Source organism: Marmota flaviventris, chromosome 13, assembly GCF_047511675.1.
Source record: "Marmota flaviventris isolate mMarFla1 chromosome 13, mMarFla1.hap1, whole genome shotgun sequence".
Classification (NCBI taxonomy): domain Eukaryota; kingdom Metazoa; phylum Chordata; class Mammalia; order Rodentia; family Sciuridae; genus Marmota; species Marmota flaviventris.
Genome location: NC_092510.1, coordinates 72688746 through 72810641, shown reverse-complemented (window position 1 = coordinate 72810641; position 121896 = coordinate 72688746). Strand labels below are relative to the sequence as shown.

General features: G+C 37.4%; 1 long non-coding RNA gene across 1 annotated transcript; it reads left to right on the top strand.

The window, feature by feature from the left end:
* Positions 1-390: 390 nt before the first annotated feature.
* LOC139701525 (uncharacterized) lies at positions 391-115602 on the top strand. Its single transcript, XR_011704049.1, has 3 exons — positions 391-523; positions 9073-9139; positions 115531-115602. It is a non-coding gene; the product is annotated as an uncharacterized lncRNA (long non-coding RNA).
* The last annotated feature ends 6294 nt before the right edge of the window (positions 115603-121896 follow it).

Here is a 121896-nt window from a genome sequence, read left to right as displayed (position 1 = left end):
TACTGATACATGGTTTTACATTTGACTATGTTCTATTGGTGCGTGGCCCTTAGGTGTTCTGGGATGGTATAGCTTTTTATTTGTTTTTGTTTTAACCTGTCAATTCCTATTCCTAGAAAGGCCATAGAAAGTAATGGTTTATAAAGAATAATAAATGGCTCTGTTTACTTTAGTACTGAGCTGTTTCCCAGGAAATATTTGATTTCCCTAGCTGGATGCCGTAATTGCAGTAGGACTTTATATTTACATTGTTTATTTTAACAGGAGTTTATTCTGTGCGTCAAACCAAGGCCTTCAGATGTATTCCGTAATCAAAGCCCCTGGCGCTCAGGGAGGCAGTAGGGAACAGATTGGAGTCAAATCGGCTTGGCCTGGAATTGTCAACTATGTGTGACTGGGAGGTCACTGCACTACTTCCTCACAGGCAAAAGACAAACAATAGAACCTGCTCAGCCGGAGGGTTAGGAGGACTCCATGGAATAATGTGTGTACAGCACTGAACAGGATGCGTGGATCCTGGAAGGTACGCAGTAAGTTTGGCTCCTTTCATTTCTGTGTGGTACAGACAATGCCATATGCAACTTGAATAGAAGCATGTCAGACAGGACAAGGGAGGCAAGACTGGGCACTGCACCAGATAGAAGGAGCATCCATCACCAAAGCAGAAAGCAGTCAAGTTCAGAATAGATAGCAGAGATTAGCTTCCATCTAAAAGATTAAGAGGGACAAAATGAGAATTATGGTCAAAGAGTGTACATAACTAGAAATTAGGTATAGCACAGCGTGGTGAAGCATGATAGTTTTGGATTTAAAAGTTAAGGTCCAGAACCATTTTGGAGGGTGGATAACCTGGGACTGCAAATTGGAGCAAACCAGGACCTCTGGCATCAGTGGTACTTGAAGTAGAGATGATAATTAAGTCCCTTCTTTTGCTGGAGGGAATATATTTTTTCCCCTTATAATTAGCAGGTCTCATTTCCTCCGTTTCTGTTCCACTCACTCTGATAGGGATGAAGCAAGATTAAATATCCCTTTAAAAAACATTGCTTGACTGTTGTGAATTGTGCTGCTAAAAACATTGATGTGGCTGTGTCACTGTAGTGTGCTGACTGAAAATGTCATGCCAAGTGAAATAAACCAGTCCCTAAAAGTCAAAGGTTGAATGTTTTCTCTGATATGTGGAAATTAATCCAGAGTAAGGGGGGGGGGGGTGGGAGAAAGAAAGAGAGAAAAAGTAAAAAAATAAATAAAAAAGGAGAGGGAATTTAATCAAAATAGAGGAAAGATGAGTAGAGTAGACAAAGGGGATTGAGGGGCAGAAAGGAGGGATGGGAAATGGAAAGAGCAATGGAATGAACTTTCGTGTGTGCATACATGAATATAGCACAGTGCATCCCAACATCAAGTATATCCACAAGACACCAATAGAAAAAACAACTATAAATAATTGCAGAAGATGAGTAGAGGGAGGGGACGGCTGGGGGGAGAGGGAAGTGCTGGAGACCAAATTAGAGCAAATTATATTCCATGTTTTTGTGATTATGTCAAATTGTATCCTAATGTTATATATAACTAAAAAGAATAAAAAAGTAATCAAAATGTTGCTAACTGATAGGCAAAAATAATCTTATTCACATTTTAATTTTTTGATCATTGAGATTTAACATTTTCTATTTATTTGTGCTTTTACTTTTTTGAAGTATCTGCTCATGCCATTTATAATTTGTTTATTAGAATCTTAAGATTTCTCTTATTAACCTGTGCATGCTCTGGATATATTGACTCTTTGTCAGTTATATTTCCTGTGTTTTTTTCCATTTGTATTTGCCTTTTCAGTTTTATTTTTCACTTTTAGGGCATATGGAATCTTAATAGCTTTACATAGTTAGCTATATAAATTTTTTACTTTAAAATCTCTTCTTGACTTTCAAGATGACTTCCATGACCTTTTCTCTGTGTACATTTATAAATATGTGTGTGTATATATATAGGCATCTTAAAGTTTGATTTTTACATGTTATTCATCTGAAAGTTATTTGATGCAGATACAAATTTATCACAGCATGTTTATCATGCATTACTTCTCTTCTGCACTAATTTGTGATCTATCTTTATTACATATTAAAGTCATATAAAATAAGCTCTGTTTATGTATAATCTCTGTAATTGATTTCAAGAATATTAAAGGGATCTTTTTTGCATTAGTGTTTTTGAGTATGGAAATATGAATAGTAAGCTTCTGGGTTGTATATTTACCTATAGCATCTCTCTGGGTTATCATGATTATCCCATGTTAGTATAAACTCAATGTTTTCAAAATATGATTATCAAGTGGTAAGATAGCCCATTCAAAATTATCTACAAATGTTAGTCTTTCCACATGTGGTCAAAGCTCAGCCACAGGAGTTGTGAAGAAATGGTATGTATCATGTTCAGTTTCATTAGCAGGGAGAGGTGAATTAAAAGAAACTCCACTTCTATACTATTTGTTGAACCATTAACTATTATTATGCCATTTTTATTCTTATGAATAATGCCTTTGTGCACTACTCTTCCAACAGGCTGGTGGCTGTTAATTTAGCAAATTTAATTTTATGAGTGAGAAAAGTTGCCCTTGTGTCAAGTTCATGAATATAATGCCTGTTGGTGATATAATTCTTCCATTATCAGCTTCATCTATCACACTTCTGGCAAGTGGCCAGAACTGTGAGATTAAACATGTCAAAGACTTATAGTGGTTCCTCTTGCTTAATTTCGCTTGTGGATCTATTTACTTATTTATATTTTACTCTAATAATGATATGTCTATCCACACTACATCTTTACTGAGGTGGTATATACTTTTTATATTAAGCCATTTCAGATCTGTTTTAGAATACTTCAATTGGTATTATTCTCTATTATTTATCCAGTGAGCTTGTCCATTGGAACATGCTGGTCTCTGGGCAAAGGATCTCCTTGCTCATTTGGTGAGTTTACTCAATCTGAGTTTTGTAACTGCTAGATTGTGCCGAGAGGTTCAGGCCCACTGAGGTATGCTCTATGACCACTGTGGCTGTCTTAGCATTTAACCATTTTATGAGTTTCTCCCTCCCTTTGGATTTTTGGTCTCTTATGTAAGGGACCCAAACAAACATAATCACTCTATTGCTACTAAGTAGAGCATCAACATTTATTTATTTATTTGTTTGTTTCTTAAATTTCTTGTTCAAAGTGACAGTGAGGGCTGGGGGTGTGGCTCAAGCGGTAGCACGCTCGCCTGGCATGCGTGCAGCCCGGGTTCGATCCTCAGCACCACATACAAACAAAGATGCTGTGTCCGCGGAAAACTTAAATAAATATTAAAATTAAAAAAAAAACAAAAACAAAGTGACAGTGAGTTTTCTATTAGCCCCTTAATTTCTGGTGTGCCATGCACTGGTTTTTCTAGACTCCATCAATTCACTAACCCATTGTATTTCCTCTTTTATTCCATAGAACCAAAAATACCAGCCCCATGGGTTAAGACACTTGGCTGAGACTTGATGTATAGATTCTATGGATGAAGGATAATTATTAGAATCAATCCTAAAGATTTGGTGAGTTTACAGAAACAGCCACAGAAAGTTTCTGTGAAAAACAGGCAGATTTTTTTTTTTACATCTAGGAATCAGACTGAGCTGGTAGTGGAAGAGAGAGCTATTTGAACATTCAGGAACTTAGGGGAAAATAGGCAGCTATTTCTGGAGCTTTGGTATTTTCTAGGATTTGTGGAGCAGAGTGTTTTCATCTATGTTATCTAATGTATCTGAGGTTTCTTTAGCAGGTTCAAGATATGATGGAGGAAGTAGATGGAACCTGTTTCAAAGCCTGGTCACATCAGGACCACAGGCAGAGTAGTAGTGTTTAAGCAGCCCAGGAGGAATGGTTCCCATCCCTTGGAGATGTAATGGTGATTGGGCTCCCAGGTTGTGGTAAAGAGATGACCAGGGAGAGGTTGAGCACATAATAAGCCTGACAACAGCTGAGATGTCCATTTATTATATAACATATAACCCCAAATATAAATTAAATTCAAATCTTGCAATTATGTTTGATTCTGCTAAGAGAGAATAGAGTTACTTTTGTTTTTCTTGTTTTGTTGTATTGTTTTGGTTTTTGCTCCTTGGGTCAGAGATCAGAGCTTACTTTGCACTTTGCTCTACCAGAAGAGTGACCAATTGAAGCTGAAAGGATCTGGTCTTAATGTGTCAGATCACAAACAGTAGTGCTGGGAACCCAGGACTACAGACAGGAGATAAGGATTTGAAGTAGTAAGGGATTCCAGTGTATAGATCAGACAGGGACACCCATTGAGCAAGGTTAAGGCTAATAAGTATAGCTAGGGTACGAGCAAGAAAAAGCTAGGATTTGGGGAAACAGAGGTTTTGTTCAAGATTTTAATTTTTAGAAGAAAAGAATAGCATTTATTATATAACATATAACCCCAAAGATAATTTAAAAGAAAAATTGGTCTTTGGAAGTATTAATAATACTGATCAAAGGTTAAAAAAATCATCAGTGCTTATTTGTGAATAGTACATAAATGTATCTTAAATATATATCTTGCTGGGTGCAGTGCCTGTAATCCCAGCAATTTGAGAGGCTGAGGCAGGAGGATCCCAAGTTCAAAACCAGCTTCAGCAACTTATCGAGGTCCTAAGCAACTTAGCAAGACCTTGTCTCAAAATAAAAAACAAAAAAGGCTGGGGATGTGGATCAGGCTCAGTGGCTCAGTGGCTAAGCGCCCCTGGGTTCAATCTCAAAAAAAAAAAAAAAGTATATACCTTCAGGCAGATGTACTATGATAGACACCATCTTAAGATCTCTCTCTCTCTCTGTCTTTTTGTCTCTCTCTCTCTCTCTCTTTCTCTATACACACACACACACACACACACACACACACACACATTCATAACTGTGTATAACAGAAACATAAATATAGAAATATGGAGGTGGGGGGAGAGAGAGAATGGACTCCTGCTACTCTGAAAATTAAGAGTTTAATATATATATATATATATTACAAAATTAGCTCCATTCCCTTCCTGATTGTGTGCTTTTATTTTTGGATTGCTATTTGCAATAAATGACTCAGAAACGGAAGTGAAAAATCATTTTACAGTTTGACTAGAGATTTTTTTTTCTGTTAGGCTTGTTGTAATTCTTACATAATATGAGTACAAATCTCTGAATGTTTATTAGATATCTGGGCTAGATTTCTGTAGAAAACAATACCAGCCCCCTAACTTCCATGCCTCTCTAATTATATGTAAACTTGTTTAAGATCATCAAGTACAATGATTCATCACTCCAAGGTGCTCTGCTACAGGCTACATTGTTACAAGACTATTGTTCCCTACTGAATATATTTATTTTGAGCCTTGGTTACTTTTTTTTTATTTTTAAAATAAGCTCCAGATCTCTATCTGTACTTATTATGTAAGAAATAATAAACACTTGAATGCATTTATCTACATTTAAAAAGTTACTTATTATGATAGAAACAGAAGGCTATGGCATTCATAGAAAAGTCTGTTCAGATTTATTGATATCATTATCAGCAGTATCATATTCTTCGTCATCATCATTATCTGTTACTATTGGTTACTATTGGTTGCTAATCACTTAGTTCAGGGATTATTATAAATTCCGATGGCATTTACAAATAGTATGTATTAAACAATAGAATCCATGCCCTTAGAAAAAGAAAGAAAAATGAATAGTGGTCAAAATGATAAGCAGTTCTTTAATTTCAAATGGGTTGTTTGACAAATTTTGTTTCTAAAGAAGTTTGTTTGATTTGGAATCCCTTTTACTGACTAACAAAAGGTGAACAAATGTTATTTGTAGGTATATATGTGCCCAGTTTTCTCCCCCAAACCCACTCAGGAAGTGAAGCTCTGTGTGTTTAATCCTATGAGAGACTGTCAGAGTGGGGGTGTTTTAGTAAAAACTTATCAAGACCCAACAGAGTCTTATAATGGAGTTTGCTTTCTCTTCTATAGTCCTACCCACATCCTGAAGGAAGACATGAAGATATATTTGTGCTTGCCATAGTGAGTTGAATTGTGTCCTCCCTGACCAAAAAAAAAAAAAAAAAAAAAAGATATATTGAAATTTGAATCCTAGGTATTTGTGAATGTGACCTTATTTGAAAATAGGATCTTTGCAGATGCAAAGATGATGGTCTTATTAGATAAGGGTGGGCCCTGGTTTCCTCATAAGAAGAGGTAAACTTGGACATGGGGCAAGGAGGATTTCTGTGTAATGGTGGAGGCAGACTGTGAGGTGATGGGTCTTGTAAGCCAAGGAATGCCAGAGACTGGGAAAGGACAAGGAAGGGAAAGGACAATCTTGTTGTTGTCTCCTGGCATCTTCACAAAGAGCAAGGTGCTGTTGACACCTTGATTTTGAACTTCTAGCCTCAAGAACTGTGAGGCAATACATTTCCATTATTTTAAACCACCTAGGCTTATGATAATTTGTTATGGCAGCCCTAGGAAACTAATATATCTTTACATAATCAAAATTCGGCCATTAGAAATTTCTCATCTGTCTATTGTTCCATGATGAACTGTGGGAATGAACTTATTAAAACAAAACTTAGCATGCCTAAGTTTGTTACATGGTTTAGTTTGTTATGTTAAAACATGGTAGTGGTAATATTTAAACAACTATACTATTAATACTTCAAAATGTAAATTTTTTAGTTCAGTAAGAATTTTTAAGATATGTGATGATACAAAGTGAGCCCTACAATTTGTAGAATGATTGTGACAAGATACGAATATATAAAAAAAATACTAAAAATGGTATAAGATGCTGTAATAGAAATCATGCCAATTCTTGCATCAGTTAGAGAACACATATTAAGTCAATCAGATAGTTAGATCTTTTTTTAAAAGTTTTTTTAGTTGTAGTTGGACACAATACCTTTACTTAATTTGTTTATTTTTATGTGGTGCTGAGGATTGAACCCAGGGCCTCACATGTGCTAGGAGAGCACTCTACCATTGAACCACAACCCCAGCCCTAGATATTTAGATCTTTTAAAAAGAAAAATCTTTTGTGTACTGGTGGAAATAAAATTTTATCTTAAGATTTCCAGAGAAGCAGGAGTCTATCACCTTGAGGGTTTACCTTCCTTCCATAATGCTCCAAGAGTCCAGGGACCTTAATGAGTTCAAAGAATGTAATCATCTTTCCAAATATTTCACAGAGGAAGAAGAGAAATGATTGGATTTTTGTTATTGTTGCGGCTGGGGATTGAACTCAGGACCTTGAGTATGCTAAGCACACACTCTACCACTGAGCTACACCCCGAGCCCCAGGATTGGAAAATTTGATCAGCCTTCAGCTGGGTCTCACTTTTCAACTTTCATGGTTTCGGCTGTCCACAAGTTACAGGGAACACTGGATCCTCAGGGTCTGATGCATCCTCTTTTACTCTTGTGATGATGTACTTTCTTGTCAACAGACCATGCAGCAGACATACACTTCATACCTTGACTACAGCCCCTTCATTCACATTCACATCAGTTAGGAGGACAGGCCCTACAGTCCTACAGTCCTGATCTGCCATTAACTAGGTGTGCAACCTTGGAAAAGTTACTCCAGCTCACAGTCCTCTGTTTTTAGTACTGTAAAATGTGTATACTGTTGTATCTCATAGACTAGTTGTAAGTATTCAAAAAGAACGTGTGTGTGAAATACTTAGGAAAATGCCTGGCACACAGCAATATTTATTATAGTGAAACAATGATTCAGTAGCAGAGGGTTGTATCTATATGCCTTCGAAGAGATTTAATAATGTGGGAGAAAAGTCTGTGATATAATTTTAAGGGCAGAGAGACAAATCTAATTTTATACGTAGTGTGATTTTTTTAATGTGGCAAAGAAAGTGCTCACCAAACATTCTGTTTTAGCTCCTTGACATTTTCCAACTCCCTCGCCATGCCTGGAATTATGTCACTAGTTCTAGACCAAGGGCTGTGATGAAAAAGTATGTGTCTCTTCTGGACAGAGGGACAGAAGAGCTGGTGTGAGGCCCTTAAGCTGTGCTTTGTCTCTTAAAGAGACCACATGTTCCAGATGCAGCAGGAAGTGGTGGGGTTTCCATCAGCCTGGGTCTTGATGGACTAAGCCCTTGCTAACTGTGACGGACAGGTAAGTGTGAGTGAGAAATACACCTTGCTGAGTTAGAACCCTGGGAGGTGGGGGTTAATTTATTACTACAGAAAAGACGTGGCCTATCCTAATATCCTTATTTTTATAAAATTCTGCCTAAAAGCTCTGAAGACAATTTCATCAAAATTTCAGTAGTGGTTTTGGATGAAGAGTGTGATTGTAGGTATTTTAAATTTTCTTTTATATTTTTCCTCTATTAAAATTTTAAAAGGTGGAAATTATGGGTTCAATTCATTCTAGGAAAATTTTGATCAAAACTGATTAAATCATAGGCATTGACTTTGAAATAATAAGCATTAGCTATTTAGAGACAAATTATTGATGAGAATTATTTTACTCTCTAGCACTGATACTCAAGGATTTTTTTTTTGAATTTTTTAATATTTATTTTTCAGTTTTCAGCGGACACAACATCTTTGTTTGTATGTGGTGCTGAGGATCGAACCCAGGCCGCACGCATGCCAGGCGAGCGCGCTACCGCTTGAGCCACATCCCCAGCCGGATACTTAAGGATTTACTGTAGATTAGTGGTTGGCAAACTACATGGGCCGTATCTGGTCTGTTGCCTTTTTTTGTAAATACATTTTATCGGAACACAGCCACGCTGATTTATTCAAGTATTATCTACGGTGTTTTAGTGCTATCATGGCAGGGTTGAATAATTGAAATAAAGCCCACTGGGCCACAGAACCTGAAATATTTAGTATTTGACTCCTTTCAGAATTTTTCCAACCCCTGGTATAGATTGTTAACCCTGAATAGGGCCAGGACTCAGATGAGAAAAGTGAGGCAATTGCCGAGTATAGCATGTTTTTTCAGAGAACAAACCAAGATTTAATTAATCAAGTAATTTACTATTTCCAGGAATCAGCTCCTGTGGTTATAGAAGTTGAGAAGTTCCAAGATCTGTAGCCACAAACTGGAGACCCAGGTGAGCCAATAGTTTCGTTCTAGTCTGAATTTGAAGATCTGAGGAGCAGAATTGATGGTGTAAATTTCAGTATGAGTTCAAGTTTGAATGAAGGTAGGAGAAAACCAACCTCCCAGCTTGAGATAGTCAGGCCAAGGGAATCCCCCGCTTAGCTAGCCTTTGGTTCTGTTCAGTCCTTCAAGGGATTGGATGAAGCTTACCCACATTGAAGAGGGCAATATGCTTTACTCAGTCTCCTGACTCAAATGCCCATCTATTCTAGAAACATATCTCAGGCATACCCAGAAGAAAAGATTAATCTGGGCATCCTGTGGCTAGGTCAAGTTGACACATAAAATTGACTTTGAGTATGAAATGTAAAGAGGCACCGAAAAAACTCAGCAATCAAGGTTAAATAACATTTTAATACAATATTCAACAAGTATTAATGCAAAAAATCCATGATGAACAAAATGTTGAAATTTTAAATAAAGATAGAATCCGTCATGGTACCTTGCCAAGCCATATTGGAGCCTAAGGCAATACTTATCTTGTCTTTATTTAGAATTTTGATAATTTGTTCATCATGTAGGGCACAGAAGTGCCCTAAATTCCCTCGCACAATGCTTAACATACAGTGGGCTTGTTACAGTTTTTCATCAATTTTGAATTTGTTAGCCCATGATACTGTGAAGGAGAAATTACAAAAACTACCTGGTAGAAGGCAGAACTTTATGTGTAATTCTATTCATCAGTTTGTCTATTCACCGACAAATATTGGCGGTGAGCTTTGCCTTAGTCCTGGACGTGTGGGTGCTATCCTAATTTATATGACTGCTTTATGCTGGTATTTTGGGATTTATTATGCTTTAAGCATAATTTTGAACACAATTTTTTTTTTGATATTTATATAGTCTGTAAAGACTTACTTGAATAATCTAAATACTTGCCATATTACTTTTTGGCCAATTATTTCTGGCATCCACTCCCATTTCTTAGTTGATGAATTCATCAGATAGCCTAATCTCATCCTCTCCTTTCAGGGTCCTCTTGTAATATCTCCATCCTCATTGGAAAATGGAATGTTCATTCCCAAAGTCAGGCTTGTTGGGATTCTAAGCCACATTTTTCAGAGTTCGAGGATCTGTGAAGACATGATCTTGAACTTTCATGATATGACATTTGAATGTAGTTGCCCCCCACCCAAAATAAACATTATACTGTTTTCTCATTGGCACAGACTCATGTTGATCAGTTCAGAGTTCTTGGATGAGAATAGGGAACATTCACCTTTGCCTTTCAAAGACCTGCTCTTTGAGGGGAAGGGAGAGAGAGAGAGAGAGAGAGAGAGAGAGAGAGAGAGAGAGAGAGAGAAGGAGAGAGAGAGAGAGAAAGAGAGAGAAGGAGAGAGAGAGAGAGAGAAGGAGAGAGAGAGAGAGAGAAGGAGAGAGAGAGAGAGAGAAGGAGAGAGAGAGAGAGAGAGAGAGAGAGAGAGAGATTGATTTTTTGATAAAGTTTGGGCAATAAAGCACCATGTGAACGGATGTAAAGTTGCATAAAGGTCATTAGATAAAACGTTTTAAAGGGATTATAAATAAGTAAATGTAGAATCAGCATAATTATACATTTAGTTTACAATTGAAAATCAAAACAGTAGCTACTCAAGTGCAAGGAAAGAATTGTGCAGTTCTGGTAAACTGGCAAATATATAGTCTGAATTACATTTAAAATGTTAGCTGGCTTTGTGTGAGATGTCTTCATTACCAGGCTTCTATCCCCCAAGGGCTCTTCTCCAGTAGGGAAGTAGAGGAAGAACAAGAAACCTTCCTCATCTCAGTTCTTTGACATGGATGAGGGGTGGTGGGAGTGAGGGAGAGGGAGAGAAAGAGAACACAGAAATGAGGTTTGAGGAAAGGGGGAAGTGGAAAGTAAGTGGAGAAGAGGAAAGGAGAAATGTGCAGTGGAGAGAGGGAAGAGAGCAGAAGAACAAGAGACCCGAGTTGGCTCCAAGAGTTCCTTTTTTGTGTGCTGCCTGAGATAACATGACGGAGGGAGATGTACGTACCCGTCACCATCGTTGGTGATGGAAACACACTTGGTTCATTATTACCACACAAGAGCCCTGCAGCCTGGTTGGATTAAGGGGGGGATGATGTGGGGGTGTTGCCACAGGATGATTTCTGCTGAAGGCACCGTAGTCTGAAGTTTGACAACATTCCTGCCCTGGTCCTTTCCTGTTCCCACAGTGAAGTGAGCTAAAAAGAACTGAACATCTACTCAGGACAAATGGTGACATTTCTGAGGAAGTTGCCTGAGAATTATGGCCTCCCATACCTCATTTTTCCACCGTGTTTGTCTCCCTTTTGGTTTTTCTAATTTTCTGACATATTTTGCCGAGGACCACCTATGGCATGTTGTCTAGAATGTGGGAAAATAAAATGCTCTCAAATGTAACCAGGGGAATTGGAATCTTAACATTTCTCTATTTTTACCATATTTTTGGAGAGAGAACCTGAAGGTTTTTTGCATAGGCATTTTTCTAACATCCCATAGCTGAGTCATGTGGAGGGGATATTTCTGCTATTATCAGTAATTGTCTTTGCTCTGGAGAAAACAAAAGGATAGAGTATGTCTTAGTATCTTCCACAGTATCTAGTCATGTGCTTTGTTTACAGAAGATTCTCAGTAAAATCTCACAAGATTATTAATTTAGTTTCTTTGTAGACAATGATATACACATGGTAGGAATTTTTCTATCCAATTATGAGAATTGTGGGCTCTAGGCCAAATTGTGTATCTGCTATATTTTACTACTATTGTGTATCTGAATTATACTGCTTTTTTTTTTTTTAAATTTGGTTTGTATCTTTGTCAAACCAAAATAGATGCATGGCTGGCAGAGTTCAAACAGAACAGGACTTATAAAGAATACAGCATGTCCTGGGCCATCTTTTCCCATACCCGATTCTTGGTCACTCCTCCACTTTCTCAGCTATTTAACCTCTCCATTTTAAAACAAAGCCTTATACTAACTTTAAAATAGTTTCATTTTGTGTATCAATGACTTCCTGCCATGGATGATGGAGCTTTAGCTTTCTTCACCACCCATTCCTTTCTCTTTCTTCTCTCCCTCCCTATTCTATAGGGAATGTCACTCTGTGGGTTAAGTTGACATTGAGAAATTCTTTAAACAATTCTTTTGAATGGTTGCATTCTTTGCTTTATCAAGTATATCTTTGGAAATTTATTTTAAGATAATAATCAGAGGTATGCACCAAAGATTTACAAACATGGATATTCATTACAATCCACCAGTAATTATGAAAGTGTAAACAAAAATCTGAAGTCTAGCATTAAGAGGTTTTTTGTTGTTATTGTTAAAAAATCTAGTGGGGCACGATGGCATGTGTCTGTCATTCCTGTTGCTTTGAGCAACTGAGGCAGTAGGATGGCTTGGGCCCGGGAATTCAAGGTCAACGTGAAACCCTGCTAAATATTATTTGTTCATATGATACATCATTAAAAAGAATGTTTGTGAAGACTGTTGGTACTATAGCTCATGATATAGAAAACAAAAAGAAGGTTATAAAACCACCAATCTGCCCAAATTTCCTTTGAAAAGAGTAAAAAATGTATTTACCAAATGGGAATGGAAGGTTTATACAAAAATGTTGAAAGTTGCTTTCTTTAAGATGATCATATTGAGAAGTAATTTTGTTTTTCTGTTTGGGTTTTTCTATATTTTCCAGAATTAATCATATTGCTAGATTGCTCTCTACAAGGGCCTACTATTTACACGAACACCAGCCAGAGATTGTAATGTATCATTAACACTATGTGGTATGGTGCTGTTATTTTTAAAATTCTTCTTAAGAGTGCTCCTTGGGGGCTGGGGTTGTGGCTCAGTGGTAGAGTGCTTGCCTCAGATGTATGAGGCACTGGGTTCGATACTTGGAACCATATAAAAATAAAATAAAATAAAGGTTTTTAAAAAATTTTAAAAAAAGAGTGCTCTTCTTCTTTTTATTTGTACATCTTTGTGGAATTTTGACATGAACTAAATGAATTTACTTTTGGCATATTTTATAGGAAGACACAAAACTGTCATGATAATGTACATGTTAATTTAACTGACAAAAATGGCACTTTTTTCTAACTTTCTTCCTTTGATTGTGCTGAAGAAATTTTTTTCATAGCTTCCTTTTCTTGTGTGTTGACCATTTTGTGAACTATTTTGTATTCACTCATGTCCTTCGATAGCAGATTTTAAGGTAGTCAGATGGTTGCAGAGATTATTCCAAATCTGAGAGGACTAGAATAATAAAATTGTGAAATGGACTTGTGAGACTTCGATTCTACTTTGACAGGGTTGTGGTGTGTATATAGTGTAGGCAGAAAAAGGTTAGGTCTTAGGAATTCAAACTTTTTTTATTTTTTATTATTCCAATTGTATGAATTTGTGGGGTACAGTGTGATAATTTGATACAGGCATATAGTGTGTAATGATCAAATCAGAGTATTTAATATTTCTCTTTAAACATTGAAAAACATATTAAATTAACATTTAATAATTATACATATTTATAGTGCATGCACAGTGTGGTGTTTCAGTGCACATATACTATATGTGCTGACCTGCTTTAGAAATGTTGATCTTTGCTAGCTTTTCCACCTTCTTCTAAAAGAATCTTTTGCTCACAGCTCGCTCATACAGTCTATTCCCTGATCTGTGGTTCTGCCTACCTACCAAGGGACAGGATTGTAGCGGATTGGAATAAGATGGGCATCTAATGCCAGTGCAGATAGTCATAGGCTGTTCTGGGATATTCTGTGATCCCCATGAAAAGATAGCCTGAGCTGTTTGGACTCCTTAGAATTTGGTATTGGAAAATCCTGAGACTGAGCCAATGAACAGTGGGGCCAGAAATTGCGACCAACACGCAGGTGCCCAAGGTTTAGGAGGAGTGGCCACACTGTATTGTGTGCTAGCTAAAACTGAGGGAAGAGAATGGAACAACCAGAGGAGACAGGGCAATAGAGAGAAGGGAAAGGACAGAAGCAGCAACACTGATAGGGTGGGGGCTGAGTTTCATAGTGTTCTTCTTTTCAGACAGTGGTCAGTTGATCAGTGAGTGTCCTTTCAATTTTCTTTTTCTTAACTTAGGTAGATCCTAGTCCTTCCAAGCATATTATAAAGAACTTGAATACTAGAACAAGACACATGTGATTTGCTAGGTAGTGGATGAATATTAAATTTTTTTGAGCTGTGGCATATATATCATAAGCATATTAAGTGAAGATTCATCTAGTAGTAGTATATAGGAGAGATTAAGAAACTGATTTGGGAAGTTATTACCATAAAATATGTGGGAGATAATTAAAGCATTGAACCAAGGGTATGTCAGAAGGAGGGTAAATGACTAAGTAGATGTAAAACATATAACAAAGGCAGAATCAACAACACGTGATCGGTTACTGGATTTAGGGGACAAGGACAAGAATGAGCCAAGTTGGAGCTGAGATTTTTAAGTTTTGAGGATTACAAGTTGGTAATATCATTAAGAGAAACAGGGAAGTTAGGAGGGTGGATTGTTTTGGAATGTGGAGAGGAGACAGCTGTTTAGTTTTGTGTCCATTGAGTTTCAGGTGACGATGGAAAACACTATGGAAATAACTTCTGTTGAATTCCTACCACCATGTTCCTGGCCCTGGATAGTGGTGAGGAGTTGAGGGATGAAGATGGATAACATGTGGTTTGTGTCTTTAGGAACTTCTAGTTTTATGGGTGAAGTTGTCTGTCAGTGGAGATGTTTTGTGGGTCCTGGGAGGGAGTTTTCAGACTGGATATCTGGTTGGCGATAGAGGATTGGAGAACAGAAGCATCAAAGGAGACAGTGAGGGGTTAAACCATGGAAACATCTTGTGTCATAGGGCAGGGGAAGGAAAGAAGAACCAGAGGAGGCATGGCCAGGACATTCTCAGGAGAAACTGGATCATATGGGGTGGGAAAGACCAAAGGAAAGGTGGGGGCCCCAAACCATCACTAATATCAAGTGCTGTGGGAAGCTTGAGAGATTGCGGTTGGATTGGTTGTCGGAGGTCACTCATGATCCTAGAGCGAATTTACGAGTAAGGGGCTAGTGAAGAAATGCAGAAAGCAGATGAAAACCACTCTTGTAATAATTTGGGTGTTGAAGCAATGATAAGTGGAGGAAAGAAGGAGGGAGCAGATGTCAAGTCAAGGTCAAGAAAAGGATTTAGTTTATTAATTTTGAAGACTAGTTCTACCTGAGAAGGCAGAAGAAGAGACAACTGGTCAGGAGGGATCAAGGGTTCAGGAGAGAGAGATGAATGAGCAAGTAAGTAAGGAGGTGGGAGTATTTCTATTTCTAATCAAGAGTGAAGGTGAAGGAGATAACTTGCCAGAAGGAGAGACCTTTCATTCTGGAGCCTGGAACTGAGGGGAGGAAAAACAATACACAAACAGAGGAATTCAGCGGGGACAAGAAAGGAAGTACCTCAGATAGCTTCTATTTTCTCAGAAAGGTAGCACGCCAGAAGTGAAGTCTTGTGACTTGGGGATTTTAGGAACCTAGAGGAAGAGAAAGTTTTGAAAGGCCACTAGAAGGAATGGAACAGGGAGTTTGTAAAAGAAGAACAAGAGGATTTTTACATGGTTTATAAAGAGATCATAGAGGGATGACAGTTGAAAGATGACCCAAGAAAAAGAAAACAATTGCAAATTCTAGTGGCATTCAGTTTTACAGAGTTCCTCTCCCCGACTCATATTACTTTACAGACAAAGATTTAATTTCAGGGCAGTTAAGCAACTTATGCATAAGTTGTTGGAGTTGTAACTCCTGCATCCCTGAATGAAAATAGATGTGACAATTGGTTATAAAGCTAATTAAGGGAATTGGTTAAATCTGACGAAATTTGGAAAATATGAAATTGACCCAACCAAAAGATCAATGCCTCTGGTTGTTGAACAAACATGATGGTTGGTCAGTGAATCACAAGAAGTGATTCAGGAATATTTTCTAAATTATAGTGTGTGTTCTGGGCAAGACTATTTTGTCAAATGTTTAAACAATTACAAGTGCATATAAATATTTAAATGTCTGATTTATACGAAATATCTGCCAATTGACTTATTATCTAAAAGAAACTCAGTTGTCATCATGCCCATTCTATAATGAAAGTCTAGTTTTCACTGTGAAAGTTACAGTTGTGGAAGATTCTCTGGAACATTATTACACATTCAGAAGTAATCAATCATTTCTAGTAATGGAATGAGGAAATTATTTAAAGTGTTTTAAAAAGTATTTAATTTATTCCCAGTTCTCAAGACTTAGTTCCTTAAATTTCTATAAATCTTCGTGAGGATGAGCTTTGAATTTTTGAGAACTCATTTTTCAGCAGAGCTCCAAGAAAGGTTGAATTCCCTTAGAGGTGTTAGTGAAGACAGATGCCCATTTGTCATTGTGGACAGGATCAAATAATAACTTTATCTTGAGTTTCAGTAGTGATCATCAGGGGCCAAGGACAGTGATCACAACTCTTCTGTGTCATTTCCACATGCAATTTTTGTAACCACAGACAGAACAATTGTCACGGTAATAGGCAGAATATTATCATTGCTGCTGGCTAGACAAGTCTCCGGACCTTTCTTTTTTTCTTTCTTCTCCTCTTCCTCCTCCCCTTCATCTCCCATCCCCTGCCTCTTCTTCTGTTCCTGAAACTAAATAGTGAGTCCAGAAGCAAAGATGAAAGTGCCCTTAGACATGTTGTGTTTTCAGAGCACAATGTCTTTGCTGGTTGCTGTTCTTCCTGCTAAGACGGCAGATGGGAACGCGTTCAGTGGTATCCCAGGCTTCAGCAAGAGCTAGGGTCATTGATGTTCTGGCCCCTTGCCCAGGAGATGGAAAGGAATGACTCAGGTTTCTTGGCTGAATTCCACGAGGCATCAGAGGAGCCCTTCACACTGAACTGGTGCTGAACCTTTAATATGTTCCTGAACTGGAAGACCCTGTCCTCGGCGCAGATGCAGTGTCAGTGCTGTACCTATCCCGCCTGGTGTGTGCGCATGCGCATGAGCGCTCGTATAGCCCTGCCCCTGATGTTCCAGACTTTTAACTCCTCATGGGGCAGTGGCCTCACCTTTGCTCCCTCTCAGGTCTCAGTTTAGGATGGGCTGTGCCACATTTCAGATGGATCCTTAACCAAGGAACCTGGCTTCCTTGGTGAGGTACTGGGCCGTTTTGTATGATGAAGCCAGGATTCAACAGGAAAGTCTGTGCCTTGTCCGGGGATGTCCTTACTTATGAAGGCACATTCTGAAGAGAATGTCCCCCTTATGCTGTATTTGAAAGCTAAGTCAAGAGTGCTCACTTTTTACTGGACGCTCAAGCTAGTTTTGCTTCCCCCCTAAATCTGCCCAATACCCCTCTTCACTTTTTCTCTGCCACTGTTTTCTTTCTCCCTGGCTGTGTGCCATCCCATTTATTAGCTCTGTACTAGGAACTCAGAGCATCTCCACCACATACAGGTAAGAATTGTCAAATGGGAAGGCAGAAGGTCTGCCTTTGCCCCCACTTTCAATGCCTATCACCAAGATGGGGTGTGACAGTGCTGTAACCTGGTGTTTCTGCTGTCCCATAGCCAAGGCGGATCCTTCTTATCGATGCATTCATGGAGGCCTTTTTATAAGTATGTCAATGCTTACATTTTATCAGCTCCTGCCGTGGCTAACTTGGTTCTCTTTTATAAGAAAAAGCATGCTGTTTCCCATGTTTAGCAAGACAACTGATCCTGCAGCCTGCCCATTGTGCACAACACCGACCAGCTCTCATTAGAACAGGCATATAAGAGGGAAGAGCACAGGCATCCGAGCAGTGGGATCTGGCTTTGATTCCTGTCTCTACCACATTCTGACCATGTGACTTTAGAGAGGTTGCTCTCAGTATTGTTTATCTACCATAGGGCTGTTGGGAGAAATAAAGGAACCAATACATGCATAGTTCTTAGCACAGGACCTAGCACATGATACCTTCTCAATGAATGGGCTATGATATCACCGTTATCTTGAATGTGGGGCTTAAGTCTTTGAATTTGGTCGTCAGGACAGATGTAATGTTCCTGAAAAGTGGCAAGTAGACAATATCTTTCCAGGCGTATTTTGATGACTCTGAATATATCGTGAGATTGTTTGGCACCTGGATTCTTTGGCCATCTTCCAACACCCAACAAACAACATCTTTATGAAAGCTGGGACAGAGGAATCATGGTCTTCTGGGGTGACCTGATATGCTTCTCTGGCTTGCTGTCACATAAGTCCTTACTTTTGATAGTTTTTACAAAAGCTTCCTGAGGGATCTCTAGGTTAACTGGAAAATGTGTACTATTTGAGAACCCAAGAGTGAGACTCGTTTTACCCTCCAGAGATTTGTCAGGTCAGAAGTCTATCACGTCTACAGTAAAAGGATGGTTGGCTGTATGCCCATGTCCAAGTGTCACAACTGTGTAATTCAATGGCTCAAGCCACTGGTATCAGCTCACAGGATATTTCACATCTTTTTTTTTTTTTTTGCCATTGGATCTCAGGCCAAACTTGCTGCTCTTGTAGTGCACAGAGTTCCACAGCAGTGGCTGTTTGTAGCCTTGCTATTCCCCTTGAGCTCACTGCATCTCTCTCATCTTGGATGCTTCCATGACTTGGGCAAACTGCAGGCCATTCAAAAGGGCAATCAGGATACTTTTCAGCTACCCAAGCACAAGTATTTAAAATACTCTGGTTAGCACATGAACTTCAGAGAGAATTTCTGGGTGGAAAATACCCTCAGCAATTCCTGTACCTACTATCTACTTGAGTTGACAGTAAAGGATTTCCACTCATGATCCTTTGAGGGGAATGTTCCATTGGAGGTAGTTACCAGCCCCCAAGTGAATCTCGTATGCCTTCTATTATGTGTGTGTACCTACATAGAGACCCATATATATATATAATTTATATTTTTCACTTAACATATTATCCTTTCATAAGTTTCTGGCTTAGATCTTTTCAATCCATTCTTTAATGCTTTCAGCATGATTTTGACATAATGTGGAAACTGCAAATTTGTTTTTCTCCTCTTCCTCACCCCCTCCCAATTTAAAACTTTTTAGAAGACTCTTATTATTTTCAAAATGGAGATCTAATTGGTGGGCATGGCCTAGAAAACCCTTGGTGATGTGACCCCTGCCTGTTTTCCTTACTGCATCTCCTGCTGCCCCTCCCAGTTTGTACTCTCCGTTGGCATCCTCACGCGGGTTCATGCTTCATTTTTGCACAGTCTTCCCTCATCTAGTTTCTTCACTCTCCTTGTCCTTTAATGAACCCCCCAGGCTTTTCTTGTCTTCCTTTCTAAAGGAAGAGGTAAGTTTTTCTTTATTTCTGCCTTCATAGATCCTGAATTACTTATTTAACAAATGCTTATGGAGGAGGTTCGATATAATAAAAAAACTGCATTTTAAAGGAAAATTAAATATTAAAAACCATTTTTGGCTTCAGCAAATGAATACATCTATTTGGGATAAAAATGTAGCTTAGCCACTTAGAGCAGGGTAGATTACTTTAGCCAAAGTACAGTTTGATTCAACTATTTCTGCCTTTTCCCCTTCAAATAATTTATGATATATGAATGTTGTTGAAGAATAAAGGCAACCCATGTGAAAGGTGTATGGTATTTTGGCATGTTTGTTGGGGAGAAACAGCACAGAAATGAATTGCAAATGGTTGGATTAAGAGGGTTAGGATTTGATTTCTGGTGTCTTTGTTAGGCATGGGAAGTAAGGAGCTGGAATATTTTTGGACTAGATCTTTTTCAAAGATCTGAACTAAAAGAAGGCAACAAAGAGAGATCTGTCTCCAGGCAAATAGACTTGTGCTGTCATCATCCCACAGGAAACCTGGCTTGATCCTCCCCTACCTCTCAATCTCTTTTACCTCTACGTGCATGAGTCATTTTGGGGTTCTGGTATTATTTATAGCGAATCTCTGTTATTTTGTCAGCTTCACAAGTTTCACTCTTCTTCCACCCGTTCTGGGCAATGCTCCTTCTAGCACTCTAGCCATTTGGTTTGAATGTGAGCTTCCCCATTCCTGTGGACCTAGAACCTGACCCCAGTTGATGACTGACAGGCAGTCAGAACTCATTACTTGGATTTTTGAACTAGAAATGAGGAAAAGCATGGTGGGTTCTTCTCTGGTGGTAACGGTAGCTCTTGGCCACTGTTTTTCTCATCATATTAGTGTAGCTAGTTTAAAAAAATCAAATATACTTGCAGAGAAAAGCAAAGAGGAGACAGGGAATCCTGGTGGGACTCAGAATTTTGGTTGTGAAGTTGCTTATATTGAATTCTCTCTCTCTCTCTCTTTTTTTTTTTTTTTTTTTGAGGCTGCTCAAAGGCTGCTGTCTTTGGGGACAGTTGTAAACTGCCCTTCTTGTACCACTCAAAACAATATATCTTTATCCCTAATTTAATTCAAACTGGGGTTCTGTTATCTTGCAACCTAAGGAGTCCCAACCATTCCACATTGAGAAATTTGGGTTTGAGCTTCTTTAATAGGAAATAATTTTTTTTTACACTAATCTAGGTTCTAATATGACTACAAATGTGACTTGGGGAAGAAGCTCAGTTCATGTATTTTTGCTTTATGGACTTGAAGGAGTTTTTCTTTTCTTTTTTTCTTAGAACTTATGAAAGGCATCATGGTAAAAAATAAATAATAAAAATAACCTAATGAAAATGAGCCAAAGATGCAACCACTATGGAAAGCAGTATGGAGATTCCTCAGAAAACTTGGAATGGAACCACGATTTGACCCAGTTATCCACTCCTTGGTTTATATCCAAAGGACTTAAAATCAGCATACTACTGTAATGCAGCCACATCAATGTTTATAGCAGCTCAATTCACAATAGCTAAACTATGGAACCAACCTAGGTGTCCTTCTATAGATGAATGGATAAAGAAATATATCCATTCTTTATTCCATTGAGTATATATACTCAATGGAATATTATTCAGCTTTAAAGAAGAGTGAAATTATGATATTTGCTAGCAAATGGATGGAGTTGGAGAATATCATGCTAAGCAAAATAAGCCAATCCTCCAGAAAATTAAAGGCTGAATGTTTTCTCTTATATGTGGATGCTAATTCACAATGAGGTGGGGCAGGGGGCACTAGAGAAGAATAGCATTACCTTAGATAGGAAGAGGGAAGTGAAAGGAGGGGAGGGGAGGGGATGTGGGGATAGGAAAGATAGTAGAATGAAGCAGACATTATTACTTTATATATATATATATATATATATATATATATATATATATATATATATATTATAATCACACATATATATATATGTGACTGCATGACTGATATGATTCTGCAACATGTGCACTCAGAAAAATGAGAAATTAATTCCCATGTATGTATATCAAAGTGCATAAATGCATTCTGTCATGTATAACTAATTAAAACAAATAAAAAAATTAAAAAGTAAAAATAAGAACACATTTTTCTTCCCTTTGGGAAAAAAAATGAGCTAAAGATTTGAACAGACACTTCACAAAGGAAGATACACAAATGGCCAATAATATGGACATGAAAATGTGCTTAACAGTGACATTTAAAGCCACAGTGAATAATATTAATGCCCAAGAGAATGGATAAAATCAAAGAGTCTAGTATCACCAAATGCTGGACAAGATATGGAGCAACTGGAACATTGTTGGAGGATGTGTAAATTTTTTTTTTTTTTTTGGTACTGGGAATTGAACTTTATGACTGAGTGACATCCCCAGTCTTTTTATTTTTCATTTTTTAAGCAAGGTCTAAGTTGTGAAGGCTGGCCTTGGACTTGTGATGCTTCTGCCTCAACCTCGTGAGTTGCTTATGTGAGCCACCACACAGTTACAGGTTTGAACCACAGTGCCTGGTATAAAATGATTTAACTGCTTTGGAAATGGTGTGGAAATTCTTAACTAGTTAAACATACAACTTCCTTATCATCCAGCAATGCCACTCCTAAGTATTTACCTAAGAGAAATGAAATCTATGTCCACAAAAACACTTCTGTAACTTGATAAAGGTTGAGTTATACAGTTATGCATTTGTCAGACTCATCAACTGTTGCACCTAAGATTTTTTTAAATTTTAATTTTTAAAAATTTTATTGAGCATACATTTTGTCTCAAAAAGGAAGTAAAAATAAATGTTAAACTCTAATTAATGATATGCATGCCAAAGTATTTAAAGGAAAGATGTTCTGATATTGCAAGTTACTTTGAAATGCTGTAAAATTAAGATGGATTCATGAATGAAGAGAAAGATGTACAAATTTATAGATGTGATGAAGCAAATATAATAATATGTTAAGTGTAAAGTCCAGTTGGTAGATGTATGAATGTTCACTGTAGAGTTCTTTCACCTTTTCTGTGAAAATTTTCATTGTAAAATACTAGAAAAATAAACTGCAAAATGGAAAAGAAAGGGCATAAAATATATTAGTTAATTGTAACTGATTATATATTACTGAATGTAATTCAATAAACAACTGGCTTGAGTATAAATGTGTTGCTACCACATAATAAATTACAAATAATATATTGGCACACCTTATTTAGGGCTGTCCCCAACAGTGCTGATTTGAAATAGTGATATCTCAGAAATATTTTTATAGTGACATACATATGCATCTACATTTATTACAGCACTGAGGAGTAGAGTAATATAGACCTCCCTCATGATCTGTCAGCAAGTGCAGCAGATTGAGATCCATCAAAGGCTCACAGTCAGCCCAGAACTTGTCTGATCCTGATGATAGTGTGCAAATGACAGTGTTGGAGGAGCCAGAGATGTGTTATGATGAATGTGTAACATGTGAATTTCTGTAGTAGGTGATCTGATCAAGGAAGTGATAAAACCTTAGAGTCCATTATGACTTGCCGGAATTTTTTTTTCAATACAGAGATGGTGAAGAAGACAGGTGCTGAAGCCAGACTGCCTGGTTCCAGTCTTGGCCGTGTTGTTTACTTGTTGAATGTTTTGGGCAAGTTAAGCCACCTTTGTCTCACTTTTATCATCTGTAAAATGAGCGTCTTCACAGTTTCTTCTTCATAGAGTTATTATGAGAATAAAACAATTCAGTATATATAAAGCCCATAGCACAGGTCGTGATGCTTACTTAGTAAGTACTCAATAACTAACTACCACTGTCATTTTTATGAGGAGGCATCAGATGCATTGCCGCAGGCTGGGAGGGAGTGCAGCCCGGGAGGAAGGAATCAACAAATGTCTTAACAAAGGTGGTAAGAAATTATGGCCCTAGGCATGGCATTCCTTCAGGGACTCAGAAGGGAAGGAAACTTTAATTACACTTAATTGCCCATTTATGATGTGTGGTAATGTCCTTATATAATGCTGATTCAGTTCAGGCTAACTTTTCCAGGAAGGCACCCACTTACCAAACAGGTCACCAAACAGGGTCAACCTGGAGAGCTAGTTCCCCTTCCAAGATCTGATAGGCCCTCTTAGCTGAGAGGCGGAGGGTTCTTATCTAGCTCCAGATCCTTTTCTAAGATCACAATTTTGTAGTGCATACATATCTTCTTGTCATCCTCTGGCATCCACATTGACTTTCTAAGTAGGAGGAGTCTTGTGAGACTTGGGAAAACTGTCAGGGCCTACCCCATCAGAGGGGCAAAGAGGTCAGGCATCTGTTCTCCCTTGAAGCTTTAGATGAGGCTTGCTCAAAATCTCTTGTCTGAGCATTTGAATCCTCAGGGAGTAAGAAGCTGGGGCAGTTCAGAATTTCTCCTAGTGGTGGTGGTAGCCATGGCATCTAGCGTCCAGTGGTGGCTGTGTCAGCATTTTATCAGGGTTCCCAAGCTGCTGTGATGGCAGGGCCTATGGTGGCATCCAAAGTTCCATGGTGACGGCTCAGGACTGAACCAGGCTAGTCCTGGCAGGTGAGCTCACCAGGGATCTTCTGTTACCTGTATTTCGCTGCTTTCTGTTTATATTTTGAGCCTAATCTGCAGCCCGTGTGTTGATTCTGTATTACCCCGTACCTTTCAATTAATCCATTTACTCAGTTTGTCTCCACTGCTTGCCACCTGGAAACCTACCTAGGACATGCTGATTTTCTAAGATCTGCTTGTCCTATTCTATACCTACAGCTATCCTTTGCCTTTATTTCACAGCAAATGTACCGACTGTAGACAAGTCTAAACTTGGTCTGTTGCAGTCTTTAAATTTTTAAAGTATAGGCTTTTCATATCCGGCCATAATCAACTGTGTTTCTTTTCTTTTTTTTTTTTTTTTGTTTTAGTTTCCATCTCAGCTTTTTAAAAAAAATTTATATATGACAGCGGAATGCAACTGTGTTTTTTATCAGAAATTTGCTACATTACAGAATGGATTACATTTATTCAATTCATATCAGTTTACCAAACATCAGTCGAGCATTTGCCTTGTGCTGGGTGATAGTTAGTGTGTTAGCTTTTCACCGGTGTGACCACAATACCTGAGAAGAAAAGTTTATTTTGGCTCATGGTTTCAGTCCATTGTCAGTCAACCTCTTTGCTGTGGGCCTGAGACGAGGCAGAACATCAAGGCAGTAAGGTGGGGTAAAGAAAGGATGGGGGCAGAGAGAGAGAGGGAGAGGGAAAGGGAAAGGTAAGAGAGAGAGATAAATATTGGGAGAGAGATAGCTGGGAGTGGGGAGTGGTAGGAAAGGTGGGGGAAGGTAGGATCCAGGGATGATCATGTCTATATTACTTGTAATACTAAATACAATGCAAATATTATGTAAATAGTTGTTACACTGTGCTGTTTGGGGAATAACATGATAAATCTCTGTTACATGTTCAGTACAGACATAATTTTTTTTCAAAAAAAATTATTATTATTATTTTTTAATCCAAAGTTTTTTGGATCTGTGGATGTGGAAACTAGATGTGGAGGGCCAACTTATTTAGAATGATGCTCATTTAATATGTTATATCATGGGGAGATGTAGGCACACCAATTCAGCCGCAGCCAAAGAGCAGGGGGTGCAAAGAGTCCAATCAAGGGGTAATTGGTAGAGGGTGGAGGGGTGGCATGACACGATGGCTCAAATCTTGATAGAGAAGCTTGACCAGCCTGGGCTTATATCCAGCTCTTCCTTGCCTCATGAAATAGGACAAATTATTTAATGTATCTAAAGCTTGGACTCTTTACCTGGAAGGTGAGGATAATACTTACAGCCTCATATTACTCTGAAATTTAACTGAGTGTTCTGCCTGTTGCTGACACTCTGCTTGAGGCTGTTCAGGAGCATTTTAGTAGATTTTTTAGCTGCAATATCATGTTGAGGTGTTGTTCTTCAAGGAGTCTCTCTGTCCTTCCCCTGATTGAAGTAGTATTATAATATGGAAACTCCAGAATATTTCCTCTCTCAATTGCCTAAACATGTACTTCACACATGGAAACCTCTCTGCCTCTTTGCTGCTCACCGTGGGCACTTACCACTACTGTCAGAAGGTCTGACACTCAGGATCCATCATGAGCCTCCTTCCGCACTGTTTTCCTGGGAAGACCAAGAAAAATGAGTAATTTTACCCAATTTGCTATTTGATCTTTAGACCCTGTCATTAAATCATTATTCATATTCTTCAGCCCACTTTGTTTTTTTAAAAGTGTATTATAGGGCTGGGGATGTGGCTCAAGCGGTAGCGCGCTCGCCTGGCATGCGTGCGGCCCGGGTTCGATCCTCAGCACCACATACAAACAAAGACGTTGTGTTCGCCGAAAAACTGAAAAATAAATATTAAAAAAAAATATCTCTCTCTCTCTGTAAAAAAAAAAAAAGTGTATTATAAAAAGTGCTTTATTAAATTTGGAGTCCTTCTCAAAGTATTTCGTAAATGATATTTGTGATTCTTTCTAGTTTATAGCTAATCTGCTCTGTTTCATTGCTTGTTTTCCTTAAATAGGCTATTTTTATATTATTAAAAACTTATTTTTTACCCCTATAATTATCATTTCAGCCATCAATTATACAAATGGAATTTTTGTTTATTTTTGGAAGGGTTTAATTTTAAAATTTTTTTGGAGGGAGAACTTTCTTTCTAGTCTTATATGAAACTTCAGTTTTTGTTCTCTAACTTCTTTTTAATTCTTATTTTATTTCATTGCCTTAAGTTTAATGATTTCTTTAGTCCAGAAACATAGATGCTAAGATTTTGTTTTAGTCTGTCTGAACACTCTTTCAGAAATATATCTATCCCCTTCTAGACCAAATGAACAAATAAACCCACATTTTAAGCAGCATGATAGTTTTGTAAGATAGTATTTTCTTCAGGACACTTATTTCTAAGTGATGCTTTGTATGTTTATTTGCCAATGTTTAAATGATCATGTACTTCAGTTTGACCTAACTAGATTTTGTATTGTACCTATCTTTTGTATTTTTGAAGAAAGGTGTTGCTAGATTGTGAACTTGCCAAAATTATTCACAGTTTAGTATCTTTAAGGGTTAATTCTGCATCTTAATTAAGGGGCACTGTTTTTATTTTCTTTTTTAGAAAGTATGATTATTAAAGCATATTAAGTTTGTAAATTTGTGGGTTTCACCATGACATTTCCGCAAATGCTTATTTCAGGCTTTGACCATGTCTACCTTCCCCACTTTCCTCTCTCTGCTTAGTCCCCTTCCCCTTTCCTAAGAGTCCCTCTAGTACATTCAAATCATTTTTTTTAAGTTCCCACAGATGAGAGAAAACGTGATTCTTGTCTTTCTGCATCTGGATTATTTTTCTTAACAGGGTGACCTCTAGTTCCCTCCATTTTCCTTCAAATGACATGATCTCACTGTTCTTTATGGCTGAATAGTACACTGTTGTGTATATATACCAAATTTTCTTTATCTGTTTATCTGTTGACAGTCACCTAGGCTGATTTCCTATTTTGGCTATTGTGAATAGCACCTCAATAAACATGGTTATACAGTTATCTCTTTTTTATGCTCTTTTCATTTCCTTTGGATAAATACCCAGGAGTGGTATAGCTGGATCATTTGGTAATTCTAGTTTTAATATTTTGAGGAAACCTTATACTATTTTCCCTAGTAGCTGTACTAATTTACATTCCCATCAAAAATAAGGATCTTATTTTTCTCTATTTTTTTTTTACCAGCATTAATTATTTATTTTTATTAATAGGCATTCTACTTGGGATGAGACAGGATCTCAATATAGTTTTGATTTGTATTTACCCAATGGCTAAAGATAATGAGCATTTTTCATATATTTATTGTCCATTTGTACTTTTTAGGAGTGTCTTTACAGATCATTTTGCCATTTTTTTTTTAAATTGGAAACTTATGCTTATGCTTTTGTTGTTAAGTTTTTTGGAGTTCCTCATATATTTTGGACAGATGAATAGCTGGTGAAGATTTTCTCCCATTTGGTGGGCTGTCTCTTCACTCTGTTGATTGTTTCCTTTGCTGTGCATAAGCTTTTTAATTTGGCATAAGCCCATATGTCAATTTTTGCTTTTGTTTCTTGGAATTCTAGTTGGGAAATTATTTTTCATGCTAATACCTTGAAGTGTTTGCCCTATGTTTTCTAAGAATTCAAAGCTTCAGGTATCCCAGTAAAGTCTTTGATCCATTTTGAGTTGATTTTTGTACAGGGTAAGACATAGAGGTCTAGTTTCAATCTTCTACGTGTTGAAATCCAGTTCTCCTTGTTGAAGAGGTTGTCTTTTCTTAGTTGTTCATTTTTGGCATCTTGGTTGAGTTGGCACCCTTTTTGGTTGGCTGTAGATGTATGGGTTTATTTCTTTGTCTTCTATTCCATTGGTTTATGTGTCTGTTTTTATGCCAAAACCATGCTGTTTTTGTTATTATGGCTCTGTAGTTTATTTTGAAATCAGGTTTTATGATGCTTCCAGTATTGTTCTTTTTGCTTAGTTAATTTGACTATTTGGGGCTTTTTGTGCTTTAATTATGAATTTTAGGGTTTTTTTCCAGTTCTGTGAAGAATGTCATTGACATTTTGATGGGAACTGCATTGAATCTATAGATTGCTTTCAGTATTATGGCCATTTTAACAACACGATTCTCTCAATCCATGAACATGGGTGATATTTCTATCTTCTTTTTCTTTCTTCAGTGTTGGGCAATATTAATTGTAGGGGTCTTTTACTTCTGTAATTAGGTTTATTTCTAGATATTGTATGTTGATTTTGTATCCTGCTAATTTATTGAATCTGTTTATCAGTTTTAAGGGTCTTTTGGTGGAGTATTTAGGATCTTCTAAGTATAGAATCACATAATCTGCAAACAGGGATAATTTGATTTCCATCTTTCTTATTTGTATCTCTCTTATTTCCTCTCTTGTCTAATTGCAATAGTTAAAATTTCTAGTCCTATATTGAATAAGCATGGTGAAAGAAGACATCCTGTCTTGCTCCTGATTTCAGAGGATATACATTCAGTTTTTCCCAATTCAGTAGGATTTTGGCTATATGTTTGTCAGATAGAGCCATTATTATGTTGAAGTCTGTTTTTTGGGGGGAGCAGGGGTAATGGGGATTGAACTCAGGGGCACTCAATCACTGAGCCACATCCCTAGCCTCATTTTGTATTTTTTATTCAGAGACAGGGTCTCACTGAATTGCTTAGCATCTCACCATTGCTGTGGCTGGCTTTGAACTTGCAATCTTCCTGCCTCAGCCTCATCTATATGAACCTAATTTATTCAAGGATTTTATGAAGGAAATTTTACAAAGCTTTTTTCTGCATCTATTGAGATATTCTTGTGATTATTATTTTGCTTCTATTTATGTGCTGTATTATGTTTATTGATTTGCATATGTTGAACCAAACTTGCATCCCTGGAACTTGATCATGGTGTATGATTTTTTAAAATGTGCTTTTGAATTCTGTTTCTATGGATTATTGAGTATTTTTGCATTTCTGTTCATCAAGGATATTGATCTATAGTCAGTTTCTTTTTTGTGTCTTTATCATGTTTTGGTAGCAGGATAATAGTTACTTAATTGAATAAGTTTGGAAGAGTTCCTTGCCTTTCTTTTTCTGGAATAGTTTGAAGAATATTGGTATTAGTTGTTTAAAAGTTTGGTAAAATTCAGCGGTGACTCCATCCAGTCCTGGGTTTTCTTTGTTGGGAGACATTTTATTACTGCTTCAGCATCATTGTTTGTTATTGGTCTATTTAGGGTTTTTAATATTCTCTCAGTCTAATTAATTTTATTGTACATGTAGAGAAATTTATTCTTTTATTCTAGATTTTCCAGCTTACTGACACATAATAAAAAAATTCCCTAATGATTCTATGAATTTACCTGATTTTTCATCTCCATTTTTATTTAGCTGGATCTTTTCTTTCTTTTTGTTGGTTTAGCTAAGGGTTTGTTAATTTCATTTCTTTTCAAAGAACGAACTTTTTTTTTTATTTCATTGATTCTGTGTATTGTTTCTTTAGTCTCTTTCATTTATTTCTGTGTTAATATTTATCATTTTTTTCCTTCTAATGATTTGGGGTTTAGTTTGTTCTTGTTTTTTAAGACCTTATCTCCTTGTCCAGTACTGTTTGTTTTATAAAATTGAGACTCCAATTTATAATTCTATGTTTACATATTTACATGTAAATATGTAAATATATAATTATATATTTATAATTGTTATATTCTCTTTATCTTAATGAATTGTTCCCTTCAGAAACATGTAATGAACTTTGTCTCTTATGATTTTGTCTTAAAGTATTTTTTTAATGGTACTGGTTTTTAAATTGGAAACTTATGCTTATGCTTTTGTTGTTAAGATTTTTGGAGTTCCTTGTATATTTTGGACAGATGAATAGCTGGTGAAGATTTTCATCAGCTATTCATCTGTCCAAATTAATTAAATTAATTAAATTTTGTTTTGTCAGATATGAGTATCAATATTCCTGCTTACTTTTGGATTTGATGTATTTGGAATATCATTTTCCATCATTTTACTTTCAGTCTGTTTATGCTGTTGCTGGTGAGCTGTATTTCTTACAAGCAGTATATTGTTGGTTTTGTGTTTTAAATCTGATAAGCAAATTTGCATCTTTTCTCATTTGCTTATCTATCTTTCAGTGAGATTTATTCTTTCCTGTGCTCTCATGATTGTGTTTCTTTCTTCCTCTTTTGGGTATAGAATTTCTTTAAGCATCTTCTGTAATGCTGATGTAGTGGTCATTAATTCCCTTGGTTTGTACTTGTTATGGAAGCCCTTTATTTTTCTTTTGATTCCAAAGGGTAACTTTGTTGGGGATAATAATCATCAGCAGCACCATTATAGGTTGGCAGTTATTTTCTTTTAGGACTTGAAGTACATCAATCCATGCTCTTGAGGACATTAGAATTCTGTTGAGAAATTTGTTATTCTGATGGGTTTGCCTTTAAATGTGAATGTGAGTTGGCACTTGTCTTTTGCAGCTTTTAATTTTCTTTCTATGTTCTGTACTTTTTTTTTTTTTTTTCAGTTTTTTTGTTCTGTACTTTTGGCAGTTTAACTATACTATGTCCTGGAGAGGTTCTTTTCTGGCCATGTCTTATTTGGTATTCTAAATGCCCCCTGTACCTAGATGTCCATGTCTTTTTCAAGATTTGGAAAATTTTCTGCTATTATTTCACTGAGCAGGTTTTTTTTTTTTTAATGTCTTTAGCTATAGTTTTTCTTCCTTGGCTATTTCAATGATGTATACGCTTGGATTTTTTAATAGTGTACAGAGATCTTGTATGTTCTGTTCATTCATTCTTTCTTTTTTCTTTATTGCTTTCTGAATGTGATAACTACTCAACCTAGTCTTCAAGCTGTAATATTCTTAATTATGCTTGATCTAGTCTATTGGTGAGGTTTTCTTTTTCTTTTTTTCTTTGTGAGGTTTTCAATTGAGTTTTTAATGTGACTTCAAATTGAACTTTCAGTTCCAAGATATCTGTTTAGTTCTTTTTAAAAATATTTCTTTATTGAATTGCTCATTCAAATCCTGCCTTGTCTTCCTTAATTCATTTAGCCATTTATTTTTATCCTCTTGAAATCATTGAGCTTTTACTAAACTCTTAAATTCTTTGGTATTTGATCCACTTCAAATATCTTTGGAATCAGCTACTAGAGAGTTATGAACTTTAGGAAGTGTCATATTGCCTTGCTTTTTTTTATATATATTTCTTGTGTTTCCACATTGATATTTGTGCATCTATTGGGATGAATATTTCGTCCACTTTTATGTGAGGGCCTTCTATGTAAGCAACATTCTCTTGATGCTGTACCCTAGGATATTGGTTTGTAGTATAGTGTTAAGTTTAATTATGATTGAAATTTGTATTGTAGTTTCTCTGTGGCTTCTTTGGCTGGGATTAGCGTTTTTTCTTATTCTTCTCTTCCTTCTCCCTTCTCTCTCTCTCTCTCTCTGTATGTCTCGCTCTTTTGTGGTACTGCAGATTGAACCCAGGGCCTCAGGGAATACTAGGCAAACACTCTACCACTGAGATACATTCCCAGCCAGATTAGTAAGTATTGATACAATTTGTACTGTGTTAGAGCCTGAGGAACCCACTTTCTCCATAGGCCTTACAATGGTGGTGGGTGGTGAGTGGTGGGTGGTGGGTGGTGGGTGGGGTAACTATGGTAGTTCAGGCAGATATGGTGTAGACAGAAGGCTATTTGGGGTACACCCTTTGTGGCTATTCCTCCAGTCATATGTAATAGGGCATGAGAGCAACCCATGCTGAGGTTCCTTGTAGATGTGGTGCCGACAACTGTTGTGTTATTTCTTTCTGTTATTGCTTTGGGATAAATGTCCAGGAGCCTCACCCCCAATTGTGCCTATTTGGGGCCGGGTCAGTGGCTGGGGGTTCTTATTTACCTTATTCTTTAAGTTGAAGTATCTGCCAAGGTTTGAGTGGTCTTGGTTGTTGCTGGAGTAACATACAATTTCTCTGAGCTGGGTGGACGTATAGCTCGGCAGCACAGGACCCACCCAAGTACTTTAATTGCTGGGTTTGATCCCCAGTATTGCCATAGAACAAAGGAAGGAAGAAAGAAAAAACAACAACAAAAAGACAAAATAAACCAAATAAAGAAATAAAGTAAAAACCAAATAAACATCATCCACCACCACAAAACAATCAGAGCAGAAAAGAAAGGGACAAACATAATATAGAATAATCTAAAAAGTTGGGCTGGGGTTGTGGCTCAGTGGTAGTAGAGCACTTGCCTAGCATGTTTGAGGCCCTGGGTTTGATCCTCAGCACCACATAAAAATAAACAAACTAAAAGCATTGTGTACAACTATTTAAAACAGAGAATAATCTAAAAAGTTAAAAAAATTTAAAAAACAATGTTAATTTAAAAGGGGGATAAAAACAAAAAAGAAGGAAAATTAAAAGGAAAAGGAGACAATTTAAAAAGTGGAAAAAGGAATAAAGAACTAATAAAGAAGAAAAATATTGAGAAAGAGCAATAACAAATAAAGCATTACTGAAAAACTAAAAATTTCTTCTTCATTAAGGTGCTCGACTGGGTGGGCAAGCATGGACGCTCACAACCTAAGGCGATCAGAGCTTCTTTCTGCCTCTTGCAAGGTGAGGCCCTTTCAGAGAGCAAAGGGCATTATTCATCCTCCTCTGAGAGCAGGGCAGATGCCAACATTGCAGCTTGTCACCAAGCTAGTACTGAGGGCAAAATTTGTCTGGTACAAGTTCCCACTGGGCACTGTGCATTCCAAGGGCAGGGTTGATGTCAGGTGCTGCAGCATGAGAAGTACTTCAGTGCTTTCTGTGCTGTGCATGCCAAGGCTGGGGTGTGGGAGAGGCTGTGGAGTTCCAACTCTGCGCTGGGAGGAGTGGTGGAGACCCATGTGACCCATTGACTACTGCGGTGGTGCTCCAAGATTCAGCTCCTGCTGGAAAAGCACATGCAACTGCTTTCCCCCACACTCTTTCCTGAACCAGTAATTTTAAAGGGGGAGGATCCTCTGTTCCTTTTTATGTGAAAGTCTGGTTTCCCAGTGTCTATAATTCTCAGCTGGGTTGTCATAAGCTCTACTAAGGATGGGGAAGGGGGGACACGCCAATTGTCAAGGTAGCTGGCACCTGAGTATATATTGCCTCAGGGACCCAGAGACAGGAGGATACGGGGCCTTTGTCTCCTAGAGCATTAAGGTCAGATATGACCTTCTCAAGATGGCTGCCCGTTAGTGCACTGTGAGAACACATTGGAAGCTCAGTGTGCCTCCCAGTGAAGCTCTCTTTTCAGGAGCCAGTTTGTTATTCAGGTCTGTTGTTTGTTTGCACTGTTTCTGCAGGATGCCAATTTCTGTGTTAGTGGTGCTCACTTAACCTGTACCCCACTTTCTGCTGTGCTGCTGTGTGAGCAGGTGCTGGGCACTCCTTTCACCCTCTGTTCTGCTATTCTAAGTCTCTGGGTTGCTCCAAGTCTTCGTGCACTAGTGAACTTCAGTATTCTCCCACAGTCACCTACCTTGATAGGTAGCAGCTCTGCAGTTGTTTTGATTGTCTCCTATAGAAGTGGGGAAGTGCTGGTTGCCTCTTGTCCACCATTTTAAATCCCCCTTGTTTGTGTAACTTCTGACGAGGTGTTTGCAAACAGTCTCCAGGTTTCTCTTTTATTTTCACTTTGCATTCATGTTTCCTCCCACCTCAACATCTGCATTTGCTTATGTTGAAATCATTGGGAATGATACTGAACACCCGCATTTTAGTACCAGAATTATTACAAAGTAACACTGTGACTTTGGTTAGGTCGTTTGACTGCTTTGGCCTCCAATTTCCTCATCTGTGAAATAAAGGGAGATTATTTCTTTTGCAACAAATATTTGTTAGGCAATATTATATTCTGGGCATTATTGCAGGTACTGGGAAATCTGCCATGAACAAAATCATTCAGGTACTTCCCTCATTAGATGTATATTCTAGATTTATACAAACTTTGATGCCTTTTGTGTTTATAGGGCTGTATGTATGATGATCCTTCCATTGAGTTCCAATTCTCATTTGCACAAAAGAGAGAACAACAACAACAAAACCCAAACACAAACAAACAACCCCCCCCCCAAAAAAAAAACCCCAAGCCCTGAAATATGTCTGAAGTTTGTTTCTGGCTTTTGGGGGATTTCTTTGACTTAAAATGAATACCTTATAATTTGCTGTATAGGGAGTTCCATAGAAACCAGAGTGAGATGTGTTCTAGAAAGGATTCGAGTCAAAAGCTACCTATCATATCCCCTCGTACAGTGAACCCTCAAACATTTGGAAATACATTTTGAATCTCAGCTTTTGGAAGCACACTAAAACAAAAAAAGGAAAAGAATTACTGGAACAATTGCCACTGATCTTTATTTAGATGTGAAAGTCAGCTTCAGTGAAAGAGGAAATGGAAGCTTTCTTGTTTGCTGCCAGTATGACAATATTTATTGGGTTCTAAGATCATATTCAGTTATAGAACATAAAACTCTGTACTGAGGAGCAGTAGTAATCCAAAGAGGATGACTAAAAAGTATAAATTAATTATTTGACTGACAATATAATGATAAGTAATGCATGAGTAACGAGAAATAGTGGGCTTTTACACTTAATTGCCAATAAATTATTAGAAATCCTTAAATAGGAGCCCTTATAAGAATATTAAGACAAGTCTTCTTCTTTTCCTTTATATCCCATTTAATTTAACGTGGCTATTTGTAGGGATGGTATGTTTAGATAGTAAGGTAAGATTGGAATTATAGGGGCTGGGGCTGGGGCTCACCATGCCTGGCACGTGTGAAGCATTGGGTTCGATTCTCAGCACCACGTAAAATAGATAAAGCTCTATCAACAACTAAAAAAAAAAAAAAAGATTGGAATTATATTCAGGTAATATTGGAACTTTATCAGAATGGAGCCATGCACAAGTAGAGTTTGTAACACTTAGTGGCTTTGATAAAAGAATAAAGTAGAATGAACAAAGTGAAAGAAAATAATTGATAAGCTGGTAGAAAACCCAGAAAATTTCTTGCATGAGTATCAATTCCTAACAGGGTTCTTGCTTTATTTTAGGGGATAGATTAAATAGTAAGTGTTAACTTTTGTCTTTTTCAAAAGTCCTTCTTACTCAAAAAATAATTCTTGTTTCAATTCTCAGTTACCATACTTATACATATTTTTTCTGCTTAAGGGTTCATATTAAATTTTCTTAACATCATGGCTAATTTCACTGGTCTCTTTAGGTTATTCTGCTAAAAATCCAAGAACAATAGCCACAGTGACTAAAAGGAAGTAGGGCCTAGTATTCTGAAAATTCATACATCTATTTATACATATACAAAAATAACCATAAAAGAAAATATAAACATTGCAAAAAAAAAATGGAGGCAATAGCTATTAAGATTTCAGAGGAGAGGAAAATTACTTCCAAATTGTAGGAAAAGGAAAATTTTTGTTCATAAGATTTGCAGTGACCTTAACAGATAGTGGAATTAGGGCCTTTAGAGATGCAGGAAAGGAACAGTGTCACTGTGAGGTGGAGGGTGTATTGGTTTGGAAGTAATCGAGCTTTGGTTTGATTTTCTCTAGTTCCCAGTTTTATCTGTAAAAAATGGGAGGATGTCATCAAAATCTTGCCGCCAGCTTCTTGTGTGGTTAACATGGTATAATCAAGTGGAAATACCTAGCAAAATTCCTGGGAAATAAAGTGGGTTCTTTAAATAAAGACCCCCTCTTACTTTTCTTCATGTGTGATGGGGAGGATATTGGAGGCAACACTAAGGAGTTTGCTGGAGACCTAATCCTGGTTCTACCATTTACTAACTACAGTACCCTGGGCAATTTTTTTAAACCTTGCTCAGTCTCAATTTTCTTGAAAACAGGGATAATTATAGTACCAATTTCATAGGACTAACGTAAGGAGAAAGTGAGTTCATGTGAATGTTTATAAAATACGTGGCACAAAGTATGCACTTGTTAACTACCGTTAATTTCTTCTTAGGCACCAATGAGCCAGTGGAAGTTTCTGAGTTGAGAGTGAGGGGTTGAGTGGAAGGTGAGATGGGTAGGGGTGTGATAGAGAGTGGTTCAATCTTTTCTTTAGATAAATTAACCTGTTGGTGGTTTATAAATCTGTTGGTGGTGAAGGACTGAAGAGAGACCAAAAGTAGGTAGGACTAGTTATGGCATTAGAAAATGCTCCCAAATAGAGACTTTGAGAGTCTGATGAATAATTGTGGTAGGAGGGATGGAAAGGGAGATGTGTTTTTCAGAGTTCAGTGTGCTCATGAATCACCTGGGGATCTTGTGAAAATGCAGATTCTGATGCGGTAGGTCTAGGTGGGATCTGAGATGTTGCCTGTATGAAAAAGTCTCAGCTGGTTTCAGTGATGCTGGACCACTGACCACTCTGGCATAGGTTTAAAGGGAGAGATTGATAGTATTTGACAATTCATTAGTCCTGAGGGCAGAAGACAGAGGCTGGTGGGGTCTTCAGAGAAAGGAGTTCAACTGAGAAGGAAAATGATAACCTTGGATTGAGCTTCTAGACTTAATTTCTTGACACTGGAATTGGGAGAGGTAGAACAGTATAATGACAAAAGCGTAGATTTATTATCAGAAGATGTGGATTCAATCCCAACTCCCACAATTATCAGAAAGCTGATCTGGACTTCCACTGTTCTTTGTCTCTAAATGGTAGACCACACTGACTCATTCAAAGGACTGCGTATAGATTCATGAAGTTACACTGTTGTGAAAACTCCCACTGTGGCCAGCAGAGAGGTGGCACTTAAGAATGAATAAAAGTTATAGCCACAGACTTTATAGATTCCGTGGACTAATCCAGCCCTTGGCAAGGCTGCTCTGGGCATTAGCATATACGTTTTTCCTACAGTGTGCATACTGATACTTTCAAATTGTTCGGTAATTTGACAGCCTTCTGAACTTTGTGTTTTCTAAGTATTCATTAGCTGACATAATTTCAGGGGACTTGAATGCCAGGATTGGCAGCGGTTCCACCAGAGCTACATCCATTAGAAACCTGCAATTGTCAGATTCTTCCTTTTAAGGCACTTCTCCAGGAATAACTGTCTGAATCAAAGAGGAAAATATCTGGTCAAACTCATTTATAATCATGGACCAATAATGATAAATGGCAGGCTATGGGATAAATCTGTGGCCTTTCACATACATTTCCAACCAGACGCAGCATTATTGATGACTGAAGAATTTTTTGCTCTTTAGAATATCTCTATATCCTTGTGCTGAATGTTTTAGACTGTTGAAAGTAAATATTTTTACTTTTAAACTTGATCTGAACTTTCAAAATTGGTCTTACATCTATCCCTATATGTAGCTCAGTTAGTGAGATTTCAGGGATAAGGCTAAGCTGAAGTAAACAAATTTATGATCTACAAGGAATTTATGGCACATGTATTATCCTGAAGAGCTTACTAACAACTGTTTATAATATTAAAAAATTGTGATTATGCTACTATGTCACTGGATTATTAAAGAATAACTTCTTTTATCTCTTACTTTATAAAAGAGATTAGAAAACAAAAATATAAATACATTCCAGGCCACATTATCCAGATATTATCTCAAATATGACTGAGATCAAATCATCCAAAGACTCATTAAGTTGTAATTCTTTTTAAAATAACTTATCCTTTCCAAAAATTAAATTACATAACAATAATTTTGTTTATATTTGGTTTGCAGGGATGCTAAAAATGCAGATTTGGGGACTTCACTTCCTTGTTATCACTTCAGTTCAAGGAAATTCAGAATCATGTGAATGGATTGATTACTAAACAAATCATCTCAATTTCTGTTCTACCTCTTTGCATTTTGTAGTCTCCAGTTTCCTTCATTGCTGAAACCCAATATTTTCATCAGCCTAAAAAAAAAAAAAAAAAAATCCAATCTTTCAAGGTTGTAAAGAGCTCCAGAAGCAAATCTGTGCTGCCAGAATTATTTTAATCTTGCTTGAGTAGTTGGCTGGAGTCCTTGCCAACCTATTTACTTTAATTAACTCCACAGGTATGGTTCCCTCAAGATGAACTCTTAAGTGTAGTTGACTCCAGATTTAAAAAGGGAAACCCTCCATCTCATGAAATTATAGAACCATTAGGGCTCTTAGAGTCCCCCTCAAAAATAATACCAGATTTCTTCTTAAATGGAAAGGAAAAGTCTCTAATACTGTGCCTGCATAGGAAGCTAACCTATGTAGGAAATAGGTACGAATATTCCCTACTGACAATTCCTAGTGAAGTTTTTGTTGAATGAGTGAATTCTGTTACCCATTTTATCTCCTTCAAAGAATGCCTAAGATTTTTGTGAAAAATCTTTATTTAGATCCATTATTTTCATCCCATAAATCTTTTCTTCATATTTGGTACAAAATCCCTCCTATTCTTCCCATCGTCAATTCCCAACACCTGCTGGGATTTTACATCCTGACTGTGTGTGAACTCTGTTCTCTTCCTTGATCCTATATGGGGATCTGTTTTAGCCTGGCCCTCTCATTTCTTTCTGGGCTTTTGTTGCAGAATCCTAAGGGATTTCTCTGCCTCCGGTCATAGCCTCAAATATCCGATTGACCATTCAGAGTGCCTCAAGAGTGATATATTTAAATCTAAACTTGATCATGTAATTTCCTTTCCATAGTTCTTCATCATTCACAGTAGAAAAGTCTAGATTCCATGATATAAAATCTAAGACCTTCCATAATTTGGCTTTATTGGGTTTGTTTCCCACCTGCTTCTCACCACATTTGGGGCCTGATAATTCTTTGTTGTGGGGGGTTGTCCTGAGCATTGTAGATTTAGCAGCATCCCTGGTCTCTACTCACTGATGCCAGTGGTACTCCCTTTCCAAGTTGTGACAACCAAAAGCCAAATCAAAACCAAACTTCAGACATTGCTAAATGTCCTCTGGGGCCAAAATTGCCCTCTGATTAATAAACAGTCATTGGGTTGTGAATCACAAAGGGTTCGCACACACCCGACTCTGCGGAACCTCCCTTCCTTTGCTTTTTGTTATTTATTCCTGGAATGCCTTTCTCCTTTTTGGTTTAGTGTAGGGAAAGAGGGAAAGATTCTGTCCTTCTGTCCACTACTCCATCCTCAGGAAGGATTGGTGATGTGATTGGTCAAGTTCCAGGACACTAATTGGGTGGGGGATGGTGTTTTTCTGCAAAAGGCCACATATAAAGGTAAGATCCACTCTTCCATTAAAAACAAAATCACCCAATTAAAACATGAATCCATGCTTGTAAGAAATCCAAACCATTTAGAACATAGAATTAAAAAATTAAAGGTTTCAAGAGTCAAAGCATTACAGAGTTTTAAAAAAAAATGTTATACATACTACTCTAACATTATCACCACCAGACATCCCCTCCCTTTAGGGCAGTGGCCCCTTGAAGCTCCAGGGTGGTGTATAGAAATTTGTGGATGGGTGGGTTCGTAAAAACATGGGAAACTGTTGACTTCCTGATGGCTGCCAGGATTGCGGGAGAAGGTGATTCACATTTCAGTCCTATCTAGCTCAAAGACATTTCAACAAAGCTTATATGGCCACATCCTTCTTTCATGTTACTATTCTTTCCTTAAATCCGTGTAGTTCTCTTCCCTTTGAAAAATCCACAACCCAGAATAATCAGAGCTATTATCAAGAAAGAGAGACTTTTGACATTTTGTGATGTATGATGTTACCAATTATCAGTTCATAGATGAACTTCAGAGATTCTGCTTCACAGGTCAAGGGTGGGTTTTGGGATCTGTGTGTTTTACCAGATTTACCGCCCCCAGATGAGTCAGATGTGCTTCAAGTTAAAATGTGAATGATGTATCCAGGTATCCAACATTTTGTCATCTGAGGATGCCATTTCGTGTTCATATGGATTTAACATCTAGTATCCACACTTTAAAAATTCCAAGTTATGTGGATTTTTTAAATAACAGATGGAGGAAAGATGTTTCTCTATGCCTGTGTCCTAAATATTAAGCAGATCTTCAAAACGTGCTAGGTACAGATAAAATATCTGCTAGGGTTCTTTCTTAAGGTAACAAAAACATGTTTGATGGTGGGAAAATGTGACTCTTTTCATAAAAATTTCCAACTATGGGAGCAAGGAGTGATTACATTCTATACAAATTTCGTTCTGGAGAACTTATTGCATAAATAGGGAATTTCACAACAGCCCTTTCCCCTAATTCTGTTGATGATGATTATTTTTAATTCTTTATTACTGTCGATGGTTTGGATTTAGGAATGTCCCCTGAAAAGTTCATGTGTTAGGCAATGCAGTAGTGTTCAGATGAAAAGACTGAATTATGAGAGTTGTAACCTCATCAACAGATTGATCCATTGGATGGATTAATAATAATCTGAATGGGCTACACAGTAGTAACTGTCGTCAGGTGGGTGTGGCTGGAGGATGTAGGTTCCTGGGGGTGTGGGCTTGGACTCTATCTGTCCCTGGCTCCTTCTGCCTTCTCTTTCTCCCTCTCCCCCCCCCCTCTTTCTCCCCTGTTCCTGGCTGCCATGAGCTGAGTAGCTTTCCTCTGTCACACCCTTTGCCCTGTTTCTGCAATGTAGTTGGCTGACCGACCGTGGAGGGAGACCACTGAAAATCTGAGCCAAAAGAAATCTTTCCTCCCTCTAAGTTGTTCTTGTCAGGTATTTTAGTTACAGCAATGAAAAGCTAACACATCACCCCTTCAAATCCCGTAGGAGGTCACCAAGGATGGTTGGGTAAAGCATTCCTAGCATTCCTGGAAACAAAGGTGATAGAATAAGCTGTAAAGAAAAAAAAATGCTTTTAAAACTCTAATTGACACAAACCTGAATAGCAAATTGTAACTGTGCTATGATTACAACTATAAAAATTCTGTCTGCATATGGACAGGGACTGAAAGGGAGCAGGAAAATATTGTAAACAGTTTGGTTTGTAGGATGGCAGAAATTTGGGTGGATTTTTCTTTCTTTTATTTTGAGTTTTTGTAATGTTTTGTAATAAACAATACTATAAAAGAAGCAGCTGAACCTGCTGACTAATTATTGTTAGAAAGAACAGCTTCGCATCAACTCTATCAGAGCTAAAATTGTTGTTTTGGGGCAGATGCTTTCCAACATTTAAATCAATGATATCGGATAACCTTACCCAAGAAGTCAACTCCTTCCAGTCCAGAGGAGGATCCCTCCTACCCCTAACCAACTCATTTTGGCAGGCACAGGAGAAATTAGTTCAACTGGGACCATAGTGAGGGGTTTGAGTAATTTTGTTGTTTTAATTTTATTTTTTAAAAATTGTTGAAATGGTTGATTGGTCTCATCGGCCCCAAGAAGGGTCTCTGACCAAATCTTCTGCAATATCATGAAACACACACACACGAGCATTTGTCCAAAATGTACGAGAGGATTCAAACTCTGTTTTGAGGGAAATACTGGTATCACCTGCAGGAAACCCTGCAGCTTATCTTTGTGCAGAAATGGAATGGCAAGAATACAAGTCAGGTTCTTAAAAATTTGACGACAGCATGTCAGCCTCACTTCCTGCACATCTGCTGTTTCCAACATATGGATCATCAACAGCATAGACTATTGGCACTTGAGGCTCAGTCAGTGAATTCAGTCCTGAAGTGACTTGTAACTATTCACTCTCCAAAGGCTCACCTATGACATCTAATGCTAGAGAGAGACAATTTAATGGACAAGCATTTTTCTATTCCTCTTCTCTAATCTTTGTCCTAATAATTTGTTATAATAGCAAGAAACAACACATCCAGACTGAGGTACCTCTTTTCCTGATAGAAAAACTCTCTCTGAGTTAAAAATTTACTATTATGATCTGAGCCTTTTTTTTTTTTAAATTAGTTTTCTTTTTTTTTAAAGAGAGAGAGAGAGAGAATTTTTTAATATTTATTTTTCAGCGGACACAACATCTTTGTATGTGGTGCTGAGGATCGAACCCGGGCCGCACGCATGCCAGGCGAGCGCGCTACCGCTTGAGCCACATCCCCAGCCCCATGATCTGAGCCTTTTTGAGAATCAATATAAGAATTGTCCACTAGAACAATGCTTATGCATTTTTTTTTGCAAATATCATTGCTGAGGATGTTTTGTCCTAAGCCATGTGAAACTTATTATTCAAAACTGGCATGATAAATTCCTTCTAGATTGTGGATGTTAGCTTTGTTTCGCTTGTAACATAGGCAAAGTGTGAGTTTCTCTTTACGCCTTAGCTACTGGGAAACTCATTCTCTACTATCCTTTGTCCTATTCTCCAGGCAGTTTCTTACATTTCACAGGAACTGAGATGCTCAACACAGTTGGGCAGAAGGAGGAAGATCCCACTGGTTCCTGTTCAGTTGCTGTGCATGTTGTGGCTTGGTAGGTACAACGCTTCCAATGATCTCATTACAATTTTTTTTTTCTCCAAGAATTTGTTGTTCCTAAAGTGCTAGATTTTTGTAAAGGAAAAAAAATGCATTTCATTTTCTATAAATATCAAAATTAATTACTCATCGTTATAACTATTCATTAAAATTTAAAATTAGATAAGCATGTTCCTCATAGATTTTTTTTAAGCCTTGAAGAGATCCATTTTATTATAGCATCTACAGCTCCACTATTTAAGGAAATCATGACATAAGGTTCATAATTGAATTAAGTCAATACCTATGCCCAAATCTTAGGAAGAAATTATGAAATATGGTGGCTTGTCAGGTGGAAGGGAAAAATGTGAGCAATTTAATAGAATTGTTTTCGAGTGTCTCACCCCTATAAACACATTGAGGACATATCCATCCCCTCACTCACTCAACATGTGAGTCTGATATCTTCTAAGGACCACTTTAGGATTTCCAAAGATACAATAAGCAGAACAGACAGACCCACTGCCCTTATAAAATTTGAATTTTAGTGGTGGTGGTGGGGATAATTAATAATAAATAAATAAATAAATATATGGAGTGACAGGTGGTGTTCAGTACTATGGAGAAAAGACAAGTAGGTAAAGGAATGAGGGTGCACAGTGTGGGGGTGGAATTTGCTATTTTAAACAGTGTGATCAGGTGGCATCTGAGCAGACATCGGAAGGAGGGAGCTATGTGAGTCTCCCCAGGAAGAGTTTCCATGCAGAGGAAACAGTTTGTGCAAAAACTCCAAAGCAGGTGTATGCTTGATGTGTTTTGAGGAAAACGGAGAGACAGGTATGGTGGCAATGTAGTACCAGAGGAGAGAAGACTGAGGCAGTTAGTTAGTTGACCTGTAGGGTTCGTTCCTTTTTGTTTCAGTGTATTTTTTTTTTCCTAGGGACCAAAGCACTCCATGTTCTAACATACCATCATGAATATTCCTTCTTGAATTCTGTTTTAAGATTTCATGGGTCTGTGACTTCCTCCTGAACTGCAAACCCCTTGGGGACTGGGACATGTTATATCCTCTTTGAATTTCCTGAAGCACTTGGCACAAGACTTTATATATAATAAGTACTCAGAAAAATACTTGCTGGTTGGTTAATTTTGCTTCTAAGGCATCTATCCTTCTCCAAAGCACGAACACTACTGAGATGGGAAATTCATACCCAGCTTAACACTTCAGTGTGACTGAATTAACAGAATCATTTTCATGCTTGAAGTTTTGAGGGTCTGGAGTGTGTGTGTGTGGTGGTGTTGTTAAGTGAGGAGAAGAAGAAAATGTACCTGCATCTTATCTTTGCCCATAAATGCTTCTGCTTGTGTATAAAGTCTCCCTGACAGGTATAAAGCATACACCTGTCAAATATTGTTGTTTTGGAGTATTAAGAATACATATTAGAGTACTAAATGTCTGAACGGTATATTAGTAGCTTCAAAGGATTAAACAACACCCAAGATAGTTACTTCTGCTTTCTGAGAGTACTCCCAACAGTGAATCAACTTTAATTCATGTCTCTCACATCTATAGACTTCACAGAAAACTAGTAGCATAGGTTCAATAAGCTCCTTGTCATAGAAAGTAAGAGGATTAATAACATATCTTCATCCATTTATCTGTCCATCCACCCGTCAGACATTTACTGAGCACATACTATGGACTGAACACTGTGATCAGTTTAATGAAGGATTATGACCTTGATAAATGCACAGATGAATAGAAGAACTGACCTAACATCATAGCACACTGTGCTAAATTCTCCACAGTGGTAAAACAAAGATCATGGGCTCTGAGAGGAAAGAGCAGCTAATTTCTTGGAAAGACAGGAAGTCTTCCTGAGGCAAGTGCCTTTTGTATTAACAAAGCTCTTTTACAGATTCCCACTCATCCCCCCCAGTTGGGCAGTTTATTTGCCTCTGCTGTTTTCCCATGCCGCTTGCTACTTGGTTTTAATTACAGCAGTACCCTGTTTATTATAATTATCAATTTGCCGTCTGCTTTCTCTGCTTGACCTAGACTCTTCAATAAGAATGAATAAGACTGTGTCTTATTCATTTTTATCCCTACACAGTTTCCGACACGAGTCCAGTGATGTTAGCAGACTCAAAATGAGTGAGTCCTGAAGAGTCAGTTGAAGTTCTCTAGGTTCAGGAGGAGGGAGAAGTGGATTGAAGACGGAAGCATGAGCTTGTGGCAAGTTATGGAGACATCCATGGGTATGGTGTGTTGGGAAGGTGGTGAGTGGGTTTGTAAGAGTGGCGCGGAGGGAAACTTCAGGGGAGGGATGGGAGATGACTTAGGAATGATGCAGGGTATTTTGATGAGTCCACTGGAAGCTGCCATGGAAAAGGACTTACAATGTCAAAGCTTTTGAGAAACTCTCAAGCCACGTGTGCTGCTGCTGTCCCTGACCGGAACGCCATCCTCAGAACTCTGGACTCCCTCTGCCCTTCACTCTGTCTCCACCTTGACTCCACCTTGAGCTTCACTCATCACATTTATGGTCATGTTTACTCCCTTTTTAAGGTTCATAAGGCAAATTTAAATTTTAGCTGTAGGTTTAACTCTGTTTTATTTATATTCTTCCTTTCCATGGACAAGGTTCCTTACTGAAATGACCTCATTGCATCTACTTTCTAAATTACTCCATGAGAAATCAGACTATCTTTTTTCAATCACTCACTCCTCCTAGAGACTGGCTTCATCATTATCCTGACTTCTCCTCTCCCTGTGGTGCTTGCTTCCAGTGAATACCAAAATAATACTCTGAACTCCTTGAGCAATAAATCCCCCTTTCCCCTTCCTCTGGCTCTGGGAAACCTCCATTCTACTTTCTATATGTATGAATTTAACTACTATAGGTTCCCTATATAAGTGGGATCTTAAGATATTTATTCTTTTTTGACTGGCTTAGTCACTTAGCACAAAGTCCTCAAGGCTCATCCACCTTGATGAATGAGTCAGGAATTCTTTCCTTAAGACTAAATAATATCCCATCATATGTATGTACTGCATTTCATCTATGCATTCACACAGCAATGGAACCTCAGTGATATTTCTTAAATATCATCACTCTTAGAAATTTATAGAAATTTGTCCTGATTGCTCTAAGGATGGAGCTATGGTTTGCAGCCCCCTCTCGACCCTATATATCTCATTCCCTTTACTCTCTTCTTGCACTATCCACTTGACTGTGCCACGAGCTCTTTCACATCTGAGTCCCCCCCCCCCACACAGGTTCTTCCTTGACATATAATGTCATTTTTCAGGATAATCCCAGCTTGCACCTCAAAATCACTGCAAGATGTTGTCACCTCTTCCAGGAAGGTTTCCCCACTCTCATCCCCTGAGTTAGAGATCTCATTTTCTGTGCATCTCGAAACCCCTGAACCTTTTTTTTTTTTTTAAATCAATGCACTTCTCACACTTAGAACAGAGGTGATTTTATTTCCAGAGTCTGGTATCTGTTAGATGCTCAATACATTTTTGTTGAATGAATGAATGAATAAAGAAGTAGAGAAGTTTATGAAGTCAAGGATGAGGCAGGTGGACATTGATGAGGTAGGTGGTCCACGTGACTAATGGGCTCAAGGCCACAGCAAATGTGAAGAGGCAATCCTATGCAGTGCTCTGGACTGGACTCCCTCCATTCCCAGGAAACAGCGGGCTCAGGCACTCTGTGTGCAGGATGACATGCCATGCACTAGAATTTATATTCCCTGGCCCTCAAACCCCTGTGAGGTTTTGGTATTTTCAGTACAGATTTTTTTTTTTTTTGATACTGAGGATTGAAGTCAGGGGCACTCAATCACTGAGCCATATTCCCAGCCCTATTTTGTATTTATTTAGAGATGGGATCTCACTGAGTTGCTTAGCACCTCACTTTTTTGCTGAGCCTGGCTTTGAGCTCGTGATCCTCCTGCCTCAGCCTCTCGAGCCGCTGGGATTACAGGCGTGCGCCACTGTGCCCGGCTTTCAGTCCAGTTGTAATATTTCTTTTTTGGTAAATGATGCTTACACTCTTCCTGTCTCTATTCTCTGCTGATTCTCTAACCTATTCTTCACCGATTCTCTTTCCTACCTTGAACTTGGAAATAAATTCACATGTTTAGGTCACTTAAACAAAAATGAGACTTTATTCTATGAAGCAAGTGTGTAGTTTGTAAAAGGATCAATGGGTTATTTTGGATCAAATAACTGTGTTTTCTTTAGCCACTTTAAATGGTCTATTTTCATTTTTTTTAAGCCATTGCCTTGTGAAAGGACCTAAGAATATCCTCAACTTAGTGTTAGATCCCGTAATTACATTTTCCCATTTTGAAAGCAGTTATGCAGTCCTTACAATAGAGTCAGTGCAGCTAAAAATACACTCCAGGCAGTTCATATTAACTGGGTAATAATAACAGGCAACAAGGAGGCTCGGTGTCCAAATATGATGAAAACAGGAAGTTCATTACACAAGCTGTTCTTTCCTGATAGATCTGAATTCTTAAAGCCTTAACTCAAAAATAATCCCTTCAGGTTATAAATAAAAGCAGAGAATCATCTCTTCCTTGTGCTTAATGGAGATGATAACATCGTAGCTAAATAAATCCATAGTTATGGATAACATATGACACCAGAGCACCAGGGTTAGAGGAGGAGGGAGCAGGACCCAGAGTCTTCTCCCTACTACACAGCGCTAGAGGCATCTGCCCCAGGGCTTCCTCTTTTCTTACCCCAGGTACAAGTTGCCAAGGAGATGCTGCTTCACTAGGATACGGTGGCAGGGAAGCAGGAAGCCTTCAGGTATGGAAAAGATTTGTATTTTCCCTCTGTAGAGAATGGATGAACAGAACCAAAGTGTCTGTCAAACATTATGTATTCTGGTCCTGCCTTTTTGAAGGTCATGGGCACAGGGCCTTAGAGAGCTTCTCAAGTGTCATTGATTGTGAAGATCTGGATTCTCTTGGTTAAAATGAGATGAATGTGGAGGAAAATTTTCACCTAAGTATCCAGAATGAACCCCACTAGCATCCATCCTGAGTTCAAACCCCAGTCCTCTAGGGTGTCAGTGGCTCTGGGAGGAGGATCTCATGACGCTGCCCCACACTTCCTTCTTGGGAATCTCTCCCTAGTCATTAGCATGACCGCCAGTAGGGCTGCGTTGGTTCAAGCAGCTGTCACATGCTCCTTAATTTCTCACACTATGGAGACCAGGGTGGAAGGGTTACCCAGTGCTTGGCTACAGGGTATGTTGGGGTAGGGAAGGAGGTTTCAAGGAGAATGATAAATGCAAACCAGTCTGGCTCCCCAGAAACCATTTTTTCTTCCGAGGATGATGTAGTGGCATTTGCAGGGTTTGCCTTGAACTGATGAGGACAGAACCCATTAAAGGAGCGCGTGTCTTTTGAATGTCCTCAAACTCTCCCCACTATTGCATTTCAGGAATGCGGTCTTCTTTCTTACTACATAGGTTTAGAAATTCCATTCTGGGAAGGGGATTCTCATGACCTGAGAAGTGATAGCAGACAGGGCTGGTCACAGTGGTGGGGGGTGTCACATTACCAAGGTCTCAACTTCAAGAAGAGCCTCAAATTTAGATTTTGATGTTATTTCCAAATAGGGTTAAATATACAGCCAAATCCATACGGTAATCTAATTAAAAAGAGTCACACATGACTTAAAACTTGTGTTCCATGACCAGATGACATTAGTGTGGGGTACTATAAATTTTATAATTCATAAACCTGGGAACGCTTGTGTGGTACAGTCTCTATATCTATCTCTCTGCATATAATGTCAACATTTAAAATATATTAAAGTTTTTCTGCCAGGCGTAGTGGCGCATACCTGTAATCCCAGTGGCTCCAGAGGCTGAGACAGGAGGATCGCAAGTTCACAGCCAGGCTCAGCAAAAGCAAGGCACTAAGCAACTCAGTGAGACCCTATCTCTAAATAAAACTCAAAATAGGGCTGGGGATGTGGCTCAGTGGATTGCCCCTGAGTGCAATCCCTGGTATCCCCCTAAGTGTGTGTGTGTGTGTGTGTGTGTGTGTTTCTAATGCTGTTTTGCATTTCTTTATTTTCTAAAGTACTGTCATTCTCAGAAATTGGAAATGATCTGGCTTGAAAGAAGACCCTACTTTAGACCTTCTTCCCCACTAATGCTGCCCATGAAGAGTGGTGGAGAATTTGGGGAGAGTAGGCAGAGTGATGGTTCTGTAAGGGTTTATAGAAACACTCCCTCCTGGCGGATGAATGCAGCTGCTCTTAAACACACATGCAGCAAAATCTCCTAGAAAGCTCATTAGAAGTGACATGCGATGCACTGAGAGTTTCTGGCTCAGACCCAGGATCTTGGCTTGGGGTCTGGGAGTGCTCTTTGAAAAATACTACAACAGATTGCAGAAGGAACTGCTGGGGGAAGTCAAAGAGGAAAAGAGGTCCCCTTTGGGAAATAAATAATGATTTGCTCTGGGAGCGGTGAGGAGTCTGTCATGGAGACAGATTCCCCCCACTAGGTTAAGTAAGGAAACCGAGCAGAGGACCTGGTAAAAGAGAGCAAGAGGTGGGCAGGGACACTCATGGAACCTGGCTGAGAGCACAAAGGACACTGGGGAAGCATTGGAATGAGCAGACCCTGGGGGTGGACAGCTAAGCCAAGGGGACATAGGAGAGAGGCTGCTTCTGAGGTATCCCACTGCAGGATGTGGCACATCCACAGGGGTCTGAGCACCGAGCTAAAGAAGAGTTGAAGGTCTGTGGAGCCTGGAGCAGCAGCCCACCCCTCGCCACTCTCTCCCCTAACTGTGAACACACTAGAACACTCTAGTAGACTGCTTAGCTAGCACGTGCAGACTGACTCCTGGTGATGTCCTGCTTTAATTAAAGCAAGGGAATGTTAAGAATTCTCGGAAGGGAGGGGGATGTCCTCAGCTTTGGGGTAAGGCGTGTTTGTGGTTTGAGCGTGCGAAGTGTGATTTTCTTTCACAGATCAACCTGTGCTTCTCATACCATCAGTCGGGCTGCCAGAAGGGGCAATTTTATACATTTAAAAATGATACGTTATATGCATTTGTTTCATTTTCTTGGTCTACTTGTGACTCACAGTGCTACAAATCCAAAATTCTTCTGTGTTACTTTTGCCCATTCCAAGAATCTACCATGCTACCAAAACAACTCTTCCCATAAGTAATAAAAGAAATATATCTACTTTTCATGTAACTAAGTAAGTATTGAGCTTTCTTTGGTTGTCGATATCAGTGATCTTTGTTACATAATTTTTTTTTTTCCTGAACTTTAAATTTCATTTCTTGAGTTTTCACCAATGATAGCAACTGTGCTCCATATTTTGGAGTTATCTGCCTAGCAACTTGACTATGAGCCATTCACGCTAACAGTACAATTCTCAAACTTTCTGGATTGCAAAGCTCTATTGTTTCTTGACTTCCACATATTATCCATTTTTTTTTAAACAGAACAGATTACAGGAAAAAAGTCATAACAACTGAATTTCTATTTTGCTTCTGTTTCTGTCCCAGGTAATGGTTCCCAAGCTATAAAAAAAAAAATAGTACAAATATTGTTAATAGAACTTTGGAATCAAAGATAGTTGTTGAATATGTGTGAGTGTAGGGGTTGTATATGGAAAGTCAATAGTGAGACATAGCCCTATCTCTTGTATTCGATTGGAATTGGGCCTGAATCACACCTAAACTCTCTTTCAGTTTTAAGATTCTAGGGACTATTTTGCCTTTTTATCTCTCACCCCACACCCCAGCCCTGCTTTCTTAAAGGAGATATAGACTTAAATGATTGTGTAAGAATCCCTGATATTCTTTCTTGATTAGACTGTGATTTCCATCCATGTGCATTCCCTGGGGCATATAACAAAGAGATTTGAGTGACCTCATGAGAAAACTCACGGTGCTAATTTCCACGATGCCAAATGTGTCACAGCAGAATTTCCAGTGTTAGAGTTTTATCATGGCTTCTATCTTATCCTGGAAATAGAAAAAAAAAAAAAGTACACAGGAGCCACTGCTCCACGTCACAAGGCTGCGAGTTTCGAATTTCGTGGCTGTTTGTTGACTATTAGGTACCTATGCAGGCTGGGGGTGGGGTGCGGCAGCAGAGGGCTGAACACAGCAATGGCAGACTGGATGGCAGCCACGAGCAGCAGAGCTCGGGGACATGGTCATCTGTTGCCTGCGGCTGCCAGGCTGACTTCATTCCTCATACAGCAAATATTTATGGACCACTTATCATGCAGAGGACACTCTGCTAGGCACTCAGAAGGACACCCAGGAGTGTGACACAATGCCCATTTCTGGCAAGGAGTTTCCAGTTTGGTTGGAAGACAATTCCAAGTTGGCAGCAAACACTCTGCACAGTACTTGTATTAACCGGAGTGGTATCAGCTAGAGAAGCAGAACCAACCCATCAGTCACAATTAGTCACCGATAAATAAGGATTTATCATAAGGAATTGGCACATGCAGTTATGGAGGCTGGGCCATCCCAAGATGGTCTGCTGTCTGCAAGCTGGAGACCCGGGCAAACCAGTGGTGTGGTTCAAAGACCTGAGAACCTGGGAGCTAAAAAGCTGATGGTGTCGATTCCAGTCTGAGTGTGAAGGAGCACTGAGAGCAGGAGAAAGTGAATGCTCCCGATCAAGTAGTCAGGCAGAGAGAACTCAGCTGTCCCCAACCTTTGTATTTACTTTTCAGGCCCCCAGTGGATGAGATGATGCCAACTCATGTTGTGGAGGTTCCTCGGCTTTACTCAGTCCACCAATCCAAATGCTAATCTCTTTTGGAAACATCTTCACAGAAACACTCAGAAATAATGTCTAGTCAGGTATCTGGACACGGCATGGCCTCGTCAGAAAATTTGACAAATAAAATGAACCATGGGGCTGTGGCTCACGGTAGCACACTTGCCTGGCATGTGTGAGGCACTGGGTTCGAGTCTCAGCACCACATATAAATAAATAAAAGTATATCAACAACTAATAAAAAAATTAAAATAAATAAATGAACCATCGCAGCACTTCATTGTTTACAAAATGGAATCAGGGAAATCATCCCCTTCTCTACAGCCTGTGCACACCCTCTCCAAGTGCCCTCATAACAACCTATGAGGTACGGTTATTCTCTGTTGTCAAACAGGAGACCATGGCTCTGAGAAGTTAAGCAGCTTACCTGAGCCCACTCCTTTGTGCTTTCTGAAGTGCTCTTGCTCTTGTTGGATGGAGTGGGTCTAGGCCTGTCATCTTACTCCCATCCCAGCGCTCTTTGCCTCACACCATATTAACCTGCATAAGAGATGTTAAGAACCCAGGTTCCAAGAGAAATGCACAGGTGAACCCAGTGATAGAAATTCAGACATGCAGGTCACTGTAGCTACAAAAGGGAGGATAGAGAGGTGGGTCAGAGTTTCATGGATGGAGAACAAGGCAAGGCATTTCAGACAAAGCAAATGCTGATTAAGATAGAATAAATTTAAGGAGGTGTTCACAGGGCTGCCATGTTGGGCCTCATCCTTTGTGTCCTCCAGGAGAGTTATTCACATAGACTTTCATATAAGGGTGCCCCAGGGGTTGTTCAGTGCACAGCCTGCATAGTGTTCTAGGGGCAGCCCTGAATGTTCCACCAATTGGACTGAGTTGGAAAGTGTAGTAGAGACATGAGATAGAAACCTAGGAAGCAGGCAAGGGACTGATGGTGGAGAGATAGGAAAGTTAGCAATTGGATTCTCGATCTCAGTTGGTGGGAATTGAATGATTCTTAACTAGACAAAAGAAAGTCACAATAAAAGCAATGTTTTGAGATGACTGATCTAGAGATTTTCAGATTAAATATGGATAGGGAAAGGTTGGGGACAGGAGATCAGATAAAATATTAGTTACCTCAACATGAGGTTATTTTGGTCACCTAAACAAGAGGTTAAAAAGGGGCCAAGCAGTGGTGGTGGCAATGGATGTGGGGAAGGAGAAATACAGAACATATTCTCTCATTAATTTTACAAATGTCATTTGAGTGTTCAGTGTGTAAAAGGCAATACACTGTATGCCAGTGATTTAATCATGCTAAATAGGTATGATTCTTGCCATTCTAAAGTTTATAGACCAGGAAGAGAGTCAAGATATTCATCAAATAAACACAGTATAAGTCTATGAAGGAAATTTTTAAAAATATGAGAATGTACAGGATGAAATTTGATCTACTTTAGGCTTATTTGGAAAAAAATGTTTGAATTGAGATTGGGAGATAGAATAGAAGTAAACTATGCATTCTAGACAATGGAAACAGATTGTGCAAAGGTCCTGTGGTGATAGGAAGCATGTGTTTAAAGAAGTGAAAAATGACTAGTAGCTTGCCATATGGCAAGCAAGGTAGAGAGGGCTGCCATGAGGCTGGAAATAAGGACAGGGTCAGGTAATACTGGGTTCTTTGTTTTTATTTCATGCACAAAAAGAAGGCATTGGAGTATTTTAATCAGGGGGTAACATGTACAATTTTGCATTTTGAAGTGGATATTCTTGCTGCTGTGTGAAGTACAGAGGGGAGGTGAACACTCAGGTAAGAAAGAGCCTGTTGCAGTGGTCTGAGAGGGAACTTGGTAGATTGATCAATGGAGATGGTAGAGAGGAGGAGAACATGATGGGGGAGGACTTACCAGGACCTGGTGGCTGACAGGGTGGGATGAAGAAAGGGGAACATTAATCACCAGAGTTCTGGGTGTGGGAGTCTTGTTGTCCAGTGGTACTAGTAATGGATATTTTGAAAACTGGCAGGTAGTGCTGCTTCGATATGCAGAGCTGGGGTACATGTGGGTTTTCTAAGTGAAAACATGCCTACTAACCAATAGAATTGGGATTTGAAAAAGACAAAAGGATTGCACTTGTAAGACTAGGAAGTATCATTAAAGTTGTGGTGGTAAAATGATATGAATGGGGAATATACCAGTGAGCAGGGGGAGGGAGGAAAAGGCTCTGGAGTTGAACTGTGTAGAACAGCAGCACTGGGCAAGGTGAACAGACAAGGTGGAGGGAGCCTGCAGAGAGGTGGCCGCAGAGCTAGAAGGAAAATCAGCCATTTAGCTACTGTCCTTCTGAATTTTTTTTTTTAAAACTATAACCTCGTATATATTTCCCTTAATTGAATAACAATAGATATCTACCAGGAAGGAAATTTCTCTGTGGACCACAGTGTTGTAGTCACCGTGGTGTGCCTGCTGAAGAGTATGATACTTGTTTAGGGATGGATGGATACTTATCAAGCTTAAGACTGTGCTAGCCAGAAGGCTAAAGGCTTCCCACCCCTGCAATATACTAGTCACAAGCAGAAAATTGACATTGAGTTTGTAGCTTTCACCAGTAAAGACTGTGGTCCAGAATCAGAATCTGCAAGACCCATCCACTGGTAAATAAATAGACCAAACGACCTGAAATCATCAACATGCTTTATTTATTTTTTTCCTCTAAAGAATTAGTAAGTAATTTATTTCTACATTTGAGAAGTCACAGTGTGTTCCTGTGACCAAAGTACACCAAACTTCCATTTGTATTCCAAATGTCTCTAAAATCCAGTAACACTAGTCTCAGCTTTGGATAAGCACATTAAAAATGCAGTTATTGACTTCCTCTGCTGAAACATCTTCATCCATTTAAAGGTATGCCCAGAGACTTCGGTTCTGGAGGATAGTAGCAGGCTCAATTTGTGCCAGCTGCTGTCAGGAATTAAGGACCAAATTGGTTATTTCTGGATGTAAAACCAACTTGAGCTGGCACCAAGGACTCAATGCATTTGCAAGACAAAGCACCTAAGTGAAAGTCAATTTCAATCCCTTCTTTGGAAACTCTTTGGTGAAAGCAAAACTCAGGTGACTTCATCCAGCCAAGATTCAACTCAAAGTAGACTGCTCTAAAGACAAAAAGGAAAAATCCAATCCAATAAATTGGGTAATTTGTTCAGTTTAGGATTAGTTAAAAACCTAAGGCAAGACCTCTTAATTGACCCACTACATCTGTGCATGAAGGGGTGGGTACCACTCTCTGATAACCATCGTATGTGGTTTTGCACTTGGTAAGTTAGCTCTGGACACTGTCCCATGGTAGGGTGGTGAAGTTCCTGTTTTCCTTGTAGTGTCCCCCCAATTTAGCTCACCCTGTTTTCATAGTTTCTTCTGAAATGCTACTCTCCCTACCCCAGGATTTAAGTGGGAATATCAGATGGGTTCAGTGGCTGTTCCTGGTTCACTGAAGTATAGGTTCAATCAAGCTCTTTATATGTCAAAAGTAAGGAAAAAATTTTACAAACTACTTATAAATCTAAAGCAATGCCATCAATCCATAGGTGGATTAGTGACAAATGGATGTTTTCGAAAAAGTTTAAATGCTGATATTTGGTAGAAGTAGGTAATAACTCATATTCTATCAGTTCAAGTATTCTTAGTATGATTGCACTTCTATTTGTTTAATAGACTGGTAATACTGGAATCCACAACCTTTGAACCTTTAAAACATGTGAAGAAGTGTTTCAAACATTTCTAGACAAATCATATTTTTAAAAAGTATTTTTTAATTTTTTAGTTATAGGTAAACACAATATCTTTATTTTATTTTTACGTGGTGCTGAGGATCGAACCCAATGCCTCACACATGCTAGGTGAGAGCTCTACCTCTGAGCCACAACCCTAGCCTGACAAATCTTATTTTTTACTTCTGGAAGAATGTAAATAATCTTCAAGGCTACTTAAAACCAATCGTCCCAAGTTGAAAATCCTGGGGAAACTTGTTTTCTATTAGGCCATTTAACATCAGTGATCATATTCTTGCCTTTTTTGGGGGGTGAGATGGGTGGTAAATGGGGTTGGATTCATGGGCACTCAACCACTGAGCCACATTCCCAGCCCTATTTTGTATTTTATTTAGAGACAGGGCCTCACTGAGTTGCTTAATGCCTCACTTTTGCTGGGCCTGGCTTTGAACGCATGATCCTCCTGACTCAGCCTCCTAAGCTGCTAGGATTACAGGTGAGCCTGGTTCTTGCCACGTTTAAAACAACTACATTATACTTGTTATAGAAACTGTATTTTCTTGCCTTATGGAGCATAATTCATACACATATAATTAGTTGAATATTGTTGGAGATCACTACTGTGCCAGGGCAATTTCCTCTTATTTAGATGGTCCAATATAATCTCATCCAGGAGGCTTGAAACATTAATGGTTCAGTCTTGTGAATTTTAACAGTTCTCTATCATCGTTTAACAAAACCAACAATAGGCACAACTTCTTAAGCTGTGGTTTCAGTCTCTGCTAGTTCATATTACATGTTTATTTTGGACAGTCTTTTGTTAAACATGATGCTTCTAGTAATGGCTTAAATAAAACATTAACATGAAAGTTAAAAAAAAAAAAAAGGGCCAGTGCAGAGCCAGAACTTTAGGAAAAATTCACATTTTTTATAAATCACATCTAGGAGGATAACCACTAAAATTTAAACTTTTAGCAACATTTATTAACCCTTTTAAAAATTGAGGTATAATTTATGTGCAGTGAAGTGCTCTGATCTTTAAGTCCAGTTTTGATGACTGCATATCAAGATATAAAATATTTTTATCAGCCCAGAATGGTCCCTTTTGATCTTTCCCAGTTAATCCCCAGGCTTTTCCCCAGTCAATTGATCAATTGCTCTTCTTTCTGTCCCTGTAGGTTGGTTTCATCTGTTCTAGAATCTTAAATACAATCATACAATATGTGCTATTTTGTGTTTTGTGTATTTCATTAAGCATATTACTTTTGAGATTTATTTGTGTTGTGTGCATCAGTAATTAATTCTTTTTTTAATTGTTGAGTAGTGTTTCATTCTTTGAATATAACAGTTTAAAAAATCCATTCCTCTGTTGGTATACAACTAGATTTTTAAAAATATTTATTTTTTAGTTGTAAGTAGACACAATACCTTTATTTTATTTTTATGTGGTGCTGAGGATCGAACCCAGTGTCTCTTGCATGCTAGGTGAGCATTCTACCACTGAGCCACTACCCCAGCCAATATATCTGGATTTTTTCCCCCCAGCTTTTACGTCCTATGAATAAAGATGCTATGAACATTCTTATGTAAAGATTTACATAAACATGTGTTTTCATTTCTCTTGGGAAGATATTCTGGAGTCGAATTGTTGAGTCACAGTGGTAGATGTGCGTTTAACTTTTTAAGAAACTATTAAATTGTTTTGCAAAGTAGTGGTATCATTTTATACTTCCGGCAGCAAATGAAAATTTGGGTTGTTCTATATCCTTTCCTACATTCGGTGGTGTTTATATTTTATTGCAAACATTTGGATGTGCATGCCTGTTGCTATTTCCTCTGCATTAATCTGATCACTATTGATGACAACAAGTACCTTTGCATGAACTTGTTGACCATTTTTATTTCTTTTGTGAGTGGTCTGTTCTAGTCTTATTCCCATTCTAAGAGTTGGGTTGTCTTTTTAAATTATTGAATTATAGCATTGCTTTGTACGTTAAGACACTACAGATTTGTCATAGACATCTTTCTTCCTTGATGGGATATTTTAATGAACAAACATTTTACAGTTTGGGATAGTACAGCTTATCAATGTTTTTCTTTTATGGTTCATTCTGTCTATCTTAAAACTTTTTTCATGCTTCCAGGTTGTAAAGATTTTCTTTTATGCTTTTCTCCTTTTATTGTTTTACATTTAAGTCTATAACCCATCTCAAATTTATTTATTAATTTTTGCATATGGTGTGAGGTAGGGTCAAGCCCCTCCCCCCCAATATGGATATCTAGTTATTCTAAACTAATCATTGAAGAGATTTTCCTTTCACCACTGAATTGCTTTGATGGTCTTGTCAAAAGCCATTTGACTGTATGTAAATGCTTCTATTTCTGGACTCTCTGTTTCTAGTCCTGTTTTCTCTTCTAAGTGTTAGTACTGATTTTGAAATAGGACAGGACTGAGATTCTTAGATATACAGAGGCTTATAATTTAGTGTGTTCTTATAGTAAGCATTTTTTTAACCACTTAAAGACTTTGTCTTGTGTTAAGTGAGCACCAGATCATTTATTGGAGTACTCTAGGGGAAGTGCTTACAATGAGTTAGAGTGTTAACTTGTTTGGGTTTTTACTTGCTGCTTTAAAAGACATCTTCCATGAATGAGATGAAATCAGGCAACAATGAGCTGGTTGAGAACAAAAACAGGGAATAGAGGGAGCCTAGAAATGTCGGGGATGGCTGGGTGAGAAAAACCAACTATTCCTGAACCAAATGAACTACTGTCTTTCTCCTCAAGCTTATTATCTCAAATGGTGCAGTGTTCCTGCCATGAAAGAGGTGAAAGCTAGCTTACATTTGACCCTTTGCGATTAGTTAAAAAAATTTACCTGAATTCTTTGTACTCTCTTATATGACATGCAGTATCTCTTCCCTGGAGGTCTGTTTTCGTCAGCTTTTTTTTGTTGCAGGGACTAAAAGATCCAACTAGAATAATTTTAAATAAGGTCAAGTTTATTTGAGGGCTCCCAGTTTCAGAGGTCTTAGTCCATAGAAGGGGCTCCATTCTTCAGGGCTCAAGGTGAGGCTGAACATCATGGTGGCAGAGTGTGGTGGATGGAAGCAGCTCCCATCAGGATCAGAAAGCAGAGACTCCACTGGCCAGATACAAATATACACCCAAAGCAACGCCCCAATTCCACCTCCCCCAGCCACACCCTACCACTTCAGTTACCACTCAGTTAATCCCTATCAGGGGATTACATCACTGATTGGGTTAAGACTCTTATAACCCAATCATTGCACTGTCTTACACGTGAGCTTTTGGGAGACAGCTCACATCAAAACCATCACGAGGTCTGACTCAGGTGTACCAGAGCTCACAGAAGGGCTTTCTATGGAAGGACCATCTTTCCTTAGAATTCAGACTGCTTAGTTGTCCTGCAGCTCTCTGGTACTTAACTCTATAATTCATAGGCTATCCACTATTTTATTGCCGTGAGGGTTGGTCAGATCCTTTCACTAGCTTTTTATATCCTTTGTAGAAGCAGGACTGCCGAGATAGTGATTTATAAGGTTATTCTTCTCTTTATGAAACAACTTCCTGCAATATTTTTTTGAATCACAATCTCCATTACCATTTTACTCACCTGCCTATAAACTTCTCCACCACAGCTCCTGGGAGGTATATCTTAGTATTTATTCATTTTTTATTTTTAAAATTTTTTAATATTTATTTTTTTAGTTGTAGGTGGACATAATACCTTTATTTTATTTTTATGTGGTGCTGAGAATCGAACCCAGTGCCTCATGCGTGCTAGGCAAGTGGTGTGCCACTGAGCCACAACCCCAGCCCTTGGTATTTATTTTTATTCTAAGTGACTTGCACGGATTCTGGCAAAAACTAAAGACCCTGTTTGTTGGAAAATCAATGAGTGAATGCCTTTTCTAATGTCCTCACTTGACACATACCTCCTACTAAACTTTATTTTTCCTTTTCTAAGAATTGTAATTATTAGCACAATAATGGTACAAAGGAATGGCTTCTCTCTGACATGTTCATACATTTATATCTTTTAAGGCTAAAAGCAATGTCACTTCCTGTGAGACAACTCTATGAGATTCCTGAGGATGAGTTATTTGTTCTTTCTCTGTGTCTATCTTATATTTCATAACCGTCCACTAGGCTTAAGTGATACTGATGATTTTTTTCTTTTAATTTAGATTGTAAATTTGTTGGGAGCATAAACCAGTTCGTCTTATTTTATATCTTCAGGTGCCTAGAACAATGTGTGGTACACATAATTATGACTCAGTTTGTTAAATAGACACAACAAAAATAGATTTTTAAGAAAACAACTGAATGTCTTTGTTGAATAGTTTACAGTTTGTTTGCATGTATGCAACTTTTATGTACATGAAGAAATGTACTTGTAATATATGTGAGTGTATTTACCTCCTAATAATGTATGTAATTGCAGAATTTGCTTAGGGCAAAAATGTGGCACCTGTGTCACGATTTTCTCCTGTGTGCTGGTGGGCAAACCATATCAGTTCTTTTTCCTATTGATCTCAGGCACAAATTCAGAATCCTACTATCCAGTAATGATTCCACCAATGGATCAGATTTGGTGCATGGATTAAAGATTATTTTTCCTTCTCTAATTTGAGGGGCCCTGGGGGCAACGAGCTGAAAGGTCATCCTTGATGCCCTTGCTGTAGGGTCCTACAGGGAAGATTCTAATAAGCCGCAGACACTTCGCAGATTCCTGTCTCTCAGAACTTAATCACATTTGCATTTTGGCTATGATCAGATGGTGGAAACACAAACTCCAAACTGTCAATCAACTTGGGCTTCTTTTCCAACTTTTCACAAATAAATTTCTTCAGAAATCTTTGAACATTGTTTTAAACATCAGAATTATACAACTAGTTTTAAAATAATTTCAATATTTTCTTACCTATGTATTATACTTGGGAACCTAGAATTGTTCATCACTGAAAAATGTAGCTTAGAAGTAGTACAAATGAATGTGTGTGTGTATGTGTCCAAGCACACATGTGTGAACCAAAGTATTCTGAGATTGAGGGAGAAAAGAAAGAAGATATTTACTGAAAATATATTTTTATATTGTCCAGTTTTTACCTTTAAATATCAGTTGAAAAATGTAAAGCATATAGAGTTCTGGCATGTAATTTATCTTCAAAACAGAAATTAAACCTAACCAGTTATAAATTTGAGTTTCTTTCTGAATTAACCATGTTGGCACTACCCCAGCTACCTCCTTATGTTCACATGGTTGCTTCCAGACTCTATGTAGAATTTTATGCCTCTGTAGTATCAAATTTGTTAAATGGCATATTTTTATATCAGTAATTTTTATAGCATATTGTTATTCCAGACTTTTACATGCCTCTAATTTATTCTTAACTTCAACATAGCAGTATTGATTTTTTTTCTAAGTTTGATGGTATGAACACTTCAGTTGTGTTTGAAAGTCACTTTAACACAATCAATAATTTGTACTTCTTTTTCTTTTACAAATTTAGATATTTGTGCAGGTACAACTGAAAGTATTAAAGTTCCTCAAGTTTTATTTTTATATCTCTTGGAAAAACATTTAAATTTTTTCTTAAAATGATTGAGATTATGTGTCTCCGGTGACTTTGAGTTATCCGTTACATTCAGTGCAGAATAATAAGAATAGTTTTGGTTGAAAATCAAACAGAACTTGCTATAGTTTCTTTAAATCATATTCCCTCTTCTTATTCTCCCAGAAATGAGGAGTAAATTGGTCATAATCTTTCTCTTCCTTAGATCTAATATTAATGTTTTACAAAATGAGGTCACTGGGTTGCAGAACTGGCCTTAGGAAGGATTTTATGGCAGTGTCCTTTCTCAGCTGTCTGGGTACCATGCTTATGCGGCTGTCAGGGTCAAGAGTAAAGGCAACAATATGAATGAAGAAGGCTGATGAGCTGTGTTTTGGTCGCAATATGAAGCAGGGTTCACAAATGCAGCAGTCTGAAGGTTGATTTTTTTCTTAGATAATTTGCTTGAAGTTGAAATAAAGCTGCCATCAGGTGAATGGTGGTACCTTGGTTATTTGGACTGTGGTTTTAACTGAAGACCTGTTCAGAGCATCAATTATCTCTTTTAATTTTATGTTTTCATTATTGTCATAGAATTATGACCACATTAATGGAAATAAAAATTTTTAAAAAATTAAACTAAAAATCAAGTGTCTTTTATTTTCTCTTGTTTTGTGTTCATTTACAACTGTGATTTGTGTGCAGTTATAATCAAAGTTTTTTTAACACATAATTTCATTATAATTTTCAAATAACATGTTAAAAACATGTTTTCATGTTCTTCATGTAAATGATCATTTAAAAAATGTTTCACTAATTTTCACGTGCCAGTAGGTATTCTTTTAAAAAAATTTCTTGAATGCTAACTTCATACCAAAATTTATAAATTTTATATAAGCTATAAACAATCACCATAAAATCAATACCCATATACTTATTATTTAGTTTAAAATAAAGAATATTAACATTATTTTGAAAGCCCCTGTGTACTTTTCCCTCAAATATTCTCTTTTTTACTCTTCTCAAAGGCCATGTGATCAACATCCGAAATCTTGTATTGATTGTACCCTTGATTTTCTTTATAATTTTACCATATTTGGTTATATTCCTAAAACATAGTTTGGTGGTTATCTTTGACTATACTTAAGTGGGATCATACTGGATGTATTGATTTTTTTTTCACTCAGTATTAAGTACCTGTGTTTTTCCCCATGACACAGTGTACTATATAGTATTCATTTTCATGACAGTCAAATATTCTATTTATACAAATACACCACAATATATTGCCTTGATTACATGTGGACTTATTGCATTTTGTACCCATTATAAATTATAACAAATAATATTCTAATACCTAATTTTTATTACAAATGTTCAAGGGTTTCTTCATGACATGTATCTAGGAGTGACTGCTGGTCATATGCGTGTACTTTTTCAAAAATGTAGGTAATTCCAAATTGTTTTCCAAAGTGGTTGTACCGAATTATTCTCCCACTAACAATGTATAGGAATTCTGCTTGCTTCACATTCTTGACATGCTTCATATTATCAGAGAATATCATTTTTGCTAATCTGATGAGTATGACATGATTTGTCACTTGGTTTTAATATTCATTTTCAAATAAGTAATGAGGCAGAACACATTTTCATGGCTTTTCTTCTATGAAGTGCTTATATTTGCTCATATTTCTCTTGGGTTTTCTTTTCTTGTTGATTTGAAGCAGTACATATTCTGAATATTAATTCCTTGAGTTATGTGATTTCAAAAATCTTATCCTATTCTACTTTTTAAATTATTTTTATGGTTCTAGTGGTGAACAGATAATTTTAATGTAGTCAAATTTATCAAACGTTTCTTTTCATAATTGTGCCCTTTGTGTCTTTTAAAAAAATTTCTCTCCTCAAGGTATTAAGGATATTATCCTACATTGTCTTTTGAAATGTTATTGTTCTATCTTTCACAGATCTTTTACTCACTTAGAACTGAATTTATATAATGGGAAGTAAAAGCACATTTTCTTTCTTTTAAACGATTGTCTTGGTAGTACATCACAGGCCCAGTATTTATAAGGGTCAGAAATTTGTTGGCTCACAGTTTTGGAAGCTGGGGGCCTCAAAAGGAGGCTGAAATTATCTTTTTTTTTTTTTTTTTTTTTTAATAAGGAACTGACTTCTGCAATAAAAACTCACTCCCTTGATAATGGCAATATCACATCCCTCCAGGTCTGATCACTTCTTGAAGATCCCATCTCTTAACACTGGAACCATGGCAATTACATTTCAACATGAATTTGGAGGGGACAAACATTCAAATCATAGCAAGAAGGATCACCGATTGCCCCAGCACAATTTATTAAGAATTCATTTTTCCTTACAGCTTTGCAATGTTAGCTGTCATATATTAAGTCTCCATATATGTGTGGGTCAATTTCTGGGTTGTATATTTTGTTCTTTTGGTTAATTTGTTTATCATTATGCCAATATTACATTTTAAAAATTAGCTTTATATAAAGCTTGGAGTTCTGGTAAAACAAATCCCTTTGTTTCTCTTCAGGAATGTACTGACTAATCTTCCAGATAAACTTTAGAATCAGCTTGTCAAAATCAATGAAACAATCTGCTGGGATTTTATTTGGATTTTTATTAAATTTATAGATCTTAGAGGAAATGGACATCTCTGAACTACTAAGTCTTCTAGTTCAATGAATATGGTATATTGTTTCACTTTGTTTAGGGATTCTTAAATGCTTTTTATAATTTTTAAAATGATTTTTTTTTTTTTTTGGTGGAGACATACATCTTTTGCTAAATTTCTTTGTGGATGCTACTGGAAATGGCATCTTTTTTTTTTTTAATATTTATTTGTTAGTTTTTGGTGGACACAACATCTTTGTTTGTATGTGGTGCTGAGGATCGAACCTGGGCCACACACATGCCAGGCGAGCGCACTACCGCTTGAGCCACATCCCCAGCCCGAAATGGCATCTTTTAATGTAATAATATTCTAATTGTTTGGTTTTTTCTGCAATAGAAATGCAGTTGTTTTTTGGAAATTGGCTTTGCATTTGGCAAAATAGTCAATTTTTTTAAAATTCTAATGATTTATCTGTAAAAGTTTTTTGGATTCTATCATGTGCAAAAAGGGACAATTCCCATTTTCCTTTTCCAGTGTTTCTTTTCTTTCCTCATTATACTGGTTTGAATTTTCCAATATTTTACTGAAATGGGGGTAATGGGCATTCTGTCTTGCATCTTATGCAAAGCAAAAGCTTTCAGGGCTTCCCTTTTAACTGTGAGGCTTTTTGCAGGTTTATATTTGTTGTTGACATCCTTCATTAGATTAAGGAACTTTACCTCTATTTTTAGATTACTAAGAATTTTTTAAAAAAAATTGTGAATGGATATTAATTTTTTCAAAAATTTTTCTTCATCTATTAAGATGATTACATCATTTTCTTTATTAATGTGGAGAATTATGTTGATTTTCTAAACTAACATATTGCATACATATTCTTGATTGAGATTGACCTGATTTTTCCTCTTAAGTTCTAGTCAGATTTTAGAATCAAGGCTAATCTGGCTTTATAAAGTGAGAAAATGAATTATAAAGAACTCCCTTATTTTTTAATTCTCTGGAAGCAATTTTATAAATTAGGAATTATATTTTTCTTGGAAGTTTGGTGGAACTTGTTGGTGAAGCCATCTGGACTTGGAGGATTTTTTTAATGTGGAAATTTTATATCTGACTCAATTTCTTTAATAGTTATAATGTTATTCCAGTTTTTAAAGTTATGAGACTATTTTAGAACTACAAATAGATATATGCTAGATTATTACCAACACCCATCTTTTTCAACCTTTCTTTTGTATTTTCCCTTGTGTCTGTCCCTCTGCATTGCATCCTGAGTAATTTCTTCAGATCTATCTTCCGATTCATGAATTCTCTTTTCCAGTGTGTTCAGTTTGCTGTTAAATCCCTCTATTAAGGTTTTAACATCAAAGATTATATTTTTAATTTCTAGATTTTTTTCTTCTCCTTTTCAAAAATAATTGCTAATCTTTGTCAAGTAAAATCTAAGTGTCAAATCTATTTGTTATCTTCTGAAAATATTAAATGTTCTTAGTGTGTGTTTTTAATTCCAAAATGGAAGTATTTGCAGCTCTGATTCTGCCATCTATTGTTTTATGTATTGTAACATGTTGTTTATTTATTATGCAACCCAGTGAATTTTAAGTATGCCTTGGAACTTTGCTGGGGTGAGCTCTATGAGAAAAGAGTGACTTCTTTCATAGAGAATTTGTATTTGTTTTTATTAAGTGCCTAGGGGTAATAATATGTGGCAGAAGCATTTTCAACTAAAATTTGACCTTGATTTTTAAAAATTCTTTCTTTTATACTTACCAGAAAGTGTAAAGTTTGCTTACAAACCTACAAAAGGTCTGGCTGTCATTACCAGTTCTCAAGGGGAGATTTAAATTGTGTCACCACTTCTCAACATGAAGTTCCACACAGGATAATTTCTTTACAAGATCTTTGAAGATGGAGTCAGTTTACTTCTTTTTAATTCTTTTTTTTTTCTTCTTTTTTTTATTGGTTGTTCAAAACATTACAAAGCTCTTGACATATCATATTTCATACATTTGATTCAAGTGGGTTTTGAACTCCCAATTTTACCCCAAATACAGATTGCAGAATCACATCGGTTACACATCCACATTTTTACATAATGCCCTATTAGTAACTGTTGTATTCTGCTACCTTTCCTATCCTCTACTATCTCCCCTCCCCTCCCCTCCCATCTTCTCTCTCTACCCCATCTACTGTAATTCATTTCTCTCCTTGTTTTTTTCCCCATTCCCCTCATAACCTCTTATATGTAATTTTGTATAACCATGTGGGTCTCCCTCCATTACCATGCAATTTCCCTTTTCTCTCCCTTTCCCTCCCACCTCATGTATCTGTTTAATGTTAATCTTTTCTTCCTGCTCTTCCTCCCTGCTTTGTTCTTAGTTGCTCTCATTATATCAAAGAAGACATTTGGTATTTGTTTTTTAGGGATTGGCTAGCTTCACTAGGCATAATCTGCTCTAGTGCCATCCATTTCCCTGAAAATTCCATGATTTTGTCATTTTTTAGTGCTGTATAATACTCCATTGTGTATAAATGCCACATTTTTTTTATCCATTCATCTATTGAAGGGCATCTGGGTTGGTTCCACAGTCTAGCAATTGTGAATTGTGCTGCTATGAACATTGATGTAGCAGTATCCCTGTAGTACGCTCTTTTAAGGTCTTCAGGGAATAGTCTGAGAAGGGCAATAGCTGGGTCAAATGGTGGTTCCATTCCCAGCTTTCCTAATTCAGCAAAGTGGCAGGATATAAAATCAACACGCATAAATCAAAGGCATTTCTGTATATCAGCGACAAAACTTCTGAAACGGAAATGAGGAAAAACACTCCATTCACAATATCCTCAAAAAAGAATAAAATACTTGGGAATCAACCTAACAAAAGAGGTGAAGGATTTATACAATGAAAACTACAAAACCCTAAAAAGAGAAGTAGAAGAAGATCTTAGAAGATGGAAAAATATACCCTGTTCATGGATAGGCAGAACTAACATCATCAAAATGGCGATATTACCAAAAGTTTTCTTTTTAATTCTTAAGGTGAGCATAAGAATGGTGTGGGGTGGCAAAGCCCTGGGGGCTCAGCTTCACCTTGGGTGATCTCCAGGAGGTTGTGAAATCTTAAGCTCAGATTGAGCTGGTCGGCAGATGTTCTCCTGGTGAAATCTCTCTTCAGCGCTCTTCCCTTCTCTGAACTTGGGCCTTGATTTAGTTTTTGGCATGAATAGCTTTTATTTGCTTGCCATATCATATACTAATTTAATAAGATGTAAAAATTTTTACTAAGATGTCAGTATTTTAGTTTTGGTGTTTTAAACTTTTTTCCCTTATTTTTAACAGATATGGTTAGTTTCGGCACTTTGTCTGCCACACTGTTAGTCTGGCAATAAAGGGCTTAATAAAAGTTTATTTTTAAAGACTTGATGACATAATGTAATATCACATGATCTTTCTTCTACTTTGATGGATTCCCTCTTTGCTTTCTCTTTTCTTCTCCTTTTTTCCCCTCCAGTGAGTTTCACCATCATGTATATCCACAAGACACTAACTATTAAAAGAAAAGACTAAAAACTAAAAGTAAATAGCAGAGAAATCAGTAGAAGGGGAAGGGAACATCGGGAGGGAGGAGGAAAGAGAAAGATTACAACAAGTTATATCTCATGCTTTTATAGTTATGTCAAAATGAATCCTAATGTTATGTATATCTAAAAAGAACCAATAAAAATGATAATTAAAAATATAATATCACACGAATATACCTCCATTTATTTTTGCAATTAATATTTTAAATGAATCCATTTATCAGGTTGAAGAATTGTGAGTTACTTGACCAAGTTTTTATTGGTCATTTACCTTGTTCTTGGTGTTTCTCTACTCTGAAAATACTATCATGAAAATTAAAACTTACTTTATGTATCTAAGGGTCTTGTATACCATAATGAGGAATTTCCATTTTGCCTATAGGTTACAGGTGACATGACTACTTATTTTGAGCTGGGATGTGACATGTTTGGATTTAGATTTTAGAAAAAGTATGAAAGATGAATGAATTATGGGTCACTGAGGTGAAATGCATAACAAAGCCATTTAAATAGTTTAGGCAAGAGCTGATGCAGGTACAAACCAGGTCATGAAGCAGAGCAGACTAAGAAGAGGGCTTAGATTAGAAGACACATGGATTTCAGAATTTAGGCAATTATTGGATAAAAGGGATTGGGGAGAAATAGTAGGAGGATTCCATTGTTTTTGATTTAGCAATTTAGGGTGATAGCAATATTCCTTAACAAAAATAGGAAATAATAAACGGAGCAGATTATAATTATGGGTGTGTATATGTTGAGTTTGAGTACCTGTGGAGCTATTCACTGGAGATTTTATATCTATATAAAATATTGTTATATTTATACATGCTTATTATTATTTATTGTTACATTAAATTTATATTCATTCATTATTCATTATGTATATGAAATATTATAAACACACCTACCTTTGTATATAGGTATCTGGAGTGGTCTGTGATGGAGATAAAATTTGGGAGTCACAAGGGAACATGTACTAGCTGAAATTAGGGGCTTAGATAAGACCCTTGAGAGATTGTGTGTGTGTGGGGGGAAAGCTCATGCAAAATTATGGGAAAACCCAGCACCTAAGAGGTGAGAGACAGAGCCAAAGTAAATGAGAATATGGGACCCCTTAGTTCAAAATGCAAGGGGAAAACAGATCTATTATAAGACATTTTCATGCAGGGTCTCTCTCACCATCACGGAGACTTTTGTTTATTAATGTCATTTTAAGTAAGGAAAAATTAAAACTTTAAATTATTAGCATGGATTTTGATCATTTTATCATTTATCTTTATATTGTGCAATGCCAATTTTAAATGGCCTTATACACATATAATTTACATGTAATACATTCACCCATTTAAAAAGCTGATTTCAGTGAATTTTAGTCCATTCACACAAAATTGCACAACCATCTCCACAATCCAATTTTAGAACATTTTCATCATCCCAGAAGAAAACACCTTTGCATTCATTATCAGCCTCAATTAGTCCCTTCCTCAGCCCCAGGCAACCATTAATCAATTTTCTGTCTGTGTATTTTGTCTATTCTGCATATGTAATACACATTGAATAATATGGCATGGTCTTTTGTGACTGACTTATTTTAGCAATATCAACTGGTAGTGCAAAAATCAGAATATTTAACTTATATGTGGACTCCATGAAATGCCATATTTGTATTTCATGACTCATCTCTACAGCCTTGAGTTGGACAGAAGAAACAAATTCAAATCAGACTCAGGACGCTTAGAAAAAGAAAGAAGAGGATCACCACCCTTCACTCCCAAGGGGCTGCCAAAGGAATATTCCTGGCAACAGGATGCTTATGGGGCAGGTGCAGACCCTTGCCAGCAGCCTGTGCCATGCCATGCAGTGCTCGTGTCCCTGGGCCTGAAGGCTGCTCTGTTTTCCCTTCCATCATAGCCATGCCCTGGCCATGGGTGAAGGCTGAAGAAATCAAGCCAGGAATTCTCTCTGTCTATGATCTGATGCCCCAAGTTGTGGCACACAAGTGACCCTCAAGGATCATTAAACCTCTGTGTCACAACGTGTTCAGGGGTTGGGTAAGGTGGCCAAGCGGTTTGTGGGCCAACACTCAGCCCCAGCTGGTGACCTGCTCTCGGGCCGTGGTGTTGCTGGTATGGGGCAGGAGGATATGTGCCCAACCCTGATTCTCCTGGTACAGTACCAGGCCTTTTCCAGGGACAGAGAGTTGTAGCAGGCATGAGGCAGAGGTGGAGAGGGGAAGGTCAGGCAGGGCCTGGGAGGCAAGGAAGCATAATGGTGGGCACTGAGAAGCCCTCTGTGGAAAGTGGTAGGAGGCAAGATGAACATGAGCTGAGGCACATGTACGTTAAACAGTACGTTAAACCCCAAGCAGGACCGCTTTTAAGTGTAGGGTGTTTTGCAGCTGTACTGGTCTCACTTGTATGAAGGTGGTTCTGGTCAGATAAATGGAAAACTCAGAAGCAGCAGAAAGAGAGGCGTGATGGGGAGCTACCAAGGAGCAGACACTGGAGGGAAATGTTCCAGGGAAGATAGAAGAGCAGACGGCAGAGTCATTGCAAGAGAGAAACGTAGATAAGGAAAGGACTGAAAACTCTCCCCTGACCGCCAGGTGACAGCTGAGACTCCGTGTTGGTGGAAGGAAGGCTGTGGAACCCAGAAGACAGGGGTGCAGAGTGAATGAGAAGGGCCAAAATGGAGAAAATGAGTGACAACTTATTCAAGAAATTTGGCTGTAAAGGGAAAGTGAGAGTAGAACTCTGAGCAACAGGGTCTGGACAGAGTGGGTAAATGACAGCCTGTGGCCTGGTTTTGTAAGAAAGCATATTGAAACACAGCCATATCCACTCACTGACATATTGTTTATGTGTGTTTTCGCACTACAACGACAGAGTCAAGTATCAGCGACGGAGACTATGTGGTCAGCAAAGCTTAAGCTATTCACCATCTGGCCCTTAACAGAAGACTTTTGACCCCTTTTCTGGATTGGTGGTTCTTAGTGTGGCTACTGGACCACCAGCATCAGCATCACCTGGAACCTTAGACATATGAATTCTTTAGCCACATTCCAGATCTATTGTATCAGAAACGTTGGGGTGGAGGCCAGTGTTGTAGTTTGGATCTGGAATATTCCCCAAAGCCTCAGGTGTTGAAGGCTTGGTCCCCAAGTCAGCAATGTTCAGAGGAGTGACCTTTGGGAAGTGGCCTTTAGATGATGAGGGCTCTATCTACGGATCGTAGCTGGATGAAGTGATGAAAACTGTAGGAGGTGGGACTTAGTTGAAGAGAGTGAGTCCTTAGGGACTGTATCTTGTCCTTAGGGACTGTATCCTCTGGGACTGTATCTTGTCCCCAGTTTCTTCCTTTTCTTCTGTTTCTGCTTCTCTGCCTCCACAAGGTGAGCAGTTTTGTTTCACCATGCCCTTCTACCATGATGTTCTGCCTTGCCTCAGGACTAAAGCAGTGGAGACAGCTGAACATGAACTAAAACTGTGAACCAAAATAAATCTTTCCTCCTTTAAGTTGTTTTCTCAGGTATTTTGTCACAGTAATGAAAAGCTGACCAACACAGCCAGTAATCTGTGTTTTCTTAAGCTCATTTGGTAAATATGCTGTGGAGTGTAACTGTTAATCTCAGCAACTGGGGAGGTTGAGGCAAGAGGATCACATATTCAAAGTCAGCCTGGATAACTTAGAACTTGTTTTTAAATTAAAAAATACAAAGGATGGGGGTTGAAGCTCATTGGTAAAGGATTCCTGGATTCAATTCCTGGTACTGAAAAATAAAAGGTAAATCTGATGCACCTTAAAGTTTGGGAAACACTGGAATAGAGTGCAGATGGAAAGACTTAATGTGACTGGAAAAGAGAATCCTTTCCTCTGTGTCAGAGGAAAGGAAGAAAGGATGGGAGGGATGCATGAAGTCAAGTCCAGCTCATTGGATTCCATTTACTCCCTCCCCTATCTCACTTAGGCGAGGAATACCCTGCCTTTTCAACAGGGAAACAACCAGAACTGATTTCCAAGTGATGTGTGTAGCACTGCATAGGTCTGTGTTTTAACTTAGTGGAGGGAGATTTCAGCTCTGGATATGGAGGAAAACTCTATTCCACACTTGTAAGGTGGAGCACTCCCAGGAGAACTGCATGTTTACCCGTGTGGAGGGATATAGGGGCCATTCATGCATATGTAGGTACTTTGGTCTTAGAATAGCCTCTTAGGCCTGCTCCAACCTAAAATTCCAAAAATCTTCCCAAGATCAACACTTCTTTCTAATTTTGTTCTAGTTATTCTGTCTAGAGTCAAAAATCTCTTCTTGGGACACGTTCTGGTCTACAGGGCTCTTTCCTTGTTTCTAGGTGTCAGATCTCAGATAATTGGGGTTTAATTAAACCAGCTGGTCAGAGAGTCCATTTGCCTGCTAACAGATCATCAAAGAGCACAGACAATCTGACTTTCATAATGGGCCTTCTGCCCTATTCTTTTTTATTTTTTTTATATTTATATTATTATATTTTTTAAAAAATACAATCATTAGTGTCATCTGCTCTATTCTAAGAATTTTTGCTCATACTTAATGAATGAGTCCTGTATTCTGAACAGTTATAAAATTTAAAAAACCAAAGTAGGTTCTAAGTCAGTGTATATTTTCTATTCTTCTAGCATCGTCTTTTACACTGTGATTAGTAATTCAGTTCTGCCGCGTCCTTGGCAAACCAGTTCACCCAATCCCAATCTCTCATTTACTTCCTGTGTGCTATACACTTGGAGTGAACTTTTCTTTATGAAAGAGCCCATATATTTTCAGGTACGAAGTGCCTGAGCTCCAGAATTGTTTTCCCTTTGCTCTGTTAATAATGAAAAAGTAATGGAGGAAGAGACCGGGTGACAAGTGTAGCTGACATGCACAGTGTGACACTTTGTGACCTGTGGGTTCTGAGGGTCTCATGTGAGTGAGCTCACAGCTGGGGTGGGGAAAGGCTGGTAGTAAAAGGGGTAGTAGGCAATGATAGGGGATAGGAGGGTCCCAGCTGCTGATTGTGCTGGTCCCTTCTAAAAGAGCACACTGCCTCTAACCCCTAGCTGTTCCAAAGGTCTTTAGGAACTCCTGTGGTAATGTTCAGGACCATTGACATTATATTTCTGGGGCTTTGAGAAATGTCACTAAGAACATTTTTCTGGGGAGCCAAGTAATAAATTAGATAAGACTACTTTGAATGAATATTCTTTTTTAAATCAATTTTTTATTGATTTTTTAAAAAAATAAATGACAGCAGAATGCATTACAATTCTTGTTATACATATAGAGCACAATTTTTTCACATCTCTGGTTCTATATAAAGTATGTTCACATCATGAATGAACATTCTTGATGTCTGGTGGTGTATGTGTGTGTGGGGGCATTGTGTATGTATATGTGTGCATGTGTTTTATAATTTTCTTTGGTTAATTGTATTTATGGTTTTGTTATTTTCTTGACAATCAGTTTCTCAAATGACAAAGATACAGTTTATCTTTTATATTTGCTTCAAGTATTTTTCCTAGCTACTTATTTGCATTTGTATTTTGGCTATTTTGTTACAGAATCTAGATGTATGAAATGGTCAAATTTATTAGTGTTTATAAAATGCAAAGGATGCCTACCTGCAGGCCAAAGAAATTCCCTGTGCCTAGGAATGTTTTCTTTGGGGGTGCTATAAAGAATGTATAGCATCATGGCATGGCTGGATGTATTATCTCTGGCTGGTGAGATCCGGGGAGCAAAGAGATGAGAGAACATTACTATTTGCTGCCATTGCTTGGATGTTAATGGCTTAGGTGCTCAGCTTTTGGAGGGCTATGTCAGATCTTTTAAAAATAAGCTAGCATGGATGTATGTCCAAGCTTGATTCCTTGTGCACAGCCATTGGTAGGAAGGCTCACCAGGCTAGGTCATCACACAGTCTGTGCTCGTGTACGAGGAGGAACCCAGACAGTGTGGGGGTCCTTTCTTGCCTGAGTGCTCAGTGATGGGCTATTGCAATGATGCTGAGTCTATGCTGCAGCAATCCTAAACTCTATGGCCACCTACCTACATATGCTGGTAGTTTCTGAGTTGTTGCTTAAATGGGGAACTGATATGGTCTAGCTTTGTGTCTTCACTTCTTCTTTCATAGTTGACAACCTACTCTAGAAATTTGCATTAGTTTTAAAACTCTGCCTGCTGAACTTGCTATGATGGACTGTAGAGTATTGAGCAGATTTAAAAGATCAAATTCTGTTCTTACCAATGTAACTTCTATGGTGGCTAAAATCCCACTGGATAGGAGACTGCATTCACAGATAGTGGCTGTTTGTGGAATCTGCTTGTAGATGTCCTTATCCCTGGATTTCCAGGAAAAAAGTCACATGGAGCTGTTGATACTCGAGTTCTGCACTTCCCATGTTACCTTGGCTATTGGGTCCACCCTGGCTTGAGGACCCTGGTTTCAGGGTATCATATCATCTCCAGAACTAATAGCAGGTCTTGAAGGTCACTGCACAGCTTGCTTTCCAAGTAAGTGGACTTTGAGGACATTTTTAGAGCGAGAATCCAGACTTGGAGTTGCCTCCTTTTGTCTGAGAGTGTAAAACTACCCTTGTACTTAGAATTGAATTCCAAGCTACAGGGGTTCATGTCTTCTTAAAATCAGGACCCAACAACTCTAAAAATATACTGACAAAAATTTTTGGTTACAATTTATTCATCTTACACTAACCTGAGGTGTTCTGTGATATTTATAATAAGAAGTGGGATAAACTTACAATTCACTGTGGCTAACATTTCTTGAATGTGGCAATCATTCAAGACTAGGATTCACTTCCACTCATCCTTAATTTTCTGGACTGACTGGGGTGTAAATGAGGCCTGTTATGGGTTCGGGAAGGGTGGGTAACCCATGCCTATTCAGGTATCTTCAGGAGTGATGGATGGGAGGCCACCTTTGAATGATACCCAGACTGGCTTGTGACCAGTCCAGGCTTCTGGTTTGTATCAATGTACATTTTAACACCTAATAAATGCCAGTCTGTATCCTGCTTCCTGCACAGAGTACTGTACAAAGGGCATCTCTTTAAAGGTGTATGCTTTGTAATCATACCTCGCCTAAGTCTTCTTTTTTCAAAGTGAAACAAACCTCTTTTCCTTCAATTCGTCTTTATGTAAAAAATTCCAAGGGAATAGCCTGGTAGAAAAAGAGGCAATGGATGTAATCATCATAAAAAAGTAAATAATTCAAAATGTTTGTAGCTGAGTATGAAAAATTTTAACTCATGGGCAAACAACTCCAGATTGAACAGGTAGATTGATCAGATGATTACATGCAGTGTTGATGACACAATATAAAGCACACTCAGATGGCGCTGGTGAAGAAGTGCAGTGTACTTCTGGAGACATTGTAGCAAATGTCATTGAAAGCCTTAAATATGTGCATACTAGCAATTTCACTCCTACCAATTCAGCCAGGAGAAATAATCAGTCTATTCTATATACATGGACTTTGACTTTTGCACTACTTATAATAGCAGAATAACAGAAGAGTATCAATGTCCAGTGGGGGATTGGTTAAATTATGATACAACCACATAGAGTTCTGTTCTTCCTTCTCCTTCTCTTTCTTCACCAGGGATAGAACCCAGAGGTGCGTAACCATGGAGCCATCCACAGTACTTTTTAAAAAAAATTTATTTTGAGACAGGATCTTGCTAAGTTGCTTAGAGAGGCTTATTTAGTTGCTGAGGCTGGGCTTTGAATTTACAATCCTCCTATTGAAATAAAAAGATATTCACAATATTTTGGGGAGTAAATTGATTATAAAACCAGAAGAATAACATTATGTTGTTTTTGAAGGATCTACATAAAAATGTTAGTGGCAGTTATTTTGACTGGTGGATCATGGGTGCCGATTTTTCTTTTCTGCCTCTCTATTTCTAATTTTCCTGAGTAAACAAGTATTACTTGGCCATTGAAGAAATATTAAACATTAAGAATATTTGCCTATTTTGTAGGCAAATGGGCCTCTTGATTTGTGTTTTGGATTACTAGTGAGTTTAAACAAATTTTAATATTTATTCGCTTCTTAATAAAACGTAGAGTTCTGCATTTTCAGATGAAATCTACAGTTGGAAAGGACTCAGCAACTTCTGAGTTAAATATGTTTAGAACCCTCACTTGTAGATAAGACCCAGTAAGTCCACACAGGTTATATGATTTGGTCAAATTTTAGATAAAACAAAGGCTTATGTCTGATCCCTGGGCTATTGAATTTTCTGTTACAGTTTATTGACTCCCTAAGATCCAGGGTCTTGGTACCTCATAGATGTTTCTCTGCAATATCAAGTCTTCCACTGTATCTATTCAGAGGTTAATTTGTGATGCAGGATTGCTAATGATTAATTTTAAAGGTGATTTAAAAATCAATGCTGAGTTACATGATTTTGTTTGTGAGGAAGTTGAGAGCAGCAGTCACTGTACAGTTAAATTTGTGCAATATAAGGAAGAATTCGGGATTTGGGTTGGAAGATTGGGTTTGACTCCAGCTGCACTATTCCCAAGCTTTGGGTCCTGGGGCAAGTTACCTGAACCCTTCTGAACTTTGTATTTTAATGATCACAAAGTTGTAAAGAGGATTTGTGTCAAGACCTGGAAAGTGCTAAACCAAAGTTTCTATGTCTATTTATCCTCACTTGCTTGTTTAAGTCTCATTAAAAAAAAAAAAAAGATTTGAGAAGGCAGATCTATATCATCTGCTTGTTGCTGTCATGGTTTCTACTCTGGGGGAAGGTCCATTGTCAAGGTAGAGGTCCATTCAAGGTGGAATGCAGAGAGAAAGCATAAATATTTACATACAATCTGTTTCAGAGAAGGGAGAGGGGGACCCTTCTGGAGGAGAAAGTTAACTCCCCCAGTCCAGGGGTGGGAGGGAATCTGAGTCGTGAAAAGGTAGAATAATTAGTCGTCTGGATCAGGCTTGTGATCCACTAAGGGCAAAGCACTTTTTAGTCTGGGGTAAAATGTGTCTGTTAGTGAAAGTCTTTGGGGAATGCTTGAAGAAGGCTGATTGATCCATTGTTGGCCTGTGAACTTCTCAAAGTCAGAAGCTGGGTCTTGGCCATTTGCTGCTGGGCCACCAGCACCTAATGAAGATGAGTTGTATGAGTGGCTTCTAACATTTGGCTCCCATTTGTCAGGTACCGTGCATCTCAAACTATACTTTTCTGGGACGTTTCAACCTGGAATCTAATTTCCTTCCATTCTAGGACATCATCTGCTTATTTCTTTGATAAGTCTTCTCTTTTGTTTCCTCTGTTCTTTCACTTTAGAATTCCTGTTAGTTAAATGTTAGAGGTTTTATGTTGATACTCTCACTTTTTGTTTTGTTTTCTGGGTGACTTCCTCAACTTTATCTTTCAACTATTCTGTTTATGTTTTCCCTTAGTCCTATTTTTAAATACTAATATTTTTCACATTCTCTGAATACGGTAGTTCCTCTTATCCAAAGTTTTGCTTTTCACACTTTTGGTTCCCCCTGGTCAATTGTGGTCTGAAAATATTAAATGGAAAATTCCAGAAATGATTAGTAGGCTTTAAACTGTGTGCCATCCTGAGTAACCTAACGAAATTTCATGCCATCTTGTTCTTTCCTGCTCAGGACATGAATGATCCCTTCATCCAACGTATCCACACTGTATATGCTACCCACCTGTTAGTATTGGACTAGATTATCAATTTGACTGCAGAGGTATCACAGAGCTTGTGTCCAAGTAGCATGTCTGTAGTAGCCTAATGCTATGTCATAATGTCTGTATCATCCACCTCACTTCATCTCATCATGAAGGCATTGGCATTACAAAATCAGAAGAAAATGAGAGAGAGGGAGAGATCACATTCACATAACATTTATTGCACTGTATTATTATAATTGTACTATTTTATTTTTAATTTTTTTTGTAGTTGTAGATGGACAAAATGCCTTTATTTTATTTATTTATTTTTATGTGGTGCTGAGGATCAAACCCAGTGCCTCACACATGCTAGGCAAGTGCTCTGCCACTGAGCCCCAGCCTCAGCCCCTGTACTATTTTATTATCACTTTTTATTGATCTCTTGCTGTAGCTAATTGTTAAATTAATCTTTATCAGAGGCATATCTGTATAAGGAAACACATAGAATACACATGTTCAGTATTATCTGCAGTTTCAGGCTTCCACTGGGGGTCTGGGAATGTATATATCCTTTGTGGATAAAGGGGATCACTGTATCTGGACACTGTCCTCTCCCCCTCCGCCCCATGGAATTCTCTTCTTGTTTAATAAATCTAATAGGCTTTAAAAAAATCTCTCTGAAGATATCAGTTAGTTTTTTTTCCCCTGGGAGGAAGATTCCTTTTTAAAATTTCTTATATTATTTCTAATTCTTTGTGTTTCCTATCTTATTTTTACATGACTATATGGGTCTCTGTTGTAAATATTGGCATTCTTCTAAAATGCCTGATGATCCTTGGCTGTCTGTTCATATTTTAAAGAGAGCTGATTGAAAACACTATGTATTCTTGGGCAGAGTTTGGCAACTGTCCACCCGGAAAGAACTGTCTCTTTACTTGGGGATTCTTAAAATGCCAATATGTTTTTTAAAAGGCCTACTTTTGTAGGGTAGAATCCTTTAATCTCTTAACCTGGTGTGTATATGTGGGGTAGTAGATTTAAATCTTCCTCCCAGAATAGTTTGGGTAACTGTTTAGGGAAAAGGGGACTGGAGATTTTCCATTATCAGAATATTGCTGTTTATTTACTCCCTCTGTTTTAATAAGGCACTCATTCTTAATCTCAGGAATCAGGATTTCTAAGTACCTTCAAAACTGATATTAAACCAATGTATGGGATGCAGTGAATAAAATTAAATGAGATAGTATTCCTGAAAGCACATTTTAAACTAAAAATAAATTAATGGAGGCACTCTTCTTACTTAAAAAGATAACCAACCTGAGCCATTAATTGGCTTGTATCCTATTCCTGGTATTTAATAACCCTATTGTGTTTTAGACTGGCCCTAGATGTTTAGAGCAAGGTATTTAGCTTTCAGTGACATGTTGTAAAAGGCCATTGGCAAACTGCAGGAGGGTGGTGAGGACAGTGAAGCATTTAGAATGGAGGTCATCAAACGGTGGCCTGTGGGTCAAATCCAGCCAGCTGCCTACTTTTGAAAACCAAGTTTTATGGAACACAGCCAAACCCACTCATTCACATATTTTCTATGGCCGCTTTCATGCCAGAAATGAGAGTTGAGGAGTTGTGACAGAGACTGAATGGTTTGAGAAACTAAAGTATTTACCCCTGGCCCTTTCCAGACAGCTTGCCAACCTTCAATCTACAAGAGGAGATTTAGTTTGGGTCCAACAGAAGGAAAGATTAACTCTGTAGTAGTTAATAAGAATAATGTCTAATATTTATTGAGTATTTACGTGTGCCCTGCAATTGTACACGTGTATTAACATATTTAAGAGTAAGTAAAGACCATCCTGATTAGATTATGTGCTCTGCAATATCAAGTTGATAACTCTAGGATGTAGAATGGAACCTAGCAAGTATGAGCTGAGTGAATGTTGAACTAAAGGACAGTTTAACAGTTCTTGGAAGAGATGAAGTCCACTTATTGGAGATCAGTAATGTAGTTTCAGGGAAGCAGATTTCAGATCATCAAAGAATGCTTCCTACAAGGAGTATCAGCCTTCTCTGAGGTAGTAAAAATTGCTATGGTTTGGGTAAGTGTCCCCGAAAAGACCCATGTACTACAGTCTTGGTCCCCAGCTGTATTAGTCAGTTTTTTGTTGATGCGACCAAAAACCCCAATATGAACAAAAGAGGAAAGATTGACTTTGGCTTTTGGTTTCATGGGTTTCAGCCCACGGTCAGCCAAATCCATTGCTTTGGGCCTGAACTCAGGCAAAGCTTCATGGTAGAAAGGCGTGGCAGAGGAAAGTGTCCCAGCTATTGGCAGCCAGGATGCAGAAAGAAGAAGGGACCAGGGACAGAATATAGTCTCCAAGGGCATACCCTCAGTGACCTGCTTCCTCCAACTATGCCTTGTCTGCTTACGGTTTCTACCTCCCCACAGTAGTCCATTCAGATTATTAATACATCAAATGCATTAATTCACTGATGAAGTTAGAGCCCTTGTGATCCAATCGTGTCCCAAAAGTTGGACCTCTGGACATTGCTACACTGGAGATGAAGTCTTCAACACATGAGCTTTGGGAGTATGTTCCAGATCCAAACCCTACCCCCAGCCCTTGGTGCTGTTGGGCAGTGGTAGAACCTGGAGGTGGGGCCTCATGGGTGAGGTCTTCTGCCCATAATGGAGGAGGGCATGCTCTTGACTGGGACCCCAGTTCCCTTATCCTCCTCTTTTCCCCATCTGGCCATGATTTGAGGGCTCCCTTTTCTATGTGCTCCCACCATGGTGTGCTGCCTCACCACAAGCTCAAAAACAACGGTCCAACTGATTGTGGAGTGAAACCTCCAAATTGTGACCCAAATTAATCTTTTTCCTCTTTATAAGTTGATTATCTCAAGCATTTGTTACAGCAACAGAAAGCTGATTAACACAGATATCTGTTTCTGAGAGGAGTTCACAGGAACCTGGTGCCCACCTAGCTGTTCATTGCTTGTATGTGGAAGTTTCTGGCTTTGAGTGGCAGCATGAGTTAAATGTTTTGGCGTCTAGGATTCTGTCACTCAAACTAGATGGGAGAAGACTGGAACACAGAACTTAGAATCAATACAGGTCTCTTTCCATTGCGTCATGCTGCTGCCCTTAGAGTTTCCATGAGAGGAGGCACAGGGAGACTGGTATAGTGGAAAAAAACATCACAATGAGCACCCAAAGAATTGGGGTTATAATTTCACTTCTGCAACTAATTTACCACATGAGCCCAGCAAGCCTTTTAATCTCTCAGGGCCTAAGTGTCCTCAAATAAAGGGGCAGGACTAGATAATCTCTAAATTCTCTTTCTGTTCTAAAATAATTTTATCCAAGGATTAGCAGGGCCCCTCCTACTGAAAGGACAGGACAGACTGCTTCCAACAAGATGTTTCCCTGTTATGTATTGCCAGAGAACTGAGGTTTTGCTTTTAAAAACATTTTGCCCACCTCCTGATGCCATTCCAGTCTCAGCTGCCCAATTTCCATCCCTCTCTATACCCCTGTCCTATCTTCCTTTCTGATACATTTTACTTGGGAAATTAGGTTAGTTCTGGCTGTAGTTTGAGTCTTACTTTAGCATGTCCAGGGCAAGCTCTTTCTTGTTAAATTTCTGCTCATTTGGCCGGTGAAGAACTGGGAGCTGTTCAGCTCTTGGGAGGTTGGGGGTATTAACATTGACCTCAGAAAGGTGATTGGACCTTCCTTACTTAAAGCACTAATCATGGAGAGCTCATATTTCTCATGGGGGAACATTTTATTCTTGGTGGAAGCAGTTTCAGCTCCCAGAACAAGATATTTGCCCACTTCTCCATTTAGGTTCTTTTAACTAAATGATTGTCCTAAATTCTTTTTAAAAATGATGGCAAGTCTCAACCTCAAATAGACTGTCAGGTAGTAGCTTTTTTTTTTCTTATTATTATTATGCTCCATTCATACAGACATCAAACTAATAACCGTGATCTCATTCTGGTAGGTTTTAGTTTGAACTTTGCAAACACTGAAAATTTCAATCGACTTCAGTGTTTAGTATTCAACTACCTTATAGTTCGTTGCCCATATTTCACGTTATATCTGACCGAATATTTCATATTAATTCTCAGTGGCCCTAAAAGCTGCAGTGTCATGTTAAGAACTCCTTTTAGTCCAAGGCATGCCAATACGTGTTGCCAACTTCCAACTCGTTCTCATCTAGAAGATTAGCAAGGCCGCCACATGGTGTTCTTTTTCACAAAACGTTATTGCCTGCATTATAGCTAGGACTTGATGTGGTGACATTAATCCCAAATCTGCAGAATGGTACTCTTAATTCTGCCTGGGTGGAGAGCAACTTGAGCTCTCTGCATAAGCCTTTTATTTTAGGAATACCATTCTTTGTCATCATTTCTATTAGGAATCTTAGTCAGTTGTTAGGAATTTTATCTCTGTACTGAGAAAAATAATATTTCTCTTTTTATATCAAGATACCCAGACTTCATATATTCAGTGAATAATCTCCAGCATAAGTTGCTGAATATTCTCCCCAGATATATTTTAATTATTCATTAAGAAGCAATAGGAGTTCTAGCTAAAAGTGGAGCCTGGCTAGCAGTACCCCCCCATGAAATCTTTCTCAACTTTCCTACTAAAATGCATATGGAGACAAAATTTTGAAAAAGAATTTAAACATACACACACATGCACACAACCAGTATAATTTCAAAATTGTTGATCTATGTGACTATAAAAAGCAAAGCTGAGACCAGATCTGCCTCTTTTCATGGTACCCTAGCAGCTCTATTATATGATATTGTCATGACATAGAACCCCTCAACAATGAGGAGGGAAGGTGCCTCTTTTCTGTCCATTGTCAGACTCAGGCTTGAAGTTGGCATTGATGAGAATCTGGGCAGGTGGGCTTTTACCCATGTGAAGCATTTCTTTCAGGTAAAGTTTTGGCTGGGTTTGGCAACAAAACCATCACAAGAAGACGAGTCAGCAACAGCAAGCCCTGGTTTCAGTGCATGCTGGGAATTTTAGATTTTTATGGATGTTGTGGATTCATGGTATCAGGAAATCAGTGTTTGGGGAGCAAGAGGGAACATCACTAGAAGAGTTGCGTGCGAGATGACGTCATGCAGAAAACAGCCTTGGACCAGATGCTGTGCGCTTTGAATAGGTAGAGGAGAGTCAAGGGAATTTCAGCCATCCTGAGGAATTTCAGGGAACTGTTTGGCTTCCTCCATAGAATACAAAAGGTCTGGATATTAAAGAGCAGAGAGTAAATATATGGTTGGTATTCCTGAAGAAAATACTTAAATGGAATAAAAGCACCAATTAAAGAAGTAACAGGAAAAAAAAATTCATGAGCAGAAGTAAGACCCAGATTGAAAAAAATCATTTTGTTTCAGACAGATCAATGAACAAAGGCACACACAATGATGTATCCTGGCAACAGTTTTAATTCATAACCATAAGAAAAGACTTTCATAAACATCTAAGTAGAAGAAACAGAGTATTCTAAAAATATAATAAAAATCTGGCTGTTCTCTGGCTTTTACTCTGAAAGTTTAAATTTGGAAGAAAATGGAGTATTGTATGCAGAATTTTGAAAATCAAAGTAATGTATTGCTTTTATACCCAGCCTAGTAATCTTAACTTGTGAAATAATGTAAAAAAAAACATCTCAGATATGCAAGGATTTAGAAATATGCACCCTTCTTGAAAACCTTTACCTGAAAGAAATGAGAATGGAAATCTTATGCCAGGAAAGGATTATCCTTAAGTCTGAAAACAACTCAACCAGGGATATATCCAAATCTGTGTTGAGCAAATGTTTTTTAGTCATAAGATCCTTAATCTAGAGAAAATTTTTCTTGGAAACCAAATACAAAAGCTACAATGAGAAAGAAGGGAGTGGGGAGGGGGGCAGAGAGAAAAGGAAAAGAAACCAACTGGTCCAATTTACCTACCCATCCACCCCATCAAAAAAAAAAAAAAAAAAAAAAAAAGCCACAAAAAAAGGTAGAGTAAGAAAACATAAAAACAGAAAACAAGATGAAAGAATAAATATCTGATATGTCAGTTGTAGCTATAAATTACTCAAACTACATTTTAGAAGATATGAATTCTCAGCTCATTTTTCAAGATCCCTATGAATTTCAACTAAGTATTGTTTGTAGGCAATATATCTAAAACAATGGAATATAAGGAGTTTAAAAGAAAAAAAAATTTAATCCTATGGTTTATTTTCCAAATGAAAATAAATATGTTTAAGTAGACCCTTGAGATGTGTAGTGCAAAATGTGTTCAAAATATAAAGAAAATTTTGTCCTTGATAGGTTATATTAAAAAAATATTAAAAAGAACTTTTTATTTTTTTCAATTCATTTATATCTTTCTATTCTTCATATCTTCCATATCTATGAGGATATTTCAGACTCCCTTTTTATTTTTAACTTAGACCTTTACAGAAATTCATCATTGGCTCTTAAAGAACAATTGTTACACTTATCAACAGCAGAAATTTCACAAATTACATTTTGACTACAGCACACTAGAGGGGGAAATTAGCAATTGCATTTGAAAAACAAAAAATTCAACGATTTGAGATTTTTTGTCTTTATGGGTAGGGTGGGGGAATATTTGTGATTGAACCCAGGGGTGCTTTGTCAGGGAGCTACATTCCCAGCTCTTAATTTTTTTTTTAAATTTTTTTATTTTAAGACAGGGTCACACTAATTTGCTTAAGGCTTAAGTTGCTGAGGCTGGCCTCAAACTTGTGGTCCTCCTGCCTTAGCCTCCTGAGTTGCTGGGATTCTAGGTGTGCACCCATGATGGCTGGCTATTTGAGACTTTTTAAAAATCACTTTCTGAGATAATTCCTATGGCAAACAAGAAACTCAAAGTATACTTTTAGACAGCAGACTGCTTGGGATAATATTTCTAAATTTCCTAAACTCAGGCCTTTACAATTATGAAAATTTAGTCAAGGATTAATTGAAGAAAAATTTGTATTGAACTATACTATACAATAAAATTTACAAATATTAAGTGTAATTTGAAGTATTTTGACAATGTATATATTTGTGGTTTATATTTACCTTGATTAAAAGTGTTCAGAAGTAGTTGGTAAATTGCATCAGTCTTGAATGAGAAGTTCAACTGCTCCATACCTTTACCAACATTTGCTATTTACTTAAAATGTTTTCATTCCAGTGAGCATAGCATAGTATCCCATTGTGTTTTTAATTTACATTTTCTCATGACCAGTGATGTTTAGTACTTTTCCATGTATTTATTAGCTGTTCATATATCTTTTTTAATATTTAATTTTTAGATTTTTAGGTGGACACAGTATCTTTATTTTATATTTATATGGTACTGAGAATCGAACCCAGTGCCTCATGCATGCTAGGAGAGCACTCTACCACTGAGCCACAACCTCAGCCTGTTCATAAATCTTTAAGTTCCAGTTTTTTTTATTTGTTTCTGAATTATAGGAGAATGTATATATGGATTATACTTATTTTAAGATATGTAAATTATAAATATTTTGTCCCAGTATACAGCTCACATTTCATTTAACGGAGTCTTTTGATAGGCAGAAATTTTTGTTTTAATAAAGGCCAACTTATGCCAAAGTTGTAAATATATTCTTCTATGTTTTGTTCTAGAAACTTTTTTTTTCACATTTAGATGTATTACCTATATTATACTAATTTTTATGTTTGGTGTGAGGTATGGGTTGAAATTCAGTTTTGTTTACTTACAGTTACCTGGTTTTTTTTTCCTTATCATACCTTAAAAATATTTTTATTTTCCCAGTGATTTGTCCTGGCATCTTTGTTGAAAGTCAGTTGAGCCAGTAGATCTATTTGTGGATGATCTTCTTTGTTTAATTGACCTTTTTGTATGTCTTCATAACAAAGCACATACAGTATTGATTATTGCTGCTTAATGGTAAGTCTTGATATCAGGTCTTATAATTTCTCCAACTGTGTCCTATCTTTTAAAGGTTCTTTTGGCTAGTCTGTGCTTATTGTAATTCCATATAAATTTTAGAAAAAAATTGCAAAGAACAAGTCTGATGATCTTTCTGCACATCTTTTGTAATCACTGATTTTCTGCAACATCATGGTGATATATCATTTTTCATTCCTGTTCTCCGATCATAACCATTGTTATGAGCTTTAGAATTTGCAGTTAAATTTGAAAGCATATTGAGAGGTATTTACTTGCTTTCTTACTGGGTTGAACTAATTCTTTTTTCCCCTTGTTGGAATACATATAGCTGAATCATAATTAGTATCTCCAGAAACTTGGCACATTTGGTCATACTCCCTAGCTTTGTAAACTCTATCAACTTTGTGAGAAATTTATCAACTTCTGCTATCTTTGATTGTATTGCCTTGTATAAGACAATCATTTACACACACACGTACACACACAAATGTTCACTTCAATGCAGTAATATAATATGATATTTTGAATCACTTTTTAAATGAAAATGCATAAATCGTTTTTAAGCAAAAATTTAACCGTATGTTGAACTATCAATGCAAATAACTCATTTGAGGTGATAAATGGAACATCTTATTGTTCTATGCATGGCTCAGATCTCAAGTATGTAGGAATTACAACTGCATTTCAACAACTTCCCTACTTGGCCATGCTAAGTTTCTTTGACATCTATTGAAAGATTATTCAAATTTCAGAATAATTAAAATTTGAAAATAGCATTAATGAATTGTAAAATGGAAAAATTATAGAATTGCTCAATAAATTAAAGAGCTGTCTTTTTAGAAACACTCAAGGTATGAACTTTTTGCCAGTATATTCAAGGAAAAGAAAAAAAATTAGATATGCAGATTGTTAAAATAATTATCGAAGCATACCATGACAAGGTTTTTAAAAATCTGCATAAGATGAATGATTGTCTAGGAAAAGATGTATTAACAAAATTACCTCAAATAGAACATCCAATAATCACTAAAAAAATTATAAAAATTGTCAAATAACCAACATCCAGAAAGGCTCCAGGCTAACAGATTTACAGGCAATCTTTTAACAACTTCCCATGAATGGTTAATTCCTATCTTTGAACTGTCCAATAATAGGCAGAGGTAAACTTCTCAATTAATTTCACAAGGGCTAACATCGTAATTATAGTTATCATGGGAGTAGGCCAGAAGATCTTAGAAATGCTAAAATGGATAAAAACTTTTTATTTAAAAATTTATAGAAAATTAAGAATAAAGTTGCAGGAGGCAGGCAGATAGTTATTTTTTCTTTGTTCATTTGTATTTAACCAGTTAGGAATCAGATTCCCTGAAAGGTAGAATGAAGCTGAAGACATGGTGAATCAAACTCAGAATTTGTAACTTTAAAAAAATATTTCCATTTCTGCCATGTATGTCAAGGTCACGTTTAACTTGGTCTCCGTATGCATGTTCGTGTGAGTGTTCATCTTATGGTTAAGAATTACTGCATTAAAAACATGTGACTAAAAGACCCTTCAGAATTGTTCCTTTGGGAAGGGGTGAGACTTAGAAGTTGGAACTGTAGTTTTGGGAGGAAGCTTATAGCTGATGGTCCCCATCCTCTGCTGAGTGCTGGACTCATTCCCTTGGGAGCCAATCAATTATTCTCTGAGTTGGCCTAGGATGAAGAAAGATAGCAGCCCTTTTATTTATTCCATCAGTGAAGATAGAGGTTTTGTTGGTCTCCAAGTAGATTTGATTTTGGGTTCCCTTTAAGAATAAGAATACAAAATTGTGAATATAAATGAAGTTGAAATTTTAGTTGAATAACTGGAAGAGGCCCTGTGTCAGAAGGATCCTGAAGCCCAGCTTGGTCACCTTCTCATGAAGTTTGCCTCGGTCCTCAGCCATGTCAGCAGTTCCAAACTGGGTCATTTTGAAGTTTTTTACTTCTTTCTTGCCATATCAGCTTTGACTTGGAATTTTAAATTTCTTTGAAACTGGGCTGAGAAATAGGCACAAGTTCCCAGGTATAAGCTACCCCATGTCTGACTAGCATAGGGTAGCTTCTTTCTTGAGAGACTACACTTCTATTACTGCAATGATACTACTGTGTCAAAGAAAAACACAATGCACAGATGATTGAAATTGATTTAAACAACCTGAAACACATTTTACTAAGAGAAGTAAATTCTGTTCTTTACCTCTTTAGTCTCTTTAATGAATTATCTTGAAATCATTTCTATCATATCACAATCAACAATAGCAAACAACAATTAATATTCTTGAATATTTACTTATTGAATGTGCTGGACTCATTCTATGCACTTTACATATCTTATTTAATAGTCACAAAATCCCATGGGGTAGGTAGTATTATTGTATTAATGTTGCAAATAAGGAAACTGAAGTGCAGAGATGTTAAAATCTTGCCCAAATCCTTTACCTCAGACTGTATAGAAAAGTGAAAAAAATCTCAAGTCAAAGACTAAAATATAAAAGCTAAGCTGGGCATAGTGGCACATGCCTGTAATTCCAGCAACTTGGAAGGCTGAGGCCGAAGGATTGCAAGTTCAAAGCCAGTCTCAGCCCTAGTAAACTTAGCAAGACCCTTCTCATAAGAAAAAATAAAAAGGAGTGGAGATGTGGCTTAATGGTTAAGCACTCCTGGGTTCAATCCCCAGTACCAAAATGAACGAATGAACAAATGAATGAATGAATGAATAAAACTAAAGTCATAAAACTCTAAGAAGACAACATTGGAATAAATCTTTATGACCATGGAGTTGGCAACAATTTCTTAGATACAACACCAAAACTACAACACCACCACAGATCTATAGGACTTCATCCAAATTTATTATTTATGTTCATCAAAAAACACTATAAGGAAAGTGAAAAGACAACCCACAGAGTGCAGAGAAATTTTTGCAACTTACATATATGATAAGGGTCTGGTTTCCAGATTACATAAATATCAGCCATAAGACAACATAATTAAAAATGGGCAAAGAGCTTGAACCAATATTTTTCCAGAGAAGATGTATAAAAGGTCATTAAGCACATGAAAAGATGCTCAACAGCATTAATCATTAGGGAGTGAAAATTTTAAAAACTTACATGAATTGCTACTTTACATGCCCTAGGATAGCTATAAATACCAACTAAACAAAAACTACAACCCGAAACCAACGTCCCCCACCAGAAAATAGCAAGTATTGGCATGTGTAGAGAAATTGGAATCCTTTTACATCGGTGGCAGGAACAGAAAATGGTGTAGCCATTGTTAAAAATGGTTTGGTGGTTTCTCAAAAGCTAAACATGGTAAAGCAATTCTACTTTAGGTTATAAACACCAAAGAGTTGGAAGCAGACCTTCCATCAAAAACTTGCACACAATCCTTCTTAGTAGCCCTATCACAAGAAGAAAAAGGTAGAAAAAATTCAAATGTCTATCAATTTGATGAATAGATTAATAAAATGGACAATATCCATACAATGGACTACTATTCAGCCTTAAAAAGGAATGAAGTACTGATAAGACTACAACATAGATGAGCCTTGAAAAATATTACGTAAATAAAAGAAGATGAAGACAAAAGGTCACGTATTATCTAATTCCACTTACATGAAAGCTACAGAATAGACAACTTCCTAGAGAAAGAAACAGATTCGTGGTCTCCAGGGACTGGGTCTGGGGTAGTCGGGGAAGCAACGGGGAATGACTGCTTGTGCTTGTGGGCTTTCCTTCCAGGGTGACGACAATTTTCAGGAACTAGGTAATGTTAATAGTTGCACAACATTGTAAATGTACTGAACCTCACTGAATTTGCACATTTTAAAATGGCAGAAGTGGTCATTTTCATTTATGTGCATTTTACCACAATGAAAAAGAAAATTTGCCCAAAGTTCACTCTGCTAGTAGATGGCAGAGCCGGGCTTCTGACTCAGGAAGTCTGGCTCCAAAGTCGGTCTCTCACTGAGTATTTTCTTGTGAACATGAAATATTTAATATTACCTCCAAGTTTTCGACAAGGTGGTGTGTTCTCTTCTGCGCTTGTCTCAACTCCAGCTTATTATGAAAGTATTGACCGAAACAAATCTTGCAACTATTTTTATCAATTGGAAGTCTCAAATTGCAACTTCTAAAAATTATTCTTCACTCCTTCAGCAATCCTTCTAGGATGGCAGGAGGTTTTTGAGAGTGCATGTGACCGGAGCCTGGCTAGCCCAGAGGGAAAGGGAAACTTCCTAGAAGACTCACAAAGCTGCAAGAGGGGCAGGGGCAGTGGTGAGCCTTGGTGTCAGGGACTTGACTATCCGCGGGACTCTTTTCCTCCTTGTCTCCTTTCTCTTTTGCTTTTCATCCTGGGTTGGATTTATTCTCCGATCTTTTCCATTGGGTTTGGAATGTACCTACTAGCAGCTTCAGGCTCAGGTTCTGACCTTGCCTTTGAGAGGGACTCCGCCTCTTCCTCTAGCTTCTGCTTGAAAAATCCTGGTGAGGATTTGATTGACCTTCTTTGCTACATGTCCATCCCGTGGTCCAGTAGCTGTGTGTGGGCATAGGGATGTGAGCACCGACCCTGGTGGTCCCCGTGGGAACCGTGCTCTTGCAGCAGGTGTAGTTCACCAAAAGAGGGAGTGTGGCCTTCCTAAGAAGCCAGGCAAACAAATAAAAACCCACCACACTTATTAAACCATAAACCCATAACTCAGAAGAACTTATGCATCTGCACTTGGATTTTAAACCTCGCAAGAGTGAGAAATCATGTGCACCTCATCTGCCTACTGTCTACCCGTTGCTCTGAGGAATCCCTTTTCTTCACCCCACTTTCCATTCAAGATGTCATCTTCCTTTCACCCCACTTACTGAAAGGGAAGAGCTCTCACTTCACTACTCCCTCACCTCTTTCATTTCTTCATCCATTTCAATCAGGCTTACACACTTATTGCTCTTTGGAAACCGCTCTTGAGGAGGCTTTGGATGTCAACTCCTATGGCCTCTAGGTCTCCACCCAAGTGGTATTGTTTTTGGAAGCTCTTCTTTGTTGATATGCTGACAATTTTTCATCCCCTCCGACTACTGCTCCTCAGCCCAATGTTTCTGGCTGCACTTTTGTCTCTGAGACTAGGTGTCCCCCAAATTTCTTGGCTCAGGCTTTTCTGTTCTGACTCGCCTCTTCTGTGTTGTACCACTCTTATCTCTTTAGGCACGTGACATCCATGTTCATACTTAAAATCCTGTAAACTCCCTCCTGGATGTCATCATGTGGACTCTCTGCCAATACTACAACTTGAATGTATTTTACTTTTTGTTCCTATCTTCCCCTATTTCTAAGGACATTCAGGCAATATTCAAATTACCATTTTCTTCTCCCATTGAAATCTTACTGCACTTTCAAGGTCAAGCTGAGAGTTACTTCCTTTAGGAAACCTCTCTATGATCTAATGACTTGAGTCATTACTTGAGATCTTATGCAGTTTTAATTATTCTGTGGTCATGATGATGGAGTTCTGTTACATGAAGTTGCATCTGTGTCCCCAAATATTGGAGAGCTACTTGAAGGCAAAAACCAGGCTTCTTACCCTCCTCCCTTCACCTCTCACTCCTGAGCACAGGATCCTGCAGATAGGGAAGCAGTCAGCAATAGCTCTAATTCTGGCCTCTGAATTGAGCTAGAATGGGGAGGGGTGCAGGGTTTGATGCATCAAGTAGGTAGTTTTAAAACACATAAAAGGAAACACTCTTTGACACAGCAGGGAGTAGACTTATTACTCATCTAGGTACAAGAACATAGATGAAAATACACAGAATTTCACCAAACTTAGATGAGTTTAGAGATGCTTCATGTGTTACCCCAGGGATAATGGAGACATGTCTCACCTTTCAAGCAAGCCACAGTTGACAATCGCCATGATTTTTCAGGATGATCCGGGCTGACGAGGGACATCTAGTCACCCACGGATCTGGCAACCCTTCAATTATTCTGTGCAATTCAGATCACCAAGCTGGCTAATACACGCTTTCCACTTCACTGCAATCTCTGGAGACACAAACGCCTGTCCACACCCCAGAATGAATCCAAGCTGAGGTTCAGCACAATTAGTTATTTGTTTCCTCTAACATCTGAACCTTGTGAGACTCAGCCACCTCCTGGGAACCAGCCGTCTGCCAATGAGGCATGAATAAAACAGAGAAGGCTCCAGCTGGCAGCACCTGCTGTGCTTTCCCTGATTTCTCCACACACATTTCTAGACTTCTGAAATCCAGGGGCCTCTCTCAAGAGGATGCGTGCCACATGGGCTGTGCCTCTGAGACCTTGATTCTGTTTTTGAATTTTTTCATTTTTTGAGCCTCAGCCTGTCTCAGGTATTAGACAATGGATCTGGAAGCCCGACCCTCAGGTCCTTGCCTGGCTCTGATCCCCTGGTGACCCTCACATTCAAACTCTTTCCAGGTGTACCCCTAGATATTATTAAGCTTCTGATCATAAAAATATCTTTGTTAAAAAGATCATCTTTTAAGGCTATATATAGTCTGCCAAGACTTTTCTCCTGTCCTGTAGTATGGCAGCTTGGTTCATTTTTACCATAGACTTTTTTACCAGGGTCCTGTTGAAGTCTGAGTGCTTGTCTTTCCTGTATGATGCCTCTCTGTGAATACATGGATGGTCCTCGTTCCCACTGCTCCTGTCTTAGTTCTGCCTCTTCTGTACCTTGCTTGTTCTCTTAGTGCCTGTCAAGCTCAGGGCTTAAGGACCTGGATGCTGGAGTCAGATAACTTGTACTTGAACCCTGTGTCTGCCACCTTCTAGCCGGGTAGCTTGGGGTGAGTCATATAATCTCCCCGTGCTTCAGTTTTCTTTCTAAAACAACAATTCTACCCATCTCTTTGGGTTACTAGGGTGCTTACATATGTTAATATGTAACACATAAAGTGCAAAGAACCTGCTTATACAGGTACTATAAAAGTGTTATTTTCCTTCATAATATCCAAGGTGCTTTGCATATCAGTTCAGTTTTTGAATGAAAACTGAATTTTATAGCCATTCTTTATGTTGGAAAACAAACAAACAAAAACAAAAACAAAAACAAGTGAGCCTCTTGTGGGTAGGATGCATTTGAGCGGAGTTCAGTAAAGATGAGGTCTTCTCAGTGCACACAATCCCCAGATATGAGCCTGGAGAGGTCGATGAAGGATTAACTGCGAAGGACCTTTAACATGCTGCAAAGGAGCTGGAGGACACAAGGCCGGCAGAAGAGAATCCCTGAGAGTTTTGAGCAGAGAATAACAAAGAACACTGAGAGTCTGATCTGCAGAAGATGTCTGGCTCATTCAAAAGCAAATAGGGCTTGTTTGCTTGGCTCACCCTAGAGAGTTTGAGTTTTATTCATTCATTGAAAAGTTTCAATGGACATTTATTACTAGGTGCCAGGTACTTGCTAGGTTTGGGGAGTATTATGGTGAGAAGTACTGACAGTTTCTGTCTTCATGGAGTTTATGGTCTAGTGGGGCAGAGATACCACCAAAATGAGGAGCCCCACAACAAATCTTCATTAATGGTGCCGAGGGATTTGGAGACCACCTCTTCCTCATTCATGCCATCCATCCCACCCCACCCTAGAGGAGTGAAGCATGGTGTGGGTGTGATTGATCTAATGCTTGACTCCAGGCAGTGGGATCTGATGAGTATAACTCAGTTGCTTCTTATTCTGTTGCTCCTTTCAATTACTTGGGGGAGTTAAGCATTACTTGAGGCTAATTTATAGCCTTGGCCAAGAATTTTTGGTCTAATCAAACTGGGTATTCTTATCTCTCCTGCTAGGATGTTTTGCTCAGGAATTGTCCTGGAGATGGAGTGCATAGACAGACCTAAGGCAGTCATAAAACAGCATTGCCTCGGCAATTGAAACTCATTTAAGCTGGTCATCAGAGTGGACCTTAGTGTTTTGCTTAGTATTTCCATGAAGTGGAGCTTTCTTTTCCTGGATATAAGCAATAAAATAGTTGCTTGCAAACATTCTGCAAAGCCAGTGTATGGAGTCAAGCTAATAGAACAGTAGAGAACAGGGGGTGCAGCCCTGAGCAAAGCATGCTCGATGTTTCCTTACCTCTGTATTTTCTAATTGCATAAACCAAACACATTTCCTTCAATGTTCAAGCCAGCTTTTGTTTTTGTTTTTAAGTCAGGATCTCAACTAGGTTGCCCAGGCTGGCCTCAAACTCCTAGGCTCACGCAATCCTGCTTCCTTAGTCTCCCAAGAAGATGAGACTGTAGGTATGTGCCACTGAGCCAGTTTAAGCCAGTTCTAGTTGGTTTACTGCTACTTGCACCTGCAGAGTAACAGTAAAAGTATCCTAATGGATTCAAGAGCATCCTAACTGACTCAAGAGATAGTCAAGTTCAAGGTGCTTACTACAGAGAAATGATGAGGGAAAGCGGGAGGAGTGCTGGATAGCACTCTTGATTGTGATTAGAGGGGTGATGTGATGTATTGGAAAGAAGAAGGACTTCAGAGTTGGCCAAGGCTGGTTTTCAATTCTAGTTCTGCCACTTACTGGCTCCCTAACCTCTTATTTCTTCATCTTTAGAATGGGGGATATTAATAGAACTTGCAGGATTATGAAAAAGTTTAATTGAGATTAATTATGATGCTAGCTCAGCCCAGTGCCTCTTGGTATAATACAGATACTAGAAATGTAAGAACAATTGCTTTTTAAATAGCAGCTGCTACCAGATAAATGGTGACAAAAGGTACTTGGTTCAAGGGTTAAAGACTCAAAGACACAATAGGTTTCCATAGAATGGAGCTCCCAAGGTTCTCACCAGGTTTGGATTTGTTTGGGTAGAGACAGGATTGTCTTGGGCTAGGAAGAAAAGGACAAAAATGGAAAAAAGGTTGTATGCTTCAGGGGCTATTTCTGTTTGGAAGAGTTATCTGGATGGATTTCCCCTTTAGTTCTATGTAAGGAAACAGTACTGCTCATTTATAATGGACACACTGTCCTTCTTGTATGCTGTTAGATAAAATTGACAAAAGTTTGCTATCCCACTCCTTCTTTCATTAGTTGTCAAAATGGCCCTGTGACAGATGAACAGCAATACAATCTTTACCCCTATTGCATTTAGTTCTATCTTCCTAGGAATGCATTTTCTTTAACTTGAACAAATTTGGGAAAATTTCTGTTGTCTGATGGAGACTTGACAACCATATCATTCTCAGCAGCAATGCATTTATAAAATTTTTCTTACAACTGGTTAATTCTTCAGGTCATATAATCTATCATATACTTTTTACTGACTAATGTCAATTTGAGAGAATATCTTTGCTTTGATATATTCCTTCATGCTGAGGCGGAATAATGTGCAACTCAATGGCCCAAACTTCCTACCTGGGATTAGGTATTAGAGTTCCATTTTTGAGAGATATATCAAAGGAAGGGTACTTGAAACCTACCCCAGCTTCCAGGATAAGTGTCTTCTCCACATGTTCTTGCTATGGCTTTGGCAAGAATGAAAGAATATTTAAAGAAATATAAGCAGCTAAGTATATACACTCTTTTCTCAATTAAACTTTGTCATTGTCCAATCTAACTTTTAATTGTTCTTTTTTTTTTCTTTTCTTAACTCTGCTCTAAGGATATTGTCTTATTTTCCCAGACTTACTTTTGAGGGCTTAACTCATTATGAGAGTTTCTCCCTCAGCCTGTGGTAGGAATTGCTTTGCCAGTTCCTAGTCCTTAGGTAAAGGAATATTTCCTTTGCAATTTGCTTTTCTTAGGGATGCACTACTCTCTCATGTAGGTTTTCTTAGCTAAAGGATTGATTTTTGTTTTAAAGAACAAGATCACCAAGATAGCATAAACTTCATGGTTGTAATTTTCCAATCGATAGTGGCTACAACTGGCTGGCCATTCAACATCATTCCTCCTTAATTCACGTGTCCAATATAGGGAGAGGGAGTCTGGGCTTTGGGCTCAAGATCTAGTTTTGTTGTTTATTTTTGTTATCTAGGTCAGGTACTTAGCCTCTCTGAAGCTGTTTCCTCATCTGTAAACTATGTAACAACTTGGATCACAGTATTATTCTGAATGTGAAACAAGGTATCAATAGGACCCAGCATGGTACCTGTGCATTGTGACTACTCTAAAATTTAATTCTCTCATTCCTTTTTTTGAGGCTTACATTTGGGGTAAAGTTATTTGCACAAAATACTCATTAGTATAATTTAACCATGATAACAGCTTGTAGCATACTTTAAACCTTATTCTCAAAAAATGATGCCTAATTTTTTTGGACTTGAATAGAAAGTTCACTGCATTTGTTAATCACCACAGAATACTGAGAGAACTGACAGTTAAGAATTTAATTATTATCAATCTATGATAAGACATGGAGGATAAGAGCAATTCCAGACATTTGGAATGAGCAAATATTCCAAATTTCTAAAGAAAGAACAAAACATGGATCACATCCCCCATCCCACCCAATGATAGAGTAGCCAACTTGACACCAATCCCTGGAAAAATTATAAACAGGGCAACAATATCTATGATTTGTAAGCATTTAGAAAAGGAAGCAGTGGTCATTAGGAACTAGTATGGATTTGCAAGAACCAAGATATTTCCCTTTTCTTTTCTTTTTTTCTTTTAAGCAATTCTAAGTCCTGTGGATCACAGTGGTGCTAAAGACATGATGTAGCAAAGCATTTAACAAAATTCTCATAACATCCTTATGGATAATATACTTCGAAAAATGTGGTCTGGATTATTTATCCATCTTCCATTTTTATCTTTGTTCTAAGGAGATTTTTGGTTGCTTTAATAATACATAAGATTCAATAATAATAAGGCAAAAAGTGAAGAAATTAGGGTACAGGAAAAACAAGGGGAATTAAAAAGGAACCATGAGTGAATGGCTGGTCCATAAGACGTCCACCATGATACTCTTTCATTCCATGCTCTATACACTCCCTAGAGGTGGTTTACAAATTTCCCCCCAGACTTCCTGACAGTCTAGGAAATGAGGAAACATTATAAATAAAAGTGTCTATAAGAAAGAAAAACAGTGCCGAGAGCCGAGAGAAGCTTCTGTTGTGTCCTCGTGAAGAGGACATATGTCATGTAGTAAACCATCTGCTCAGTATATCCTTACGTGAAATGCAATGGTGAGTTTTGAGGGTTGCTTCTTATGAAGTACCTTCTTGTAGGCCTACGTGTTATGGGCACTTGAGGGTGAGAGGTTTTGAGAATGCCATCAAGATATGCAATTCTCTGATAGTCAGGGGAATACTTACCATTAGGTTCTAGTTTGACAACTGGTTGATTAATTATGTCCAAAGGCCATTGATTAAAGATTTGATGTGCCAATCACTCTGCTTTATCCTTGGATAACCAAAACTATCATTAAGGATGAAGCCATTGGAAATACTTTTCACATTTTTGTATGAGAATTGGGAGGAAAAGTAGATAATAATGGTTAGAAGATCCTGATACCAGTTACATTGGGTTAATGTTTACAAGATACAGTTAGCAGCTAAATAAGCATACATAACAGTACATTTTGGGTAAAAACAAGTGCTTGAGTGACAGAACCAGGGATACCCTGAAAGCAAAGTAAATTATTTGGAAAGTATACCTGGAACCTCTAAGACTTCAAACTCAAATGGTACAATAATATGGTCTGGCTTCTAGGAAAGTTGCATCTGCAGAAGGCATTGTGCCCAGAGTGCTGTTTATTCTGCCCTGGCCAGCTCATACCTGGGCCTTGGTTTAAATTCTTTTTCCAATAGAAATGAGTATGAGAGTATCTGGGATACTGAGGAGTGTAAAGGAAAATTAAGAAAAGTTGCAAATGCTTGCCCTGTGGATAAGAAAATAATGTCCTCATGGATTCATCTAGAAGTGGAGAGGAAGATGAGCGATAGAATATTTTGAAGAAAAATGTTCTAATTGCTAGAACTCTCTGAAAAGTCAAAATGGCCCTGTGAGGGGTGAACTTCCCATCCCTGGAAGAACACATGGAGGCTCTGGATAGCTTCCAGGAATATTGTCAAGGATCATTGGATGAGGACTCGAGATTGTTTCTGGTGACCTCCAAGTTCCCTTCCAGCTCTAGGGTTTTATGCATCTTCATCTGAAACGACAGAAATCTCAACAGAAAAAAAAAAAAAAATCCACAAGTTATTTAAAGAAGAAAATCAATCTAGTCTCAGACTATTGTTAGTGTCTCAGAAGATCTGCCCCCAAATGACTAAGTTAAAATAACACAAACAGAAGATGATGAGTCATGCTGCTTTTCCTAATGGCCTCTAATGTGCAAAGTCCCAGATCACAGCTGCCACTCTGAGTGACTACGTGGGGAGGGAGAACTAAATTATGGTAGGTATAGCACTGCAATGTTCCCGGCTGGTGGCCTGTGTGTATGTGATTACCTAGTATTCCTTACCAGCTGTTTTTTAACATTAGTCATACTGATTTAAAACAACCACCCTCTTTTCATTTATTTCAATAAGCACTGTACTTTTTGGAGGAGTAAGACGTCTCATTTAAAAGTGGAAGCTTTTCTTAGTTCTGAAGTACACGTGATGTGATTGTAAGACATGGACTTCACAGGGTCACTCTGAGTCTCAGGTGAGGTAACACAGGTCCTACTGTCTCTCCTTAGTCTTCATGAGGCCACTGAGGTTGAGGCATGGTGCAGGGAATGGAGAGAATCAGTCTCTTCTCCATGGGCCAGAATAAAGGATGGTGTCAATGGGTGGGTAAACTTTTGGAACAGGTCTGTAGAATGTGAGCAACCAGGACAAATGGTCCCTAACTACCTCTCCCTGCTTCCAGTGCAAGGGCATTAAGGTGAGTAGGTTTTCTTTCTTGGTTCTCTTGGTGCTTGAATGAGGTAAAATCCGAGGAGTGCTGGATTGATAAGGGAATGAGGATTTGGGTCACCAAAATAAGCAAAGTCAGGGAGGAGAGACCCTGGAGCTATGTGACTAGGGACAGAATAGGAAGAGGACCCTGAAAGCCCAAGTCAAAGGTCTATAAAATAGGAACCAATGGGATGTCCAGACATCCGAGCAAGAAAGAATCCAGGGAAGGCTGTCCATGCAGATTTTGCTAAAAGGGCTTAGGGTTTCACAGGCTAGCTTTTATTATGTCTTACTCATGGGCAGCTCAAAGGCCTAAGTAACCAGCCACAGTCAAAGGCTCCCTAAAAGCCTGGCCCTAACAATGGGTATGCAATTCCTTGATGAGTCAAAGCCTTCTTTCTGCTCCAGGAAGTCTCCAGCACAGATGGGTCAGCTGATTAAAGGAATCTGGTTCCCTTAAGGCTAAGAAATTGATCCAGAAAATAAGATTTCTATTTCCTCTGCTGAGAGACCTATAAAAAACTGTGGGTCAATCCACTCTGATCTCAACAATGCAAGGGCATGTAAGATGGGCCCCTCCATTCCCTGCCTTGGCAGTTCTGCTGGTCAGTGTCCCATGGGTGGCTCCTGGGATGCAGGATGGTGGATTGCCTCCAGTGTGTCCTTTCACTGTCTTATCCTGCAGAAAGACAGAGCCTTCAACATATCTTTTCCATACTCTAGAAAAGTCTGTGTACCTGTATTATGTACTAGAAAAGTCTATACATACTTCCTGTACTCCCAAGCTATATCACTGGCCTAACCATGATATAATTCTGATTGCATACTACCTTAAATCACATTTTACTATTTTATTACTCATCAGTGAATGTTCATCTTATAAACCATCATAAAATAATTGTTAGAGTTCTTGAGGATTCCTTCATAGTTTCCCTTACAAATTGAATCCAATTCTTTCTTGAATCCTTTTTCTATATAGGGATAAAACTCAAGACCTTGAGTTGGTATCATGTGCACACATCTCGTTCATTATATGTATATAGCCATATATTTATATATACATATATAAAATGAACAAATATATATATTTAAAAACATACATCAAATAATCATATATAAAATGAATATAATAAATATATAAGTGTGTGTATATATACATATATATGTATACATATATATACATATGTTTTTTTGAGCCTGTTTTTCTATCATGCTAAAGTCCTTTCTCTTCACAAATTTCTCCAAATAGTAACCCAAAAATATATATTTACTTACTTTGAATTTAAAGTAATTCAATGTATGTATGGAATTATTCAGATTTTTTTAACAAAACTTGAACATCTATATCCTCTGCACATATTATTAGTTAGGCACATATTATTTCATTAAATCTGTACAACAACCTTGCAAGTAGATATTGTTACTCTAACTTGACAGATAATTAAATTTACACTAAGGCTTAAGAACTTTGTGAATGTTCACACAGCAAGCCAGAATTTGAACCCCAGTTCTCTTGACTTCAGAACTAATGCTATCACTGAGTATATCACAAGAAATGTATGTCAATTACCATCTCACACTGTTGATGGGTGGAGACTGTCTCTCTCCCTGCTGCCCAATTTATAAAATGGTGTCAAAGTATTTATAATATAATATTTACCACCCTACCATTTTTTAAACATACAGTTACAGGGTTTTAGATACATTTGTAATATTGTACAACCATCTGTGTTATCAGGTTTTCATCACTGTAACAAATACCTGAGAAAACCAACTTAGAGGAAGAAAGATTTACTTAGGCTCACAGATTCAGAGGTTCCAGTCCACGACGGGCTGGCTCCAAAGCAGAGACATGATGGTGGAAGAACATGACAGAGGAAAACTGCTCACTTCATGGAAGAATGGAAGCAGAGAGGAAGGAGCCAGAAACAAGATATAGCCCCAAGAACATGCCCCCAGGACCCACTCACTCCCTTCTACTAGGTCTCAACTCTTACACTTCCCACCACCTCCCAGTACCTCCATTCCATATGGAACTAGCTCCATAACTCTCTCCATCGTATGAAACTGAAACCTTGCATCAGTTACTGACTTTCTATTCCCTGCTGTCCCCAGACCTTAGAAATTACCATTCTACTGTCTGTTTCTGATTTGGATTTAAGTGCTTATATACATGGAATCATACAATATTTGTGATTTTATGACTAAGTTAAATAACTTAGCATAACTTCCTCAGTGTTTACCCATGGTGTAGCCTATGTCAGACATTCCTTCCTTTCTAAGGCTGAATAATATTCCATTGTATGTATATTTACCATAGTTTGCTTATCCATTCATCCATTGATAGACATTTGGGTTGCTTCCATGTTTTGCCTACTGTGAGTGATGCTCCTTTGAACATGAATATACAAATATACATGTTTTGATTCTTTTGGGTATATATTCAGAAGTGGAATTGCTGGACCACTTGGTAATTCTATTTTTTTTTTTTCGTGGTACCAGGGATTGAACTCAAGGGCGCTTAATCACTGAGCCACATCCCCAGTCCTTTTTAGTGTTTTATTTAGAAACAGGGTCTTTCTGAATTGCCTAGGGTATCACTAAGTTGCTGAGGCTGGCTTTGAACTTGCGATCTTCCTGCCTCAGGCTCCTGAGCTGCTAGGATTCCAGGCATGCGCCACCATACCTGGCACCTGGCTCTATTTTTAATTATGTCTTACACAGTAATTGTATCATTTTAAGGGTTCTGATTTCTTTTCTTTCTTTTTTCTTTCCTTCATTTTAATGGTAGCCATCCTTATGGGTGTGAAGTGTATCTCATTTAGTTTTGACTTTAATTTTCCTGATGATTAGTGAAACTAAGCATCTTTTCATGTGTTTATTGTCCATTTGTGTATATAAATATTTTTTGAGAAATGTATAGTGGAGTCCTTTGCCCATTTTCAAATTAGGTTTCTTTTGTTTGTTATTGAGTTTTAGAAGTTTTTAAATGTATTCTGGATATTGATACCTTATCAGATACATGATTTTCAGATATTTTCTCCCATTCCGTGGCTTGCTTTTTTACTTTGTTGATAATGTCTTTTTTTTACACAAAATTTTCATGAAGTTCAGTTTGTCTGTTTGTTATTTTGTTGCCTGTGCCTTTGATATCATGTCCAAGAAGTCATTGTGAAATTCGATGTCATGAAGTTTTACCCTATTTTTATTCCAAAGGGTTTTAGGTTTTGGATATTACACTTGAATCTTTGGTTCACTTTGAGTTAACACTTGCATATGGTATCAAGTAAAGATATAACTTCATTTTTTTTTTTTGCATGTGGAGATTCATTTTTTTCCAGTATCTTTGTTGAAAAGACTGATATTTCCCTAATGAATGGTCATGGAACCCAACACTCATTTGACCATGTCAGTTAGGCCTTATTTCTGTCCTATTCCAATAGACTATATGTTCTTCTGGCAGTAGAACACTATTTTGATCACTGTGGCTTGTTGTAAATATTGAAATCAGGAAGTTTGAGTTCTTTTTTTTTAATTTTCAGGATTATTTTGGCAATTTGGAATTCCTTGAGACTACATATGAATTTTAGAAAGACTATTTCTGCAAAAATGTTACTGGAATTTTTGTTAGGGATTGCATTGTACATGTAGATTGCTTTGGGTAATATTGACATCTTAACAAAATTAAATCTTCCAACACATGAACATGGATTGTTTCCTCTTATTTATGTCTTCTTTAATTTCTTTCATCAATGATAGGTAGTTTTATTGTACAAGTGTTTCATCTCTTTGGTAAGTTAATTCTTGAGTATTTTGTGCTTTTCAATGCTATTGAAAATGGATTTATTTTATAATAAATATTTCAGATTATTTTTTGTTAGTATAAAAATACAACTTAATTTTGTGTGTTAACTTTGTATACTACTACTTTACTGAATTAATTTATTAGCTTTAACCTTTGTTTGTTTATTTTTGGTGGAGTCTTTGGGTTTTCTACATATAAGATCATATTATTTGCAAAAAGAGATAATTTGACTTCATTATTTCTAATTTATATGAAGTAGAATTTCTTTTTCTTGTCTAATTTCTCTGGCTAGAAATCCCAGTACTATCTTGAGTAGAAGGGTGAGAGTATGAGCATCCTTGTCTTATTTCTGATCTTGTAAGACGCTTTCATCCTTTCACCATTGAGTAATGATATTCACTGTGAACTTTTTATATATGGCATTTAATATGTTGAGATAGTTTCCATTTATTACCACTTTTATCATTAAATGGTGTTTAATTTTGTCAAATTATTTGTCCGCATCAATTAAGATGATGTGGTTTTCTTTCTTCATTCCGTTAGCATGATGCGTAGCATTGATCAATTTTCATTCATTGAAACATCATCTGAAATGAATCCCACGTGGTCATGGTGTAAAATCCTTTGAATATATTGCTGAATTCAGTTTTTTTTTCCTGATATTTTGTTGAAGACTTCTGTATCAATGTTCATGTAAATATGTCTTATTTAATTTTTCCTTTTTAATTATGGGACATAGCTTTCAATGGCCTAAGTACCTCAAGAGGTTTGTGTTGAGTCTCTGGTGTCAATAGCATTGATAGGCTGGAATATAATCAGAAAGTTTTTGTGGTGGCAAGAGAATCCAAGGTGTTAGAGGTCCAGATCATCCTATACCTGATGCATACGCCAAGGAAGGCAAAAGGTAACACCAAAAATCAGAATTCAGATGTGAATGTGCCTTGTCTAGAGAGCAAGTCATTCATCCTTCCTATTGAAAATGGAATGCCCTTGAAGGTATATAGCAAATTACCGATACAAGGACTGATATAACTTGACCCTTCCTAAAAAAATAACTCAAAGCAAATTCCTGTTTCCTATTTTACATAAATTCCTGAAGGGGTAATGATTCAAATGGATAAAAAAAATGCAATCATAGTGGTCTAGTAGAAAATCTGGGAGAGCCTGAGGAAAGACTTCCTAAATATGATTCCAGAAATAGAAACAAATAGGAAAGATTGGTCACCTCCAACCAAATAAAAGTTAGCAGAGCCCATGTCCCCTAAAATGATATGATAGAACAAAAAAAAATGATATGATAGCAAAAGACAAACTGGGGAAATATTTGCAACATGGATGACAGACAAAGATATAAGATCATTAATTTGTGATCAAAATTATATTCAAAATTGGCCAGTTGTCAAAAAAAGAAAGAAGCACCAAGACCAATAAGCATATGAAAAATATCTAATTTGATAATCAAGAGAATCAGTGGAAAAAAGAGACCTGGTTTTCTAACAATTAAAAAGAAAATAAACTAAAATTTTGAAAATACACTTTTACCCTGTTAGCGGAAATGCAAATTGGTGCAACCATTATAGAGACCAGCCTGAAAATATATATTAAAACCCTTTTAAAAATGTGTTCCACCTTTAATTCAGTAATTATATTTATGGGACTATATTAAAAAAATAATTATACCTACAAAGAAGTGGTTAGAAAGATGTTCATTAGAAATATTTGAAATACCCACAAGATGTAAAAAAATAAATGTTTGGTAATAGGAGCATAAAATAATTTATCATTTATGTAATGGAAAATTATATGATCATTAAGGTCATATTATAGTTGAAAATTGTTGGAAGTGGCTTTAAATGAAATTAAAGACAGTGTTTTCTTCCTTGATTTCTCTTTTTCACGGACTTAATCCAGGACCAGGCGCACACTAGGCAAGTGTTCTACCACTGAACTACATCCCCACACCAATGATGGTGTTTTGGGGGTCAGTACTTCTTTCTTTTTATTCTTCATAATCAGACACTATTACAGCACCACATCATCTTGGTCTCTCAGAGTTGTCACACTGGTAATGTGCACTTTCTCTTTCATTAATGCTTTTCACTTACATCTTCCCTGAAGTTGGCATAAAGACTTTCTGCGTGCTGGTATTTGTCCCCTGCCCTGCCCACCTTTCTGGTTCCTCCACATAAGCCTGAGCTCTAAATATTGGCCTATCCCATGTTTAGCCCTTGGGCCTATTTGATTTTCTATCAACATTGACTACCTACGTGGTCTCTTAAGTCTATGACCTTCAACACCATTTATATGTTGGTAACTCTCAAATTTCTAACCTGGCCTTCTCCCCAAGTTGCAGACCCACTAACATATCCAACCGCTCCACTCTGATGACTAACCAACTCAAATGTCCAAGCTGAACTCCTGATTACCCACGCCACTGCAGCCCACTCTTTCCACGATACTCCCTGTTCAGTAAATGACACATCTCTTCTTTCAGATCCAGGATCAAAAATTTGGGTGACATCCTTGACTCCTCTTTCTCATATCCTGTCTCAAAACTGTCACCTTATCCGGAGGCTGTGTCTTCAAAAAACTGCAGAATCTGGCTGCCTCTTCCCAGAGGCACGCAAGCCACTGTCTCCTGAAAATTTCCAGCCTATGGATTAATATCCTGCTTCTATTTTTGCCCACTATAATCTGCTTTGAAATGATCCTCCAAAACCCAGGTCACATGATGTCACCATTATGCTCAATACTCACCAATGGGTTCCACTTCCTTCAAAGAAAAATTCAAGTCTCTCAATGATTTATGAAGTCCTATGTGATCTTGCTTTTAGCTACCTTTCTGAGCTCATCTTCTATTGCATTTCTCCTTACTCTGTTCCACCCACATTTGTCTCCATAGTATACTCAGCACATGCCCAAGTACTTCACTGTCTTGTGGCCACTGCCTGGAATGTTCTCCCCCTCCTGTCCCTATGGTCCACTCCTTTCCCTACCTCAGGCCTTTGCTCTAAATTCACTGTTTTTGTCGAGGACGTTCCTGATCATGTCATTTAAAATCACAATCCCTGTTCCTCCTTCTTATCACTACCTCTTCTCCTTCCTGACTTTGTTTCCCTCCATTGTACCTATCATCATCTAAAACTTAGATTTTTATTGCCTATTTTCACTTCAATAAGAATGGAAGCTCCATGAGGACAGAGATTTTTCTCATTTTGTCCACTGCTTTATCCCAAAATGTTGAAGATGGCACCAGGTACAAAATAACATGCTCAGTAAATGTTGTTGGATGACTCTACCGATGCTATATCTGAAGACATACCAAGTTGTCACTCTTGGTGTTAATATGATGAATATAGCAAACTTTTAAGTGCTTATGGGATGAATGATTGCTGTAATGTCACAAGATGCCCAGAGATAACAAGGGAAAAGTAAGATGAGACCGCAGAGGTTCAATTAGGATGACGGATGTTCCTTGGCTCTCTTCTCATTACGTTCCTGTCACTTGACATGGGATGTAGCTTGTTACGATGACAGAGGAGAGGCAGCTGATGCTGGAAGAGGATCGTGGAGTATGATAATAGGAGACACTTTGAAATCCATTTCTCAGAGCTAGGTTGGAGGCACTCATGGGGGAAGACTTTATTCCATCATTTAAATATCTTAAGACTACGCAGACCTTGCCAGTTTCCGTCTTATTTATACCACCCATTACTTCAAGTTTTAAGGGGTTTCTTATTCTGGTAGGAAATACAAATTAACAGGGGAATATATTAACCACAGATTGTATTCAAAAGATTATAAAAGACCACAAAGACAGAAATTTTGCTTAGTTGTGGGAAAACCTAGGCTTTCTATCATGTATGTATCTGAACATACATCTGCCAGGATAATGGAATAGAAGTATATGCGTACACACGTGCGCGGACACACACATGCGCACACACGCAGACATACACATACACACACACACACACATCGGTCGTTGAGACTGTGTTCTTATTTCTTCTCATTTTGTTTATTTACGTATATCTTTAAATATAAAAATTTAACTTTCTCTAGTAAATATACTGTTTTTATAGTAAGAAATAAATGACAAGCATCATATGGATCATCAGGCTGTCTGGGGGCATAGGATATTTTAGGCAAGGACCAGGGAGTCTCAGTGTTGGAAATGACTCTTAGGTGGTAGAGTCTCTTCAATATCCTTGCCAAGAGTTTTTCTACATACAGACCTCCAGCGGCTGAATGCTCTCTGCCTTTCCAGGCAGCCTATTCCATGCCTGCCTAAGACCTCCACACAGAGCATGTTATGCCCTTTGGAGTCAAGATTCCGGACTTTTAAAATAGCTTCCTAGTTCTTTCTATTTCATTCTTGTACCTCTCTATTTTCAATGGTATGGGCTTCCAAAAACCCAAGTCAGGTCATGTCACTCTTTTCAAAACCCATTTTTCTACTCCTTCAGAGAAAAATCAAGAATTTTCCATGACTTACCAGGCCCTCTGTTATTCAATCTATGTTCTTCATGAAAACCAGATTCCTTAATGATTGCTTGTATTTCTGAGCCTCATCATCTCCTGGGCACTTCAATGTGGACATTATTGTCCTCTAAAGTTTCTCTTAGGGTTTTCTGTTTTGGGATGAATACAGTATTCCTGGGATCACTGAACATCGGTTGCAATGTTACTGGCCTGATTCCTAAGTCTTTGATCCATTTTGATTTGACTTTTATGCAAAATGGAAGATAGGGATGCAGTTTTAGTCTTTTACATATGGACATCCAGTTTTCCCAGTGTCATTTATTAAAAAGGTGGTCTTTTCTCCAACATGTATTTTTGGCAGTTTTGTCAAATATCAGATGGTATAAGTATTTGGTTTGTTTCTGTGTCTGCATGTCTATTTTGATGTCAATACCATGCTACTTTTGCTACTGTAGCTGTGTAGTATAATTTGAGATTGTGTATTGTGAAGTCTCCTGCATCACTTTTCTATTAAAAATTGCTTTGGCTATTTTAAGTCTCATATTCTTCCAAACAAAATTAAGGACTGTTTATTTTTTCTTTCTTTTTTTAGTTAGGTGAAGAATGCTATTGGTATTTTGATGGGAATTGCATTGAATGTGTATGATGCTTTTGATAGTATGGTCATTTAAACAATATTAATTCTGCCTATTTAAGAATACAGTGTGGGGGCAGGCTTCCATCTTCTGTGATCTTCAATTTCTTTCTTTAGTGTTATATAGTTTTCATTGTAGAGATCTTTTACCTCCTGGGTTAGATTAATTCCCAGATTGTTTTTTGAGGTTATTGTGAAAGTGTTGGTTTTCTTGATTTCTTTTTCAGCTGAATCACTGTTTTAGTATAGAAAAACTATTGATTTTTTTAGTGTTGATATTGTATACTTCTGCTTTGCTAAATTCATTTATCAGCTCTAGAAGTCTCCTGGTGGAATTTTTTGTGCCTTCTGGATATAGGATAATGTCATTAGCAGTGATAATTTGACTTCATTTTTTATTTGTATACTTTTAATTTCCTTCTGTTGCCTGATTGCTCTGGCTAGAGTTTTGAGAACTATATTGAATAGAAGTGGTAAGAGTGGATATCTTTGTCTTGTTCCTGATTTTAAGGAACAGTTTTCAATTTTTCTCTGTTCAATATGGTGTTGATTTTGAATTTGTCATATATAGCCTTAATATATTGGGGTAAGTTCCTTCTATCCCTAGTTTCTCTAGTGTTTTTAACATTAATGGTTACTGTATTTCATCAAAGGCTTTTTCTGTATCTAATGAAATGATCAAATAATTCTTGTACTTAATTCTATTTAAGTGGGGAATTACAATTTATTAAATTGCATAAGTTGAATGATCCTTGGAGCTCTGGGATGAAGCCCACTTGATCCCAGGTGTATTATCTTATTATCTTTATGATATGTTTTTGAATGCACTTTGATAATATTTTATTAAGAATTTTTGTATTTATATTCCTCAGAGATACTGGTCTGTAGTTTTCTTTTCTAGCTGTGTCTTTGACTGGTTTTGGTATCAGGGTTATATTGGCTTCATAGAATATATTTGGGAGAGTTCCCTTTATTTCAATTTCATGGAATAATTTGAGAAAGATTGGTGTTAGTTCTTATTTTTTTTACATGCAACAAACACTGTTTATTGGTTATCAGATTGGATAACAAACACAGAGCTGTTACAGAAAATCTGAAAAGTATAAAATACAAAGATAGTCAAAACATGTAATCCTACCACCCAAACAGACACCGATGAACATACACATACACAAACACATTAAAGAACTGCAAGGAAATACATGAAAGTGTTCATCAATGGTGTTAGTTCTTTAAAGGTCTGGTAGAACTCAGCTGATAATCCATCTGATCCTGGGCTTTTCTTTGTTGGAGGCTTTTTATTTTATTTTATTTTATTTTTATTAAGTACACATGACAGTACAATGATCTTGACAATTCATACATTTGAATCAAATGGGGTATAATTTCTCATTTTTCTGATTGTACAGGTTGCAGAATCACATCGGTCATACAATCACCTATATACATACAGCAATAATAATGTCTGTTGGAGGCTTTTAATTGCTGTTTCAATATCATTATTTGATATTGGTCTGTTTAGGTTTTCTATATCTTCCTGGTAAAATTGGGCAGTCATATGTGTCTAGAATTTTGTGTCTTCTAGATTTTGCAGTTTTTTTGAGTATAAATTTTCAAAATAGTTTCGTGTAATTTTCTGGATTTTAGAAGTTTCTGTGGTGTTTTCTCCCTTTTCTGCTCTAATTTTGTTGATTTGCGTCTTCTTTTTCTGCCTTTGGTTAGTTTGCTTAAGGATTTATTAATCTTATTTACCTCTTCGAAAGACCAACTCTTTTTTTTGTCGATCCTGTGTATTATTCTCAATTTCAGCTCTGATCTTTATTAGTAACTGTCTTTTAATGATTTTGGAATTATTTTTTCTAAGGCCTTGAGGTAGAGCATAAGCTTATTTATTTGTGATTTCCCTATTTTTAAAAAAAATATTCATTTATTTTTTAGTTGTAGTTGGACACGATACTTTTATTTATTTATTTTTATGTGATGCTGAGGATCCAACCCAGGGCCTCTCACGTGCTAGGCAAGCGCTCTACCGCTGAGCCACAACCCCAGTCCCTCCCTATTTTTTTTAATGTGGGTACTCAATGCAATAGATTTTCTTCTTGGTACTACTCTCATACTGTTCCAGAGATTTTGACATGTTGTACCTTTGTTTTCATTTGTTCCTATGACTTTCTTTCTTCCTTTCTTTCTTTTAAAATATGTTTTAGTTGTAGATGGACACAATACCTTTATTTATTTATCTTTATATGGTGCTGAGGATCAAACCCAGTGCCTCACCCATGCTAGGTGAGTGCTCTACCACTGAGCCACAACTCCAGCCCATGTTTCTACGAATTTCTTGATTTCTTCTCTCATTTATTTGATTCATTCTTCATTTAAAAGGGTATTGTTTAATCACCGTGTGTTTATGTAATTTCTATCATTTTTCTTGCTGTTGATTTCTAGTCTAATTCCATTATGGTGTGATAAGATGCATGGATTATGTCAATTTTGTTTTGTATTTGCTAAGACTTATGTTGTAACTTAGAATATAGTCTATTTTGCATAAGTTTCCATGTGCTGCTGAGAAGAAAGTAAATTCAGCTGTCTAGTCGGTAAATTAGCTGACTAGAAAGTAAATTCAGATGTCTAGTAGGTCTGTTTGATTTATAGTGTTATTTAGGTTGGTATTATTTAGTATCTTTATTGATTTCTTATCACATCTGTTGGTGATAAGAATATTATCGTATTAGGGTCTACCTGGGATTTGATGTCAAAGAGTATTTTTTTAATATAATTGGGTGTGTTGACATTTGGAGCATATATATTTACTATTGTTATATCTTCTTGTTGGATTGTTCCTTTTACCAGGATGTAATGATCCTCTTTGTCTCTTCTGAATAAGTTTTTGCTTTAAATCAGCTCTGTCAGATATGAGATTAGATACTCTGGCTTGTTTTCAGACCCAATTTATGTTGAATATTTTTCCCTATCCCTATCCTTTTACCTTCAGTCTGTGAGTGTTTTTACCTATGGCAAACAATATATAGTTGGATCTCATTTTTTGATCCATTATGCTAATCTATGTCTTAATTGGGAAGTTAAGACCATTTATATTTAGTGTTATAATGGATGTGTGTTTGTGGTTTGCCGTCGTCATTTTAATTTTTTAAAATTCTGTCTTGATTCTCATTTAGGTGATTAGTCTTCTGTTGATCTTCATTTATTTGGGAGTTTGGGGATTTGTTTTTGGGTTCTTCTGTGTAAAATTTAACTTTGAGAATTCTTTGGAGTGCTAACTTGGTTGTCATGTATTCTTTTTGTTTATTCTTACTGAGGAGAGTCTTTATTCCCCATCAAATATGAAAGAGAATTTTGCTGGCTATAGCAATCTGGGTTAGCAAACATTTTCTTTTAGAGTTTGGAATATTTTATGCTAGGCCCTCCTTATTTTTGTGTCTTTGTTGAGAAGTCAGAAGTAAGCCTAATTGGTTTGCTTCTAAATGTGACCTGATGTTTCTCTTTTGCAACTTTTAATATTCTTTACTTATTTTCTATGTTAGATATTTGATTATGATATGTCTAGGAGAATTTTTATTCTGGTTAGATATTTTTGGGGTCCTATATGCATACTGTATAGGTATGTCTATCTCATTTCTGATATAAGGAAAGTTTTCTGTGACTATCTCATTTAAAATGTTCATAATGCTTTTATCTTCTATGTCCATGTTCTTTTTTGTTCCAATAATTCTCAGGTTTGTTTTTTTGATGTTGGGTTCTTGTATCCTGATCATATTATATTATTTTTCCCTTTTATTGTATTCTGTGCACTCAAATTCATATATTCTATCTTCAAGTTCTGAGGTTATATCTTCAATGGCTGATGTTCTATGTTTTACACAATCTAATCTTTTGGTGATGTCTTCAAGTGAATTTTTAATCTGGTTCATTGTGCCTTTCATTTCCAGGAGTTCTGATTGGTTTCTTTTAAATGTTTCTATTTCTTTATTGAAATTTCTTTCATCTCCCATGTTTGCTGTCTTAATTCATTCCTTAGACCTTTTTTTGAGTATGAACATTTTAATAATTAGTTTTAAATTGTTTTTCCTTGGAATTTCATCTACTTCCATATCTGTGGAATCTTTTATTGGGGGATTTTAAATTTAGGTGAGAGGGGAGATTTGTTTGCCTGTTTCCTTGTGTTTTCAAAGTTCTTGGATTTGCACATTAATTGAGGTGGATACCCTTCCTTATGTGTGTATTTATTTTTTATTCTAGAATTTGTCTTTGTTTTTGATAGATGAGTAGATGTTGGGGTGGGGGAAATCTCAGGTAAATACCTGTTTCTCCAGTTAACCTTTCCCTATTTCCTTAATTATATCAGTGTCTTTAATAAATATTTAAAAAAGAGAATTTGATACTAGAGATGAAACTTGAGGGGGGAATCAAGTATGTCTTGGTGGTAGAGTTATCACCAATAGAAATAAAACATTCTTTTTATATTTAGAGGTATAGTATTTTTAAATAAGATCAAATTTTTTTAGAAGAAACATTCTGGTAGGGATTGTTGGTAAAGACTAAAATCAAAAAGAGGAATTGAACCTATGAAATGCCTTTTCTCATGAAACATACTATCTAGTTAGGGTTAGACTGAAGTATCCCGAGAGCAAACACAGTATACCATAAATTGCACCATGTACACAGGATATCAGAGGATTGGAAAATTAAAGAGTGCTGAGAATGCATTGGTATTGATATTCCATCCAATGAATATTTTTCAATATCCCTTTTCTATTAGAGACTGTGCTGAAGTCTTATAGAAATATACAAAAAATTTAAAGCATTGACCTTATCTCTCATGTTTGTGATTCAATGGCATTCAAGATTAAACAGTTATAGGAGTTTTTTCAAGATTGGGAAAATTTTCATGACAATGTTAAACTCAAAAAATGGCATGCAAAATTATATAGTCAGTATGAATTCAAGTGTGTAAAAAGTTCCCAGAACAAGATTAGGAGAAAATATGCTGAAATGTTAAAAATAAAAAATGTCAATCTCATCAGAGTGGAATTATGGTGATTCTTCTCCACTTCTTCTTTCACGTACTCACCAATTTTCTATCATAAAATGTATAATCTTGTTTTACAATCATTAAAAAAATTGAGTTAATTCCATCCATTTTGCTGACATTCTTGTCTTGAAGGATAACAGAGACTTTATCCTAAATCTTGAGGTCATTTCTTTTACCTTTATTCTTTTTTAAAAAATTATTCTAATTAGTTATACATGACAGTAGAACGCATTTTGACATACATAAATGGAGTATAACTTCTCATTCTTCTGGTTGTACATGATGTTGAATCACACTGGTCATGTAATCATATATACATACAGGGTAATAATGTCTTAGTCATTCTACTATTCTTCCTAACCCCATAACCCCTCCCCTCTCTTCACTCCCCTCTGCCTAAAGTACTTCTATTTTTCCCTAGAACCCCTCCCATTGTGAATTAGCATCCTCTTTTGCCATTATTCTTTTTAAAAATATTTTTTAGTTGTCAATGGATATTTTATTTATTTATTTATTTCTATGCAGTGCTGAGGATCAAACCCAGGGCCTCACACATGTCAAGGCAAGTGCTCTACTGCTGAGCCACAACTCCAGCCCTTGCCTTTATTCTTATTGACCATCATGTTAATCATCTTTGCATTCCTATAACAAAATACTTGAGATTATTAATTTATAAAAGAAAAGGCTTATTCAGCTCATGATTTTGTAGGTGCCCATCCAAGATCAGGTGGCTCACCTTATGAGCCAGGATGCAAACAGAGATGAACAGACTGGGATCCCACAATCCCCTTGGAGGGCTTCTCTACCACACATGTGCTCTGACCCTTCTAGGTCAGAGAATTTTCCAAGATAATGTGAAGCGGTAGGGCAAAGCGAAGAAGTGGGACTGTTCTTAACTCCTCTAAGCCTCTGTTTCCTCATCTGTAACATGCACCTAGGGATAAGATGAAACTTCAAAGAGCTAAACTATGTCAAGGGCCCAGCATGGTGCTCACATGCAACAGCTGCTCCATGACCATTCTTTCCCTTCTTTCCCCTTTCCTCCATTTCTGCCATCTGCCTGAATACCAGGATGATGATCTTCAGGGCACATTGTTTGTGGTTCTTATTATATACACCTATTAAAGATCCAGTTAATCTATTTTGGTTGCCATCAAAGCAGAGGATTGCCATCAAAATGTCTATTTATGCAAACAGAATGGAGCACTTTATTGATCCACCAATTAGTTTTGTTCTGCTATTTTGGTCTAGTCTTGGCTTTTGGGAGATTCTTTTGCAGTTAGTGAATAAACAAGTAAAATAAATGTATTGTGTGGGATTAAAGCTAGCAAAAAGGATTATCCAAATTACTTAGCTTTGTTCTTATGGTTTTTCTGATGATTATTTTAGCTGCTTATTTATTTATTTATTTATTTATTTACCATTGATGAAGTTTCAGAACAGTGGAGTCCTATGTTCTCTCTGCCCCAACAATATACATGGGAGTATTGAAAAATAATTATGATTCATCTCACCAGAGGACTCTTTCCACTTCCCACCTTGGTACCCTTGGTGTTAGCGTGAAAGGCAACATGGTATGGTGGGAAGTGTTTTAGACTTGTCCCTGTGTTCAGGCTCCATAAGAGTTGGAAATCATTCCTGCTTTGTAAGGCTAGAGTGAGGATTAAATCAGTTAACATCTATGAAATCATTAAAAAAATAAAGTGTTAGAATTGTAAGTCATTATTAATTGTTAGGCTTCCATACAAATAATACAGAAATATCCATCTCTATCCTTTCTCTGTGTATTTAAATATTTACTTTATTCTCCACCACACTTGCCATGTAAGTAACCCAAGAAAAATAGATAATTATCTTTTTAAAAATTACCAGCCAAAGAGCCTCAGCTTCTATATGTCTTCTCATTTAACTAGTATGTGGCTTACAATGGGTGTGTGCTAAATGTTTACCCAATGGTTTCTAAATGAAATAGACTTATCCCACCCTTGTGATGAAGAGTATAAACATGGAGACTTTTAAACACAGAAACAATGAAGCTTCACTTTGATTTCAGTATCTTCTGTAACATTATGGAGTTCTATTTATCAGTCCTATATAATAGACAAGGAAATAAAATATAAGGGGATTAAGTAACTCTCTTACAGTAATGTAGAGGAGAATAAGCAGAATCTCACTGCAAACTCAGGGCCTTTGGGTGCAAGCCCAGAGCACCATGACCTAGGCGTCCTTCTGACATGGCTTCTGCTAATGTGATAGTGAGTGTTTTGCCTCTGAGCTTCCCCAGGGCCTATGATGAGACACTGGGAGGCAATTTGGTTTTGGAGGTGCGGAGGGGGAAGCTGGCTGTTCTACAATTGCTTGCCGAGCCATCTGCTCTCTCTTCCTCTTCAGAAATGATGCATTTGTCACTGTGGGCTGCTTTTGCCGAATATTTGGATTATGTCACTTTCTCTGTATGTCACATGTGGGGCCCTTGGTGACATGCAACACAGCCTACATTGGTTTTCCTACGTAATGCAATAGGTACGTGCAGTTGCTTTCCTTTGAATGTCTGAACAATTTTAATGCCATTTAGATGAGAGTCACATGGCTCGGCAACAATGGAAGCCTTCATATTTCCAACTTCCCTTTTTGTATAATGCTAATGGAAATCAGGGAAAAACCATCACATACAACACACACGTGCACACACACACACTCACGAAAACAAACCAGAGTGACCTGTTGATTGAGTAGGACGCTGGTTACCATGTCACTCAGTTTTCTGCCAGGGGCAAAAATTGTATGTGCAGGCTTTGTCTGTTATTTTACAGCTTAGTATCCAAACCTATTCATGTTTAGTAATAATTATTAACAATTATCCTGGAACAATTTATAAGTGAACCAGTGGTTGAAAGGCTTTTGTGTGGGTGGGAGAATTTTTATCACTGTAGGAATATTTGATAAGATGATTAGGAAGCAACAGCCTTGGGTGAGCACTGCTACTAATTTGCTTTATGACATTGGGGAAGTAATTTCACCTCTTTAGGCCCCAGTTATCCCCTCTATGAAGTTATGAGTGCAAAAGATCTCTGATAATTCTAGCTCTGTGGCTCTATGATTAATTGATTTTGTGATATATAAAAATTAGAGATGACATGCAGGGGACATATTTTCTGGGAATAGTAAAATGACTACAAACATTTTTTTCTTCTTTGTGAGTAAAAAGAAGAATTATAGGAGGGTTACCAGGCTGTGCAGCTATCTCTGAGCACGGAGAGAGTAGAGAGCGTATTATCTAGATATGAAGTCTGTAAAAGGCAACATTTTGTTAAACAAAAGACTGGGAAAATGCCATTTTTGAGAATGTATTTAATGTGTTTATGGTTCATTAGGGCATTTAGAATCCCCCCAAACTTGATGGGTGGTAACTTATCTGGTTGGATTTATTTAAGTCATTTCTTCATTTCTTAAATATACGGTGAGTAATTACTATGTGCCAACCACTGTGCTTGATGATAGGGGTGTAAGGGTGAATTTAACTCATTACCTGACCTTCAGGTACACCATGTCTGATGAGGAAAGCAGGTATGTAGACAGAGTGCAAGTGCAATTACAAGAAGGATGTACAGATGAACACAGCTGTTGAGGAGGCCGAGAGAAACCTGCTGGGAAAGGCTGACGAAGAAAGGGAAGGCTGACGTTGAATAGGCCTTACAGGATGAGACGATGATTTCCAGGTGGAGATAGTGATGGAGAGAAGGCACAGAAGGACAGTCCAAGAAGAGGGACCAGCAGGCAGAAAGATACAGAGGTGGGAGATTATTATGCCATATTGGTCAGTAAAAGTACTGCATTGGGAGTCCTGCAAGTTTTATACATCCTCCTTATAATTCCCAGAGTCCAATGTCTAAATCCTACCCCTTTTGAAATCACTTTTTGTAAGAAAACATAATAAAGGTATGAATTTAAGACAAGTTTTGTTAACGACACATAAATAAGTTGTCTCTTAAGTTTTGTTTTGGTGAACGCTTATGCTATTCTATTTAAAGAAATTATCTTTCTTTTCTTCCTTTCTCTTTTTCTTCCCTTCTTTTCTTTTCAGATAACCAGAAAGTTGGAGGCCCCAGGGCTGGTGCCAAGAGTGGATTTGTGACTGGGAAGGCGGATGAAGATGTGAGGGCTTTTGGGTTGGGATGAAGAAGGAGTTGGGGAAGTGTTCAGGGTCCATGATGCAACAATGGCCTGTGGAACCTACAGGTCAAAGGTCAGAGGTCAGAGGTAATGGTATATACAGAGGCCAGTTTAGTAGGTCCATGGCATGAAATTAGTCAGGGTTTAGAAAGGGCCAGCAGGACTAGTTAGGTAAGAGTCCTTCTCCCAGGATTTTGTAGATTGGTTCAATACAGTGTAAATATACAGATAAGTAATTATGTTGAAGATAATGGGAGTCAAGTTTCTTACCATTGGAGAAAGAAGTCACCAATATGGAACAAGGGAAATCTAGGCTGAACCCTGTGTTGTCGGGTTGGAATTGGAAGTGTTGATATGTGTTCATGGCATGTGTGTGCTCAGGATGTGCAAGCTCACAGAGTTAAATGTAGGGACATGAATGATCTTAGGATTGGGGCAATAAAATATAAAACAAACTTGAAGAACTTTACCAGAGTGCAACAAAGTGAAAAAACAATGAGGCTCCTAGGTATTTATTTAAATGATTTGAAAACCTTATGTCCACGAGAACATGTCCACACTGTTTATAGGCACACTGGTATGTGTTTATAGCAGCTTCACTCATGATTCCCCCCACCCAAATGGAAGTAACTTAAATGATAGGCGAATGAATAAATAAACTGTATTGCATCCATACAATGGAGTAATAGTTCATAGTGGAAAAAAATGCACTATCAAGCCACCAAAAGACATAGAGGAAACTTAAATGCACATGGTTAAGTGAAAGAAACCAGTCTGAAGAGTCTGCATATTGCATGATTCCACCTATGTGGTATTTTGGAAAAGGTGAAATCAGAGTGACAGTGAAAAGACCAGTGGTTGCTAGGGTTTCTGGGGAGATGACAGGTGCAGCACAGGGCATTTTTAGAGCATTTAAGTTTGTTATGTATGACATGGTGATGGTAGATACAGGACACTGTGCATTTTTCAAAATCCATGGAATAGGCAACACAAAGATTTACCCCAAGCTCTGAACTTTAATTAACAGTGTGTCAACACGAGTTCAACTGTAACAAACATACCACACTAACACAAAATGTTAATAATAGGAGAAACTGGGCTGGGTATGTGGCTCAGTGATAGAGCACTTGCCTTGAAAGAATGAGGCACTGGGTTTGATTCTCAGCACTGTATATAATTTTTTTTTAAAAAAGGTCCATTCACAACTAAAATAAATAAATAAATAAATAAATAAAATTTAAAAAAAATAGGAGAATCTACCTCAAAAAACTAGGAATGAAACCACCATTTACCCAGTTATTCCACTCCTTGGTATATAGCCAAATGATTTAAAATCAGCATACTACAGTGATGCAGCCACATCAATGTTTATAGCAGCACAATTTGCAATAGGCAAGCTATGGAGCCAACCTAGGTGCCCTTCAAAAGATGAATGAATAAAGAAATTATGGTATATATACACAATGGAATATTATTCATCCATAAAGAAAAATGACTGCATGACCTTTGCCAGTAAATGGATGGATCTGGAGACTACATGGTAAGTGAAATAAGCCAATTCCCCCAAAGTGGAGGTTGAATGTTCTCTTTGATACATGGATGCTAACCCAAATAAGGTAGGGAGGGGGAGAATTAGAAAAGGAGAATTAAGGAAAGGGAGGGGGCATAGGAAAAGGAAAGACAGTGAAACGAATGTTACGTAACTTTCCTAAGTACATATATGAATATACTACAGTGAATCACACCATCGTGTATATCCAAGACTGGGGTTCTAATTAGAATAAGATATATTCCATGCTTGTATAATTATATCAAAATGTATCCTACTGTCATGTATAACTAAAAAGAACCAATAAAAAAATAGGAGAATCTGTGTGAGGAAGAAGATGGGATTGGTGGAGGGGAGAGGAGAGCAGGGGAATTCTGTACTTATGGCATAAGCAGATCTCCTTGTGTTTGTCATACTCTGAGTTTCCATCCTATTTCATTTAGATTGTTGTTTTTGGTCATTATTTGTCCAAACATTCATTGCACTTCTTTCTTTTCTTTCCGGAACCTTCATTATATATGTGTTGGCATGCTTGGTGGTATTTCATAGATCTCTGAAATTTTATTAATTTCCCCCATTTATTTTTCTTTTAATTCTTTAGCTAATTCAATTGATATAACTTCAAATTCACTGATTATTTTTTTTTGTTAACTCAGATATACCGTTAAGACCTGTTAGTGAATTTTTCATTTACATTAATTTACTTCCCATGCTGAAATATCCTTTTTTTTTTTTTTGGAGATTTTATTTTTGACAAAAGCTGTAGATTCACAGCAAAATTGAATTGAGTGGAAGGCACAGAGATTGCCCATATACTCCCTGCCCCCACATCTATCTCTTTTTTAAAAATAATTTCCATTTATAGATAATCTCTATGTGGCTAGACATTTTCTCATGTATTCATTTAGTTCTTTAGACATGGTTTTCTTTAGTTCTTTCACCACATTTATAACAACCAATGTAAAGTTTTTAATCTAAAAAAATCCAACACCTGGGCTTCCTCAAAACAGTTTTCTTTGCATGTCTCCTAATTTATTTTGTTTTGGGTTGAAAATGGGACATTTAAAATAACATGTAGTGACAATTCTGGAAATCAAATAGCTGCCCCTCCAAATTTGTTGTTGCTGTTTATTGTTTGCTTAGTGGCTTTCCTGAACTAATTCTGTAAAATCTATATTTGTGGTATGTGACCACCCAAGTCTCTGCTCAGTTAGCTTGATGATCAGTGAATGTTTGGATGGAAATTTCTTTAAGTATCTTTTCAATAATTTCACCAGTTCTTTGCTGAGGGACTCTGGGTTCTGTGCATGCCCTCTCCATTTAGCCAGGCAGTTGACAGCTCTAACTTGGCCTTTACTTCCTGCTCCTACAGAATTCCAAGTTCACAGGTAATAGATCAGGACCCTCTTAGATTTTTCCTGCACCTGGGCATCGCTCTGCACATCGCATGGCTTTTTGGATTCCTAGAAATTGACTGAAGCTTTTCAAAGCTCCTAATGGACACTCCATTCCCCAGATTTCCTTTTTATGTTGTTCTGTCACCTCTTTGCTGAAACTCTTATCCACAATATAGGCAGGCACAGTATTGAACAATGGTCACTAATTGTTCTTGAAACATGCCTCAGAGAGAAAAGCTGCCCCCACTGAGCCAGACTTGAATCACGCTGTGTACAAAGGAGCTCTGCAAATGAGGATTACCAGAAATTTGCCACATAGGTCAAATGATAATAATTGTTTGGAGTGGGGCTTTTGGGCAACTCCAAACCAATTGACCCCTTCTGTACTGCTAGTATACTGGTGTTCACAGCTACTGTGATTGTGAGGCTGTTCGTTTTCAAAGCTACCATGGAGATGTGAGGGAAAGATAGGAGTAGGGCAGGGGAAACACCACCACAAAACTCACCATTCCATTGAGGTTCCGACATTTTTCTTGAATAAATTATCCTCAGATTGTTGCAAATCATTGGTTAATCTCTAGAGTTCTAAAAAGGTTGATTTTGACATATTTTTCATTGATATCTTTTTGCTTTTTTGGAGGAGGAGATTTTCAGAGGTCTTCATTCCATCAATCTGGAGATCAGTTTTTTATAAATGCATTAAAAAAATCTATTCAAATATCCATGTGATTTTTCTCTCTTTTATTTACTTAGTATGGTGAATTACAATGATAGATTTCCTTTGAATTCTGGAGTGGGGGGAGCATCTTAGGATCATGATGTATGCTTTTCAAATATATATTTTTTTGAATTCAGTGAGTTAATATTTCATTTAGAATTTTTGCATCTATATTTGTAGAGGTACCAAGCCAATAGTTTAATTTTCTTGTTCTGATCTTATCCAGTTGGTAAAATTAGATTATATTAGTTTTAGAAAATGAGTTAGACAGCTTTATCTCATTTTCTGTATTTTTGAAACAACTTGTATAAGATAGAGACTTATCTGTTCCTTGAAATTTTGGCAAAATGCACCTGTAAAACCAACTGTGTCAGGCAATATTGGGGGCGGGGTATGTCAATTTCCTTAATTCTCATGCCTTTGCCATGTCTCACTTTTCTCCCTCTCTTTTTTTTTAAATGACTTTCTGGCTTCCTTCCTAGTTTTTGCATCTGAACAAAACTATCACCACAAAAATTACTAATAGGAGCTGGGTAGAGTACCTGCCTAGCATGTGTGAGGCACCCTGGGTTCAAGCCCCAGCACCACCAAAACAACAACAACAAAATTCCTAACAATGTTATCTGCCTCCTGCAGAAGGTTGTTTTCAGAAAATGCCCCTGCCCCTTTATTTATTTTTTACTTTTTAGAATGATAAATTTTCTCATTTCTTCAGCATTATATTTTTTTAATTTTAATTTTAATTTAATTTAATTTAATTTTTTTAGCTGTAGATGGACAAAATACCTTTATTTAATTTGTTTATTTATTTATTTATTTTTATGTGGTGCTGGAGATCAAACCCAGTGCCTCACATGCTAGGCAAGCGCTCTACCACTGAACCACAACCCGGCCCCAGCACTATTTTTATACGGTGTGTGTGTGTGGGTGTGTGTGTGTATTTTATCTACTCATTTTCAAGTGAGAGAGTTATCCATACAGAAAGCTTACAAAAATGAAATTACATGTCTTCTCCTTCTGTCTCCTATACCGAATCCCTTTTTAAGTCTGTAGTTGGTTGCCTGCAATTCTGAACCCTGTTCTTAAGTATTTAACCAGCATTACTTTAGTGTGGGTCTGTTCACCAAAGTTGCTACTTTCTACTCTCTTTCTGGTTTTCTGATAGTCTGCACCTATGGAGTAAAGGACAAACTGTCCCCCTGCCACAGACAGTGCTGTACCAGACTTCTTTCTGTTTTTGTACCTGCTTATAATCCTTCCCTTGAGGGGAATTTCCATTCCAGGATATAATACATCCCTGGTGATTTTACTTTTTTATTTTTAATTTTTATTTATTTATTTTTTTAGCAAAACAGCCTTTTCTCTTTTAAAAAACTTTTCCCTAGAAGTGCCTTCTCTGAATAAATGTAAATAAAAGAAAGGGTTGGAAGAAAAGTCACAATAAAGGAGCAGCAGAATGAAATTAGCTAACTATGTCATATGCATGTGTGAGCATGTCACAATGAATTCCACTTGTGGGTATAACTCTATAATGCACCAATTAAAAAATAAATCAATAAAAAATAGATAAATAAAGGCATCTCATAAGAGCAGAAGAGAGGCAGGTCATGTCTGGCTGGTCCCAACCATAGTGTTCTGAGCTTCAGTAAGATTATGATGTCAGACAAGTGTCTTTGCATTTTATTTCACATCATTTAGACTTCTAATTTTTTTTTCTTGTTATTGTGAAGCAAAAGGGAGCCACTGGTTGTTTCTCTCTATCCAGTTTCATAGCTCTTGCAGAGTGAAAACTCCTTCCAGATTCTGGCAACCAGCTTGTCTGCATGTCTCAGTTTTCAGAGTTGTTTTTAATTTTGGGCTTTTCTTTCTGGGTAATTTTACTGGGCTGCTGGAAGTAACTGCATCAGGGATTGCTAATTTGATTCTATTTAAAAAAGGAACTCCATTGCAAATGAATTTAAAAATAATTTTTTTCAAGTTTTATATGAAATAGTTGAGGTTCACTTTTGAGTTGCTATAATTTATAGATTAACCTGTGAAAGATTTTCATCTTTATTCTATTTACTCTTTCCTTTCCAGAACTCTTATTTACAATTTAACATAAAATTTGCATTCGTTTAAAACATCTCTCTCTCTCTCTCTCTCTTTTACATTTTGGTGGTCTTTGGTACGGATTGTTTTCATTTTAATTTCTGACTACACTTTAATGTTCTAGAAATGGTATGGAGAAGTACTATAAGTTTACATACGTATGTTATCATTGATTAGTTTGTTGAATTCTTTTAACAACTGATAATTTTATAGGTGATTTAGAATTTTTCTACGTATACAATGATACTGTATAAAATTAACAATTTTTCCTCCCTAGTATCTAAAATTATTCCTTTAAGCATCTTTGCATTTTTAAGAGTCTGAAATGTATTAATTAATAACCAGTGAAACTGGACATTTAAATTTTGTTTCTGTGCTTAATGAGGACATCGCTAATGTTTTCCCAATTATGTATAATGCTATTTTATGGTTTTAAGTAGATAATCCTTTGTATGAATATATTTCCACACAGTAAAGATCTAAGAGCATTTTGTGAAGTTAAAATGAAATATCTTTCTATCC